The sequence below is a fragment of the Schistocerca americana genome, chromosome X, assembly GCF_021461395.2.
Source record: "Schistocerca americana isolate TAMUIC-IGC-003095 chromosome X, iqSchAmer2.1, whole genome shotgun sequence".
NCBI lineage: Eukaryota > Metazoa > Arthropoda > Insecta > Orthoptera > Acrididae > Schistocerca > Schistocerca americana.
This window is the reverse complement of record NC_060130.1, coordinates 945,772,760-945,916,938: the sequence shown is the minus strand read 5'-3', so window position 1 is coordinate 945,916,938 and position 144,179 is coordinate 945,772,760. Positions and strand designations below refer to the sequence as shown.

Genomic DNA, 144,179 nt, shown 5'->3' with positions numbered 1-144,179 from the left:
ACCTCAGAATGATATAGCACTTAGTAGGATCCAGTAAGTTCTCCATCATCAAGTAATGTGGAAGATAATACTGATATGAACAGAATTAAAATGGAGATCAACATTAATGGAATTTTTAGTCCAGATATATATTCTGCCCAGCTCAAGAGAATCTGGACTCAGCTGAATGATTTAGTACCTGGTCATACTGGTGACACTTGCATAATTACTAAATCAGTCACAGAGAAACTCTCTCCTGATGTCAAACCAGCTGGACAAATATTATGATACTGACTTTTATAGAAACACTCAGTAATCTAAAGAGCGAGCTGTAAAAGGAAAATCACGTTTTGTGTGTGAAGGTAACAACTGAAATTAGTAATGGATATTCCAGGCTAAAACGGCGACTTAACCGTGAGAATCCATACTTCAACTGAAATTTACTCTTGAGTTTGGACATGAAACAGAACATTAGAAACCAGCTTGCTTAATGCCGAGCACATGTAGATGAGCACGTCAACTGAAGACATTGGACATGAACACTGCTATCCACGATAAACCGAAAAATGGTAGCTCTCTTTGTAATTCCAGTTTCTCACTAATGGCAACTTTGTCAGGATGTGAGCATATCAACGGCGGTAAGGGCCAAAAACATGGCTGCCTTTAGTAGTAGTAACACGTGCGGTGTTCACGCCAGAAAAATCGTTTTCAGAGATGATTCGTACAAAGTTGAGAATGATGTAACTAACTAAGAATCAGAAAAAGATCGTGAATATATTACAAAATCCAAATCAATTTCTAAACTTATTGCTAATCAGACAAATGTGAAAAATTATCTAAGCAACTAAAGAAGGTTAAGTTGTGCTTCTTAAAAAAGTTTCCATGAATTTAGTGACATAGGGATAACAGAAATGGCTAGAGCCACCTTATCAATGTTTATGTTTTGCATCACACCAGTTCCCAGAACTCCTGAAGATAGCTTTTAACGGTAGATATTGTATCATGTACACAGTGCCTTTGACTGTTCAGAGATGTCACTAAATCCACCCAAAGATGTAAACAACCATGAATGAGCAGCGCCTATTAGACGGAGTGGGTCCTACAGCCAATCAGTTCCAATCATTCTACGAGGAAGGAAGTACACAGCTCGTGTTGTCTGTAGTTCAACCATGCCTACACGGTCAATACCGCGGCTCAATCGCGACTGCATTGTTACTTTGTGCCAGGAAGGGCTCTCAACAAGGGAAGTGTCCAGCCGTCTCAGTGTGAACCAAAGCGATGTTGTTTGGACATGGAGGAAATACAGAGAAACAGGAACTGTCGATGACGTGCCTCGCTCAGGCTGCCCAGGTGCTACTACTGCAGTGGATGCCCGCTACCTACGGACTATGGCTCGGAGGAACACTGACAGCAACGCCATCATGATGTTGTCATTACGACTATGGTTACGAAAGTTAAAAAGTCGGTCAAGAAGGCTACGAGAGTATTCTTACTAGAAAGAGCAGATAAGCAGTTGTTAGCATCCCACTTAGTAAATGAATCGACTTCACTTACTTCCGGTACGATGGACGTGGAAGAATTATGGGCAAATTTTAAACACATTGTAAATCACGCATTGGACAAGTATGTGCCGAAAAAGTGGGTAACGGACGGAAAAGACCCACCGTGGTTTAACAGCACAATTCGGAAAATGCTCAGGAAGCAAAGGCAGTTGCACTCGCGGTACAAGAAAGATAGGGAGAATGAGGACAGGAAAAGGCTAGTAGAGATTCGTGCTTCTGTAAAAAGAGCGATGAGCGAAGCATTCAACCATTACCACCGTCATACCTTAGCAAAAGATCTTGCTGAAAACCCAAGGAAATTCTGGTCTTACGTAAAATCAGTAAGCGGGTCGAAGGCTTCCATCCAGTCACTCACTGATCAGTCTGGCCTGGCAACGGAAGGCGGCAAGAAGAAAGCTGAAATTTTAAATTTAGCATTTGAGAAATCTTTCACGCAGGAGGATCGTACAAACATACCGTCGTTTGAGTCTCGTGCAGATTCCCGTATAGAGGATATAGTGATAGACATCCCTGGGGTTGTGAAGCAGCTCAATGGTTTGAAAATAAATAAATCGCCGGGTCCTGATGGGATTCCAATTCGATTTTACTCTACTGCATTGGTTCCTTACTTAGCTTGCATTTATCGCGAATCTCTTTCCCAACGTAAAGTCCCGAGCGACTGGAAAAAAGCGCAGGTGACGCCTGTACACAGAATGGCAGCTAACTCTAAATATAGATAAATGTAAATTAATGCAGATGAATAGGAAAAAGAATCCCGTAATGTTTGAATACTCCATTAGTAGTGTAGCGCTTGACACAGTCACGGAATGGAGGATTAAATATTTGGGCGTAACATTGCAGAGCGATATGAAGTGGGACAAGCATGTAATGGCAGTTGTGGGGAAGGCGGATAGTCGTCTTTGGTTCATTGGTAGAATTTTGGGAAGATGTGGTTCGTCTGTAAAGGAGACCGCTTATAAAACACTAATACGACCTATTCCTGAGTACTGCTCGAGCGTTTGGGATCCCTATCAGGTCGGATTGAGGGAGGACATAGAAGCAAATTCAGAGGTGGGCTGCTAGATTTGTTACTGGTACGTTTGATCATCACGCGAGTGTTACGGAAATGCTTCAGGAACTCGGGTGGGAGTCTCTAGAGGAAAGGAGGCGTTCTTTTCGTGAATCGCTACTGAGGAAATTTAGAGAACCAGCATTTGAGGCTGACTGCAGTACAATTTTACTGCCGCCACCTTACATTTCGCGGAAAGACCACATAGATAAGACAAGAGAGATTAGGGCTCGTACAGAGGCATATAGGCAGTCATTTTTCCCTCGTTCTATTTGGGAGTGGAATAGGGAGAGAAGATGCTAGTTGTGGTACGAGGTACCCTCCGCCACGCACCGTATGGTGGATTGCGGAGTATGTATGTAGATGTAGAATAATTCTTTTCGTGCAGCCACAGGACGTCGCATTATGACTGTGCGCAATAGGACGCATGATGCGCAACTTCTCTCCCGACGCCCATCTTGGGATCCATCTTTGCAACCACGACACCATGCAGTGCGCTATAGATGGGCCCAGCAACATCCCGAATGGACCGCTCAGGATTGGCATCACGTTCTCTTCACCGAAGAGTGTCGCATATGCGTTCAACCAGACAATCGTTGGAGACATGTTTGGGGTCAATCTGATCAGGCTGAACGCCTTAGACACACTGCCCAGCGAGTGCAGCAAGGTGGAGGTTCCTTGCTGTTTTGGGGTGGCATTATGTGAGGCCGACATACACTACTGGTGGTCATGGAAGGCGCCGTAATGGCTGTATGATATGTGAATGCCATCCTCCGACCGATAGTGCAACCGTATCGGCAGCATACTGGCGAGGCATTCGCCTTCATGGACGACAATTCGTGCCCCCATCATGCACATCTGGTGAATGACTTCCTTCATGATAACGACATCGCTCAGCTAGAGTGGCCCTCACGTTCTCCAGACATGAACCCTATCGAACATGCCTGGGATTGATTGAAAAGGGCAGTTTATGGACCATGTGACGCACCAACCACTCTGAGGGATCTACGCCGATTCGCCGTTGAGGAGTGGGACAATCTGGACCAACAACGCCTTGATAAACTTGTGGATAGTATGCCACGACGAATACAGGCATGCATCAATGCAAGAGAGCTTGCTACTGGGTATTAGAGGTACCGGTGTGTACAACAGTCTGGACTACCACCTCTGAAGGTCTCGCTGTATGGTGGTACAACATGCAACATGTGGTTTTCATGAGCACTAAAAGGCGTGGAAATGATGTTTATGTTGATCTCTGTTCCAGTTTTCTGTACAGGTTCCGGAACTCTCAGAACCGAGGTGATGCAAAACTTTTTTTGATGTGTGTAGAAACTGCTATAGGTGAGTACATCAAACTTTTGTTATCAGATCTGAAAAAGAAGGGCAGTGCACAGCGGCGCTAGATATTAGAAAGCTGAATGAGATTGTGGAGAGAGAAAGTGACCACCCAGTCTTGATTGACAAATTTCTGCAAAGGTTCCAAAGAGTGAAATTCCTGTCATCACAGAACATTACTTGTGATTACTGGAACGAGCCACGAAAGTATATAGCATTCTTACATAGCGGATTGTGCTACTAGTGCTGTGTAGCACCCTTTGGTTTAAACATACCTGTTTGTGCATCTTGAGGTTAACGCATTAGGTGCTAGACCCAGAACTCATGGACCAATTTACTGTATATGTTGATGTCCTACTGTTAACTGTACCTACTTGGGTAGTCCACTGCAACGTATTGGAGCAAGTACTAGCAGCCATGCAGGAACGTTGAAAGAGGAAACTAAAGTTCAATAAGACTGAATTGGTCAGGAGTCAAACTAAATTCTTGGGATATGTCGTTAGTGCAGAAGACATAGCTCCTGATGAAAGTAAATAAAGGGCTGTGGAGGGTTCCCTACACCTAAGAATAGAAAGCAGTTACCACCCATTTTTGGGCTGTTTTGTTTCTATAGGCGCTTTGTGTCATAACAAGAATTAAATAATCCATACGTGAACTAAATGCTCAAGAAGAATGCCATATGGCATGGACAGAAGAATGCAAACAGCATTCCAGAAACTCAAGTCTGAATTCGTGCATAGTATGTTTTCTACTGTCTCAATTTTTCTGAATCATGTTTTGTGTCCTCAGATGCTTGTTTTAACAGTATAAGAGTTGAGATCTTGCAATTGGGAAGTCAGGGTGGAGAGGATCAACATAGCACCATCTAATTTGCAAGTCAAACTTTAATGACACCGAAGAGAAACTATTGTAAGTGAGAACAGGCATTAGCCATCATGTATGGTTTCCAAAAATTAGAAGATTATTTGTTAGGATATCATATAATGGTATTTCTGACCACAAATCACTTAGTTTCCTCAACAGGTCGCGATTATAACATCCTAGGTTGACCAGTTGGGCGATGTATCTACAACAGTTTGATATGGAGATACAGTATATGAAAGGAGGGTATAATATTGTGATGGATGGTCTCTCCAGACTGTCTGTTGGGGGACAGCCTGAAGATTTCGAGCCAAATTTGACAGGTCACAAAGTGTTTTTCATGAAAGGGACCATGAACGAAGCCATTAAATGGCGATAGTCAACTGAGCAGTTGACTATCGTCATTCAACAGTTCCTGCTCCACGCACAGCTGTTGTTCATCAAAAGGGACCATGAACAAAGCCACTGAATGGCGATAGTCAACTGAGCAGTTGACTATCGTCATTCAACAGTTCCTGCTCCACGTACAGCTGTTGTTCATCAAAATGGCTGTAGACCTGAAGATGATCATGTTATGATCGAAACCAGTCACCTTATAATAAACGTACCTTGCAATCTACACTGTTATAATTAATTTCAAAGATTATATTCTGAATGCTGATATCTCTAATAATGTTTCAAAAAATAATTAAAATCAGTGGACTGAGTAGCCATAAGCGCCAGTCAAAAGTAGAAAATTGTGGTATAACTATAACTGAGGAGCAAAGTAAGGAAAAAGTAAGAACCCAAAAGGTATGACACACATTCAGCCAAAATAATAAATACAAATTTTGAAGCCCCCAGGTATTACATCTATCACCATTATTAACAACTCATAAAAAGGATGGAAAGGCTTTGACGACAAAGGACAGAATCAGAAAACTGATCTCATTTAAGACAGTCAAGAGAAAGTATAATGGTTATAGGACACATCGAAATATTGACATGTAAATAGATAAGTGATGGCATTAGACTTGCATGGCCAAGTTCTGAAGTTTGTGAAGATAGCACACAGCTGGGTAAGAGAGAAGGTAGGTGTGGAGTTGCATGCAGAGTCTGGAACGAAGATGAAGACGGTGTTGACAACAGATGCCTCTCTGTTGGCAGATCTTACCACTGAGGAAGAAACACACCTGGAGTGCCGGTAGCTCCTCCCCCTTCCCATGCTTCCCCAAAATGTCTCTAATGCACATATCTCTGCAACAGATGACATAACAAGTTTTGTAAATGTAATGCAAATGTGAGAGGTTTACAGTGAGTTTCCCAGGTTTATAAGGTAAAATAAATATCCATTATTTTATTCGTTTTTGTTAGTACTTACTTCATTTTATTTATATGTAATAGTTGTAACAATAGGATAAGTGTGAGTTGGTAAGCTCAAAATGATCTGTGATAATTGAAAAGTGAATTATAATGCCATATGTAAAATCATTAGAGACTGTAGTAATTGCTTTACGTGTAAGGTTTTACGTGATATTTCCTTAAAAATGATGATTCGTGGTCATCAGAAAAACTTTCAGTTAAATATGAAGTTGGTATTCGTGTATTGATTTTCAAAACTCGTGTAGTTTTAAAACCAATGTAGGTAGAGTGAGGTGCTGCAAAGACATATCTCTCTGACCATGTTCCTTCCTGAAAGAAAACGTTATGTAACTTAGTAAGTGTAAGAAAGGAATAATAGACATTAGAACATATTCCAAATACATGTTTTGTGTATTCTGCAATTCATTGGAAAAGACAGCATCCAAATATGATGCTTACACTGCTAGTTAATGGAGTTCAGTTTAGCAGCACATCAGAAGCCGCAGAAATGTGAGGGAGCTGCATTCGCTCATTTTATGCTGATGGGTGTGGTGCAATTCGTCCATATGGGCTGTAACAGTGGCCTGTGGAGGGCAAAGCCGAGGCATATTGGGGTTTCTGGAAGCTTGGCGCAATAATATTTCCATCCAAATTAAAATCTGCAATGCAGTTTCAGCGGAAATACATTTCTTAGCAACAGCTGGATGGACTCGCCTCACAGCCCTTGAGAGTGGGGGAGAGAAAGTAAAATTGCTTTTTTAATGGAGAGAGAGATCTAAAAATAATTACAAGAAGGTATCCTAGCGTGCTCAAGAGTGAGGTACAAATGTGGAGCATCAAAGGAACAAATCGGAACAGCATGCCCTCGTTCTCGGCTGGGAGTAGTGGCGAACTCCTGTAATCGAAGCTTCCGGGAGGCCGTTGTTGTGGGAGAGACCTGCAAACAACAACAGATTCGGCCGTTTCATCAGCTCAGGAACGGCCACGATACCCTCATCTAGCTCTGCAGATTGACAGATTGCAGTGCGGAATTTTCGGCTCGTGGTGGCTCGGGGTTAAGAGAAGTCGAGAGGAGTGAGCGAAACTACATCGGGAAACCGAAACAGACGACTTATAACGAAAAATTATGTGTGTTTGGAAAAGTGGGGCGTCTGACACCACCCTTGACCAAAAATTTACAAATTGGAGCAGCATGCCCTCGTTCTCGGCAGACCACGTCGGTTTTTGGCTGAGGACAGGCGTGTAATTGATGGTAGCTCAATCTCAGTGATGCAGTTAGGTTTTGTTGGTTTCCTCTGATGGGTGTAAAATATAAACATGAACAGTCCCATAGGAAGAGATTTTAATTGTTTCTTAAAAGTTATACATTTATATTTGACCATGACTACAGATTTAGACATGGTTCAATCAGAGGAACAACGCTACCTCATACTATTACGTCGTTTCTCACACTGTTACTCGTAAGTAGGTCGACACTTATTATTTTACTGTGTGCAGTCAGTAATGTAGTAAATAATCACAGATGGTCTTCTGGTTGCGACTGCGAATGACATTGTCATAGGAATGGAGAATTCTGGATGTTTCCAGTGCTAAGCAGTATCAGAAACATTCTAGCGTTTCAGTTATAAAGTCCAGCACGGCCGCAGCATACTTTATTTTATATCCCACTGGTCTTGCTAGTTTGTTAATGTTATGTTGTGACGAAGATTACTTGGAATTAGTGGCTTCAATGAAGGCTAAGTGAATTCCGGTGTATTGCATATTGATCTTTGACTTGCAAATTGTTGCTAATGTATCCCAAGTTAATTGGAGGACACTTGACCTCTACAATAATTTTTTTTTCACTAGACGTGTTTGGTAATTATTTTTGATGGCCAAACAACATTTTTCCCCAGACCTCTTTTGCGAGTCGAAAATTGTATATGTACTACCAGATGGAGTGCATAAACACACCAGGCAGTCCAGAGTACCAGATGGAGTGCATAAACACACCAGGCAGTCAAGAGTACTCAACAGATTGCAGTGGCGTTGATCAGCAAGCGCTGAGTGTGCAAATACAGGACATAGGTTTCTGGTATGACTCGATTATGCATACCTTTTATTCTGCCAGTCACTACTGTAGCCGATTTCTTCTAGTAGGACATTGTATGTTTTTGTCCTTGATACCTCTCTGTTAAAAATAGATGCACACATATTAACAAATGATGAAAATCAAACTTATTAGCAGCTCTGGGATCATGGGATAGGGGACCCATTTAAACATCACAATGGGTAGCTCTGCTGCCAGACCACAGACGGTACCCCCAGGAACAGCCCGCAATTGTTTGAACAAATAATAAAATTCTTCCTATACTACAACATACACCGCAAATGTTTAGATAAAAATGGCCCCCAGATGGGTTAGCTCACAATTTTAACTGGGCTATTTCTAATTTCCCACCACTTTAAATTGAGGACAACTAAACCTGGGGAAAATAAGTGGAGTTTTTGAATTTTCATCAATTTTATACTTAGCACAAGTGGCCTGGAACCGCCATCGAACTTTTTTTTAATTTCTCGCCATTTTTAAATTTAGGACAACCTGGATTTGGGGAAATCTGTGAGCTTTCTGAATTTCTCATCATTATTTACTTAGGACAACTACATTAATTCATTCATCTTGGATTTTTTAAATTTTCCACCGTTTTGTACTTGTGAGAACTGGTCTAGATCTGCTGTATTGATTCTAAACTTAGTACAAGTGACCTACTACCACCATCTTGGATTGTGCTATCAGAAGAATCGGAGAGAAAAGGGGAGTGAAATCTGTCAATGCTGCATGATGTCACCATAGAAAATAAATCATCATAAATCTGAAAACAATGCAGACTGTACCAGTATCCCAAATTCTCCACTACTATTGTGTATGGCTCTGAGCACTATGGGACTTAACTTCTCAGGTCATCAGTCCCCTAGAACTTAGAACTACATCAACCAAACTAACCTAAGGACATTACACACATCCATGCTCAAGGCAGGATTCGAACCTGCGACCGCAGCGGTCGCGCGGTTCCAGACTGTAGCGCCTAGAACCGCTCGGCCACCCCAGCTGGCCACTACTATTCATCCAGTTGGAGATAAGTGACACATCTACACTGCCTGAAATGAAAAAGTAAAACACCTTGGAAACATGGTTGGATGACAATGTAACTTCATACATCTACAAGCCATAGTATTTAAATGATTACAGTTCCATCTCTCTGGGAGAAGTGGAATGGCCCCAGAGTGCCTTAGTGTTATTCATGTTTAGTGGTGTTATCATGCCTGGTAGGGTATATGAGCGGTGTGAACTGCATCAAATGTTGAGTGGTCACCATCAAGGAGAAGTAGATGATGTGTTCTCACATGAGACAATGTTATCAGCACCTGACAAAGTTCGAAAAGTACCTAGTTTTGGTTCTCCAATTGGCTGGCTGGTCGAATTGTGCAACATACAATTTGTGGAACATTCAGTGACCCAATGTTGAACTGCACAAGAACGTGGAATCAGGCATATTCGTCGTTAAGGTTACAGTCTACCATGTCTGACCATGTCTGACCACCACAATGAGGATCACCATTTGTGCACCAAGCACTTTGTAAGCCCTTCAATCTGCCCTGCACCGTTGTTTGGTGACTAGTAGCAGCCAGACTAGGGAATTACTGTCCCATGAGTAGGCTGCCATCAACACTGCCAACACAAACAGCTGTGTTTGGAGTGGTTCCATGACAGGGAATAATGCACTGCTGATGAATGGAATTGCACTGTGTCCAGCAATGAAATTGAATTCTGCACTATCCTGGATGACCCTCAACAGCGATTGGGGGAAAATCTGATTCTTCCAGTGTTTTGGAAAGGCACAGCGGTGTTACTTCTGGCAGAATGGTGTGGGGAGCCATTAGGTATGCCTTCATGTCACTGCTGGTAGTTATTGAGGGAACTCTGATGGCACAACACTATGTTATGGACAGCCCACACTGATAAGTGGGCTCATACTGACGAGTTCTTTGTAGATTTGACTCGATTTTGTAATCACTGAAATAACATCACAGTCTTTTTGTTGAGTGATTAGTAGTTATTTCCATATCAGTTTAGAGTTGAAGATCAGTATGAGGTATTTTAGTTGGTTAGCTAATTGCATAGGATGGTCATAAATGGTGAGGTGGAAATCACTGGGATGGAAGTTGTGGATGATTCATCTTATAACTATTGCCTACATCTTGGAAGTGTTGATTTTGTGAAGCCACTGATTGCATCAAAAGGTAAACTGGAAGAGCTAGAGTTGAAGGGATTGTTTGGATTCCTGGAGAGTGGGGTGTAGGGCTAAGGAAATGATGTCATCAGTGTACTGGATGAGGAGATTTAGAGATATCAGGAGTTTAGAGGATGTACAACAGTGGAGAAAGGACAGAGCCCTGAGGCAAACCTGCACTGAGACGGAAAATGCGGAAGTCATGTTGTTTATGGCTGCACAGGATGGATAGGTGGACAGACTGGATGCAATAACAAGCACAGAAGTCTTTGGAAGCGCGAACATTTGGAGTTTGAAGAGGTGATTAGTATGCTATATGCAGTAATGTGACTTCTCAAGGTCGCAGGACACAAAGTTGACACAAAGTTAGTGAGTTGGTGGGACAGGAGGTGGGTAAGATACAGGAGCTGTTCGTCAGAGGAAAATTTAAGACAGAAACCAGACTTGTACACAGGTAACGGTAGACACTGGTTAAGGTGCTTATGTATGCGTTTGGAGGGGATGGATCTGAAGACATTGCTGAACACTGAGTCACGACTAATGGGTTGTTAGGAGGATGTGCCACTGCCAGGTTTGCTGTGTTTCAGTATAAGTAGGAACAGGAAGTTTCATTGTATCAGGGTAGTAGACTGTGATGAATATCACATTGTAGAGTTTGGCAATGATTTCTGGGGAATTCTCCCAGGAGATGAGAGGTAATTCATCCATGCCCAGTTGCAGTGTTTCGTTTCTCGTGTAGTATTTGGATGATGGTATCCTATGCTGCAGTTGGGGTATTAACGTTTGTTTGTGGCATGTGGACTAGGTATTGGGAAATAGGAACACGAGGTGGCCCAGAGGCATCCATTCATTCATGGACTATGGGGAATGAGGAGTGATAAAACTGAGGGGGTCACCATCAGAGATTGTAAAAATATTTTGTAAGTAGGATGAAAAATGATTATCAGATAGACTGTCATGAATTGGGCCACTATTATTCAGTACTGGGTAGCAGGGAGTGGTTTTGTTACCAGTGAGGCGATGGAAAGCTTTTAAGTATGTCAATGAGTTTTTGAGTAGTAAAGTTCAGGCTGGTATATGTTTGGCGCCAGTCGAAAACTTACCCATGACTGCTCTCACACTAACTGGAATGCCTGCTAGGAATGTACTGAAATCAAATTCAGAAACCATCCCTCAATCTTTGAACACCAAAATGACATGCTTCTTTTTCCTTGCAGCAGACCATGTCATATGCAACATCTCCCCATATCCCAGCCAGACCAACGATCCTAATCACACCACACTCTCAACGAGTTCTAAACCATTATCTGTGAGTTTTGTCAATCGTACTATGACAGTAAATACAAAGACACATAAGAAATTTACTGAACACAAAGAAGCACATAGGCTAGCTAACTTGTGCTATGTGTTAAACTTAGACATTTGCCTCTTGTGTGTTACTGAGATTTTTCCTCTTGCAGTCATTTCCAAGCTTCACAACTTTTGTGCTCTGTCTACATGCTCTTGTTTATCCATCGTCCATGTTTGTCGTTGATGGGATCACAGTTCACTGAAGACTACTTGCCTTCTGTGGACTGTCTAAGCTGCAATATTTAGGATTTCTGGTGAGACCATTTCTTGCAAGTATTGCATTGGTGTACTTCTGTATAACATGATTTTTCAGCTTAGCAGATATTTTCTCATTGTATGCAAGATTATATCTCTTTGAGGCTTTGTCCAATATACAAGGATCAGTATTGGTCTTTCATTAAATCTTCCATGTGTTTCACATTACTTCCCTACTCCTTTTACACAAATTTGAGAATATGTGGAGGTTCTTTTCTGTTTTTGAGAATATGTTATATTCTATTTCCACACAACCCTTTGAAGGACATATATATCTATTACCTGTGAACTCTCATGGTATTTAGTCTCCAGCTTATCGTTTATTATTTTTGCTTCTTTAATCATTTCTAAACTTTACTACTTTTGTGCTCCATCTACATCCAAATGTTTACCCATTGTCAACATTTGTTGTTGACGTGACCATAACTCACTGAAAACTTCTTGCCTTCCTTGGAATCAATAGCATGCTAATCTGCTTTCGGCAGACAGAGTATTTTTCACACAATTTAAGGCGGGTTTGAGCTGCAGAGAACTATCAGACATCTGCATCTACACCTATACCATTGCGAACCAATGTGAAGTGCATGGTAGAGGGTATGCCCAAGTTTTTCCTATTCCATTTGCATATGGAGTGCAGGAAGAATACCTCCATGGGCTTCCTAATTAATCTAATCTTGTCTGGCCTTTCATGGGAGAGTTTATGTCTATCTTCAAGAGCATGCCATTTCAGTTTCTTAAGCAGCTCTGTAACACTTTACCACAGATCAGACAAACCTGTGACCATTCATGCTGCCCTTTTCTATATACATAACATATCCCCTGTTAGTCGTATTTGATATGGGTCCTAGACATTTGAACAACATGAGTGGTTTGTACGCAATCTCCTTTGTAGACTGAGTGCATTTCCCTAGTATTCTACCAATAAACTGTAGTATCCCACCCGCTTTACCAGTGACTAAGCATATTTGATTGTTTCAGTTCATATCCCATCCATCCTCAATAGCTGAGTGGTCAGCGCAGCAGAACGTGAATTCTAAGGGCCCAGGTTCGATTCTCGGCTGGGTCGGAGATTTTCTCCACTCAGGGACTGGGTGTTGTGTTGTCCTAATCATCATCATTTCATCCCCATCGACGCGCAAGTAGCCGAAGTGGCATCCAATCGACAGACTTGCACCAGGCGAATGGTCTACCTGATGGGAGGCTCTAGTCACAAGACAGTTATTTAATTCATATCCCTAAAAAGTGTTATACCCAGGTATTAGTATGAGTTGAATGATTCCAGTTGTGACACAGTGATATTATAATCACAGGACACTACATTTTTTTCGTTTCGTGGGGCACACAGTTCTACATGTCTGAACTTTTAGAACAACTTCCCAGTCTTTGCACAACTTTGAAAAGATCTGACTGAATATTTTACATCTTCTTTCAGAGAGTACTTCACTATAGATAGCTGCATCATCTTCGAAAAGTCTGAGGTTACTATTAATATTGACTGTGAGGTAATTAATATACAACATGAACAGCAAGGGTCCAAGTAAACTTCCCTGGGGCACCCACAAAGGTACTTCTGCATCTGTTAATGACTCTCCGTCCAAGATAACTTGCTGCATCATTCTTACCAAAAAAATCCTCAACCCAATCACAAATTTCGCTTGATATCCCATATGAACACACTTTTGATGATAAGTGTGGATATTGAATGGAGTCAAACGCTTATTGGAAATCGAGAAATAGCCTGCGGCATCCGCCTGACTGTCTCGATCCATGGCCCTTACTACGTCATGTGAGAAAAGTGCGACTTGGGTTTCATATGATCAGTGTTTCTGGAATCCATGCTTGTTGACATTGAGGAGGTAATTCTGTTCCAGAGACAATTTAGTGTAAATGTAATGAGGTATTGGTAAGAGTCCATCTTCACAACATTGTCACTTCTCATGACTTCAGCTTAGTGAACATGGGGAAAATACGTTGACTTCCAATGTTAACAAACGATGACTATCTCTCCCCATCAATTTCGCAGCCAACATCAAAACTTTCTTCCCAAGAAACCTGATCTCCAAGTCCCATTCGGCGAATATCGCAATTTGAAGTGCATTGTGGCACAGCCTGTTTTTACACTTGCTGGAGTTATGAAAATTGGCAATGATGTGAAGACAGTCTACTCCTGTCATATGGCAGGAGTTAAAGGTAATACAAATTGCAAACATTTTGACTTAGATTGTTGTGAGGTGCACAGTGACTGAAAAAATTGTTCCATTAGACGTCCAAACATCGCTAATCTGTCTGTGAAAGCAGCTTTCCATGCCTACTTGCCGTTACAAAAACAATATTTAAATGTAGTGTGAGAATGTAAAGCCATATAATGTACTGCATAGATGTACCTGTAGATGGACACATAACATGTTAGTAAAAAGTGGTGTGTCGTTTATTGTAAATGTTCATCATTATTAAGTAAATAACATTTTTCAGATGCTAGAAAAATATCATGGTGCAGGATGTGCAATTAGTTATCGTTACAGTGGTGGTAAGACCTACAACATGGTAGTTCGGTTCCCAACAGATATAGACATGCACAGGGCAATTCCATGCAAAGGCTGGATAATTTTCAAGAGATCCCACATCTATGCGACGAATTTTGAAGGAGATGATATAACAACAATTAAACTTTAAACTATGTACAAGGCAAAGAGCAGAAGTATACACGAACTCGACCGAAATTACTTGAAAGGGCGATTCAAAGAATTATTCCGAATCTGCCACATTGTTTAAGTAAATCGACTAAATGCGAGTCCCGAAAAGATCCAAATTAAAGAAGACTGAAGCAAGAAAAAGACCTGTGTAATAGACACAATAAGTAGTTGCAGATGATGCTGTTCAAAGCTTAGCAGGAGTTTGTGGAAACGTAGGCAGGATCATAGGAAGTGACAAGTGGTACCATACTGTTATAAACGATTCATTATGTTTCTATGGGTTGTCAGTGAAAGGATTTCAAAAAAGTTCAAACTAGTGTAAAGTCTAACAGTTATAAACCCTTACACATTTCAGCTGAAAATAAGACAAACAAACCTATACACAAGAAATTTCATAATATGTTCTTATATATGCGGTTCTAGTTATCACCAATTGGTTTTGCTGATTAAGAAACTATGATAACAAAAAGCAATTTCCAACGACATTACGCAAAACCTTGCCCTGTTACAATAATGTTTAAACAATTACTTAAGGAAACGTTGTGTTCAGATTAAGCATTTTTCCTGCCTTCCCTTTAACCAGGTGTACATTGCTCATCGAACCAGATATCTTATTACAGTATGTTGATAGTGATGAAATAATAATAATAATAATAATAATAATAGTAACAAAATTAGATCCCCAATCCAACATCCTGATGAATATCAGATCGATCACATTGCTATCTCCTACACCCACTACAGAATCATCTCCGACATTCAGGTCTGAAGAGGTGCAAACATCGGCTCAGACCACTACCTTACCCGAGTTAAAGTAAAATTCTCTCTGAAGAGAGTACAACATAAATAACTGCATATCCAAAAGTTCGACACATTTAGAAATCAGGAAAACTAGATCCCAGCAGACTGGCAAAAAAAAAAAAAAAAAAAAAAAAAAAAAAAACCGACAAACAACTGGACTGACTTCTGTAGGAAAATAATCAGAAAAGTCAAAGTATTAATCCCACTTAAGAAAAAGGCAAAACATCCACGGTGGATTCCAACTGTGGCCAAGCCACCATCAGTCGCCGAATCGCCTTTCAAAAATACAACAGCAACAAATCGCTGGAAACCCAACAGAACTTCCTTGATATTTGCAAAGAGACAACCTGAACCACTAGGAAAAACTATACACAACTACCTCACTCAACAGCTCAAATCAGTTGAGCACATCAGAAATTACAACAACAGAAATTTCTATAGAGCTTTCGCCAGTAGGATTAAAGGTTACTCGTCACAAAACTTGACCTTCAAGAAAAAAGATGGGAAACTCGCACTCACCAATCAAGAAAACAGGAAAGATATGGCACACTACTTTTCCAACCTTCTTAATTGCCCTGAACCCTCCGAATGATTCCCACACACATCCCCAAGTCACATGAAACTTGACGCCGATCCTCCGACACAAGAAGAAATATGACACCACATCACAAAACTAAAGAACGGAAATACATCAGGAGAAGATGGAATCACTGCAGAATTACTGAAAAATGTCGGAACATGATCATTACAGGAAACCGCACAGATTATTCAGGACATATGGCGAAGCGAAAAACTCCCAGACGCCTAGAAATGCGCACTCATCCACTTACTTCACAAAAAAGGAGACAAACCTGATGTGAATACAGAGGAATCTCCTTCCTTTCCGTTCCTTACAAAGTCCTCTCCGCTTACCTCTTACAATGTGCACCAGAGCAACTTGAGCCCCTAACAAGTGACTATTATGCAGGGTTCAGACCACGCAGATCATGCACCCAACAAAATTTTCGACCTAAAGTCTACACTGAAAATACGAGCTACAAAACATATCCCAACCATCTTTACGTTTGTCGACTTCAAGAAAGCTTACGACTTCATCGACTGACAATACCTGTTTAATATACTAAAAGAAAACAATCTCGATCCAAAAACGCAACGAATCATCCAACAAACCCTACCAGGCACAACTTTCAAAGTCAAATTCAATGGAGAAATCTCACAAACTTTTCCATCAAGACTGGCGTCCAGCAGGGCGGTGGACTCTCCCCACTACTTTTCAACATCGTTTTAGACAATGTCATCAAAGAATGCGAATAAGAACTGAAAAATCGAAACACCTGGAGACCCATCAGGCGTGGAAAAGAAAAGGATAACTTCGAGTAAGCCTTCGCTGGTGACCTCGAGATCCTTTCTGCTGATGAACAAACAACTATCCATCAGATTGAAGTCCTCAAAGAATGTGCTGAGAGAGTAGGACTGCAAATTTCTTTTTCTAAAACCGAATGCATGGCTACAAAAACACATCAAAACACAAAATTTAATCACAAAATATGGCACAGTAAACAAGGTTAACCACTTCGAGTACTCAGGAGAAGTTATTGAGCCTACATGTACAGAAAGATTGGCACAAAAAACACAGGAACTCAAAAAGTGGAAAACATATGGGCAAGTTGCGAACATCTACAATAAAAAAATGTATAAACATCAACACAAAAGTTCAACATTACACGACTGTTATCAAACCTGAAACACACTACGCCAGCGAGACTCTAAAACTTACTTACTAAGGAGATCTCGAAAATATAAAAAAGACTGAAAGAAACATCATCCGAAAAATCCTTGGCTCAAAACTCACAGACGAAGGATACTGTCTACAATCACACACAGACACAGATAAATATTTACACATCGAAACCGATTTCCGCAAACGACGACTGAAATTCTACAGACACATCATGAAACTAGCTGACAGCCGACTAACAAAGAAAATTTTGACTTACTTATAGAAAATGAAAAGGACAACAGTCTGGATAAACAGGACCAAATTGATCTAAAAAATTCCAAAATCTTCCCGCAGATATCGAAGATCGAAACGTCTTCAGACATAAGGTCTACAACTGGGAAATTTCATCAGAATACAAACCCAAGGTACCTAACAGAAAGTGGTCAGATGAACGTCGAGCTAAGCATAGCGAGATGATGAAACAATTCTGGAAGAAGAATATAAAAAACAGCCAATATAAATAAATAAATAATAAAATTTGTATGACTTAAGCGACTGTATAACAACATTCCAAACCGCTTGGTGCATGTTACAGTTAATACATAATAGCTAATTTCCATCTTCTACATTTTTTCTGGGAGGAAAAATTGTTTTTAATGTGCTGCAATTACGTACATGCTACCCTATACTTGACAGTTGTACAACATTTTATTTTTGTATACGGTAATTATCGTCATTTGTTAAAATTCCATATTCGGTTATTTAAATGGAAAAATTATTACAGGTTCTTTCGGTGTCAAGCCTAGCATTGTGCTCATCTCTGTGCATATGACATGTCCTGCCATATACTTGACTTCTGCACGCGTACCTTTTTCGTGTTAAGTAACCTTCAACTCTTGTTACAATTCCATTTGATACTACGTAAATGGGAAGATATCAGTGAATCGTTCTCATGCGTATTTGTTACACGTGTAAATGCATATGTTAGAGAATAAAACTGCTTTGTTTTTAAAGTGCAACGAAACGTTTATTCTGGAAGTCCGGCCGTCTATTTGACAGCTGTGCGTCGGTTGTCATGCTGATTGTTCCGGCTTGTGCAAAATTGGCTATGAGTGTGGAATGTTATGATGTACCGTTCCGTCAACTAGGAATCGTTCACATGTAGTACGTCAAGCCAGCGTATATCGAAGATATCTGTCGATATCAACAAGAACAGTACGTTTTTTGTTGTTAAATTCTTTGGGCAGTGGAGCTAATGAAGTTTGTAACCTGGTAATGTGGTAGTTTTTGTTGTGAAATGGTAGGGGTGTGTTTACGGTTTGCCAGAGGTTGGAAGTGACGTTTGAGTATGTCGCATGATGAAAATGTTTCAGCATCTGTTGTCGAGAGGTCTGTTAGTAATTTGAAGGCTTACTGGGTTTCTGAAGAGTATGGGTAATAATGAATTGTACTTTCAGCAGGAACTTTGTAGATGATGATGGAATTAACAAGCTAACAGTGGGACTGTTGTCTTTGTATGAATTGGATCTTGTGAAAGCGAAAGGGCAACTTGATGAGTTGACGTGAGTTTCATTTATAGAATAATTAGTTCAGTTGTGTGTATATGTAATAGAATGAAGTTATTAGTTATTTAAATACAGTATAATCCACTTATTTGTATAACAGTTAACTTGTTATAAGCACCATTGTTTCATACCTGCTAGGCGGCAGACAAGTCTTGTAGGATCTTCACTGCGAACTATTCATTTATCTTCTTATTTTGTAATTCATCGTTTTACAAATTTCTCATTATTTCAGAAAAAAGCAGATGTCCGTTATCACTCAACTGCAGGACGAAAATGAAAAGCTAAATAAAATGCAGTGCACGAACGATCTGCAAGAAATGGTAATAATAATAAATGTGCTAATGTATTTTTAACTTGCGACGCATGACTCCTCAGTTCATTAGTTTGATAACATAGATTGCAATCCACTGTTACAAAGAAAATGGTAACCGCTAAGACTTTCCCCATTCCATAACATTAATAAGAGACGGTAATGTTTTCCATCTTGAAAGACCTGTCAATCATTGTGCTACTAGTTGTTAGAAACTGAACTGTTAACAACCTGTGAATAAGGCATTAGACCTACCTATTTTGTCTTTGACTAGTTTTTTTTTTAATTTTTGTATGTGTGATGCTAAATGAATTGAGCTGTTACATGTAGACGTTTTCCCAATCTTATTATTGTAACGTTTGTAATTTCTTTCAATTAACAGTGCACCATGGTGAAACAGTATCACACAAAGCTTACTACGATTAAAAAGGATATGTCGCAATTACATGAAAGGAGCTTGAAACTTAAAGTGAGTATAAACTTCAGTTTACCTGTTTAGTTATTTCATACTACCATTATTTTACTGTTCACACTTTGGACCGTATTCTGTGGTGTAATTTGTGTGTTCAGAAGTTTCATGTCTGAAAAAATTGAATGGGACACACATACATCAAGATTGTGTAAGAATGTCTGAGCTAAAGTGGCATTGTTCATTGGGCTGAGTTAGATGCTTTACTGAACACTGTGACAACATGTAACAGGGTGTTTGTAGTTAAATGTTGTAATAGAATGTTACTGTCCAGATCCTAGTTCTCCATAAATAGCAACTTTTAAGTCAGAAGGTAATCTTCAGTGTACTTTACTGAACTGGGAGGAGGCACTGAACTGTCTTAACTGATAAATCGTAACTGTGCGAATGCCTGTGGTACGTTGTTGTTTTTGTGCCTGTTGGCAGAATTTCCATGTCTGCCAGTACATGGCGGAAGGAATGTAGTCCACAGTTAACAGCTGGCAGCTGTAGACACTCGGAGGATGAGTATGATACACAAGTAGAAGTGCCGCTGAAGCAGAAAATGGTCTCAGTTTGTGAGCGACATCTGGAGGCTGCTGCTAGGAACTGAGAGGTGTCGGGTGAGCAGTAATGCCTACGTGGCAGCAGCCTCTCACGGTATCTTTTGCTGTTAAGTGGAGTACATACCAGTGTTAAATACAGCACAGTGTTGCAGAGGCACCAGTCATAATTTTGTTTAAGCAACCATGTGTTAGTGGTGCTATTTAAGTACAGTCACTGCTAAGATTTGAAGCCAGATTACAATCATAGAACTATGGATTTTAACTCATGAATGTTAAAGGGTCCACTAACCTTCAAAGTACAGATATAAGAACTTGTGAAACCACTAATTCCTTGTACTGCAGTAACTCTAACTCAGTTTGAGAAGAGCAGGGTTGAAATCCCATTTACAGCCATCCAAAATTAAATTTATCATAGGTTCCCTTAATAGATCAAGATAAATGCCAGGATGGCCTCTTCGAGGAGGACATAGGCAATTACCTTTCACACCCTTATCCTTTCTGAGCAGGTGCTCTGTCACCATTGAACTTTTCATTGATTACAAATGCAGGGATGGTTCCATTGAAGGGGTATGGCCTCTCTCTCTCTCTCTCTCTCTCTCTCTCTCTCTCCCTCTCTCCCTCCCTCCCTCCCATCCTTCCCCAATCCAGAGATATGGTCCAACTCTTAACGACCTCATTGTCAGCAAAACATTACTCCGCTCTTCCTTTAACTGTGCGTGTGTTTCTGGGTTGGCATTATCACTGTGACACTCATTAGACTGTTTTATAATAAAAAGGAACTATAAAGTTCTTGCTCAGTACCTGTTCTCGAATTTAAGGAACAACTGGATAATAGTGTCTGTCACCTATGCTGCTCCACAGAATACTGGGATTGAGAATTTGTTACCAGGTAGCCAGTCGCACTCATTTTTGCCAGTGAACAGTTAAATATGTAAGTTACATAATTTTGGGTGTCAGTGGCCTTGTTCTTTCATTATGCAGGCAAGTTTTTTTTTTTTCTGAATTTGGTTTTGTGTTCATGTGAAATTTTTCCTTATTATCGTTGAGAATTATTAATGCTATTCATCCCATATTGTGAGTTGTTTAAGAATGAAAGGGAATTTCATGAAATGATATCAACCTGAAATAGCAGGACAGACAGTGCTAATGGAGGCAGCACGTGGCTTGGTTGGTGCTCTTTACCTTCCTAAAAAGTTACATTGTTGGGTATTCCTAAAAAGTATTGAGTTGCAGTCAAGTGAAGTGAGATGACAAAGTTCACGTCCTGTCCCCTTAGCATTGCCCGCCTCACCCTTGGGACTCACAATTCGAGAAGTATGCGTATGGGCAACAAGGGACACTGAGCCATTGCAGTATTTCTTCTCTTCTTGTCTCATAATTTTATTCGATATGTTTTCACTTCAATAGATGCTGTATTTGATGTTGAATTGACCATACCTCTGGGGTCTGCATTGGGTTACTCACTTGTACCTATTTTTATTAAAACCTACATCCTTTCAGTTTATTTACAAAAGATCCCCATTACACAGTTTGACCTCCACTTTATTTTAAAACTTTTTCACCAGTATGGGCTGTGCAAAAAGTCACACAATACCTAGTATGGTTGCCAGTCTATGCAGAGGGTTATTACATATCTGTACGGTGGTAGCCCATTGACTACACAGAGAATGCACTGTTGGTGTGTGCATTCTTTTTGCCCCATAAAGGCTGAGGAGTAGTTGAATCATGCTTGTGGCTGTATGGCTCCAGTAGTCTCATCAGAGTGATTGACTCACTTTTAATGTGGTAGGATACAACTCTAATATGTTTCCTTTGTTAAGTACAAATTGAGATGAAAACAAACCTGTCAGACAAGCAGACACACATGTACCTCACTTACAGGCTGTACCAGGAATAATGGTGAATCATTCTTAAATATCAAACAATTATGTTCTGCAGAGGAAATTGGAGACAAGTACGGCGAAGTTGCCTTGATTTTAAAAATGCAGTACAGCATCCCTGTCTAAATTATCTCTCACAGGAACTGAATATGGTCAGGGGTATAAACTTCCACAGAGACCTTATACTGCAAACCAATGAGGAATTACATACTAATTTGGAACCATAAGAGCCTGAAGAAAATGAAGTAGACACTGGAGCATTTATTTTGGGTTTTGAGTGGGTTATTACAGGATAATATTATGGTTTAGTGGTGCGATGTAAAACCTTGTGTGTCACCACTCGTCAGATACTTCAGCTATATGAAATTTGGATCGTTATCTAGGGTTAAAAATAAACCCATCTGTGGTGATTGCAGACAGACTACACGTAGGTATGTTCCCTGTGTACAACCACTGTGCTACACTGATTGCAGGGAGGGTCTCACCGCGAATCACCAATCTGTCACATACCAAGAAGCCAGCAACAATTATAATCACATTTTCCTTGTCCAAATGACAGCAAGCTGCTCCTGAAAAGTAATTCGTCGAGTTTTTGCTGGGGCCCTGAACACCGATGAATGACCATTGCATTCAGCCCTGGTCAATGGTCTTCACTCACTCCGCAACGACCCCCTCATTGTGGTTCTGCCAGCTGACACGGGCAATGCATCCGTCATTCTGAATAAAGCTGATGATGACACCAAAATTCAGTTGATTCTTGAAGAGGATACATACCGGAAATTGCCATGGGACCCGACATCAAGAATTATGAGGGAGACATCAGAGTTTCTAGAAAAGTCAACACTGGAAGAGGGCGTTATTAAGAATCCCCTCCCTGAGGCGCGAAGACCACCTACACTTTGTGGACTACCAAAAGTCCACAAGCCGGACTCTCCTCTTCATCCCATTGTGAACACCATTGGGTCACCCGCTTACAGATTGGCAAAACACCTGGCCAGCCTCCTTGCACCTCATTTGGGTCGTTGCGTGCATCATATCAAGAACACCAACGACTTTAATTCTGTTGATAAACAACTGTGTCTTAGTCTAGGAGAAACAATAGTTATAAGAACGTAGGCTTCCGCAGGCGGTGTCATAGTGATTAAAATTCTTCTGGGTATTATGCTGTGTCATTGCTAAAAACTAACAACAATAATAAACTAAAACCGATGTTTCAGCCTAATTGCAATGGCCTTCCTCAGGGCATGACTGGTTTTACAGGGGGATAGGTGCTTCTATTTATTGCATACTATCGATGTCTGACGTCACTGTTGTAAAACTTTTAATTGGCCCTCTAATATGATTGGCTAGTCATGACGTAAGGGAAGATGGAAAGAAAGAGGCTATTCGTGGATGTCCATGTCGTCAACGATTGGTAGCTGTCCGCCAATCAGCGTTTGGCTTCTGATCGGCAATTTTTCCTCCTGGTGTGTGCAGAAGTGGACAGACAGTTGCTCTACAGCTGTTTGTGCGGATACATCCATCAGACATTATGGTCAGTTTTGACATCAAGTCTCTCTTCACTAACATTCCTATTGAGGAGACTATGTGCATTCTACAGGAGCGGATCCCACTAGATATCTGTGATCCGGTGCGCTTATGCCTGCCATCTACATACTTCACCTGGTGTCGACGCAATTGCAGGTCCTGTAAAGTCTTGTTCCTGATTACAAAATGGCACCTTGTTGTTAGAAACAGTCAGTGTCCTCCAGACACAAAAATTGCTGCGAACTCCACTGCTAAAAACACACCTTACCTGTCCGGGTGGAAGTACACCGCACTTTAAATTCATAACGCGGGGTGGTTTATACATGCTCATTCAACAGATTGTCCAACAAGGAAATTCAAAACTACCAGTCTGATCAGGGCGTAACAGCTGTACATCGAGCCATGAAAAGGGTTGACAAGGACTTGGTACCAACCCGTACTCTCTTATGGACGTTTGAGAGAGTTCAGCTTCCATCAAACATTAAAGCAGGATATGAGATAATTTCATTTCTCCCTTACATCCCAAACCCTATGCATTGCTATCGGTGGCAGCAGTTTAATCATATCAGCCAGTCGTGTTCCAATCCGGCCAAATGCATTACATGTGGCAGGGATGCCCATGATGATGATTGTCCACCTCCATCCCCTCGTTGCATTAAATGTATGGGCGACCACGCTGCTTCCTCTAGAGATTGCCCTATTTTCAAAGATGAATGAATTATTCAGGAAATCCGAGTGAAGGAAAAGGTGTCTATGTTTGCTACTCTTAAGTTATTCGCCAGTCGAAAGCCCACTGTGCCCCCAGCAGGTAAATATAGCACTGTCCTTGCATCTCCTCGGCCTACTAAGGAGGCAGCCACGCAGAGATCTCACCTTTAGTGCTACGGTCGTCGCCCATTTAACCTCCCCACTATCACCTGCTCGCACTACGGTTCACCGTTTTTCGGCTCCTGCTAAATCACGAGCCCCAAAATTGGACACCCAGACTTCCAAAAAAAGAGCCTACACCCAAAGATTTTTTATGTACCCCAACTTCACAAACATAGATTCCTCCCTCATCTCAACACCCTCTTTCCAAGAAGGCTCTTAAGAAACAAAGTTCCTATCCTTCTCAGCCATGGCTGTCTCATTTATAGTGCCACCCGGCAGTAACCGCCCTCGGCCGTCTTCTGTGTCGCCGAGCCGCACCTATGGTGGCCAATCAACCGGCCGGTTGGGGGGGGGGGGGGGGGGGGAGGGGGAGCTGCCCCCAAACCAAACAACGTATGGATCAGGATCTCCTGCCTTTGGCCTAATGCCGTTCCACACTGTCGTCCAGCGGCTGTCAGTGGTTGTTGAGTTGACAGCAACTGTGGTAAGATTCTTCCCTTTTCTGTCCATCCTACGGCAATTAGCAATTGGAATATCTGCGGCATTCGAGCCAATCGGGATGAACTGTCGATCCTCTTACGATCCTACTCCCCGGTCATCTTCTGTCTTCAGGAAACAAGCTGCATCCCCACAGTCGCTTGTTTTCCCTCATTTCCAGTCAGTCTGGTTTGATCTCCCTTCTGTTGATGGCTCTCCAGCACACAGGGGACAGTTCATTCACTTTCTGGATACACCTTCTCTCTTTGTACCATATAAATTCCATCATCCACAGTGATGGCAAGAGTTGATATCTTTCATCTCCTTGGTCAGCTCCCGTCCCCCTATTTGCTGACTGGGGACTTCAATGCCCACCAGGATCTCCGCATCCCTGTCCGCGAGGCTCTCTATTGATTGACCTCTTCCACCAAGCAGATATTATTTGCCTCAACACTGGGGAACCTACATTTTTGTCTGCCTCTACAACAAATTTCTCTCATTTGGACCTTTCGGTTGGTACTGTTCAGCTAGCTCTGCGCTTTGAATGGTTTGCTCTTGCTGATACACACTCGAGTGACCATTTTCCATGTGACCTTCGATTACAGCTACAACTGCCATGTATGCACCCAAGCTGATTGGACACTTTTCTCCTCTCTAGCAACATTTGATGACTGTCACTTTCCTAGCATGTTACAGAAGTTATTCTTACAGCCGTGGAATGTTCAGTACCTCGCACCTCCGACTTGCCCCGGCGCCCCCCAGTTGCTTGGTGGAATGCGGCGTATCGTGCCGCAATATGCAAGCGGAGATGTGCTCTTTGCGTTCTCCGTCACCATCCTACGTTGGCCAACTGTATCTGCTATAAGCAGTTATGTGCGCGATGCCATCGCATCAAACGCGATAGCAAGAAGGCAATCTGGGACTTCTTTACCAGCTCCTTTAACACCTTCATCCCCTCCTCAGTAGTTTGGAGTCGAATTCGACAGTTATCTGGCATGTCTAGTTTCTCCCCGATCTCTGTGTTCACTGTCGCACATGATACCTTAGTGGACCCAGTCACAATTTCTAACTCATTGGGTCAACACTTTGCTGAGATTTTGAGCTCTTCAAATTACCCGCCAGCCTTTCTCCCCAAGAAATGAGCAGCGGAAGTGCAACCTCTTGCTTTCTCCTCTCAAAATAGCGAAAGCTATAATACTGTTTTCTCTATGTGGGCACTCCAACACGCACTCTCTTCTTCTTGCTCTTCCACCCCAGGGCCGGATGGTGTCCATGTCCGATTGTTGCTGCATTTATCATACCTTAGTCTGCGTTACCTCCTTCATCTTTATAATTGAATTTGACCCTTTCCCAGAAGATGTCGGGAAGTTATCGTCATTCCTGTTCCGAATCCTGGGAAGGACGAACATATCTCTAGCTATCGCTCCATATCAATCACGAATAGTGTATGTCAGGTTTTGGAACGTATGGCGAATTGCTGTTTAGCCTGGTGGCTGGAGTCCCGAAACATTTTAACACCTGCCCAATGTGGTTTCTGAAAGCATTGTTCTGCAGTTGACCATATTGTTGCTCTCTCCACTTATATCATGAACAATATTCTTAGGGAATTTCCAAACGGTACCAATATTTTTCGATCTGGAGAGAGCATACGATACCTGTTGGAGGACAGGCATCCTCCGCACACTGTCCTCTTGGGGCTTTTGAGGTCGGCTTCTCCTTTTTATTCGTGAATTTATGACAGAACGCACATTTAAGGTGCAGGTGAACACTACTCTCTTCCGTACTTCCTTCCAAGACAACGGGGTGCTCCAAGGCTCCGTGCTAAGTGTTGTACTGTTTGCCATCACCATAAATCCAGTTATGGATTGTCTCCTTCCCAGTGTCTCGGGCTCCCTGTTTGTCAATGATTTTGCGATCTCAACAGACCAGCCTTCTTGAATGATGTCTTCAAGGATGTCTCGATTGCCTCCACTCATGGAGCATCGAAACTGGCTTTCACGTCTCTCCCAGTAAGATTGTGTGTGTAAATTTGTGATGTACGGAGTTTCCTCTGCCTTGCCTACATATATGCCCTGTTGACATTCTGTTCGTGGACGTTGCTAAATTCATGGGACTTATGTTTGACAGAAAACTTTGCTGGTGTTTCATATTTTTCGGCTCACTGTCTCTAGCTGTCCCCAGATGGAGGGAACCTCTGACATCCTAACTCAGTGTTAGTATACGATGAGTCTTAATTTCTTCTTAAAAATGTTTGTGTTTCTTTTATTAGGTAGTCGATATGTTGCCTCCACTGACTTAGTACAATGGCTGGGCGGTGATGCAGTGTGCCTTCCGCCATATGACACGACACAGTGGGCCTTAAATCACTCCCTGCTGCTGTCAACCCTACCCTATTATCTTTCATCCGCCTGACACTCTTAATAATTTATTCATAACACTTCTTATGGCTGGCCTGTGCCAATTTCTTTTTTACACCCATTTGTTTGTGATTTAAAATTTAATGGCTTTCTCCCATTCTTTGACATGTCCATTGTGGAGAGACCTATGACCAGTGTAGTTTTGTCCCCTAAAACCTCTAAACCCATCACACTTTCATCAGAAATTGTCATGCCTTAAAAGGCTCCTTGACTTCGTAAGTGGCTTAAGCTTTTGCTAACCCATCACTATGAACAAATGTAAAGTTGCTGATGCCTGTACCTGATCTGCACTTTCCAGTTAAGGCTCATTGCTGTTCACTGACAGAGATGACATGATGGGTAACACACTGGATTCAGGGGGAGTGGGTTTTAAATCCCCACCTTGCGATTCCAATGTTGGCATTGTTGATTTCTGTAAATTGATGGCTCCATTGAAAAAGGCATGTCTTATTTCCTGCCCCCACCCTCCTCCCCCATTTGAGATTGTGCTCAATACTGTGGATAGGATATTACACCCTAATCATCTTTCCTTTCTTTATTGCTACAGTATATGTGATTGTCATGAAATATCCATTACAGACACCATACAGATTATGAACTGTATACATACCAGTGATGTGTGTAATCCAGACATCTCTTGTAGCATTGTGTGACAAAAAGAAAATGTAGAACCATTCATTTGTATCAGTGAGTTAGCAATTGTATATTTTTATGAACTTGCTCACTTACATCAGAACACTGTTGTCAAGTCTTGTTACTTATTATTGACTACTTTCAAATGTTTGTGGTTATTTTATTTAAAACTGTAATTGTTCCAGAAAAGAGCCATGAAGCTTCAGCAGATAAAACAGAAGGAAGCCTTGCAACGCCAGCATCAGCGAGAACTACAAATACAGCGAGAACAAGAGTTAATTGCAAAGCCACTTGCTGCACAGAAAAAGAATTGACATTTGCCAGACATTGTAGAAACTATTCCAGTGTGCTGAGAGAAATCTTACGAATGAGAAAGCAAGATTTTAAAAATGCAGAGTTGCTGGATGGTCTGGAAGTTATAAACAAGATGTGGTGAAATAATTTTCTACCTGCAATAGGCCATAGCTACTAAACTTTGGACATAAAAACTGGCTTTTTTATGCTGTGATGTCATGAAACCAATTCGTATAACTGCCAAGACCAACAGCAATGGTTGATAAGGTATTTCTTGGCTCTTTAGCAAAGGGAAACAGCACAACTGAAATGACCTGTATGAACATAAAGGATTAATTGGAACTCTCAACATTTACTCAGGTGTAGGTGGTAGGGTTTTCACAGTTCCAGCTCCTTGAAGTTGTTAAGGGGAAGATAAAGAATAGTGCTGGTACACTAGATTAATTTTTGGTGTTACAGAAAGTACTTGAATCCTTCACTGGTGGAACACTGATTTCCAACATAGATTATTTATGGATCTCTTATTTAAATCACCAATAAAATTAAGATATTGTTGTCTTGATGACTGTTTTTCAGAGTATATTTTATGCATCTATTTAATATGTCAAATTAAACCCAGCTACCTGTAATTATTAGTGCCTCATCTGATATTTCACAGAATTGCTCAGTAACACTTCACTGGGTGGAGTGTTAGAAATTGTTGCTTATGCTACAAAATAAACTGTTACTGTGAAAGAGAAATGTCACATTTTCTTGAACCCTTCTCTGCATTTGTAACTGGAACTTTTTTATATGGTATTTGCAGAATTTTCTACAAGCAATTAACTGTTTGCTATGCCATTTTAAAGATCTGATGAAAAAAATCTAAGACATTTGTGCTGCCTTCCTGTTAGAACTTGTTGGATTCATATGATGAATTGGACTCAACACTGTCTGGATTAAATCCCAAAGTATATTGCCCATTTTTCATATTCAGGGCGTGAATCTACTTCCAACATTGGACAGTTCTCGAAGTTATCAGCTTTTCGTTATGTTGGAAATGAAGGAAGATTGGGGCATACAGTGCTTCGGCATTTCAGTAATTCTGTGGACATACGGCAATAAATAGTGCTCTTGGTTGGAAACATTTTGCTCAAGAATTTGGGAATGCAGCAATGTATACATGTATGAATTCCAGTAATGAAGATAACACTGTAAGCTATTAGAGGAAACAATAATGAGTCGTGTCAGTTGACGTACAGATTTGCTCACATTTCAACAGCAAAATTTAGTGTGTGTGTGTGTGTGTGTGTGTGTGTGGTGGGGGAGGGGTTTCAATGCACTTACCTTGAAGTATACAGTGGTGAATAATCATGAAAATTATGATTCTGAATTGGCAGACATTGGCATAAATGTAACAGAAAGGGTAACTATTAGCTACTAGCAAACAGTGTAAGTACATTATATCATATATCAAAAAAATGCATTTGTTTGGTAAATAGACATAACAGTGATGCCACAACAATTTTATTAATCTGTATTTTCTGCTGAATTACACCTGCTCACCGTCAACAAGAAAATTTACCCATATTGCCCCCTTTCAGTACCCAATAAGAGAGATAAAAAAAGTGATAGAACACATGCTGTCACAAACTGCAGTTTTCCCTCTTAACATCTTGTCATAGGTGGAAAATTTTTTGCGATTTTTTTTATATTTGATGTTGTTACTATTTGATGATGGTGGTATGCAGTTGCAAATTCTGACGTTTTGAGAGCATGAATTAATTCTTACTGTTTATGGGCAGTAGTTGTACTAGTGCTGCATAACAGAGAGCAACACGAGACCTATTTAATAGTAAACATCAGGCTTTCAGAGCAGAGTGAAAGATACATACCTATGTTAGTGCCTTGAACATGTTTGGTTTTGTACCTACAAAACATTTGCAGGAAGTCACCATTTGTTAGTGGAAGTGTCCGGAGAGCATTGTCTGTTGGGGAAACCATGAGTAGAGGTTGCTTTTGATGCTTCAAAGCCAATGATTTTGGGGTGAGTGGCACTGTATCGTGGTGTGTGATGTACCATGAGCTGCTGCAACCTTGTCAAAAGGTACACAGTTGCTCACTTTGGATCACACACTTAAAGATAAACACTTGCAATATGCTTAATGACAGTGCCGAACTGCACATTGCAAACTGACTGAACAAAACTTTGAAGGGACTTCTTACCCCACCTGCCCTATTCAACAGATACAACTGCTTTCAGTACAGTTTTTTTCAGTCCACGCAGCCGAGCCTTTCTCAACAGTACTTCACATCTTTTAAGAATCTCAAAAACTGTACCCACAAGAGGATCACCTCAAAATAACCTGAATTTTTCTTATGAAATACATTTTTTACCTGGAAAGTTGGAGAAGATTGTTCCTCTTGCCATATGAGGGTACATCTAGCATCGTCGAACATGATTGTTTTGGTTGTCCAGGCGTTATGCTGTGGGTAGGCATAGACTATACACTCGGCTCACTCACTGATCAACAATGCACTCCTTCCCACGTGCATCTTTTCAGGGGTGCATTTGGTACTGACTTCATTTTTATGGATGACAGTGTGTGATTGCATTGAGGAGCTGTGGGAATGAGGATATTCAGGGAATGGACTGACCTGCCTGATCCCGCAACTTGGATCCCATCAAGCATGTGTGGGATGCTTTGGGAGAGGTGTAATGCAGGACGTATACATGCACCAACAACCATCCAGCAGTTGTTGATCACACTGATGGAGGGACGGAACACGCTACCACAAGAACTCTTTGCCAATATTGTGGCCAGCATGGGAGCACCCACCTTATTAAGAACCATGTCCCACCATTTGTAACGTCCAGGGATCATCTCATGAATCATGGTGACTTAAGTGTAATTACTGTCTTTAATAGAAGTGCCATTTCTGTTTGTCTCATTGCACTATTTATTTCATTTACCTTATGTACTATATTGTAGAAGTTCTCTCAATGTATGGTCCAAGTTATAGATAAATTATCTGGTGCAACTGGATCCTAAGGATAATGCAGAGCTGTTATGTTTCAGTCTTCAGTTTCCAAGCAGCTCTAATTTTTTCCCTGTTTAGTCTTTTTTTAGTCTACTTTGTCCCCAGTCTGGTGGCAACTTCATTCTCCAGCATTACTTACCATTTATTAATTTTTGTCTGTATAAGCTTCTGTTGAAAATGTGTGATGGACTTATATGAACCTGTCTAAATCTCTCTTGACCTGCTAGATCCAGGTTATGGTTTTGAGTTGCTCTAGGTATGTTGCAATTTTGTGAGTAAGTCTTGTTGTTTGGAGTCTTTAGACATGGCCATAAAATTTCAGTCATCATTTTCGTATGTCTGGCGTGAGATTCAATAGTCTTTCAGGATTTTAGTCTGTATGCACCTCCTGTTGTTTTCGGGGCGAGTATTTTTCTCAGAATTTTGTGTTCTTTTAGAATACCCTTTAGATCACGTACTCTGAGAAGTGTAAGCATCTTGCTAATGTACATGACTTCCAGCTTGATAACTGTGTTTCACTGCCTGATTTTTGTGTGTATGAGTGTACTTTTTTGCATCTGAATTTTCCTTGATAATTCCTCTTCCACTGTAGTTTCAGGAATTTTGCCTAATTACTTAAAGTATGGAACACTCCATTTTTCCATATTAGCTTTTGAATAGGGCATTTTGAGCAGGCGTACTTTTGTGTTTTGCTGGGATATCTGGAGGCCAACTCTTTCAGTGCATTCCTTGAGAGTTTCTATCTGCTTAATTGCTGTCATCATCTGCTAGTACTGCCACATCATCTGTGAAAGCTAGGCAAGAAATTTGAATGATATCACTTTTATGTCTTCACAAAGTCATATGTTTTTCCAATAAGAAGTCAGGAGGGAGAGAGACTGTTGCCCTGCAAAAAAGGTTCCTACACCTCATCCATGAACTATACTTTGGAGGTTGTGTTGGTGACTTTCTTTGATAATATTTAGATTCCTACTCATTGTAAAGATGACATATTCAGTTGCAGACAGGTACAATGAAAAGACTGTTGCACATTCAGCTATTGGACAAAACCTCCTTCAGAAAAAAAAAAAACCACACGCGCGTGCACACGTCACACACATGACCGCTCTTGATAAAGGGGCGTGCGCCTGCTTGCATTTATGTTTCATTTCTGAAAGGCTTGGGCCACAAGCTCACCAATATGAAACAGTCTTTTCATTGTGCCTGTCTGTAACTCAATGTGTCATCTTTATGGTGAGTAGGAACCTATCCTTTTCATAATAATGTTGTTATTCCAACCTGTACTTCCTATTGTTTGACGATATTTAGTGTTTTCAAGTAGAGGCCTTGTTCTTCGAGGATAACAAAAGTGAATGCCGATTGACTGAATCATACGCCTTCTGGAAATCCACCAAGGACTGTCAGATCAAGCTGTTCCTGAGCACTTCGTATTTTAATTCAAATGTTTGGTCTATAGGTACCAGTGAGTAAGCCAGATGGATATTTGCCAATTTTGTTATCTAAATGCTCCTAAACTCTTTGGAGCATGCTGACAGGATTTTGTACGTAACTTGCAGAAGGGAGATTCAATAGTTATTGTTTTGTTACTTTTTTGAATAGTCAGTGAATTCAAGCACATTTCCAAACTGCAGGAGATATTCTTATTGCCTGAATGACATCTCAACTATGGCAGCATGATTGCAGAACAATCGCTAGAAGTAGTCGCATCTATAAAATATCTAGAAGTATGCATAGAGAGCGATTTAAATTCGACGACCATATAAAACTAATAGCACAAAAGGCAGAGGCCTCCCAGATTCATTGGAAGAATCATCAGGTAGTGTAGTCCATCCACAAAGGAAGTACCGTATTTACTCGAATCTAAGCCGCACTTTTTTTCCGCTTTTTGTAATCCAAAAAACCGCCTGCGGCTTAGAATCGAGTGCAAAGTAAACAGAAGTTCTGAAAAATGTTGGTAGGTGCCACCACAACTGACTTCTGCCGTCAAATATATGTAGCTCTACACAAAAAAAAAAGAAAGAAAGAAAGGTGTAAGACGAGCTTTTTTCTCTGCCCCGAGTTTCCGTATTGTTCATCTTCGAATGTAGCAGCATTTCAATGTACTACGAAAATCAGACTGGCAAGACTTGGGATGTTGTCAATATTGCCAACTATACGCTCTGAATTTTTTCCTACCTGTGAGAAGAGATGGTTGCTAATAGAAACTTTTATGAATTGTGAATCACATGCAGTATTCACTTCACCATAAGAATAATATGAATATAAACATTTTGCCATGTATTCTTTCATGTTTGCTGCTATCTCATTTAAATCCCGTCTGCCTAATAAATTACGAAACTAGAGTGAGACAGCAGCAAACGCGGAAGAATATACATATCATGTCATGTTTCTATTCGTATTATTCTTATGCCTAATAGTGATAGTCAGAAATGAAACACGGCAATTGTCTAGATTTTTAAATCTAACATGACTCTAATTTCTGTGCAGAATGTAATGTAGTAAAGAGGTGTCTGCAAAGATTTTCAAACGGAGAAAAATTTTCACTACGCTCTCGTTCAGAACAGCTATCATATGCAGTCTATTATTTGGTTCTTCTTGATCATTATCAAAGAAAGCACCAGTGTAAGTAACAACAAATAACAGTCTCTTGCCATTGTTTCGCTGAGATGATTCCTCTCTCTTTTTTAAAATTGTAAGCGGCGGTAGCGCGCACAAAAGCAAGCCATGCCGCGAGCGCCGTCAGGCCGTAAACACTCATGATCAGAATGCAACAAACAATGCATGACACAGTACAGTAATGCATTTTCAGCTAAGAGTGACGTAAACACCGATAACAAAGAGAACAGTACATATCAGATCAAAGAAAAATAAGCAATCAATTCAAACCAGACGAGGCACGTGAAAAAGGAAGGGTACCCGTATAAATACGGACGGAGCTCCTGACGCATAGCAATGGCTACCTGGTAAAGCTTACGACTCGAACCAAACTACTGTAGCTGTTTCGTCATTCATTCAACCTAAATTGTGTCTCACATTACAATGGACCAACTTTGTTTCGATTTGGAGGTGCGGCCTAAAACTTTTCTCTCCCCTTGAATTTCGAGTCTCAAATTTCAGGTGCGGCTTAGATTCGAGAAATTTTTTTTCCTTGATTTCCAGTCTCATTTTTCAGGGGCGGCTTAGATTCGAGTAAATACAGTAGTTTACAATGTCTGACCATTACTCGAATACTGTTGATTGGCCTGGGATTTGTACCCATTAGGATTGGTAGCGAAATAGAGAAGATACAAAGAACAATAGCGCATTTTGGTCCAGGTTCACATACCAAGCATCACATAGATGCTAAGCAACTCTAGTGGTAGATGCTGAATGAGAGGCATTCTGCGTAGCTGTGCGCTTCGGTGTTAAAAGTTTCAGGAGACTGTATTGTTTCACGAAACTGATCAAATACTTCTATTCAGTCACTCATCAACCAGTTTGATCTTGCAACAGAAGACAGCAAAAGGAAAGCTGAAGTTTTAAATTTATCTTTTAAAAAATATTCACACAAGAGAATCGTAAAGACATATTATTGTTTGTCTGTTGCAGAGACTCCTGTATGACGTATATAAAAATAGGCATCCCTGACATTGAAGGCAACTGAAAGAGTTGAAAGCAAATAAGTTGCCAGATACAGACTGAATCCCAATTCAGTTTTGCAGAGAATACACTTCAGCATTGGCCCCTTACTTAGGTTGCATTCATCACCAATCACTCGGCTGTGCCAAGTCCCAGAAAAATGCACAGGTGCCTCTCATATATAAGACGTGTAAAAGAATGGACCTGCAGAATTACAGACCAGTATTCTTAATGTCTGCCTGCTGCACAATTCTTGAGACTATTCTAAGTTCTGATATAATAGATTTGCCCACAACAGAACTATCCACAAATCAGAATGGACACAGAAGGCATTGCTTGTGTGGAACTCAGCCTGCCCTTTTCTTGCAGGATATCCTGTGAATCACTGATGAGGTTCAACAAGCAGATTCCATATTTCTTGCTTTCCAGAAAACGTTTCACACAGTGCTCCACCGCAGACTGTTAACTAAGGTCGAAGCACACAGAATAGGTTCTGAAGTATGTGAGGGGCTTGAAGACGTTAAAGAACCTAGTACAGTGTCCTGGATGGCAACTGTTCATCGGAGGCATGGCTATCATAACAAATGCCCAGGGAAATGTAATAGGACCGCTTGTTCTCTATATGCATATCTGATCTGATGAATAGGGTAAGCAGCAATCCACAACTGTTTGCTGATGTGCTGATGACACTGTAGTGTATGGGGAAGTGTTGCTGTTGAGTGACTGTGGGAGGCTACAATATGAATTTTTATTTGGTGTGAGTAATGGCAGCTTGCTCTAAATTTAGAAAAAATGTACGCTAATTCAGGTGAGCTGGAAAAACAATTCTGTAATATTCAAGTAGAGTATTTGTAGGGCCAAATTGGTAACTTCAATTTATTGGGAGAATTCTCGGAAAATGTTGCTCACTTAAAAACGAACGAGAGAGAGAGAGAGAGAGAGAGTGTATAGAACACTTACGTGAACAGTAATTTAGTACTGTTCGAGTGTTCAGTATCCCCACCAGGTTGGTTTAGAGGAATGCATTGAAGTACTTCAGAGACATGCTGCTAGGTTTGTTACCAGTTGGTTTGATCAACAGAAAAGAATTACAAAAATGCTCCATGAGCTCTAATGGGGATCCCTTGAGGGAAGGTGACATTCTTTTCACAAAACGCTATTGAGGAACCAGCAATTGCGACGAAGTGCCACCAGCTTACACCTGGCAAAGACAAGGTAAGATAAATTAGAGCTCCTATGAAGGCCTTTCCCTAACTTGATCTGTGCGTAGAATAGGAAAGGGAATGACTAGCAATAGTAATAAGGTGCCATCCACCATGAACATTGGCAGCAGAAGTGAGCAACCAGCTGACATACAGTCTTGCATCCAGGCCATAGTGTATGTGATAATACTGCAGTTGCTGAATGCATACTGGCAGGGGTAGCCAAGCAGTCCATAAACATGTGGAACAAGTGCTGTAGGGCTGGTGGCTTTTATGTAGATGTAGAACAGTACATACTTTTACATATCAGCATCATGATAGACATTCCAGTTACACAAATTAAAAAAGCTGAAAGGCAAACAGGGATGAAAACCAGTATCTTCAGTAAAAAACTGCGATGTTTGGTTGGCTTCACATACATACAAGAAACACAAACTCTGTACAATGTAATGTGGAAATTTACTGCAGAAACAGATTAACAGCATCATGTACAACTATTTGAAATGTATTAAATTATTGGTCATCTTACATTCCACAGAAGAAACTTATCACTGGTCATTTATCTCAACCAGGATTGTTTTGTGCAAACTGAATTAATAACAGCATGTTTATTTATTAAAATACCACTCTCCACTGAGCAGGCTTTGAGCAGTTCCTCACTCCATCTCCACACAATCTATTGTATGTTGCTTCAGTAGGAAACCCCATTATTTCACGCTCTTCCTGGATACGAAATGAAAATGTTGACTCATATGATCCAATAAAGTACCTGCAATTACAGAGAAAGGTATTTTGACTTTATATATGCAAGGAAGAAAAATAAACATTTTTACATTTATTTTTGATACACAGCAACCATAAGAATTTTAACATTTTGGAGACGAGTGACATAGCTCCAATTAGACAAGCAACGTAAGACCTATGTCGGCTCTTTCTCAGCTTTGTCTGTATAAAGGTACTCTATGATACTTATATTAAAAAAAATTAACTTTCATTTCATAGGCAATACAATTTGCTGTTTGCAAAATGGAAATTAACTAGGAATGTACTTCTTTTGATAACAAAACACAAAATGACTGCATCCAACGTCGATGTCAGAACAAACTTGGGAATGATAGAAAAGATGAAACTTGCATGTATTTTGGATTATAACGCAAACAACACTGGTGTGGATTACAACTAGCTAATGAGCTACCACCATTTTGGGAGGAAGCAAGTAAAGTGGCATAAGAAAGTTTTTTTTCCTCAGTTTCAAGAAAAAAATTGTATGTTTTACGTAAAAAGTCGAGGCCCACTATCACGCATCTCATTGAATTGGCAGTGGCTGTTATACACGAAGGAGGCCTTGTTACATCAACTTCCACTCAAGACAGTTCACCTGTAAACAGACTCGGTGGTAGACATTTTCTTAAATTTATTCTGACTACAGGAAGGTCAAAATGGCCTTTCAGGAGAGGCAAGATTTGTGCAGAACGAACCAAGGTAAGCTCTGGGAAAGTGGCAAGAAAATATATGGGTATTATTGTGAAGAATGTGAAACAGGAATTTTGTTTTCCCAAAAACCTTCAAAAATTTTCAAACTAAGGCATTTGTAACTAAGTAATTATCAATAGAAAGAACTACTTTTTCAAACAGTTTTATTTTTAGTATCAACATCTGGCCTATTTAGGAAATGACACAAAAAAAAATTGTTGCTGTGAAAACAAATTTTGATCAATACAGAAAAAAATGGTCACTGTTGTAAGTCTATGTTTCTTTGTCGTATTCCATAGAAAAAGACCCCTCTTTCAAATGGTAGGTGCAGTAGAATGTAGCACATAAAGTTCAGAATAAATGTGAAAACACACAGTATCAGCCAGTTGAACTGAGTCCTTTGCCCAGTCTTCAAGGTATTAAAGGAAAGATAACAATTTACAGTGAGTTGGAAAAATTGAACTTAAGTGAAAAGCAACAATGAATGCAAAAGAACTAGAGTAATTACACATAAGGAAAAATGGCAGATTTTATACAGAAGTAACCAGCATGGAAGAAAATAGTATAGAAGCAACAAAATATAAACAGAGTGAAGAAACAATGATAGGAATACAATATGAGCAATCATAGTGAGCCATTTTATTACAATCAACTACCTAGTAATGTTGAGGATCCATGACAGTTTAAACACCATCTAAAACTCACTGTCATTGTTCAGAATTGTGTTAAGGTGCTCATCTTGCTCAATGGTAAACAGTACATCAGGAGTCCTCATGATATTGATTATTTGCAGGGAGCTCCAAATGAACACTGCATTCAGATGACATGCCTACAAGCCCCAGTATATTTTGCTGGTTAAGGAAAATGGGTGGCATGTATCAAGTGTCCAATTTTATCTCATGTTAACACCTACCACACAAGAATACCTTCCACCACCTAGTTAAACAATGCTGTACTGGCAAGCAGGTGTTATACTTCATTTGTTTTCTGATGTTCTTATACCCTGCCACTCGCATATACCAATGTATTCGGCAGCTTATCAGTCCACGTGACCTTTTTAATATACTTCAAGCCTTCAACAGCAGTTTTCTTTTGACCATATTTATCTCTGTGTCTTGCAACATGCGGTGAACACTGGTGGAGGGATTGCTTCTGCAATCCATAGCAAGGTGGTGTTTCTGCATGTTATGACTCTTCTCTCAGCAGTTAATTATGACTCTTCTCTCAGCAGTTAACTACTGGACAACTACTGAAGATTTTGCCCAAATCAAAGTACTCACAGTACACCCTGACATGGTGGCATGTGAAAAGCCAGTGTCTTCACATCAGTAATATGTCTGAAAGTGTGGTCCTGCACAAATGTGCTGATATTTCTCATTGTACACTTGACTGTCATATTGATGAGTAGCACAAGGTACTAACTCTCTCTCTCTCATATATATTCCACCCCTCCCCACATCCTCCCTCCCTTTCTTCCAATGCAACAGCTACCTCCAATTCAACTGCGAATTACTGTGTTTGTAGCCATATGCTGTAATTTTAAAAAGAGGATATCACATGTCATCTGTTCCTGTAAGCCAATACATGGGGCATGAGAACATCACTGGAGGCCATACTATTTAGCAAAACTTATAGCACTCTCATTGTTGTACAAATGAAACATCCAAGCACCATATTTTACTGAGGTAACATTGCAGTGCTGACAAGACATGAAGTATGGGTTGGGTATCCCCACCTCACAAAATAGTTTAGTAACTGAGTATAACCAAGAAACACAAATAATGTTCAGCAAATTCATAAGATATTCTTTACAATGAAACCGGTTGTAAGAATAGAACAAAACATATGTTGTAAAGTTTGAGAGTTTTAGATGTATAATGAAGTCAGTGAATAAAGTTGCTCTTGCAGTTCTTTGCTGATAATTGCTCTTCTGTTCTTCTGCTTCCCTCAAATCTATCTCCACGTATCTGAAGTATGCAGCACCTTCTTGGTCCTGTAACTTCCAGTGCTACTGGTATCTAAAGTTTCCTGGCCATAGCTTTCCAGCTAATTTCCCCACAGATTGTGTTTATGTATACTGTCATTACATAATCAATCGTGACAACTGACTTTCACACTGATTTTGATACTTTCATTCATTTTGAGTATTATATCAAATTGCACACCATACACTAGACAGCATATGATTACCTCAGTCTGGATTCAAATTTTGACTAGTTTTCCATGTGACACAATGTCTATGGAAAAGCCTGAATGCTGTCACTTCTTTCTGAACAGTGAACTACTGTATTTCTGTGATTGATTGTAGAGAATGTGTTATTCTTAGCTTGTGATTATTTGCAGCTTCAAAGAAAATGAAACATTTTAACATAAATTTTCTCTCTTTGAGAGCAAATTTACATCTGTTAAAAGTGGTAATGACACTATTTTGCCAGTCACTTTTTGAGTTGGAGCAGTAAACATTTTATACTGAATGACTGTGGATGTGTTCATTGCAGAAACTGTAAAACTAAATACTTTACTTTGTTCAGAGTAGCTCCTCTCTGGATTCAAAAGTATGCTTGTCCTCAAAATAGAGCTGGTTTGAACATCAAAGTAATTTGTAGACGTGGTCGTAATGGTGGTGGCATGTCCTTGCTTTCTCTAAACTTGGAGATGACTTACATAGCTAGTTTTGTTTCACCAAAACAAAACACTGTCAGATATGACTCCCAGGAAAAAATCTTTGGGACAACTGGGTATCAAATGTCAAGCATTTTTAGTATAACACTTACTTACAGAGCCACCAGTCTGCATTATGAACTCATAAACAGTTGGAGTTATGTAAGAAAATTGAAGAAAAAAATCAGAGAAAGCAGACAGAGATTTGAAACAGTCTCAAACATTCTGCATGATTTACCTGACATTTGTTACAATAACAGAAATATTTACAGTAAGGACATTGTTTCTTTTTCTCACACACGTAACAAACAAAAGCAAACACATATAGCAGTAGCAAATACATAGATGATTACATAAAACTTATGCTGAAAGATGACTGCCTCTCATATGCTGCCACCAAAAATGATTTGTTTTGTTTTGCAGCATATGTGCTCAAAAGGGAATATAAATTCTGTGCAAGGAAACTACAGTTGTAATTCTATACTACCTTGCATGTGAGCAAATTATTTGCTCTATAATTGCAACACCTCCATCTTTGTACTTCTCTTTCACTTTAGCTGGGGCTTTGTATCTTAACACATTGTATCCCCTCAGAAATGATTTCAGTTCTTTAAACTCTGCAAAAGAAACAAAAACATTTGAATACTAAAAGATTTGTGTAAAATGCAATAAAACTAACATTGTAACTGCAATAGAAAATTGCAAAGAGCATTTAATAATCCCTCAAAGGTACCAGATTTTGTTCTGATGTGTTTACAACCTATTTAACCCTCTTCATCTTTATAACATAGTAGGGTGCATGGTGTCCATTTAAAAGCAAGGATATAAATAGTGAAAATAATTTTTACTTAATAATGACAATATGTTAGTCTCAGATAGAACCAAGTAGCTAAACAAAATTATCTATGGCACAGGAGTTGTAAAGGAGAAATATTTCTGAGCCTGCTTGTTTCTCTTGAAAATCAATACAAAGTATCTATAGTATGATTATACGGCAATACTATTCTTATTGCTTACTTTCAAAAAGAACGTTTTCATTCTTTTCAAGAGTTCTTTGCTAAGAATACTGTAACAAAAAGTGCTGATGCTAGCAAGTTAAGAACTCCAGAATAAGCTTTTTCTCCCTTCAAAATAAAATTCCTATATTTATGAAAATCCAAAAGTTTTAATATCTGTTCACATATTACATTAATAACTGGTTTACCCCTTTACTGTGCATACATACATTCTTTAAAGATTAAGGGATGAACTACAATTATCATAAAAATATTTTATCATCTATGCTGTTGCTATATGTGTACATCATTTGGGACTGACTATAATACTGCCATTCGCAAACATGACTTGCCTGACTTTTACATTTGATGAAAGGTCTTTCACAAGGAACAGACATGAAACCATGGTAAATAAATTCATTCTCTTGTCTGCATTATTGGAACTGTGCCAGAAATTTCAGTAGCATTTTGGGTAACATTTTAAGGCCAGCCCCCTAGTAAAAATACAGGTGCAACTGGCTTGCCTCAATGTCCACCACCTGTAATTTTAAAGGTGTGCTTCCTTAACATTTCTCTGCAGTGCTGTGAAGTTTTTTTAATGCTTCCCACATAATTGGGTTTTCAGTAGCGACTCTAGTTACAGCATTGGTCACTAGATGGTGTGGGCATGCTGGGAAAGTACTTCTTTTTTTTTGTGGGTCTTCACCATGGCATGTTTCAGTGCTTATGCACTTCGTTGCGTCAACATGGCCAGACTATTTTACTGATGACAAAACAGCTCACAAGTCACTTCCTGAGTTTGAAGATAGTTAGACTGAATTTTCAGATCATGTTGCATACAAAATATGGATTATGTTTAAGAAGAAATTTCTGACATCGCAGAAAAGAATGTTTATAATGAAATTCTCAGTACTTTTTTTTCATATTTTCATTGGAAGTGCTTTCAGTACAAAATTAGTAGTTTTATTTTCATATGTGACTTTCTGTGGTAAATAAGAAGAAGAGAGATGTCATCAAACACCTTCAGGTACAAGCAATGGCATTATTCCCCTAGATATCATGCATGAAGAACATGGATGACTTCAACAGAAGAGCAAGAATTTAGTGCCATGTTCTCTGTGAGAAAACTGGACAACCACTGACTGTGTGCCAAACACTGCGGTATTTGAGAGACAATCATGTTTCAAGAAATCAAAGAGAAAATCCTCAAAATCATGAGATATTATTTTTGTCTTATCTTCATCAGTCAAACTCTTGTAGACTATTAACTTGAAATCATTTCCTTGTAATAACTTAGACTGAAGTAGGGGAAAAACAAAAATAATGAACAGAGTGCTCTAAGAGTCACAGGAAGCTCACTGAAAAAGTGTAGAACTAAGATGCAAGCTAACAGCGTAATGAGTCTGTGCACATGACTATGCTTCAAAATATATAATACAGAGCTGATAATTGTATCATAAGGTATCACCAAATATGATAACAGTACTTTGGTTATGTTATCATTTCATCTTCTAACAATAAGTTGCACTATCAGTTGATAATATGTAATTCATTATATTAAGTATTTTTGTATAATGTAATTATACTGGTTTCTGAAAAATTTTTTCATGTACCCTTGACCAATTTTTTTCAGTTTTCAAAAATGGCGATATAAAAAAAGTCACCTTGTGAAGTCATATGTCAATTCAAGATCAATCTAATACACACTAATTTATATTACAAAATCTATATTTTTCATTAATGTCACGGTTACTACTACACTAAAAACTTTCTAACAGTAACAACTGCTTCAAATACGGAAAAACTATCAACTTTCTCTATGCAGATCGCATAAAGTAGCTCAGGACTGTAAGTACTAAATATGATTTAAACCAGCCACTGTTACATTCTTAACTTCAGTTTCTACAGCAACATATCTGAATTTACACTTAAATGCTTTGAACAGACAACAAAACAACCAAATAGTGTTACTTTGTGATTAAACGATTCAGGAACTGTGGTAATGGTTTTGAAGAAAATGTCCACACCAGTTACACTTTTCTGTCTATTTAACACCACAACAGGTCAAAAGCAGTGGTGGTTTTGAATAAACAGAACAGTGCAAATGGTGCAGACATTATCTTCATAAATAATTGTAACCGGTCATGAATTGGTTTTCTCAATTGAGTAACCTATGTTAAATTCAAAATGATTTATTAAGTTTATTACTGTTATTTGTATTTTTATTGATGCTTTTAATGATTTGTTGCAAAAGATGTACAATATTAAACTGGACGTGTTGAAATGCATTATTATGTACACTATGCCACAACAAATAAAATATAGGGCATTAAGAGCAGATGCACCTGCAGTGGAAATTCGGAAAAAAGTTAGTAATACATTTGAGAAACATTTGAAGCCTGCTTTCATATAAAAAATAATTGTTTAATAACGAATAGTGTACTGTTGTAGTGTGATAACACTGAGCCACTCACAGCAACTGTCGACATAAAAATTAGGGATGCTACTTATACGTATCTTATTCTGTATATTCACTTGAGGCAGTATCAAGTGACAACCATTGTCTGGGGCCTTAAAGGAGGGAGCATGAGTCAAGAAATTTCAGAGGGGTAATGAAGAGTATTACCATGTTTTCGATCCTATTGCACACACTAAAAAATTGTGGCTCTGTCTAATATAAATCACATGTCTCACTGCTAGCATTGTTCACAATGAAATACTACTTAAAAACTGTGTGACTTCTTCAGCAATCTGACTACATGATATACAACGTGCATCTGAGTTTGGTCTCAGAAAAGACAGGAAACAAGAGTCACCAACAAAATACCTTTACTGTCATTCAAAGTACTCACCATTAGCTACATCACACTTCTGACGCCAGTTGTAAAGCTGTTGGAAACTGTCAACAAACACTTTTTGTGGAACTGTTCCAAGTACCATGGTCATGTTGTTGGGTATCCACATCATTACAGGAGATGAGACATGATGCTACCAAAACAATCCAGAGAACAAGCGACAGACAATAGAATGGTTTTCTTCATTTTCCCTGCCTCCCAAAAAAAGCTGGCTGACAAAATGAAACATTAAAATGATATTGATCACCTTTTTCAACAGCAGCGGCTAGATCCTTCATGAATTTCCATCCGAGGGAAACGCGGAAGATGATGAGCTAATTGTGATTGCTTTGAGGGCCTTTATTTTTTGAGACCATTCACCAAACTTTTCAGATGCATCTTGTATATTTCTAAGGACAGGAAATGATAAGTTTTATTTCATGACAAAATTTTGTCATTGTTTTACAATTTCTGGGTTATCATTTGCTAATTTGGGTGTTATTTTCTACCAATTTTGGTGTTACTTTCTGCAAATTTTTGGCATTTTCTGCCAATTTTGACCTTATTGTTTGCTAATTTTGTTATTAGTTACTGAGAGCTTATTTTTAAAGTACCATAAGTTCCTTATTTTTGTCTTATTTCATTGTTTCTTCGGTGTTATGATAAAAATGATGATACGTCCATTAATTACAATAAACTTATCGACATCACAGATCACATTTGTTAACATTATTGGAAACAGAAATCACCCATGTCCAACATATTACACCTATTTCATTAAAGAAAAAATAACTTCGCAACCATGCACTGTTAAAAGTTTTTCATAAAAAGCGTCATTTCTTCAAAGTACTCTCCTGAGACATTATGCTGCTGATCCGTCAACACTTCTCAGGCGCCTAGAGTCTAAATTTGAATAAGGAAGACAAACAGGCTTTAGCATAACACCCGAAATTTGGCAATATCCACATATGCTCCTGGCACGGAAAGTTGCTTTTCCACTAAATTATGAAGAGAATATCTTAGACAGCTTACACTAGCAGTTCTAGGTACATATAACAAACTCTTTTCCATGTCAGCATTAATAGTGTTCACTATCATTCCATGGTTGAAACAAGAACATAGGCTGGTTATAACACGCCCAGTTGGTGTTTCATGATTGATGCTGCTTCCTTCCTTATTACTCCAAAGATCTAATTATATAATTTCTTATTTTTAGGAAGCAGACAATGGAAGGTTCAAATATAGTAAGGAAAGTAAAAAATTATTTGCAATGGAGGGTTGAGTTGATAACATTTACTAGCATATCACTGACTATATGATTTATTACTCAAGTTATCATTCATTTAAAACCTGCTTAACTTCACTCAGTTTTAGCAATGTCCCATATGCCACAATACACTGTTAATAACTTCACATTGAAACTTTAAGACAAAAAGAATGCAGTTTGCATAATCAGTCTATAACCAGTCTGAAAGCAATTGCGAGCATGGTCAACCTGTGTTGACTGGATACTGCAACTGCTCACTCGCCACTGTCATGCTTAATAATGTGAGAACATAGCACAAATAATTAGCCTGAATACATAATTCAAAACCACACCACTAAATTGAGCACATTTAGTGAAGGCGGCCAACCAATGCCTCCCCCAACTGTCCACATGCTACTGCAGTGCTACACCTAGCGCATGCCACAGAGCAACAATCACACTTTCAGAGAGCATTATCACTGGGTAAAGATTACTCTAACATGCTGGACACGGCCAAATCAACGATAGCTGCTGTAATATAACACACATTCTGCAGTAATGCAGATCAATAAAGTTACAAAAAATGTGACAAAATATAAAAAATATTCCAGGGTGGGAGGATATTGGACCCTAACACTGTGAACACAGATTACACAGATCCATGGTCAAAAGATTTATTAGCCTAGTCAAAGTGCAACCCAGTGTGTTTGATTGTTTCCTTCACCTTGTCCGAGTATTCATCCATTAATATTTTTCAAAATCTTTCTGATTTCATCATCAAAATTCAATTTTCCACAACAATGAAGCAATACGCACTTTTAACTTTGAATGCAGCTAAATCCAGTAACATAGGATTTTTCAATTTTCTGTACAACAAATCATACCAAACAGAAAGTGTTTTGTGGAGTTCTTTAATGTGGTGCATCAGTTAAACTGTATTTTTTTGTAGTCCCCAATTATAAATACAAAAATCATCAAAAAGGGCACTATATCTTCAAAAACACATGAATCAATATGACATCTGCTCAATCAACCAATCAGAGCATGGGACACATGATGTCATGCAAACATGTGTCAGGTGGTAAAACTTGAGTGCTGACAATATACAATATTTATTCAATATTACTTTTACGGTTTTGTGAATGAATGAAGTCTGTGGTGACAGCGTGATCTGTTGTGCAGACTTGGGTCTAAGTTCTGTTGATACATGATTCAGATGACACATTGATTTACGTGTTTGCACAGCTAAAGTGCTGTACTTGGCACTATTCAGATTCATATTTGCATAAATGAAAATATACGGTTTAATTGCCGCACCAAATTACAGCTCTCTCAGAAATGAGTCTTTTTTTGTTTTTGGTACAATAACTCATGATAGACAAAGCAAGGAGGAAATAAAAAGCAGACTAGCACTGGCAAAAAGGACATTACTGGACACGAGAAGTCTACTAGTATCAAACACAGATCTTAATTTGAGGAAGAAAGTTCTGAGAATGTTATGTCTGAGCACAGCACTGTATGGCAGAGAGACGTGAATTGTGGGAAAATCAGAACAGCAGAGAAGGGAAGCATTTGAGATGTGGTGCTACAGAAGAATGTTCAAAATTAGGTGGACTGATAAGGTAAGTAATGAGGAGTTCTCTGCAGAATCAGTGAGGAAAGAAGTATACAGGCAACACTGACAAGAAGAAGGTACAGGATGACAGGTCATCTGTTAAGGCATCAAGTAATAAGTTCCATGGTACCAGAGAGAGCTGCACAGGATAAGTTGGGCTACTCTGAATTGATAAGGTTGGCACAGGAGAGGAATTAGTGGCGGGCCACATCAAACCAGTCAAAACACTGATGGGAGGTACTTTTGTTTAGCGTTACATCTAGAGTCACAGTTCTTTAAGAGGGACATCAAGTGTCATTTTATGATAAGAACAATTCTGAGTGCAGAGCAAAAAGTTCAAAATCCAATTACAGCATTCAGCAACTATCACTTAGTAATATCAGTTTCTGTTGCCCTCAAATTTATGATATTTTTACACTGGAATAAGGAAAAATACCAAATTTTCTGATATTTCATAAACATCACTGACTTTGCATTATGTTGCTAAAAACTGCAGATTTTTTCTTTGTTTTGTGTTCAATATTTTCCTGTCCCTACATATTACTAATGAAACAGGTGCTTTATATAAGTTAACCATTCATAGAGAAAGTAACAGTAACAATACGGGTAAAAGCTAATCTAGTTCTCTGTTTACCTGATACAAGAATGTCTACATAGCCTGATGTAACAGACATAGAGCTATTAAAGGTAGAACACTGCAGAATCAAATATTCCACTATTTGCACAGATATACCTTCTTTTGGAGCATCTGTTGCGATAAATACTGTGTCCAACTCCAAATTCTTTAACAACTCGGAGATCTGTTGGGCTGCTCCCTTGATGCTGGGTACATCTTTTGCCCTTGCCCAGACAAAATCTTTTCTCCTCAGATGTACACACAGGTATGGTCCACCATGTGCTTCAGAAAATCCCTGTGTGAAGTATGTACAAAGTAACACATGTAAATCTGCTTCTTGTATTTCAGTTAATCTTTATTAATATAAAATCTTTCATGATTGCCTTCTTATTCAAAAAGAGTGTTGTCCAGAGAAATTATGCACTATGTGCACTGGTGAAAAACACTGTCATCATCCTCTTTTGATATCACAAGCCATGACACTGTTTTTCAAATACACTACTGGCCATTAAAATTGCTACACCACGAAGATGATGTGCTACAGACACGAAATTTAACCGCCAGGAACAAGATGTTGTGATATGCAAATGATTAGCTTTTCAGAGCATTCACAAAGGGTTGGCGCCGGTGGTGACACCTACAACATGCTGACATGAGAAAAGTTTTCAACCGATGTCTCATACACAAACAGCAGTTGGCCGGCGTTTCCTCGTTAAACGTTGTTGTGATGCCGCATGTAAGGAGGAGAAATGCATACCATCACGTTTCTGATTTTGATAAAGGTCGGATTGTAGCCTATTGCGATTGCGGTTTATCGTATCGCGACATTGCTGCTCGCGTTGGTCGAGATCCAATGACTGTTAGCAGAATATGGAATCGGTGGGTTCAGGAGGGTAATACGGAATGCCCTGCTGGATACCAACGGCCTTGTATCACTAGCAGTCGAGATGACAGGCATCTTATCCACATGGCTGTAACGGATCGTGCAGCTATGTCTCGATCCCTGAGTCAACAGTTGGGGACATTTGCAAGACAACAACCACCTGCACGAACAGTTCGACAGTGAAACTTCCTGGCAGAGTAAAACTGTGTGCCCGACCGAGACTCGAACTCGGGACCTTTGCCTTTCGCGGACAAGTGCTCTACCATCTGAGCTACCAAAGCACGACTCATTCTGGAGTTCGACAATGTTTGCAGCAGCGTGGACTATCAGCTCGGAGACCGTGGCTGCGGTTACCCTTGACGCTGCATCACGGACAGGAGCGCCTGTGATGGTGTACTGAACGACGAACCTGGGTGCACAAATGGCAAAACGTCATTTTTTCGGATGAATCTAGGTACTGTTTACAGCATCATGATGGTCGCATCCGTGTTTGGCGACATAGCGGTGAACGCACATTGGAAGCATGTAGTAGTCATCGCCATACTGGCATATCACCTGGTGTGATGGTATGGGTTGCCATTTGTTACAGGTCTCGGTCACCTCTTGTTCGCATTGACAGCACTTCGAACAGTGGACGTTACATTTTAGATGTGTTACGACCCGTGGCTCTATCCTTCATTTGATCCCTGTGAAACCCTACATTTCAACAGGATAATGCACGACCGCATGTTGCAGGTCCTGTACCGGCCTTTCTGGATACAGAAAATGTTCGACTGCTGCCCTGGCCAGCACATTCTCCAGATCTCTCACCAATTGAAAATGTATGGTCAATGGTGGCCGAGCAACTGGCTCGTCACAATACGCCAGTCACTAATCTTGATGAACTGTGGTATAGTGTTGAAGCTGCATGGGCAGCTGTACCTGTACACGACACTCAAGCTCTATTCGACCCAATGCCCAGGCGTATCAAGGCCGTTATTACAGCCAGAGGTGGTTGTTCTGGGTACTGATTTCTCAGGATCTATGCACCCAAATTGCGTGAAAATGTAATCACATGTCAGATCTAGTATAATATATTTGTCCAATGAATACCCGTTTATCATCTGCATTTCCAACAACTCAAAGAACTCTTTCCTGATAGACTTAAAAGTGACAAAAATTGTGAATTTTTTCATACTTTGCCATCATAGGTTTCAACAGTCAAGTTGGTGTCTCCAGAACAAAACTTTTCAGATATATTAAACCTGTCTGCGGGAAAGGGAACTCAAATCCAGACTTTTGCTTAACATAAGCAAAATATTACCAACTAAGTGTTACAATCTCAAGTTGTGACTTATAGCTTCAGTATGCCAGTTTACAAATGTAGGTGAAAGTGTGTGTTTGTTGATTTAGAATACTCAACAGTGGGTTTATTAGCACCCTTGCTAGAATAGTCTGAGATGAATGTGGTTGAAAGAGGTAAAACTAAAAATGCACACATTATAAATGATTTAAAATTACAATCACTCTCTCCCATTTTCGCTCACATTCACCAACTCAATCATGCAGAATGTAAAATTGTCAACTTTGTCAATGTTCAAATGTGCTATTAAAATCCTAGCTAAATGACAGACTGAAGGCAAAATAAATAACTCTGGAAAGTATAGCTGACTGACCACTTACAAAAACACACCAGAAGTAGCCAGCTATATAGGGAGAGAGGTAACATCAGAATGAACCTTTGATATTTTCATCCAATAGCAATTTCCAGATAGCAGTGAAATTTCATTTATTCACCTTGTTACAGACACTTTTCAATTCATCTGATTTGACATATGGGAGACATGTCAAGATTTACAATAAGAAATATTTTTAAAAGAAATACTAAAGTTTGTATTATTTTATATACATTTCTGAGATACTGCTACAAAAATACATTCTATAGCTTCCAGTATACAAAACATAAAATGTGTTAGTTCCTTCTTCAAACTGTGAAACTGTTCTCAATGAATTCCTGAACAGTATAACAACACTTTTCCAGAGTAAAGTACACTCTTTTTCAGTGAAACCATATCCATGTTAAATATATTACTGCCTTTTATTTTACTGTAAATTTTTAACCTCATATACTCTGGCATGAAAGCATAGGGTTTTAAGTGGTGAGTCAAGAGTTTAAAATTCTGTCTGTGGCACATTCTGTCTGTGGCACATTCTGTCTGTGGCACATTCTGTCTGTGGCACATTCTATAGTTGTGGTCAAAATGGAAAGTGTCAAGTGTATGCTGATTTTTACATAAGAATATCACCACTTTATATATTTAAAGAGAGGGAACAGATAGTATTCTTAAATTTTTAATAGTGGTCAACATGATACACGTTTTTCGGAAACACACTCGTTCTTAATTATTTTATTTTTTAATACTAGGAAGCTCACGACATTTGCTGAATTTTCCCAGATTATCCCGTAATGAACAACTGACTCAAAATAGCGATAGACTATCTTTCTGGTGTCTACGTTTGTGGCACCTGACAAAATACACATTGGAAATCCTAAGTTGTTAAGTTTACTTGCTAAGTATTCAATTTGTACCTTCCAAGTAGGTTAATATCTCTTGCACCACAGTAGTATTTTCAAACTTTACACAATAGGATACAATTTGTAATTTAACTTTTTAGGCCAGACGACACAAAGTAATTTAATTTGTGTTATTTTTATTCCTACCACTTGTCAAATGGTTGTAATTAGGTTTTTAAATGGTCTTACTGGCACAACTTTTGCTTTAGTAAACACCACTAGACTAGCAACTCGACTACTGTCACAAATTTTTATTAAATTTCAAAGTCACACTAGCCAATACATCATTAGCTACATCATAAATGAATAGAAAATGTAATAACCCTTGAACATGCGTAATGTTGCAGTTCAGTTTGGGGGTTGGTAAAGGTCTTTTCACATCTGTCTACCTTGAGTGTTTGTTTTGTTGTAGCTCTAAGCTGATTATATTTGAATGCTGATCAAGTGTAAAAAAACATGTACATCACACAGAATTATTTTTTGCACCAGACAGAAGAATGCCAAAGAAGGTGGAGTGACAGATAAGAACAAATATTGAAGCAAATATATTTTCTTTTCATTTTCATACAATATACCCTTAGAAAATAAAGCTGGTGACGCATTCTAATGGGATTTGGAAAAACTATCCCATCTATAGTGACACAAGATGACAGGATATGTAACAAGACAGGCAACAGCTGCAGAATATAAAAATAACACACAAAACGGAAAGAAAAGACTACTAATATTGTAAGTCATTGTACTTGTTTGGCAAACATGCTGAACAAGTTCTGTAGAAAGGATGGTTTAAGAGGTGGCATTCTGTAAGCCGTTGTTGTTCTTTCGAGAGCCATATTAGAAAAGCTTGTGTCAAGCAAGGGCATAATTTGTACATTCTTGCTTGTTTCCCTTACAGTTCATCAACAAATGGAATAGTCTATTATTTTGCATTTGGTGAGAGAATTACTTACGAACATGTTCAGAAAATGAAGCCGATATAAGTAATGTAAAATCTAGAGATATTATGCAATTTTTTTAATGAGTGTTCTTTAAGCTCATACTACCTGAATGTTGCATTTGGAACTCAATTCGTTAGTTTGGAGTCATATTTTCTGTTTGAAATAATACAATTTTTATTACTTCTTAACTGCTGTAAGAAATTATTTAGATAGTTTGGTCAACTTATTTACTTTTTTAACTCAATTGATTTCTAGTTTTATGGTGACAAAGTGAAAATGAAGCTTAATCATCGAAAAAATCTAGAAAACTGCTAATTTTTCATTATTGCTAGATGTGCTATGAAAAGCCACTTCTCCAATTAACTGCATTTTTTGGGTGTGATCTAAGAAAGATTATAGCAAAGGTACATTCCATTCCATTCTCAAATGATGAAACATTCATTCAATGCAGGGACAGGCTAATGTTTCGACCTCGGCTACAACAAAATTATCATTGGGTTTTCATCTTCTCACTTAAAATACTTTCAATTCAGGGAGAGCAGAAATTGTTTTGGGATTAGCAAATATATTTCCAGTCAGTTACGATTTATTTATTTACTCATTCAGTATTTACAAAGGCACTCCTCATATTAAATGCTTAGCGCAAATTATTAACTATAATATTCTTTACAGGTGCTCTTGTAATTCTATACTATATTACAAATATTCTTTAGTTATCCCACGACTGAGTCAGAGTGGTGTATGTCCGTTACTTCACCCTCATTGTCATGTACTTTACACACACTTATCTGACTAATAAACAGACCCAAAACTCAGTCATTAATGTTTCCTGCAAAAGCCTTAGCCCTGTAGAAGTATCAGTCCTTTCCAAAGGCCTCACCTTTTTCCCCACTCCAAACTTCAATAATGTAGGACTTATTTAAGACCACCTCTCCTCCTGCCGGTCCCTACAGTGGAAAAACTTTTTCACCACCACGCCTACTGATCACACTCAACCAAAGACCGGTGTTGAACCTGACTCAGTTTGCTCCTTATCCAACCACGATCCACTCCCACTGCCCCTAAACTACCCCCTATTAACTTTCCAAAATTTCTTAACCTTGAACCCTGACTCACCATCAGTCCCCAAATTCCTCAACATGCGAACTAACCTTACATCTGCAGAAAGAACCACAATCCACCACCTAAAAACTGATCCTGACCTTATAATCCTATCTGCTGACAGAGGCTTCACCACTGATATTTTTAACCAGAAGGATTACCTGGCAGAAGGACTCAGCCAGCTGTCAGATCCACCCACCTACAAACTGTCAAACAGTGATTCCATTCCAGATATCCAGCAGTATCTTCAGTCTCTCCTCAATTCCCTAGGCCCATCCCAGAACCTCTCCCTGGAATCCGTCTCTCTCCTCACCCCTACCGCTCCCCACACTCCTATCTTCTACATGCTTCCCAAAGTCCATAAACCCAACTTCCCAGGATGCCCCAGTGTGGTGGGTTACAGTGCTCCCACAGAGAGAATCTCTGCTCTCATAGACCAACACCTTCAGCCTATTACCAGCAATCTACCCTCCTATACAAAACAAAGCAACCATTTCCTCTGACTCTCCACAGTTCCTGTTCCTTTACCACGTGGTATCCTTCTCGTCACTATTGATGCAACCTCCTATAACACTATCACCCCTAATGTCCATGGCCTTACTGCTACTGAACACTATCTTTCCCAAGGTCAATGGATTCCAGACCAACAACCTCCTTCTAGTCACCATGACCAACTATATCCTCACATCCACAATTACTTCTCCTTTGAAGGCATTGCACTTTGTATTCAGGCCACAAGTGGCCCATCAGGACCATTCGACCGCCGTGTCATCCTCAGATGAGGACGCGGATAGGAGGGGCATGTAGTCAGCACACCGCTCTCCTAGTTGTTATGATGGTTTTCTTTGACTGAAGCCACTACTATTCGGTTGAGTAGCTCCTCAATTGGCATCACGAGGCTGAGTGCACCCCGAAAAATGGCGACAGTGCATGGCAGCCTGGATGGTCACCCATCCAAATGCTGGCCACGGCCGAGAGCACTTAGCTTCGGTGATCTGACGGGAACTAGTGTATCCACTGCGGCAAGGCTGTTGCCCTTTGAAGGCATTACCTACAAACAAAACTGGGGTATGGCTATGGGCACCCACATGGCACCATCCTATGCCAACCTATTCATGGGCCATCTAAAGGATTCCTTCTTAAACATCTGAAATTCCAAACCCTCAGCTGGTTCTGATTCGCTGATGACATATTCCTGGCGTGGGTTGAGGCGCAGGACACCCTATCCACATTCATCCAGAACCTCGACACCTTCTCCTCCATTTACTTCACGTGGTCCTACTCAACCCAAAAAGCCACCTTCCTTGATGTTAACCTCCACCTCAAAGATGGTTACATCAGCAACTCGGTCCATATCAAACCTACCAACAACCAGCTATATCCCCACTTCAACAGCTGCCACCCAATTTATACGAAGAAGTCCTTTCCATACAGCCCTGCTAGCAATGGCCGTCACATATGTAGTGACGAGCAGTCCATCTCGAAATATACCGAGGATCTCACTGAGACCTCCATAAACTGTAATTACCCTCCCAATATTGTACAAAAACAGATCTCCTGTGCCTTATCTTTCCAGTCACCCACCGCCTCCATAAGTCTCATTGCCCCAGCCACAGAGGAGCATTCCCCTCGTGGCTAAACACCACCCAGGACTGTAGGAACTGAATTAAATTGTCCACCATGGTTCTGACTACCTCTCATTGTGCCCTGAAATGAGATATGCCCTACCCACTATCCTCCCCACCCCACCCACAGCGTTATTCCGCCGCCCACTGAACCTACACAATATGCTCATCCATCTCTACACAACCCCTCCTCCCAACCCCGTGCCTCATGGCTCATATCCCTGTAATAGACCTAGATGCAAGACCTATCCCGTACATCCTCCCACCACTAACTACTCCAGTCCAGCCACAAGAATCACCCATCCCAGCAAAGCCAGGGCTACCTGTGAAACCAGTCATGTGATCTATCGGCTACGCTGCAACTGCTGTGCTGGGTGTGACAATCAACAAGCTGTCTGTCCACATGAATGGACACTAACAAACTGTGGCCAAGAAACGGCTGGACCACTCCGTTGCTGAGTGCACTGTCCAACATGATGTTCTGCATTTCAATGACTGCTTCACAACCTGTGCTATCTGGACCCTTCTCACCAACACCAGCTTGCCTCAACTGCTCAGGTGGGAACTCTCTGTGCAATATATCTGACATTCTCGTAACCCTCCTGGTCTCAACTTTAATTAGTCATTGTCCTTATACATCTAGCCCCTTACCTGTTCCCATTCCAGCACTACACAGCCCTCTATTCCACCAATGCACCCTCAAGTCTTTTTACTTATCTTCTTTTCCCCTACCTGACCCCACCCACCCCCTCCCTCCGTCTAACCTCTTGACTACACTTAGCTGCCCTACCCACTCTCCACCTCATCCCTGTATGCTCCCACAAGCAGCACATTAATGTCCCCCTACCCACCCCAGTCTCCTTCTTACCCCCAACACTTGGCTGCCTCTCCCATCATGCACTGCTGGTTGAAGTCTGGCTTCAGCAGCCAGAGACTGTGGTCATATATATGTGTGTGTGTGTGCGCGCGCGCGCGCATGTTTCTATGTTGTCTATTTTCAATACTTGCTGTCCGATAGCTGACTTTCTGACAGTCTTTTTGTTGTGCCTATCTGCGACTCAGCATCTCCGGTATATGGTGAGTAGCAACTATCCGTTTTATAATATTGAGACGATTACAAATTTTTTTAAAGACATAAGGAACAGTGTATAAATTAATGTGACAATTACAGATAGCACTGCAGCTGCTTCTTAGACCTTCTTGGTTAGAAATACATTTTAATTTACAAACTACTTCATCTGCTTAGAACTGCTGCAAATCTGATAAAGACTTTGTTCTAATCTTGATGATGATGGCTCAACATCAAGGCCATCAGCACCCATAAAATTTCCCCATATGTCCAGTTCCAATCTCGCACTCCCGAATGATGATGAGGACAATACAAATACCCAGTTCCCTTGTGGGGAAAACCCCTGACCAAGCTGGGAATCGAACCTGGGACCCTGTGATGTTCTAATCTTGGCCTTATACTCTTCTGGCCATGAGCTGTGAGACTTTTTTTACTGAAGTGCACAAAAAATTTACTACGACAATATCTCTGCTGTGCTAAAGAGTTTCAAGCTTTGTTCCAGTGCTACTTAAAGCAATTCTTAAAGGGTTTCTTCATCAAGTGGAATACAGTGCTCACTATATTCACAATCACAATTGGTAAATAACTTCATCCGAGTATGTGAGCACAGCATTGTCTTTAAAAAGGTGAAAGACCATATGAAGTTCCACACAACTATTCTCTGCACTTGTGGGGTACAAAAAAGAATTTATTGCACGAGTCCACTACAAATACACTATTGACAATAACTAAATAAATGGAGTTAAAAAAAGATTTCTTGTTAAGACTATGGAGTTAAAAGCATTTGAAGTCTATTATATATGATTAATTATTATATCACCTTTTCCATCTGCCAGTCCCTTGGCCTTACTGTACCATCAGTGTCATCATCAGAGTCAAGAAAATCTTTCCTGAATTCTGTTGCTATCTCAACAAGTGGCAATGCAAATCTCATACTCCTCCTCACTTCCCAGTATACTTTATCACCAAATGCATCATGCAGAGCAATTTCTGCATGATCAATCATGACTGCTCTGGAACAAAAATTTTCCTGTGAATTGCATTTTTAAGGCATGTAAAACACACATAATATGAATTCTAACCACAGTCATCTTCACAGTGTTAGTGTCATAGATGCTCCGAAGCACAGTAGTGGATGACACAGGAATGACAATGAACTTCACATTGTAACAGAAATTATGGCAACGCCATTAGTTTTATTGTAATCCAGGAGCACTCACTGGTAGTTTTGATATGACTAGCAACATCATATAGCATCTGTGGCAATGTATAATATCCATAAAATATAAAGTTCAAGAAACACATCCAGCTGCACCCAAAAAGTTATCAGTTATTGCCTGTGGTTTCTTTGTGACAATATCCTAATTTACTTTGTTGCCCCATGCATTTACATCAAATATGTTGTTTTTGTGAATGTGGTACACTGTACTAACACTGCATCACAAACAGAATGGAATGCTACTGCAGTTATGCACGTATGAAAGCCATGAACTATAGGAGTCACATACTGAACAGATGCTTTTGCCGGTGGGCCCATTTCAGTGAAATCCTTCTGGGTGTGTGTGACCATATCATATCTGATAAAACTACTAACATTTTGGCTGCACCCTTCATCAAGCTGACTACTTGTGACTATGATTTGCTGCTTCATATTTATTATTTGCAAATGGCTGATTGTAATGGCAATGCTATTTTTTGGTGGCTGAAGGGTTAATGGGGGAAGGATATCAAATACTATTCCTGGGACTGTTGATTTTAATTGATTGTCATCTGTGAATCCAGTGATGGTTGCCTTTGTTACATGCTGTTGCTTACATAGTGACCTGTCAGTGATTCACGTTGCCTGCAGTACAGTATTTACATCACATGGTGTGATAACTCATCTATAACATTTGGCCCACCGGCCTGCAATTAATGGGAACCAAGACAGTGATAGTTTCTAGCCCTCCTCACTGCCACTCAGATATTTCAACAACCTGCTTGATTTTTCCATTAGTGATAACTGGCTACCTGGCTGAAATATGTATAGACATTGCACAGACCCACCACACTTGTCTGCATTTTATGCCACTGTCTATTTAGTATGGTGACCACACCATGGGTATCGCTCATGTGCCCCAATATGAGTGTTGATAGGGCACTCCATCTCCCCAATATGGACCAGTTCACAATTACGTCTGAGCTGGTATACGAACTTTGCCTACAGTCTTTAGTGGAACCATGAGTGTTTCTTGTTTTGTTGTTGATGTATTAAATTGGCTTCATCCTCCTCCCCTATGTAGAAATTTTCCCACTCTATTAATAACACCTTTTATATACAGTAGATGGGCAATTTGTTATGGTGGTTCTGTCTTACTAATATCAGTTTTGTCCCTTGTTGCCATAGATTTCTTTTTGGTATCCTCACTATTGCCATTTGCACTGCAAATGTTTCATAACTTGTGAAGTTCCCTCCAGGATTTTGGTATCACTGATTCCATGTGCTCTCACTGTCAATGCATAAATCACCAAGTTCTTTTATTTTGAGTGGTCATGAGACATGGCATTCAGATATTTGGCTTCCTAAACACACTATGTCAGGGTTTCCCGTCATGCTTCCAATAGACCTCAACATCATGACATGGTCGCACGCTGTCTCCATTTCCATCATCATGAAATGTATTTTGTCATATTGTTGGTTTGGATGTTGATGAAAACAGTGAAGTTCATTTCCTCTGTGTGCCCAAATGAAAAGTGTGTCATCCACACAGCAGAATCAACATTTAGGATGCATGGGAGTGGAGAGCAGTGCCATCTTTGCGAGAGCTTCCATGAATTGGGCAGCCGCTATTGGTGAAAGAGGGGAGCCTAGTGTCACACTGTTTATAAAACTTCCCTTATCACTTGAAATAAGTGTGTCAGGCAATGCTGCACAAGGTCATTTATACAGGGTGGTCCATTGACAGTGACTGGGCCAAATAGCTCACGAAATAACCATCAAACGAAAAAACTACAAAGAACAAAACTCGTCTAGCTTGAAGGGGGAAACCAGATGGTGCTACGGTTGGGCCACTAGATGGTGCTGCCATAGGTCAAACAGATATCAACTGCGTTTTTTAAAACAGGAACCCCCATTTTTAATTACATATTCGTGTAGTATGTAAAGAAATATGAATGTTTTAGTTCGACCACTTTTTTCGCTTTGTGATAGATGGCGCTGTAATAGTCACAAATGTATAAGTACGTCGTATCACGTATCATTTCGCCAGTGTGGACAGTATTAGCTTCATGATACATTACCCGTGTTAAAATGGACCGTCTACCAATTGTGGAAAAGGTCAATATCATGTTGATGTGTGGCTATTGTGATCAAAATGCCCAATGGGCGTGTGCTATGTATGCTGCTCGGTATCCTGGACGACATCATCGAAGTGTCCGGACCGTTCGCCGGATAGTTACGTTATTTAAGGAAACAGGAAGCGTTCAGCCACATGTGAAACGTCAACCATGACCTGCAACAAATGATGATGCCCAAGTAGGTGTTTTAGCTGCTGTCGCGACTAATCTGCACATCAGTAGCAGAAAAATTGCGCGAGAATCGGGAATCTCAAAAACGTCGGTGTTGAGAATGCTACATCAACATCGATTGCACAGCTTGAGGCTGTTGCCAATGGGCACCACTGTGGGGAGCCGGACTTGGGTATCACGGGGATGTCAACCTCGTCCCGTCTCTCCCCAGATCGGTCTGCCGCTGTGGTTGCCCCAGTTGCTGCCCGCAGTGGGGCTGAGCCCTCGCCTGTGGTTGATTGGGAGGTCGTTCCAAGGCATGGCAGGCAGCGAAAGACGTCCCCGGAGGCTGATCAGAAAGCCTCCCCGGTGCGTCTGACAAACAGGTTTCAGGTACTGTCTCTGGCTGAGCCAGATGCAGCTGCCTGCACTGTTACAGAGGATGATTCTCAGCCTTCAAGGTCCGGGCAATCGCAGAGGGTGGGCTTATTGGTAGTTGGAAGCTCCAATGTTAGGCGCGTAATGGGGCCCCTTAGGGATATGGTGGCTAAGGAGGGGAAGAAATCCAGTCTGCACTCCGTGTGCATTCCGGGTGGAGTCATTCCTGATGTGGAAAGGGTCCTTCCGGATGCCATGAAGAGCACAGGGTGCAGCCAGCTGCAGGTGGTGGCACATGTCGGCACTAATGACATGTGTTGCTTTGGATCTGAGGAAATTCTCTCTGGATTCCAGCGGCTATCTGATTTGGTGAAGGCTGCCAGCCTTGCTTACGAGATGAAGGCAGAGCTCACCATCTGCAGCATCGTTGACAGAACTGACAGCGGACCTTTGGTGCAGAGCCGGGTGGAGGGTCTGAATCAGAGGCTCAGACGGTTTTGCGACCGTGTTGGCTGCAGATTCCTTGACTTGCGCCATAGGGTGGTGGCGTTTCGGGTTCCGCTGAATAGGTCAGGAGTTCACTACACTCAGCTGGCGACTACACGGTTAGCAGAGGCTGTGTGGCGTGGACTGGGTGGTTTTTTAGGTTAGAAGGCCTCGGGGAAAGTATGGGGTGGGCTGCAATCTCAACGGGTGCATGGCAAATACAGGACGTGCTTGGATCAAGGAACAGTCGGAATTGTAGTTGTAAATTGTTGTAGTTATGCTGGGAAAGTTCCTGAGCTTAAAGCGCTAATAGAAAGCACAGAAGCTGAAATCGTTATAGGTACAGAAAGCTGCCTAAAGTCTGAAATAAGTTCTGCAGAAATTTTTATGAAGTCTCAGACGGTGTTCAGGAAAGATAGATTAGGCAGAATTGGTGGTGGAGTGTTTGTGTCTGTCAGTAGTGGTTTATCTTGTAGTGAAGTCGATGCAGATACTCCGTGCGAATTGGTATGGGTGGAGGTTATACTTAACAGCCGAACTAAGTTAATAATTGGCTCCTTCTACCGACCCCCAGATTCCGATGATATAGTTGCTGAACAGTTCAGAGAAAATTTGAGTCTCGTAACAAATAAATACCCCACTCATACGGTTATAGTTGGTGGGGACTTCAACCTTCCCTCGATATGTTGGCAAAAATATTTGTTCAAAACCGGTGGTAGGCAGAAAACATCTTCCGAGATTGTCCTAAATGCTTTCTCCGAAAATTATTTTGAACAGTTAGTCCACGAACCCATGCGAATTGTAAATGGTTGCGAAAACACACTTGACCTCTTACCCACAAACAATCCAGAGCTAATAGAGAGCACCATGACTGATACAGGGATTAGTGATCACAAGGTCGTAGTAGCTAGGCTCACTACCGTTTCTTCCAAATTCACCAGAAACAAACGCAAAATAATTTTATTTAAAAAAGCGGATAAAGTGTCACTAGAAGCCTTCCTAAGAGACAATCTCCATTCCTTCCGAACTGACTATGCAACTGTATGCGAGATGTGGCTCAAATTCAAAGATATAATAGCAACAGCAATTGAGTGATTTATACCTCATAAATTGGTAAGAGATGGAACTGATCCCCCATGGTACACAAGACAGGTCTGAACGCTGTTGCAGAGGCAATGGAAAAAGCATGCGAAGTTCAGAAGAACGCGAAATCCTGAAGACTGGCTAAAATTTACAGATGCGCGAAATTTGGCACGGACTTCAATGCGAGATGCCTTTAATAGGTTTCACAACGAAACATTGTCTCGAAATTTGGTAGAATATCCGAAGAAATTCTGGTCATATGTAAAGTACACAAGCGGCAAGACGCAGTCAATACCTTCGCTGCGCAGTGCCGATGGTACTGTTATCGACGACTGTGCCGCTAAAGCGGAGTTATTGAACGCAGTTTTCCGAAATTCCTTCACCAGGGAAGGTGAATGGAATATTCCAGAATTTGAAACACGAACAGCTGCTCGCATGAGTTTCTTAGAAGTAGATACCTTAGGGGTTGCGAAGCAACTCAAATCACTTGATACGGGCAAGTCTTCAGGTCCAGATTGTATACCGATTAGGTTCCTTTCAGATTACGCTGATACAATAGCTCCCTACTTAGCAATCATATACAACTGCTCGCTCACCGATAGATCTGTACCTGCAGATTGGAAAATTGCGCAGGTCACACCAGTGTTTAAGAAGGGTAGTAGGAGTAATCCAACGAACTACAGATCTTTATCATTGACGTCGGTTTGCAGTAGGGTTTTGGAGCATATACTGTATTCCAACATTATGAATCACCTCGAAGGGAACGATCTACTGATACGTAATCAGCATGGTTTCAGAAAACATCGTTCTTGTGCAACGCAGCTAGCTCTTTATTCGCACGAAGTATTGGCCGCTATCGACAGGGGATACCAAGTTGATTCCGTATTTCTAGATTTCTGGAAAGCTTTTGACACCGATCCTCACAAGCGACTTCTAATCAAGCTGTGGGCCTATGGGGTATCATCTCAGTTGTGCGACTGGATTCGTGATTTCCTGTCAGGAAGGTCGCAGTTCGTAGTAATAGACGGCAAATCATCAAGTAAAACTGAAGTGATATCAGGTGTTCCCCAGGGAAGTGTCCTGGGACCTCCGCTGTTCCTGATCTATATAAATGACCTGGGTGACAATCTGAGCAGTTCTCTTAGGTTGTTCGCAGATGATGCTGTAATTTACCGTCTAGTAAGGTCATCCGAAGACCAGTATCAGTTGCAAAGCGATTTAGAAAAGATTGCTGTATGGTGTGGCAGGTGGCAGTTGACGCTAAATAACGAGAAGTGTGCGGTGATCCACAGGAGTTCCAAAAGAAATCTGTTGGAATTCGATTACTTGATAAATAGTACAAATCTCAAGGCTATCAATTCAACTAAGTACCTGGGTGTTAAAATTACGAACAACTTCAGTTGGAAAGACCACACAGATAATATTGTGGGGAAGGCGAGCCAAAGGTTGCGTTTCATTGGCAGGACACTTAGAAGATGCAACAAGTCCACTAAAGAGACAGCTTACACTACACTCGTTTGTCCTCTGTTAGAATATTGCTGCACAATGTGGGATCCTTACGAGGTGGGACTGATGGAGGACATCGAAAGGGTGCAAAAAAAGGGCAGCTCGTTTTGTATTATCACGTAATAGGGGAGAGAGTGTGGCAGATATGATATGCGAGTTGGGATGGAAGTCATTAAAGCAAAGACGTTTTTCGGCACGGCAAGATCTATTTACGAAATTTCAGTCACCAACTTTCTCTTCCGAATGCAAAAATATTTTGTTGAGCCCGAACTACATAGGTAGGAATGATCATCAAAATAAAATAAGAGAAATCAGAGCTCGAACAGAAAGGTTTAGGTGTTCGTTTTTCACGCGCGCTGTTCAGGAGTGGAATGGTAGGGAGATAGTATGATTGTGGTTCGATGAACCCTCTGCCAAGCACTTAAATGTGAATTGCAGAGTAATCATGTAGATGTAGACCATATTTCTATGCACCAGGAATTGCATGGCAATGACTTTGAACGTCGTGTACAGTTCTGCCACTGGGCACAAGAGAAATTACGGGACGATGACAGATTTTTTGCACGCATTCTATTTAGCGACGAAGCGTCATTCACCAACAGCGGTAACGTAAACCGGCATAATATGTACTATTGGGCAATGGAAAATCCACGATGGCTGCGATAAGTGGAACATTAGTGACCTTGGCGGGTTAATGTATGGTGTGACATTATGGGAGGAAGCATAATTGGCCCCCATTTTATCGATGGCAATCTAAATGGTGCAATGTATGCTGATTTCCTACGTGATGTTCTAACGAAGTTACTACAAGCTGTTTCACTGCACGACAGAACGGCGATGTACTTCCAACATGATGGATGTCTGGCTCATAGCTCACGTGCGGTTGAAGCGGTATTGAATAGCATATTTCATGACAGGTGGATTGGTCGTCGAAGCACCATACCACGGCCCGCACGTTCACCGGATCTGACGTCCCCGGATTTCTTTCTGTGGGGAAAGTTAAAGGATATTTGCTATAGTGATCCACCAATAACACCTGACAACATGCGTCAGTGCACTGTCAATGCATGTGCAAACATTACGGAACGCGAACTACTCGTTGTTGAGAGGAATATCGTTACACATATTGTCAAATGCATTGAGATTCACGGACATCATTTTGAGCATTTATTGCACTAATGTGGTATTTACAGGTAATCACACTGTAAAAGCATGTGTTCTCAGAAATGATAAGTTCACAAAGGTTCATGTATCACGGGGCGTGAGTCGTGCTTCGGTAGCTCAGTTGGTAGAGCACTTGCCTCCGAAAAGCAAAGGTCCCGAGTTCGAGTCTCGGTCGGGCACACAGTTTTAATCTGCCAGGAAGTTTCATATCAGCACACACTCCGCTGCAGAGTGAAAATCTCATTCTGTGTACATGTATAACATTGGAACAACCGAAATAAAATGTTCAAACGTACCTACGTTCTGTATTTTAATTTAAAAAACCTACCCGTTACCAACTGTTCATCTAAAATTGTGAGCCATACGTTTGTGACTATTTCAGCGCCATCTATCACAAAGCGAAAAAAGTGGTCCAACTAAAACATTCATATTTCTTTACGTACTACACGAATATGTAACAAAAAGTGAGGGTTCCTATTTAAAAAAACGCACTTGATATCCGTTTGACCTATGGCAGCGCTATCTAGCAGGCCAACCATAGCGACATCTGGTTTCCCCCTTCAAGCTAGACAAGTTTTGTTCTTTGTAGTTTTTTCGTTTGACGCTTATTTCGTGAGATATTTGGCCCGGTCATGATCAATGGACTACTCTGTATACGATTCAGCACACTGAAGTAGAATATTCAGTATGTCCCGTAGTGGATACTGATGAACAAGAATTTGGCATCAAAGTTCACCATTAATTCTGTGGATGAGATGGATAGGACCTTTAAGCACTCAATGAAATGTAGAGTGTCCTGAACATACAACTCTGTATGATCCATCATGCCTCAGCCTGTTCATTAAGCATTTCGCCAGATGGTATGTACGCAAATTAATACAATTAGCTATGGGAATTAATGGATATTCTTCTGTGTGTACCTTAGATAGTCCATAAATCCTTGGTGCTATTGAAACTTCAGGTATGACCTTTTTTGTTGTGTCACTCTGTAATCTTGACTCCTTAATTAGAGTGTTCGTCTGTATCTTGGCACTAGCGTCACTCTTAAGTTCTATTTATATGGGCTCTTTGATGAGGTATCTCATCCTGGAACTGTAGTCCATAGAGTCCACAATGATGGACACGTCGTCACTGTCAACTTGTAGGACTAAAATATCAGGATTATTCCTCAGTTCTAACATGGCATGTTGTTTTTCCTTTCAGATATTAACTTGCAGCAGCTTTGCACGTAGCAAGGTCTTGACTGTCTCTTGTCTAATCTTCTCTGCTTCTACTCAGAGCAGGGCACAGAGTAAAACTTGCACTGATTCTTATTTCTTCTGTGGAGACCCACTGCAGAGAGCCAATGCTAAGTTGTGGCCTTTGATAGTGTGGTGTCACCGCCAGACACCACACTTGCTAGGTGGTAGCCTTTAAATCGGCCGCGGTCCGGTAGTATACGTCGGACCTGCGTGTTGCCACTGTCAGGGATTGCAGACCGAGCGCCGCCACACGGCAGGTCTAGAGAGACTTCCTAGCACTCGCCCCAGTTGTACAGATGACTTTGCTAGCGATGCTACACTGACAACTACGCTCTCATTTGCCGAGACGATAGTTAGTATAGCCTTCAGCTACGTCATTTGCTACGACCTAGCAAGGCGCCATAGCGTTTGATATTTATCTTGTGAAGCATGTACAGTCAAGAGAGATGTTCACCAATTGTGGATTAAAGTTAAGTATTCTACCAGTTACGTCCGTTTTTCTAAGTCCTCATTTCCTTGTAATGTTCCAGACCTCACGCCAGCCTGCGTGAGCTTAACGCGTGCCTTTCGGCTGAGGGTGTGGTTGGAGTGGTTCACAACTATCTCCAATGTATCCAGCGCAGGCTTTTCACTGGAAGCATGTGGTGATAGTTGGGCAAAATTCTGATTTCGACAGTCAGTTGTGCTTGATCTGATGACTTGTAGCTGGGTGAATCTATCTTCTTCCTAAATGCTTGTTACAAAACATGGATGACATTTGTCATTTAACCACACAGAGGAAATAAACTTTGCCTTTTCCACCAGCATCTTAACAAATAACATGACAGAATACAGTTCACTGTGGAAATGAGAAAGAATAGATCTATAAGAAACATAACAGGAAACTCGGACACACATTATTTAAAACCAACAATCATGAACAGATACTGGATTGTCATGTCTTATCACCACCCAAAACAAAATAATTTTCAAATTCACACACTAAAAACAAGAGCACACTGAATCAGTAACAGCAGCACCCTGGGTGGTGAAATTTGGAGGCAACAAACCACTTTCAGAGCAAGTAGCTTTAGTGAGAGTACCAAATGAGGCCTCAGTGATAGGATGGACAAGATTCTACACAAAGGAGCAGTCAAACCCATCTACAACAGCAACAACAAAGTAAGAGTATTCCTGGATGCCACTAAAGACTACATGGCCAAATTTCACATACTAAGAGTATACAAGCTTAGCTGTGATTATGGACTGGTCTATACTGGTGAGTAGGGGTGCCTCATCAACATGCATATTGCAAAACGCTGTGATTGTGTGTGTGTGTGTGTGTGTGTGTGTGTGTGTGTGTGTGTGTGCTTGTTGACCTGATGGGCTCCCAACAGTGAGGTCATCAGCGCCCTTACACTTATAAAAACAAATGAATGTAGAGATGAACTAAAAGTGTTTTACACACACACACACACACACACACACACACACACACACACACTCGAAATGACCACAGTCACTCTGGATCACATGCATTAAAAAAGCATGGGGAAATGTGACTAGCTGAACACTTACAGAAATCTAGGGTGAGCCAGCCACCCTTTGACACATTAAAAATATCTCCCATAAATCTTGTTAAAAATGTTGAACAATTCACAAAACTTTAAAACCCTAATCACATTCATTTGTTCATTACATAAAATAGACGTCAGATCTGCTGGCAAATCCGCAGCTGTCTGCAGGTGGGCAAATAAAATGCAATCCAATAAAATGTGGTGTACTGAGATCTGCACGTCACAAGTACCACACACTGGAGGGTCCTCTTGCTGGACTAAGAATCCATGTGTCATAGGGCTATGCGAAGACGAGTAAGAAGGACCTCATCCCGCCAATGTAGCTGGAAGGAAGTACCACATGGCCAAGTTGTGGGCTTGATGACATGGACCTCGTTATTGGTCACTGCCAGCCCCTAGTCTTCCCATCGACACGACTTTGTACCTCAACAGTGAGGTGATAGCATGCAGGGGGATAGCACACTGAAATACTGGAGGTTTATGACACGCCTCCTTGGCTGCTCGATCCACCCTTTCATTCAGTGCAGTTCCAATGTACCCAGGTACCCAGCAGAAAGATCCCACCTCAACAGCTGTTGTAGTCGTAGGAGGATATTCTGAATATTCTGGGTTACAGTATCTGATGGGTACAAATGTTGGGGAGAGTAAAGTACGCTCAGAGAATCTGAGCAGACAAAAAATCTAACACTGGGAAAACATCTCATCTGCTCCAGTGCTCACAAGATCGCATATAATTCTGTGTCGAAGATGGTAAATACTGGAGGCAGTCTGACCTTGAGGACACGATCTGGGAAAACGACAGACCAACCAACAGAGTCCCTCTGCTTGGACCCATCCATAAAAACAACTACATGATTATCGTACTCTGATAAAATATCAGAGAATATCACATTAAAAATAGAAGCAGGAGTGCTCTCTCTCCTGTACTGCACGAAATCTAAAATCAAACTGGGCTTCTCCAGTAACCAGGGTGGCAAGTGGTTAAAACCCTGGATTTGGGGTCATACTGGCTCCACACAGAGTGACTCCAGCACAAGCTGCACGAGGATCCCAAATGGCATCGTGGCTCATGGGCGGTTGGAAAAAAGGTGTTCCGGAGGCGGACAAGCAACAGTATGGTGTGCGGTTGAATTTGGAGCTGCAAGGAACTTACACACCTGATGCACCATGAGGAGCTGTCTCTGAATGGTAAGTGGTGGTCCCCCCGCCTCAGCATAGATTCTAGGTATGGGACCAGTTTGATAAGCATCCATGGCCAGCCGAATCCCCTGATGATGGACAGCGTCAATGACACAAGAGTAAGAGGGCCTCACTGACCCATACATCATGCAACCATAGTCCAGCCGCGAACACACAAAAGCCCAATAAAACTGAAGGAGACACGTCCTGTCCACTCCCCAAGACCAGTGGCTAAGCCACTTGATGATGTTCAGTGCCTTCAGGGCTCTGGCTTTCAGATCTCACAGGTGTGGTAACCACGGCAATTGGGAGTCAAAAATGAGGCCCAGAAACCGCACTGTGTATCTAAAATGTAGAATGATGTCCCCCATATTCAAGGCAGGCAAATTACAAAGACGATGTGAACAATTAAAATGAATGCACACACACTTATCTCCAGGAAATTGAAAATCTGTCTTTGCAGCCCACTCCTCTAACCATCGCACTGTAAGTTGCAACTAACAGCTTGCCATTGCAACACTGTAGGAGGAACAGAAAACAGCAAAATCATCCAATCATCCACAAATAAGTGGCACTGTGCAGGACCCCTTACCATAGATGTGACACTCCCTTAAGAACACTATTCTCCTGCTCAAATCGATCGGACAGTGTGTCACCACCTCATGTCCTAAAAAACTGCTGAGACAAGAAAGACCAAAGACCATATGAAGATGGGGAGGTAGTGATGAAAGCCCCATTGATGCAGTTGTGCGAGAATAAAGTGTCTCCGAGTAGTATTGTATGCCTTACTTATATCGAAGAGTGATGCTCACGGAGGAAAGCCTGCTGAATAGCTGCCTCTAGGAGGGTCAGATTGTCGACAGTCAACTGAAATCTTTGGAATCCACACTGAGAGCGGCTAAGGAGTTGTCTGGTCTCTAACAACCAGACCAGATAACAGTTAACCATTCACTCCAGGATCATTCCTACACAGCTTGCTAAGGTGATACTCTGATAACTACTGGGACATGCAGTCCTTTTCTGATCTGAGGAGAGGGATCAGAATTGCCTCCCTCAACGAGTTGGGGAAGTTGCCTATCTGCCATATTATATTAAAACATTCGAGGAGGATTTTCTTTGATGCTGCTGGCAAATGTTGAAGCATGCATTACCACATTTGGTCGTGATCGGGTGCAGTGTCAATAATCTCAGTCAGAGCCGATTCGAGTTCCCACATGAAGAAAGGGGAGTTGTAGGCCTCAGAACTGTTGGACCTGAAGTCCAACTTTTCACTCCCTACAGTTGCACGATAGTGACGAAATGCTGGATCCTGGCCTGCTTGCCAGAAGTTCATGCAGAATGTTCGGTTAGCATCTGAGCAATGTCTGGGTGTTGTTTGGAGGCACCCCTGTTTCAGCAGTGCTTCTATCGGTAAACGGCTGTGTTTACCAGAAATCCTCCGGATGGCTTCCTATACTTTTATAGAAGAAGTGGAACTGTTGATGGAGGCCAGGAATGCTTGCCATGACCTATTCTTACTATCCCTACCAACTTGTCGAGCCTTGGCCCTTGCGACTCGAAAGGCCCTAAGTTAATCTGTTGTCGGTCGGCATTTAAAATGTCGAAGAGCAGCACACCTTTCCCGGATCACGGAATGGCACTCATGTGTCCACCAAAGTACTGGTAGCCTCCTAAGACGACCTGAGGGCTGTGGGATGGAGAAGTCAGTGGCACGTGGATCACTTGCGTGATGTCCACTCATCCTTGACGCTGTCGCAGTGTTCGAACACAGCCAACTGGCTAAAATGTGTTGAGTTAGCCCTGCTGACCATTCATTTTCGGGGTTCGGGGCTTAACTTCAGGTGGTGAGCTACTTAGTACATGAAGGCAGGCAGATTGGGAAGTGGTTACTGGAATGGAGGTCACCAATGACACAGTGAACAGAGTAGGCGAGGGCGGGAGAACAGAAAGAGTGGTCAATGGCCAAGAATGACCCAGTAGCAGTAGAGAAATGTATGTGAGTACCTGTGTTGAGGATGCACAGCTCGTGTGATGTCATGAGGCCCTCCAAAACCCGACCCCGAGGGTAAGAATTGGTCGAGTCCCACAGGACATGATGGGCATTGAAGTCTCCCAGGAGGAGGAATGGTCATGGGAACTGTGCGATAAGATCTGTGAGAGCCCCAGAGTCTAGTGAATCTTGCACAGGTAAATACAGTGAGCAAATAGTAATCCTTCGACACACATTAATTTGAACTGCTACTGCTTGCAGGTCAGTAGGCAAGGAGAGAGCAGAGGAGTGGTGCGCATTAGTGACAGACACTGCGACACTTCCCTTGGCCCTTTCCCCAAATAGGTCATCCTTGTGGTATAGTGTATACCCCTGGAGCACAGGGACATCTGTATCTTTAAAATGCGTTTCTTGTAAACAAAAGCACAAGAGACGTTCATGTGCTAGGAGTTTCAGTTACTCTACATTGGTCCTGAACCCATTCATGTTTCTCTACAGTACGGAACCCATGTCATCAGTGTGGTTTTAATTTACCCCATCTTTGCATTGGGGAGATGAAGCACTCGAAGAGCGAGGGGGAGTGGAGGGGCTGCCTGGATGCAAGGCATCTAACTCTATGATATCCTCCTCATCAGTCAGACGGAAAGAATTATGTCTGATGGTGCTCAGGACACCTTTTGACTCTAATGTCATGAGCCTTTCCCTGCACCCTGTCCCTTCGAGGATGAGGAGGAAAGGGGGCATTGAGAGGCACTCTGCTTTTCTTGTACCTTCTGGATGCTCACTGCGGAACCATTATGGGTCTTTCCTAGTGTAGCTGCCTGGATTGCTTTGTTCTTACTCTTTTTCCTTTGACATCCACACATGGAAGTAAGGTGCTTGTGGTGGATACAGGCACATTAAGCATCATCTGTGCCGAAGCGTCTGCCTTGGGAATAGGTTCCTACATCTACATCTACATTTATACTCCGCAAGCCACCCAACGGTGTGTGGCGGAGGGCACTTTACGTGCCACTGTCATTACCTCCCTTTCCTGTTCCAGTCGCGTATGGTTCGCGGGAAGAACGACTGTCTGAAAGCCTCCGTGTGCACTCTAATCTCTCTAATTTTACATTCGTTATCTCCTCGGGAGGTATAAGTAGGAGGAAGCAATATATTCGATACCTCATCCAGAAACGCACCCTCTCGAAACCTGGACAGCAAGCTACACCGCGATGCAGAGCGCCTCTCTTGCAGAGTCTGCCACTTGAGTTTGTTAAACATCTCCGTAACGCTATCACGGTTACCAAATAACCCTGTGACAAAATGCGTCGCTCTTCTTTGGATCTTCTCTATCTCCTCCGTCAACCCGATCTGGTACGGATCCCACACTGATGAGCAATACTCAAGTATAGGTCGAACGAGTGTTTTGTAAGCCACCTCCTTTGTTGATGGACTACATTTTCTAAGGACTCTCCCAATGAATCTCAACCTGGTAGCCGCCTTACCAACAATTAATTTTATATGATCATTCCACTTCAAATCGTTCTGCACGCGTACTCCCAGATATTTTACAGAAGTAACTGCTACCAGTGTTTGTTCCGCTATCATATAATCATACAATAAAGGATCCTTCTTTCTATGTATTCGCAATACATTACATTTGTTTCTGCACAATGTAAGAATATGAGGTGGCAAAGACAGAGGGTTTCGTCGCCTTAATTTCTTTTTTGCTTCGGCATAGGGGATCCCCTTGGTCACTTTTATCTCCTGTATTTTGCAATCTTCAGCAAAAACAGGGCAGTCTCGGCATTAGACTGGGTGGTTCCCAGAGCAGTTGATGAAGACCGCTGGAGACGAGCAATCAGTCCCAATGTCATGAGTGGCTTTTCCACAGCTCCCACAGATCGCTTCACCTCCACAACTTATAGTTGTATGACCGAAACACTGGCATTTATAGCACCGCATAGGGTTTTGAATGTAAGACCGAACATTAAGTCGAAGGAAGCCCGCCATGAAATGTTCAGGCAGTGTCGGAGAATTGAATGTGACAATGAAAGTGGCAGTCTTTTCAGTTGCTCCATTATTCCTGCGTGTTCGTTGCTCCATATCAACTATTCGCTAGGATGCAGATTCTTGCTTCAGTTCTTCTATGTCAATGTCCATGATATCTCAGCATGTGACAACACCCTTATTGGAGTCTAGAGAGGTGTGCATCTCAACAATGTTATCATAGTCACCCAGTTTCTGCAATTTCTTAAGGTCTACCTGCTTTGACCTGCTAGTTTCGACCAACAATGAGCCATTACACAATCATTTTATAGATTTTATTGTTCCAGCGAGGCCTTCCAAACCCTTATGGATATAAAAGGGGGTCACTTTTTCAAATGTCCCCTCCTTCCTCTATCACCAGAAACACACTGTTATTCACGACTCCATGAGTCCTGTTACTGCAGTCCAAAGTATTCTTATTATCAGGAGGACTAGCCCCTCTCATTCTTTTGGATGAATGAGTGTGAATACTCCCAAGTGGTATACCCTTCCTGCTCGGAGGAGAAGAAGATGATTTCGAGGGTTCCATCTCAGTCACACGATCAGCTAGGGAAGTAAGGGTCCACTCAGACAGAGCCCCGCATGCCTGAGTAAGCCTTACACGACTGAGGTACGGCAGGTTCCGCAGAGGTTGCCCACAAACAAATGTTCCACCTCAACAGCCATGCATTCCATCGGTACGCAGCACACCTTGAGGTTGAGTGTTTTTTTTTTAATAGAGGTTTATACCGTCCTCACGATCCGGGACGTCCAGCCCAGATCCCCATTCCCCGAGACACACAATGTTCCGCTGCCACGCCGTGTGGTGGTTGCTGAAACATGCCCAGAGCTTATGGTGAAAGGTGACTGGTGGTGCTTACTATTCCCCAGCTCAGGAACCCTGGGGTTGCCAAGCCTATACTCTGCTCCCGAAGGGCTGAGCAAAACACAGCTTGGTCACCATACTACATGAGAGGTGACATAATTCACAGACAAGTGTGGCAGATACACACAATTTAAATAAATCCATGTTTTAGTCAGGCAGCCACTTACCACCAACCAAAACAACAGAGAGGTTGTCAAGATAGCAAACTGGTTGTCCATCATGAAGGAAGGCTAAGCCCATTGCTGAAATCTCCCATGTTGAGTTTGATGCAGACAAACTAAAGCCCAGGTAGACATTGAAAAGTAAGTTTATTGAAACAAACATAAAGCTTCAATTATCCTTCTTTGGAGTCAAGTTACACGACACAAGAAATAGTTCACAATTAGGTCTCTATCATTGAAGCATGTGAGACACACAAACCCAGTGGACTGTCAGCCACTGAAAGCGAATCAATTACTAGAGTTGAAGTACAGGTCAAAAGCAACCGACCAACTCTCTAATTACACAAACACTGCATTGAACCAAAATACCAAAGTGCTGGAGGTCCACACTGTAAAGACCAAGTCTCAGCATGGCAACTGCTGGTTGCTCTATGTAGCGTAGAGACGAAGATCCCTGGAAGGTAGACTGGCACCAGACAACAGGCTGTGGGAGAATTCCAGGACAGCTTCTGATTGACAAACAGCGGCAGCAGTCAGCATAAAGCCCAGAGAGCTTGTTCATGGAGAAGTCACTATTGAGCTGCCAGGATTTGCTAAGACCTATTTTCGAGCACATGATTCTGCAAAAGTGAGTAGGTCCACACTGACTGTACCCTTTTGGGAGTGTGCCGATGCCGCTCCCACCTGTAGGTGAATCATATGCTTGGAACTGCAGTGGCGGTGTTCAGCCACTCAAGTGTTGCCATAGGCCGCGCAATGCTGTTATGCTGGTGGGCTATGAACCCCGAAATAGCATCCCCCCCCCCCTCCACCCCGCTTAGAAGACACATGGTAACACCTCAGCACCCCAGAAGATGGTGGTGCTGCCAGGGGGTGAGGGAACTGCTGCTGTTGTCCATGGGAGTTGGTGCCTGGTCTGCCAAAAGGCTGTTGTCCCCGGGTCCTGTGGTCTGCGGGTTCTACAGCTGAGTAAGCCAGCTGTGGCCATCAGTACTTTTGTGTGTCCAGTAGACCAATGCCGGAACAGAAAATTCTGAGAATTCTTCCACCTGGGTAGCCAACACACTGTGACAGTGCACTGGGGTGATATGTGTAGAAGTCTGCAGGTTTATTTGGCTTATTACACTGACACATTAGAAACACACAGTAAAGACAGTAACACATAAGTTTAATGTCATAAATAAAACATAGCCAGCCAATATTTAAGTCCATATGTAGTACAAAAACAAATCAAAAGTTGTCAACAGATGGCGGCAGGTATAGTAAACATTCCCTCAAGATGGTACACAAGAGAATGAGTGTCCTCTGCATGGCAGGCACGTGGTTCTAGCCGATCAGATGTCATGGGGTCTCGCCAAGTGAAGTGACATGAGCTCCAGGGACATCACCTCTTCCCACAGCACTTCTTGCAGAGACTTGCTTGCAGACTGCAGTGCCAAAAGTGGTGAGATCAGAAGGTAGGGATTGATCTCTGACAGCTGTAACAGCTCCACGTCACTGTCCGAGTCTGTTACTACATACTTCAATCAGTCCAATTTCACTTTAATGGCATCTAAAAGGATGTTTGGAATAGGGAGAACCAGCAAGAAATGAGGCACAGACCAAGGTTTCAAATGAACTTTTACAGCTATATCCACAGCCTGTCTAAAACCGGGGGTAAACAGATCCATATATAAGGCAGTTAAACGAAGCAGTGTACATAGCACCGTTCATAAGAGAAGAGGATGTTGCCAGTATCCACCTGAAAAGGGAATTCCCATTTATTCACTCTTAACATGATTACCAGTTTGACAAGTTGACTTGCAGCATGATGTGTCAGTTTCAACAGGGTACACTGCTTCAGTAGGAGAGCTGTGATGAGATCCTGCAAGGAACAAAATGGAAGAACCAGACATTGCAGCATACCCACGGTTCTGGGTGTTGGACTACCAACATACACTAGCAATGTGAACCCTAACGCTACACAAAAAACAAGTAGTGTATCGATGTGAGCTGAGGGAGCGAGGGTTTTGGTGGAAACACAGAGGACAAAAGAAGGTACACGATGCAGATTGGAATTCCATCGATATGGAGAAAACAGAAAAGATTCTGAAATTTGTTATGAGAGGGAGATCATTCAGAGCCACTAGAAGTGTCACCGCCCTGTTCTTGTGCCTCGAGGGCAGTGCACCAGCACAGCATAACACACAGCATGTGTATAATTACTGTGCCTACAGGAAGTGTGGAGCGTTACACAGGTGGCAATAGTGGGCACAGCAGACTGAACCTCCTACTGGCTTTCAGTTTCCTTTGTTAATTAAAAAGCCTGAGAAATTTTAAGGACTTTGTCAGACAATGGATCCACATGCCATAAAGCCTGGGAGCAAACTTACTTGTCAGGCGAATGTTGGAGAAGCAAGTTCAAAATCAAGAAGTTGGCAGACGATCAGGGACATGATTTGTCGGAGCACACAAAAGCACAATGGTGACTAAGACCCTGCAGATCAGTGATCAAGATTTATAGGTTTCTGATGGTTGTTTGTAATGTTGGTAAAATTGATATGTTAGCAAATGCTTTCTATAATGATCTGACAGCAGATTACAAAGTTCAGCAAAAGACAAATTATCAGTATGTTTAGTACGGGACAATTTATAAGGAGCAAATCCAACACTCAATACGAAGACCACGAAAGAAAAACTGACCATCACCAATCTTGTAGGCAGAAAAGTGATAGTGGAGGTGTCGTAAGTACATTTCCTGATCATAAATATCATTCAGAAATGAAAAAAATGGCAGAACTGTTGAAGTTGTCTCATTCCTGACGGACAATGCCATTATGTGTTGCTGTAGTAAGGCCAACTGCTGTTGCTGTTGTTCCAGTAATTGCCAACCAAGAAGTCTCTGTTCCTGCTGTTGTTGGAGCCACTGCGTTATAAATTCTGCATTTGTCCAGTATATTGGTGCATTGAGAGTTCAAAAAGACTCATCGCCACCATAGAAGTCTGCAGTTATGAGCACAATTTATTTGGCTTATTATGACAACACTGTAGAAACGCATAATAAAGAAAATGACATATAAGTTAGATGTCACACAAACAAAAGATAGCCGGCCAATCTTAAAGTCCTTATGTAGACAAATCAAAGTAAAAGTTGTCAACAGATAGTACCCAGTACAGTGAACATTCCCTCAAGCAAATACACAAAATAAAAATAAACTGATCACTCTGTTGAGATCATGATGTCAGTGCAATCTCACCAGTGGAGTTTTAAAAGTGCAGACGAACCTCTCAGTAGTCCATTGGAAGCAACATGGTCTTCTGCACAACACTGGGGGTTGCACCACCACCACCACCACCACCACCACCACCACCACCACCACCACCTCCGCAGGATGCTATGTCAGGGATCACAGTCCTCCAGCACTGTAGAGTGCTGCACCATGGGTGGCATATGTTGTATATCCATATGTGAATGCCTATGCCATATGAACCAGAGCTGTGCCATTCTCCACACAAAAACTATTAAACTCTGTTGAAGTGAACTTTGATTATTTGATAGTGAACTGAATCAGGGTGTGGGGCTGTGTCTTGTGCCTAGGCAAGAACCTGAAGTAGTTCCCTGCCAGTGAAGGGTTCATTATACGATTCAGCTTTATGGGGAGTGAAACATAAGGGAATGAAGGTAGCCGGACAGGGAGAGGACCCCAATGCTATTGCCAAGTGGTTGATATGGTGTTCTGCAAGAACTGGTGAATTGGTAAAAATACCATCCTGTATAACAAGACCCAGAACAGCTGATGAATGTTGGCAGCCCATAAGATCACAGAGCCTAGCCCTCACCTGACATGAAGAGGCATACGACTCCAGAGAGAGACATGGCACTTCCAGCATTCCTTCTTACTGTGTTTGTTTAAACAGTGAGCCTTAGCACAAAGCCGCTTAAAAGTGATAAAGTTGGTCTGCGAAGGAAGTCGTTAGTACTGTTACAGGGATCATTAGCCATTGTGAATTACTATTGCAATGTCTTTGGTCTACCATCATGGCTCTGGCCAATGGAGGAGGGGGGGGGGGGGGAGGACCTGTAGAAAGAGGAATAGTAGAGTTTCAGCAGAATAAATGATCATAACAGCAGAGACATACAAATGCCAGCTCACTCTATGAAGCATCGAACGTGGCAGTTGGTCTGTCTGACAGTGGCAAGCAAATGACAAGATCATCGCAAAGCTGTCACTGACACAAAGGTCATCATACAGTGACCAATTTAGCGAAGTTACAAGATTATGGGAAGAGGCTCAAACGGTGCCAGGGGAAGCACTAAAGTGAGTAAGAGAACCATCACTGAGGCGTCTGCTGTGCAGCAGCACAACATATGCCAAGGTATGCGAGAAGCTGGTCAATTAGAAGACCCCTACCAGACGAAATGGTACTCCACCACAGGGGATGGTGTGTGTTGAAGTTGGGAAAGATTCCTGGCAGGAAAGAAAGAGGGGGGGCGGGGTTGTTGGATTAATGTGGTCACTTAAAAATAAGTAAGTGTTCTGCCTGGAGGTAGGTAAATGTTGAAAATGGTAATTGCTGAGGTCGTTTGCACCTGCACTGCTATTGCCCCCAACGAGGTACGAAGGGGAATCCATTCACTAATGGCAGCTGTAGAAACCTCTTGGGGACCAGTGTGGTTCCAACACAATGGACGATAACAATGGAGCATTTGAGAATGATCACCAGTGAAGTGAGTTTCTTGGAGGGCATTGCAAACAGCAGATGAGGACATACAGTGTTGTAGTTCCAGTAGGTGATAGTAATAACAGTTACAATTCCAGTGAATGATCACGTGACTGATGGCCAGGTTAGGAGCGAATGGGCCAGGAGGATTGGTCACACCACAGGATCACTGCCTGTCACCAGTGTCGATGGACCAATCTCCACAAACACTGGCTCAAAATCCGACTGCGTGGGGGGACCTGGTGTCTTCAGGGGCACCAGCGGAGCCTTGTCCCGATTCTTATGTCACAATTTTTATTCTTCTTCTTCTTTTCCTTCATAACCTTTGGTGGGAAAGATTCACTCAAGTGGTAATAGATCTGATTTGGGAAAGATTGAGGAGGAGGGGGTGGGGAGAAGGTGTGTGGGAAGGGGGAAGTGGTTTTCATCTTAGAGAGTAATTGATCATAATATCCACAGGATGTAGGCATTTATATTTCTTCTGTGCCTCAGTAGGCGACAGACAGTTAATAGATTTGTCTTCCTGGCTCTTCTTTTCTTGCTTTAAAAATGTGCAAACTGCCAACTGTGGAGGCTGGTGTTCCGTGCAGTTGGCACACCAAGGTCGACATTCACAAGGACTACCTTTGTGGAGTGATCATCCACAGTTGCTGCATTTTGGATTCGCCATACAGTGGGATGACATATGGCCAAAGCATACGCGTCTGAAGCACATCAGTGGTGGGACATATGGTTTCACATCACACCTGTTCATCATGACCTTAAGGGGAGAATGAAAGCAAACGGGATCAAAAACCAATTTTTAGATTTTTGTATATTTGAAATGCCCACTACTTCTTGCATTAAACAATTTTTACTTCATATAAATATGGTAATTTTTTCATGAGTTATGACAGTTTTCCTGATACCCTGTGTGATCTGGCATTTAAAAGTTACACCTTCTTTTTGGCACCATGCGGAGATAATGCACAGGTTTCTTTTATTCCTTGTGCATTATTTCCTGCTTTTATTGTTTTACCATGTCAAGGCTCCCTACCCTGTATCTACTAGCGATACTCATCGCTCTCATCATGTTTGTTATTGTTTTTGAGCACTATTGGTTGTACTTATGAAGTTTGTTGTGAGTGGAGTGGGTGCTGATTTCTATTTTCTCTGGTTTCACATATTTTCATAAAAAATGCTGCAAATAAATAAATTCTCGCCTAAATTAAAATTCAGAGGAAATATACATAAAGGTAAATGATGTTAGCGGGTCAAAGGAAGCAAGAATGTTAAATGCACAGATAATCAGCACCTCAAGAAAGAAACTGCAGTGTCTTCAAGGAGTTTCCTCCCAGTTAGCTTGTGGAGACGAACATTCGTTTGGAAATATTGCGGTGAACCTTAGCATACCCAGTGATTTCATTTCCAAAAATACTGTGTGCAGAATGTGTGGGGGTGACGTATCGTTGGGAGAGAATCGGTGTTTTTGCAAAGGGATTGTGTCAAAACAGCTGTTAATTGTACAGAACGTGTGCAGTTGCTACAGCAATGACACATCAGAAATAGCAAATAATAATTTGTATGATAATACCATCAGGCTAGTTTATGGTCTCAGATCTATTGGTAAACGGATGGAGGCAGGAAAACTCTTATTTGCATCACTTGACATTCCAAATCTACCTCCAAAATTTATGACTTACAATAAAATTATTGGAACTGCTGTTGCTGAAATTTGTAACATCTCATGAAGGAAGCAGCTGAAGAAGCACTCAAGGAAAGTGACGACAGTGAAAAAGGTGATATTCACGCTTGTTTTGAATGCAGCTGGCAGAAATGTGGCCACGCTTTGCTAAATGGTGTCATGACAGCTACATCATTTGATACAGGCAAAGTAATTGATGTAGACATTCTAAGCAAATGCTGTAAAACTTGTGGCAGTGAAACTGAGAAAGAGTATGAATTATACTGGTCCAAGTGGTGGGATGGAAGTAGAAAGAGTTCTCATGACTTTTTATCGTTCAGTGGCAAACAGAGATTCAGATACACACAGTATTTGGGGGACGGCGACAGCAAGGCTTATGACTGGATATGTGTAGAACAACCTTATGGTCCTAATGTCACACTTCCTAAATTACAATGCATTGGGCTTGCTCAGAAAAGAATGGGGTCCAGGTTGAGAAGATTATTCAGGCTGTATACTTGGACAAGGAAGAAAAATTCCTGGATTTTTCTCGGATTTCCCAATTAAAAATACACTTTCTTCCAGGTGAAAACACGCTTTTTCCATGTTAAATGACAGTATATTTTCCCGGCACTTTAGAAAATGAAACTCAACGCAAAATACACGTTTTGGAAATATCTTTATGTGCAGCAACATGTACGCTGCATATTTTTGTATTACGAAAGTATACATTGGAATTCCACCAAACACCGCATGTTACTTTCCGAATCATTGAAATCGATATTGCGATATGTTTCTGTAGGCCAGTCATAGCTCTGGTCATGTGATCTCAGCAGCCGATGACAGCGGATATTCAGAGCATAGGACACGTGATGTAGTCAGCCAACAGCAACATCACTGTTGACAGGGAAAGTTAATAGTTTAAATTAATATATATAGCGTTGCTACAAGAAAAGCAAAGCTTTCACATATAATATTGGTCTCTAAGGTTAATAAGCTGCAAGAGAAGCTATGATTTCAAATTTTTTTCGCGTGTTACACTTTAAGAATCACACAAATGTGCCAGTAAAATTTTTAATAATGACAAAAGTCTGATCTTCGGGGTTTGAAATTCTTCTAAATGGCTAGTCATCAAAGAGATGATTTTTAAATGACAGTCAAATGCTCTGTGATTTAAGAAATTTGTGGTACATTCTCGAACATAGTTCAACTTATGTAAAAGGATATTTACTTTGAAAGTAACACTTTTCAAACCAACAATCGCAATGTTTTTCCCGCGACCTGTTAGAAATAGGTTCGTTTCAGCAGTTGCCAGAGAGCGCAGATAACAGGCGTCACCGCGCTTACGCAGCTACTATGATGCAGGAAGACCGTATGTACGTACGTGTAAAACAGTGAAAGATCATACATTATGTCATAAAAGAAACAAGACATCAGAGGATACTCCAAGAGCATCAGAATTTCGTGAACCATAACTAAAATGTGCACATTTAAAGTGCATACTTAAAGTGCACATTCATATGTTCAGATTCCCAATCAAGTAGACCTCGACCTGATATTAAGCTTTTCAGTGTGGTGGTTGGGATGTAAATTTTCTTGGAGCACCAGTACTGTATTATATCATGTTTGGTTCTTTATTATGGCATAATGCCATACGTGCTAGAAGATGAAAACATGCACTTGAAATGCAGTGAACAGTTGAAACTAGCCAGTACTGTGGAAGTTAACATTTCATTTCAAATACATTTCATCTCAAATACATTTCATCTCAAATACATTTCATCTCAAATACATTTCATCTCAAATACATTGGTTGCCTCTGCGGAAAAGGTTAATAAAAGTCAATTTCTTTAGCAAACAGACAAAAATAACTTCATTGTTCTGCAAGGCAATTAATGCTTGACAGTCAGAAAGGTGGAAATAAAATAAAATCTGAAACTAATGAACACTATCCACTATAACTCAGACTGCTATGCACATCAGCCTAGGATCTACGGTATCTGTGAACCGGGTCAATACTTAAAAAAAAATTCAAAACTATGTTCATCTTGTAACGCACATCTTTCTGAAAAGTCTGAAACATAAAACGTGTGTTTGAGGAAATGTAAGACATGTTATTTGGTCTTAAGTGTGCCAAAGTGCAGTGCCACGCCTCTTCATAAGGCTTTCATCTATCGCACGTCACTGTATTTCGTACTGTGGAATTGAAATGTGTATATATTGTACTGGATGCCATCAAACTATATTCAGGATAGTTGGAAGTTGAAATGTCCTGTGGTGCCTATCCTGCTCCCAGTCGGCCGGTTTGACAGCCTGCAATTAATAGCGGATGGGATTATTTGTAATCGAGAGAACAAGAACTCTTCAGAAAATTTGCACTATTTATTGCCTATTAGCTAATAACTTACTGTTTTGTGTGTCATAAAATTAAATCTAGGATACATAAAACCAATAAAGGAAAGAGACAAGCAACAAAGTACACATTTCTTCAATACTTAGCTCCTAGCATTTTTTCCTCTCTAATCTTGCTACAGCTTTACATGACATGCTTTCCTTTCTGTGAAAGAATCTATTACCTCATCAAAGCTCGTCAAACGATTCACTACATGAAAAATTGAAATGTCATTATCTAATACTGAAAAAGCTGTTAACACAAATAATACCCAAGACTGATGTGGTTTCTTGATCTGATTGGAACAAAGGTAGAGTGCAAAGAAAGGAGGCACAAGAAGTGGAATTAATGCTGCACTGGGCTACCTTTTCTGGATGATCTGCACTTCTGCATGATTTGGAAGATGAGGAGCAAATCAAACCCAATAAGGGGACCATATAGTTAAGAATGAACAGTTGTAGAATGCCAGAAAGGAAGAAAACAAGTGTCCAAATTCACAAACACAGACAAACCAGATCCAAGCACAATTGATATCAAGAAGGTCATTAAATGGAAAGCTAGAGAGCAAAAAAGAATAGTAAAAGGACAGACTTGCAGCATGTGAAAGGAGCTTGGGCCCTGAGGTGGCTAAGAACATATTCACAAAAGAGATGTGAGCCGCCTAGGGGACCTGGTTCTGGTATACAGCCTGTGTCTGTGAAATAGTGCACCACTGAAATTAATAAGAGAGTATATAGCCCTTACCTTGTCAGCAATGTCTCATGTGCTGACTGTAAGAAACTTGGGTGAGGTTTGGAATTTAAAACATTACCAAAGAGCACAATGATCAGAAATTGCATTACATCACTTCTTCTCTCTATGTTTCTTTTCTTGCTTTTCTTACTATAATATTCAGAATACTTATATTCAGATTGTGCCTGACACTGCTAGTGTACATTACCCAAGCAATTCGTAGCTGCTTTCACTGAACACGCTACAAATCTCTCTCCACTGACCCCAAGCATAAATCTCTGACCAAAAAGAAGCTTACAAGTTGTAATGGGTAAATGGTAGGCAGTATAACCAAGAGATCCTCACAAACAAGTTAAAAACACTGTCACAGGTCTGAAGCCGTGATTGTGTTTAACTAAAAACTCACTAAAATAATGTCAAAGTTTAAAATATTTTAAAACACAATATTTTCAGTACACCCCCCAAACAGTACAGCACTTTTTCCATGTATAAAGTGGAAATTATTTGCACAGCACAATTATCTTCAATGGTGGAGAACATAATTTGTTGTTAAAAATATGAAATTCAGTACAACCAACCAAATGAATGTTTGTGGCTGAAGGGCTAACTGAAATGCTAGACAGGAAAAAATGTTTGTAAAAGAAAACTTACCTCTTATGTATGTTTTTCAGAATGTCTTCCAGAAGCGAGACATGTCCATGAAAAGAAATGCATTTCAAATCTGTAGCTGTGAGGTTAGAATAGCCCCAGAATTTTCCTCTCCATATCCCATCTTTTGTTACTTTCCTAAAAGAACAGCAATGGTTGATAAAATTACTATATTATGTTTGTGTGATTAAGAGAAATTAGAATTTTTCCTGCATAGCTGTCAGCATCAATTTATTATAAACATACTCAAATTATGAAACTATGATACTCTGTGAAACAACGCAATTGGTCACCACTTAACAATGAATGAAACAGCAATTAATTCATTGAAATCTAAGTACACAGAAATCATAACAGATATATTAATCAGTATTCCTTCACTTACACTGCTGATATTTAACTGTTCTTAGCATTTACAGTATGTATTCCAATCTCCAGATGTCACTATTCCTGAAGTGGAGAACTGGCATCATGAACTGTACTATTCAAAAAACAACCTTCTCAATCTGCATTTAACAAACATTTAAGTTTTGATAACTTCTTATATACAGATAATTCAATTTAAAAACCAAATAAGAAGACTGGGAACACACACACACACACACACACACACACACACACACAGTTTTACAAGTGGTTACAGAATAAATAATATTTTATAGTGCAAGGGTATAAACAACTCCAAGGAATTCCTGTGCATAATAAAATCACTGTGCCACTAAGAAGTCTTTCAAATTGGATTTGAAAATATGGGGTGTATAGCTCTTTTTTTTAATTATGTTAGAAGCCTAGAGAAAAACGAAACTAGTTAAATAGTGCACAGGGACTGTAATCCAAGTGCAAATCGTTTTTTCTATATCTTTTTTTAGTCAGGTTATACATCACCTTTCTCTTCTTGATCTCATTCAGTACATTTGTTAATTATCTCATTTTCCCATCTTCTTCTTGTCTGAATTGATCACTATTCAAATTTCAATTTCATATGAAGCTAACCCCCGCCCCTCCAAAACTTACATTCAATGTTAAAATATATCGCTTTCTCAGTATAGCCTTGCAGTTTTAAGTTCTATATCCACTTTATCTCAAGCACTGTGTATTATTTTGCTCCCGAAATTGCAAAACTCTTCTACTACTTTCAGCAGCCCATTTCTAATCTTACTTCCTTAGCATCAGATAAGTTAAATCAATTATATTCCATAATCCTCATTTTACTTTTGTTGACGTTCATTTTAAAAACACTTTTCAAGATACTATTCATTCCATTCAACTGTTACTCCACATCCTTTACCACCTGATGGAACTCCAATGTCATTGGCAAACATCAAAGTTTTAATTTCTGCTCCTTGAACTTTACCTCCTGTTCCTGATTTCTCATTGGTTTCCTTTACTACCTGTTCAGTGTACAGATCAAATAACACCGGGGATAGGTTACAACCTTGTGTCACTCCCTTTCCAATTACTGCCTCTCTTTCATGTCCTTCAACCCAAAAAACTGAAGCTGAAGTCTGGTTTCTGTATAAGTTTTAATAGTGCCCTCTGCTGCCTCTGTCTTATCCTTAATACCTTCAGAATTTCAAGAGAGAGAGAGAGAGAGAGAGAGAGAGAGAGAGAGAGAGAGAGAGAGAGAGAGAGAGAGAGAGTGCAATCAAAATTGTCAAAAGTTTTCTGTAGGTCTACAAATGCTGTTAATGCACATTTGCCTATTTTCAATCTGTCTTCGAAGTCGTAAGATTGGTACTGCCTTGCATGTTCCAAAGTTTCTCCGAAACCCAAGCTGATCTTCCCTGAGATCAGGTTCAGACAATCTTTCTGTTATTCTGTAAATAATTTGTGTTAGTATTTTGTATTCATGACTTATTAAACTGACAGTTAGTTAACATTCACACCTTTCTGCAGCTCCATTCATTGGAATTTGGATTAGTACATTCTTCTGGAATGTTTGAAGGTATGTACCTCGCATACAAAGTGGAATAATTTTGTCGTTTCTCCCAGACATCTTAATAATTCTTAAGAAATGTTGTCTATTCCAAGTGCCTTGTTTCAAATTCTTCCTCCTCCTCCTCTTTTTCCATATTGTCCTTAAGTTTCTTTCCTATATGTAGACGTTATGTGGATCCTTCCCTCTGCAGTCTTGTACACTTCCACAACTGCACACTTCTCCTCCAGCCATTCTTGCATCACCATTTCACACTTTCTGTCAATTGTGTGCTTTTTATTCTATAATCCCTTTTGCATGTTTTATCTGCTGCATTTTGTATTTTCTCCTTTCAATATTTCGTGCATTACCCAAGGATTTCTACAGGGCTTTGTCTTTTTGCCTAGATATAACTCTGATGTAATCATTTCATCTCTCACATTTATGTTCTATTGCATTTCTTTCCCCATTTCAATCAATTGTTGCCTTATGCTTCCTATATCATTCCCAACAACTACTGGTTCTTTAAATTTATCCAGGTCTCATCTCCTTCATTTCCAACCTTTCTCTACTTTCTTCACTTCTAATTTGCAGTTAATAAACAAACATATTATTATGGTCACAGTCCACATCTGCTCCTAGAAATGTTTTGCAGTTTAAAATCTGGTTTTGAAACCCATCTTACCTATCAAAAACTTTCCAATGTTTCCAGGTCTCTTCCATGTATGCAACCTTATTTCATGATTTCTAAACCAAGAGTTCACAGTTATTAAACTAGGTTTGGTGTAAAAATCTACCACGTGGCTTCCCTTTTCATTCCTTTCCCATAGCCCACAATTTGCTACTACTTTTCATTCTCGTGCTTTTCTACTGTCAAATGTCCCCCCCCCCCCTCCCCCTCTCCTCAAAAATAAAAAATTAATAAATAAAATAAAATGAAATATCATCTCCCTTATTTTATCTCATCACAATTATATCTCTAATTCTCTTTATCTTTTGCAGAGCTAGTAGGCATAGATACTTGTACTACTGTGGTGGGTCTTGTCTTTGTGCCTATCTTGGCTACAACAACACATTCACTGTGCTATTCATCGTAGTTCACCCACAATCATATTTTCTTGTTCATTATCAGACTGACTTCTGCCTTACTACTATTTGATTTTTTGTTGGTAACACTGTACTCATTTGAACAGAAATCCTGTTCTTGCTAGCACCGAATTTCATTAACACCCAGTACATTAAACTTCAAACTAATCATCTTCCTTTTCAAATCCTCTAATCTAACTACCTAATTAAAGGACCTAACATTCCACACTCTGACCCATAAAATACCATGTTTGTTTTTTCTGATGATGACATCCTCCTGAGTAGTACATGCCTGTTGATCCAAATGAGGGAATATTTTAATTCCGTAATATTTTATCCAAGAGGATGCCATCATCGTTAAAACATGCACCCAAATTGTAAATCTTCAAGAAGTATAATGGCTGTAGTTTCCCCTCGCCTTCAACAGCACCATAGTACAAACAAAAACGGCTACGTTGGATAATGTCACAAGGCCAGATTGGTCAATCATTAAAACTGTTGCCTTGCAACCACAAAAAAAAGCTCTTGCCCCTTTTCAAGAACCATATGTTAATCTGGCCTCTCCACATATACACCTCTGACATGGTTCAATCTATGATACAGCTAGTTGTCTTTATTGTTGAGGCCCACAATCCACTCCACTGTGTCTAAGTATATGGTATATCTGATTAGTAATATTATGTATAGAGACTGCAGAGTAAGAACTCTTAACACAATTGAACAACTGCCTGCGTAGTCTGTGAATTGACGTAGCATATCATTTTCATTATCCAGTTCTTATCTCAGAACATTCTTTGGGACTGCATAAAACTCCTCCAAAATTTTATACCATAGGATGTAATAGATTGAAACTATGCAAAAGATTATTCTTATGGTAACGACAGAAAAGTGTGCCATTTGAGACAGTCTTTGGATGCCTGCATTGCAAATGGACTAATATCTCTAAATCTTTTGTTTACTATCTCAGGACATGACTTGGCACTATTTTCTTACAGTTTTGATGTTTATGCATCATGATCTGAAGGGTCATAACCAATTTTTCTCACACTGTGTGCCTCTGCTACAGAACAATCTATTAAGATATTATCTATATGCATCTGTCCACATACTCTAGTTTGAAAAAACACTGTATACATCAGATTGTACAACTCAAGCTGATCCAATAAACCTTCCTTTCTGTGGAGAACCTGTGAAACGGTTAATATTGAGATCCCAACACAAAATTAACATTATGTCTTTTTTAAGAATGAGTTTAGCATACTGTCAAGTCTGGAGAGGAAAATACTCTGAACTGGGTGATATGTACAACTAAAACAAAAAATTTTTTATTTCAAAATACAAACACTCAAACATAACTTTCAAATATTTGTCTGTAGGATATTTTGCTATGTAAATTATTCCGAACGAAACATCACGTTTTGCATAAATGGTCAATTCTGCCATATGCAATAGTTCCTCACACAGAAATACTGTAAGGTACCCCTCTAAAGGAAGTCTTAGTATTTATTCTCTATGTACATGATAGTCTGATGCAAAAACAAATTCCACAGCTGAGATCATTATCAGTTTCTCTATTTTACCTCTAATTCACAACCTATTTTGATGAAACAATCTCACTGTGAGCCCTCTAACCTGCATTCCCTATTCATTGGACTAATATTCACTATTACAGAAACCATCTTGAAAGAGTGATACCCCTTCACAGGCTTCATTAAAAAAGTTGCACTCTTCTACAAGCTACACAGGAATTTGGACTAGAGAGAGCAATAACATCCATGCTATACTATCACTTATAAGCAAAACTAGCAACCCCTTCCCAGGCCATTTCTAATGTAATCTGACTTACTGGCACCAACAAAATGTGTGCCTTTTCAGCAGTCATCAGTGCTCTCTAAGATCCCATATTAACTCACTTTATATCTCTATCGAAATGGGGCTGATGATGATGCTGTTATAGCTGTACAAAGTGAATATTAGTGCTGCAATTCTGAGCAGCGACCGTCTCAAAGTCACTGCCTATATACAGTAACAAGGTCAGTCCTTACCAAGACTTCTTGCAGACCCCTTTTCCCTACTCCCTATCAATATGTGATCTTCTTTAGTCAAGTCCTTACACAATGTCCTTATAAGTCATCAGTCTCTTTACTAAGCCTTGAACTTGTGTTGAAAATAATGGCGACTAAAGTTTTCATTAGCTGTGTGCATTTACCTCACCTATGGCTGCTACTTGGCAGCAGCATCATCATCCTCTCCTTAATGTTTATATTTCACTTAGGCTTCTTTAAAATGCTGGAAGTCTGCTGCATCTTCCCCGATTCTACAACTACCAGAGGCTCCTGTCAACTGTACTCTGACAGCAGACTAACCTTATTGTCAACATTTAACATAACACTAACTGGATCTTGTCCTCCTCCTAATAATCTTTTTGTCAACTGCCAGCTCCCACTTCTAACCTCTCTCCCTCTGTCATCTGTCCAGTTCCCATCTAGCTTTCTCTAAGCAGAAGCAACCTACGACACAAAAGGTTGAGCACCCAATTAGTAACAACACATTTATTCAACCATTATCATTTACTTTCAGTACTTGGCTACACCTTCTAGACGTTACACATGTACAAATGTCTCATATCTGCATAGCCCACATTTCTCCCCACTCACTTAGAGCTTCAACTACTTTTAACTGTGTACATTTCTTGCTAAATGAACATTATGCTACTTAATTGATATTTTCCCCTGCTTTGTCTCTTTATGAGACAGTTGAAACTTGTTTGGTTTGGTACAAATCTCCACAAAACTATCTTAATGACACTTAATTCTAAGTTCACACCTGTAAGGAATGCTCTGAGGGCACTCATCAATACTATATCTTTCTTCAAAATTTTCATCTTTCCACAGGTCCTTTGGGTGTTGTAGATAGAAAACATGGTCAATTATGGTTGTGTTTACTTCTGAAAGATCAAAATGAACAGAATTAAACAACAGCAAAATTTTTGAGGTTTATTACTGTTAGTAGATAATACACACTACAGCAATGAACACTCTCCTCAGAATTTTGAAACACTGTCATACACTGTCCAGTCACGTTAATGTGACCACTGTCTGTGTTTGACATCAATATGCAATAACCATTCGTAGGCAGCAGCACTAGCAGTGGAGGATATAAAAAGCTTGTCAGAGGGATGCAGAAAACAGTGCAGTTGTCGTAGTAATGTGGAATCAGAGCGATTTATCTGACATCTAAAAGTGCATGATCACTGACTTTTGGGGCACTGATGGAAGCATTTCCAAAGTACCTAAGTTTGTAAACTGTTCGCAGCAGCCATGGTTAAAGTACACTGTGCATGCCAAAATGGCACTATCCAAAACCAATGCCAAGCAAACTGTGGTGTACCATGGCCCATAGATGACAGGGTGAATGATGGCTACAGGGATGCGTACAGTCAAACAGAGGTGCAACTGCTGAGCAATTGCCTGCCCAGTTGAACCAAGAGGCTACCAACAGTGTCTCCCCAATGACTGTTCAGCAAATATTGCTGCATTTGGTCTCCACAGAAGGTGCCTGGTTCATGCACCCATGCTGAGTGCTGTCCATCAGTGACAAAGACTGGAATTTGCATACCAATACTGCTGCTAGATGTCCACAGAGTGTTAACAGGTGGCGTTTTCAGATGAATCACATTTTATGCTCCATCTCACAGACAGCCGTTGGTTGTCAGAAGAGTCCAGGCCAGAGGAAGGAGCGTTATGGCCTGGGGAATGTTTTCGTGGCATTCCCTGGGTAATCTCATCTACATTTAGGGACAATGTCCACCTCTACATGCAGCTTGTTCTTTTTTTTTCCTTGGCATGATGGCACCTACCAGCAGAACAATGCAATGTGTCACAAAGTTCACAGTGTATACGAGTGGCTTGAAGAGCACCTGGATGTGTTTACCATACTCCCCTGGCCACCAAACTTCCCGGACTGAAGTCCAATTGGGAATATGTGAGAACACCTCAAAAATGGCTCTAAGCACTATGTGACTCAACATCTGAGGTCATCAGTCCCCTAAAACTTAGAACTACTTAAACCTAACTAACCTAAGGACATCGCACACATCCACACCTGAGGCAGGATTTGAACCTGCGACCGTAGCAGCCGCGTGGTTCCGGACTGAAGCGTCTAGAATCGAGGGACCACCTCAACTGGGCTGTTTGCGCCATGGCTCCTCAAGCGAGAAGTCTAGCGAGGCTGGCTACAGCATTTGGAGCCGGAAACGCTCCATATTGTTGTTGGTACCTATCAGAACCTCACTGACTATCTTCCAGCATGTCCACACTGCAAAATGTGTTTATTCACGCTTTTGACAAGTGGTCACATTAATATGACTGGACAGTGTATTAGTCACTGCCTAATATAAGTAGAAAGTCACACTGGTGAAAGCATGAGAATGCATATTAAACACATACATATCATGTGTCATGTTACTTCACAATACCTATTAGGCTCCCCTGTCAATACACACATACCATGTCTACATAAAAAACAGGTCAGCAATGAAAATATCTAAAATCAGCAATTATTCACAAAACAATGATGCATCAATTTGACCAAACAAAATTTTGGCGCTGCTCTGATGCACACATGCATAGGTACAGAGCCCTCTTGTAGATAGAATTATTGGGGCAGGCTATGAAATATAAAAGCTGTCCAAGCAGAAAACTGTATACATCATGACAAAAATGGAGTCTGTAGCAAGCAGAACTACATAGAGTATTAGCACACACATTGATTTCAAAAAGACAGTCATTATTTGGATGAGAATTATCCACAGAAATTGCCAGATGTAGATGATGTCTTTCAGCTCCTAACCCTACATTTTTGCGATCAATGAAAGATTTTAGTTTGTATACAATAATACATGCTCTGCTAAATGAACATGCATTCTTATGCAGGACCAAGTATGAAATGCACATGATGTTGAGAACTTCCACTTTCAGTCACCTGTAGTCTCGAAAACCATTACATAGCTTCATTCGTACAAACCAGATGCAGGGTGGAAACCAAACTCAAGACTAAAATTACTATCTTACTGACCATTTTGATTACGAAAACTGACTTTACTGCTTTGTGCATTAAAAAAAAGACAACCAGACTTAATACTGATTCAAATTTCTCATTAGGAAAGAAGGATCAAAACCCTTTTTAAAAAAATCATTACCTTTCCTTATAATACTGACATGCTCCTATTCAACACAAATATACCTAAAGCTAGAAACAGCTTTAAAGTGCAGCTGTACAGTACCATTCTCAGAGTAACACAAACAAAATGGTTACATTCTGGAAAATGGTTACAACTTTTAAATGTAATGTTTTAGTTCCTCTACAAAATTAGGTCATTAGGACTCAATTTGTTTTTGCTTCTTTGAAAAAATGTTATAGCACTCCTTTTTCACTTATGAACTGTTTTCTGTACCCTTTCCAAGTCTTTAACTTCCTTCACTTCTTGTGCCCTAACTTTTGTAGCTCTCCCCAAACTTTGTTTGAGACACACTTGCTTCCCCCCCCCCCCCCCCCCCCCAAAAAAAAAAAACCTCCTTATTAATTAATTCTTTCAAGCACTTGTTTGCACCACCCAGTAATCTGTCTACAGTTCATCTTTTCTCCTTCTCTTATTCTTTCATTTTCTTCAGTATCTGTTTACTGTGTTCAATATTTACTCTTTCTTTTTCAAACTTACTCTTCATACATACTTGCAACAATTATTGTTTTCCTGTTTCTTCAGTTTTTCCCCAGCCCCTTCACAGTACTGCTTGTATCCGATATGAGTTGTCTGTGCTAACTGAAAATGTTCTTGAGTGGTAATTATAAAGTAACCACCACAGCATCTCTTACAGTCAAATGGGCATCCAATGTTCTTTCACATGTATTTGTAGTGTCTTCATTCGAGATGTTCCTCAACAATGAGAATCCACTTTCTACATCCGTATTGCCATGTGAAATGCAAGGGCAGCCTCCACAACAAAAATGGTAGGGTACTTCTTTTCTCTAGAGGTATATGTCTTCTCAAAAAACCTACTCCAGTAACCATTCTACTGGGTTCTTGTCACTGCCCAATTCTTCTTCTTCTACTGTCAGTAGTTGCCATTCAGTGTACGCAATAGGAAGAACTGCACCCAATTTTACTACATTTTTGTATGACTCTTCTTTCTTCCTCTTTGCAGGATGCACACATACAAGATACCACAACCAAGGTTTGTCCAAAGAATACTTTTACAAAACATGCACATAAGAAGAGGAAGAGAGCTCTATTGAGGATAGACTTATTGGGGCTGGCTATGAAATATAGCTAATGCATGCTGTTGTCCATTCCACTGATCCATGATTATTGAAACAGCACATTGTTTACTCGCTAACTGTCACGAACCTGCAGTGCTACCACCTGCCCATGGCTGCCACTACTCATTTCACACATTTCTGTTATTCTGTGTCATCCTGTATCACTAGCAGTGGGTTTACGGATGAAGAAAGTCTGCAGATGTCGTATCATAATCATTTGTTTGGAATCAGACCAGTGTTTAACTACAGTTTGAAAATCTTTCTCTGGAGGTAAAACAAAGAGAGAAATATGCTACTCCAACATCTCCACCAATTGCTCTTTAAAATATGGAGCTAACACATCACATAATAAATATCTGGCCTCTGTCTATGAAAGGGTGAACTCAAAAGGAACACTTCCTTCCAGGAAACATTGCCTCAAAGGTTTCTTTGATATCTTCACAAGTTGACTCAACAGCAAAGTTCCCTCCAATCATTTGCAACCACCACTTTAATTCTGCTTTTAAAACAGTTTTCCTAGCAGAATAAAGCTGAATTGATGGTGTATCTCCAGGAGATTACATTACAATAACACTGCTACATCCACAACAGGCAGAAGGCAAATATAGTTGTGAAGCACTCAGTTTCACTTTACATTGTTCTCTGTGCTTTCAAGTTGCAAGCATGCTCCTGTATAGTACTAAAGCCCCAAGAATCTGAAAATTTCGGGCTAGTCTTGAGCTCTGTCAAATACCTTCAAGTTCTCAATAATTTCACATCTCTTATGTAACATTCCCAATATAGAAATCAAGAATCACATACTGGTGAACAAGGTTGTTAACAAAGGTTTAACTCAGAGCTTTCTCAACAGCATTTTCTAATTTTTCAATCCACCTACCACACAAAACATTACTTTGCTGGCAACAAACCTTTCTCCATATCATGTAAATCTTTTTTAAAAAGCCATGGTATAACACTGACTTTACAGACCAAAACTGAAAAATGTAGACTAAAACTGAAAAATACGAAAAATACTGACTTTTACTAACCATTTTCCATCCAGCAGATGGGATCAAACCTTCACTGGCTTGATGCCACAACATATCAGGATATAGGATAATATGTATGATGACCACATGTTACCAACACAGTATGAATGTGAGTTTGGACACTCCCAAGGTTAAAATTAATTGATTCTATCTGCAACAATTTTATTTGTGCTATTTTCACTTATTTCATCCCACTAGTAGTTGCCTGCAGCTGCTCATAAACTGCTGAAGCAATGTTTTGTGCCATCTGCATAATTGTGAATGTGTTTTGGTTTAGACTCTAGAGTTGTAATGAAAGAAAGAAAGCAAAACAAAAATAGCTTTAATGAGAAATTAAAAAAAAAAAAAAAAAAAAAAAAAAAATATATATATATATATATATATATATATATATAACCAACACAAAGCCAGTCTGTTGGAAAGCACTCATCAGCAAAAGCAAAATATGTTTCTGCATAAATTCAATGTTGCATTGCTCCATATCAAGCATTGAAACATACTTTGATCCCCACACTATTCACAAGGTGATTATGACATTGATGCTCACATTTGTCTCACTCTTTGATGGTTATCCCCCAGAGTTATATTGAGCACAAGGAGGGTTGCTGCAAGTTTCAACTGATCCCCAGCATGCTCAATAGGATTTGTGTCAAAATATACCGTAAGCAATTTCATATGTTTGATTCCTGCCTTCTGGACATGGATGCTTTGTGTTTATGCATTATTCTCTTGAAAGACTAAACCATCACCGAAAATGTTGATGATAAGAGTTGGACAGTAGATCAGGGGATACCATCTTGATACCGCACTGTCCTCTGTAATGTTGAGAGGCATCCAATGTCTGTATCTGATACCGAAAAAACATGACGACTCACCCAGCTGAAACCCTGGGATAGCATGTCCGACATGTGAACTGACATCTGGCTGCCTCCATACTTTTCTATGGCGATTATCAGACATCGGAAAAATATTGCACTTATTGCTGAAGACAACATAACAACGGTGATCCACGTTTCATTCCACATGTTCCCTTGCCCATTATCTTTGGGCACCTCTGTGCTGCATAGTTTGTACTGTTGTCAATATTGGATATTTTGAAGCCAAATTGATTATGTGGAGATGGTTGAATACTTTCTGGGGCAGCACGGTCTTAGCTGTCTCCAAAAAGGCAGTGTGCAGTTCTGTTATGGTCTCCTTAGGGTACTTAAGAGCTATTACATGTAGGTAGTTGTCATCAGCTGGTGGTGTTGATGATGGACAACCACTATGAGGCAGATTCTAATGTTTTGTGCTTCATAACAGTGGGTGAATGTTTGAATAAAATAGCCAAGATGAATGCTACGGCAAACTCTAATACAGAGAGCAACTTTCCATGTTGACAACTCTTCTTCTCATACAGTAACAATGTGCATACAATCAAATCTTGAACTGAGCCTTAGAGGCATGCAGACATACAGAACAGTGTACACAAACAAAAGTGTCCTGTTCAAAGGACAAAGTTGTCTAATAGTAGACACAAAGTGTTATCAAGCTTCAGTGTTCAGCACAAACCAGATACACTGGTACAATTAAAACAAGATGTGACCCACTGACACAGGAATGTCAAAACAACAATGAGATAGACCCTCTCACTGGAGAAAGTGACTGTGAGTCAGCCAGGTACTTCTGATATATAGTCGGCAAAAGATAGTGGATTTCATTTACAAAGGGTGAAAGGAAAATCGCCAAGCAGTCGTGGACCCTTTTATGGTAACCAGATCATGCAATACTAGTTGGAGGCAACTTTAGCCTGTCGAGTACAGACTGGGTTGTCAATGGATACATTGTGGGAGGGGGTACAGACAGACAGTCATGCGAAATACATTTGAACAGGTTTTCTGAAAAATTGTCTTGAGCAGCTAGCTCTGCAGCCCACACACAATGGAAATATCTTAAATGTTATAACTACAAATAGGCTGGACCTTATCGACAAGGTCAGTATAGAAATGGGGATTCGCAATCATGGTGTCATTATAGCAACAATGATTATGAAAGTTAATAAATCAGTCAAGAAGGCTAGGGGGGGTGTTTCTGCTAGATAGCACAGATAAGCAGTTATTAATATCTCACTTAGACAGTGAATTAGCATCACTTAGTTCCAGTAAGATTGCTGTAGAGGAATTATGCGTAAAGTTTAAGCGGATTGTAATTCGTGGTCTGGAGAGTTACATGCCTAGTAAGTAGACAAAGGATGGAAAAGACCCCCATGGTTTAAAACTAAATTCGGCAGATGCTGAAGAAGCAGAGGCTATTGCACTCCCGGTTCAAAAGGGAACACATACACGATGACAAGCAAAGGTTAGTAGAGATTCATGCATCTGTGAAAAGATCTATGCACGAAGCATAGAATTACCACCACTGTCGCACCTCAGCAAAAGATCTGGCAGAGAACCCGAGAAAATTTTGGTCCTATGTAAAATCGATAAGTGGGTCTAAGGCTTCCATTCATACCCTTGTTGACCAGTCTGGCTTGACAGTTGAAGATAGCAAAATGAAAGCCGAAGTTTTAAATCTCATATTCAAGAAATTGTTCACACAGGAGAACTGTACAAACATCCTGTCATTTGACCATTGAACAGACTCCCGTATGGACAACATAGAAATAAGTATACCTGGCATAGAGAAACAACTGAAAGATTTGAAGGCAAATAAATCATGAAGTCCAGATGGAAACTCAGTTTGATTTTACGAAGAGTACTCTACAGCATTGGTCCCTTACCTAGCTTGCAGTTATCGTGAATCTCTCACCCAGCACCATGTCCCAAGTGACCGGAAAAAAGCACAGGTGACTTCAGTATATAAGAAACGTAAAAGAACACACTCGCAAAATTACAGACCAATATCCCTAAACTTCTGTCTGCTGCAGAATCCTTGAACATATTCTCAGTTCAAATATAATAAACTTTCTTGAAACTGAGAAGCTTATGTCCACAAATCAACATCATTTTATAAAGCATCGCTCGTGCGAAACTCAGCTTGCCCTTTTCTTACATGGTATACTGAGAACTATGGATAAAGGGCAACAGGCAGATTCCATATTTCTAGATTTCCGGAAAGCATTTGACACAGTGCCCCAATCCAGGCTGTCAACAAAAGTACAAGCATATGGAATAAGTTCACTGATATACGAGTGGCTCAAAGACTTATTACATAATAGAACCCAGTACGTTGTCCCCGACAGCGAGTGTTCATCAGAAGCAAGGGTATCATCAGGAACACACCAGGGAAGAGTGATAGGACTGCAGTTGTTCTCTATATAGTAAATGATTTGGCAGACAGGGTGGGCAGCAATCTGCGGTTGTTTGCTGATGATGCCATGGTATATGGTAAGGTGTCGAAGTTGAGTGAATGTAGGAAGATACAACATGACTTCAGTTGGTGTGATGAATGGCAGCTAGCCCTAAATCCAGAAAAATGTAAGTTAATGCAGATGTGTAGGAAGATCAAACCTGTCATCTTAGGTTACAGTATTACTAGTGTCCTGCATGACACAGTCAATTCGTTTAAATATCTGCGTGTAACATTGCAGAGCAATCTCAGGTGGAACGAGAATGTGAAAAACTGTGGTAGGAAAGGCAGATGGTCGACCTCTGTTTATTGGAAGAATTTTAGGAAAGAGCGGTTCACCTGTGATGGTGCGACCTATTTTTGAGGACTACTCAAGTGTTCGGGATCTGCACTAGGTCGGATTGAAGGAAGACGTCAAAGTAATTCAGAAGCAGGCTGCTAGATTTGTTATCGGTTGGTTCCAACAACATGTAAGTGCTACGGAGATGCTTCGGGAACTACAATGGGAATCCCTAAAAGGAAGGCAATGTTCTTTTCGAGAAACACTATTAACAAAATTTACACAACCAGCATCTGAAGCTGACTGCAGAACTATTCTACTGCAGCCAACATACATTGCGTGTAAGGACCGCAAAGATAAGATACGAGAAATCAGGGTTCATACAGAGGCATAAAGACAGTCGTTTTTCCCTTGTTCTATTTGCGAGTGGAACAGGAGGGGAAATGACAAGTAGTGGTACAGGGTACCCTCCGTCATCCACCGTACAGTGGCTTGTGGAGTATCTATGTAGATGCAGATGTAGATGTTCACAGTGGCAACAGTGAACCATTCAAAATGCTGAAGACTTAGTGTTGACCACAAGTCAGATCCCACTACCCCCTTCACCATGGCTTTCATCTTGGTAGTTTCTTTTCCTAAGCAGTATGCAAAATCGTTTGAATCCTTACAGCAGTTAGGGTCCAGAGGAATACAACTGAGCTCCCAGTATCATGGAGGCAAGAAAGATGGTCAAAACCAACAGGTTCCAAAGATAGCACTGGTTTATGGCTTGCAGGCTGCTTAGAGTGTCATTACATGTTAGAAGATTTTCGTGAGTGTAGATATAATGGAGGGGCTTGGATAATGGCCACTAATACTACTGTACAAACATTACATCTCTATGATACTGAGTGTTGTTCATGGCCCCATAATGTATGGTGGTGTAGCCAATGTGACTGTCAACCTATAAGATATCCTTGCTGAAAAAGAAAATTTGTTAAGAACTGTAACAAATGTCAAACTACAGAAGGGTCTATCATTTCCTTTGGTCCAACAGAAAGGTCCAGCTGAATCTTTGGATGAGGTATGCAACATGTTCGGGCAGGGTCAACGAGATAACCTGATGAGGGTTCAATGGCAGTAAGCCAAGGTTAGAATGAAGAGACTCCAGATGAACTACCTCTAGAACACCATGCCTGGGTCACTCTTGTGGGAGGCAAGTCATCCCAACAGGATAAGGTTATTTGGGTGTTCGGGTAGTGCGGACACTTATTGCAAGATTTAGTAGTAATTGGTGATGTTTGGATCCCACAGTGGTGAACCAGGTTCAGCAGCCGTAGCATCAAAGGGCTGCTGATCAATAGGCCAAACACCCATAACTCTGTAGGGATAGGAGTAGTGCTTTGTCCAGATGCAAGAGGGTGAAGCAGTCTGCAACCCAGGAAGTGTGACTGAGGCAGCAATATGTAGAATTTTAAAGGGAACTTCTTATTAAGCTGGCGAATATGTGGAAGCCACATCCTCAGAGCATCAAATAAAAGTAAAAAGAAAATAGAAAGAATGAAGGTAAGATTACCACACTGAGCAGTTCATTATTCTACTATTCTATTATTCTAATATTATTATTAGTAATAATATTATTATTAGTAATAATAATAATAATAATAATAATAATAATAATAATAATAATACATTTTGGGACTGGAAAAAATCTTAAGAAATATTCTAGGACCACAACTTGAAGACGAATAATACCAACTCAGAAGCTACCAGGAAATCAGACAATACACAAATACTTTATTGACATTAGAAAGTGCAGGTAAAGAGTCTACAGACATATTAAAAGGATGAACACAGACAGACTTCACAAAATAAACAGTCACATTCTTTCATAGCCACAATGGACATGATGAAACAGATTTTCAGTATCAAAACTGATCTGAAACTGGCAGGAATTACACCAGAAGATATCCAAAACTGCAAATCTTCAGATCCAAAATTCACAAATGCCATGTTGACAATAAGAAAAACCATAGAAGAAGACTGGAACAACACAGTCTGAAGAGAGAAAGGAAGAGCACAGGAAGGGAACGAAAGAAATATAGGCACAAAGGAAGGAAAAAGACCCACCTCTATGTACTTTGCAGTCGTAATAAGCTTATTCACAAATAATAATAATAATAATAATAATAATAATATGGAACTGACTTGACAGATTTAACTCAGTGAGAGAACTTGCACTTTCAGAAATGGTGTACCTGGAAGTACATAACCAGTTTGTTGTTTTTGTGGTCTTCAGTCCTGAGACTGGTTTGATGCAGCTCTCCATGCTACGCTATCATGTGCAAGTTTCTTCATCTCCCAGTACTACTGCAACCTACAGCCTTCTGAATCTGCTTAGTGTATTCATCTCTGGGTCTCCCTCTACTATTTTTACCCTCCACGCTGCCCTCCAATGATAAATTTGTGATCCCTTGATGCCTCAGAACATGTCCTACCAACCAGTCCCCCCTCCTTGTCAAGTTATGCCACAAACTCCTCTTCTCCCAGTTAGCAAAATTAATATACCAGCAAGTGGGTTCTGGGCACAGGTTGTTGGGAAGAACACACCAACATCCCGGTGACGCTCAAGGGCTGAGGGTAACACTGCGGCCAGTTGGTACTATTGGGAATTCAAGGCCTGTTAGGACAGTGGTTTCTTTTTTAATTATTGTCTTTGACTTCAGGAATAACAACAATGTTCAACAATGAATTTTTCCTTACAAATAATGGCTTTCCCACACTTTGGTCACGGTTTGTGCCACCAACATATAAGGAAGAAGATCTGTTACAGACATAAAATGTCCTGCTTGACTGAGTCAAGTAGTAGCCTGAGTAGAAGCTTTATTTAATGAAATAACCTAATCTTGTGTGATCTTCAGCTATGGAGTGACAATGTAGTGTCAGATAATAGTGTGTTTTCTTAAGCACGATGTTTTAGGAAGAGATACGTCCCGCAACTGTGTAAACAATAAAAACAGTTTTTGTTGCACTTGTGACAAATTCACCTTAAACCCACAGAGGCAAAACATTACTCATTGAATTAAAAAGGCTTACAAGTGTTATTTTGGCAATAAAATGGGCTAGAATAAGTTTTGAGCTCCAGAAACCTTTTGTGCTAAATGCGTAACATTAACTGGCTGGTTAAAAGGGTCTTGTCATATGTCTTTTGCAGTTCCTGTGATAAGGCGGAAATGAAAGGATCATGTAAGAGACTGGTATTTCTGTTTGACAAATATATTTGAAATAGTTCAAATTCCAAACATACTGTTAAACGTCCATCTTTAGGATCAGCAAGTCAATCAGTGCCTCATGGAACAGGCCTTCACATACATACTCTTATCAGACAACAAATGATTTTGAATGTGTTGATGATGTTAGTGAATAATAACAGAGTGATCCACATTTTGTGGAAGAAATTACTACAAATGAACTGCACTTTCTAACACAGGAGGATCTAAATGACTGTTTGTGCTCTCAGGTGATCTAAAAGTATAGAAGAGTTACTTGCTTTAGGATTGAAAGGCTGGCACCTCCTGCAAGATGGCATAAAAATAAGGTATTTCCATTGACACCAAAAAGAATTTGAGCATTTATTTTCTAAATATTTTCTATAAAAAAGTTGATTGTTTGATGGAGTCAATAGCTATTGAACATAAACCTGAAGATCAGCATTTGTTTACTGACTCCTTGAAAACCAGTTAGAAAGAAGTCTTTCTACATAACAGAAATAAGTTTCCATCCATTCTTATAGCTCACGTAGTTGGCATGAAGGAAAGTAACATAAACATGCATCTCTTGCTATTCAGTATCCAATATGATGACTATTTGTGGTTCAGATATAAGCAGACTTGAAACTGATACCTGTTCTGCTTGGATTACAACTTGGCTATACAAAATTTTGCTGTTTCTTGGGTCTGTAGCATAGCAGAGACCAAAGCAATCATCACATTACGAAAAGCTGGTCAAAGAGAAAGCCATTCAATCCAAAATATGCAAATTCTGTTCATCAACCACTTGTATGTGCTGACAAAACCTTATGCATCCATTACATGTAAAAATAGGTTTGATTGAGAATTTTGTGAAATCAATGGATTATGATAGGAGGTTGGCCATCAAATTCAAGAATTTATGAAGCATTCACAGTTTGAAAGCTTGTTAAATACACAAGAATCAGCAGCATGGTTCTCTTTCAAAAACATTGTCAAACTTTCCAGGAAACAAAGTCTGAACATTACAGAGAATGTCATTGAAAATATACATGTTGGACTCGCATCTTGAGTTCTTCCCTGGGACATTCAACACTATCAGCAACCAATGAACACAGTGACTATTTCCACCAAGACATCGCTGAAATGGAAAAAATTTTATCAAGGAAAATGGACACCAAATATGTTGGCAGACTACTACTGGACACACTGCACAGCTGTTCCTCAAGTATAGTCAAAAACCTACTTCAAATACATGTTAGGTAGGTAAAATTATTACATTTACTCAACTATTTAATTACCAGAAATGTTATTAATAAGATTACTCACAAACTGTGGGTAATGGAAAAGATTTGAAATCGGCACAAAAACACAGTAAGAATCATCCAATATACTTCTTTTAACATTAAAAAACTCAAATTTTATTGACAAGCATTTTCAGCATCAAAATCAATGAGAGCAACAAAATTACTGCATTAAGTGAAGCTTATGATACTCCTTTGTCAAATGCATATTAAAAAAATAAAAAAATAATAGACACAAAAAATAAAAAAGGTACTGTCAAGTGTTTTGTGCTCTTTCTGTTGACACGTGTGTGACACCACACGCCACTACATCATTAGTCAGCATCCATTATTCAGTAGGTTTAGTTGACCCAAGTTATTGATTTCAGAGTTCCTCTATGAGGAACCAAAAAACTGGCAAAGTATGAGGAACTGGAAATTCAAATGAAATACATCTGCCATCCACAGGATGTTGAAATCTGTGTTATGTGATTTCTGAAAAAAAAAAAAAAAAAAAAAAAAAAAAAAAAAAAAAAAAAAAAAAAAAAAAAAAAAAAAAAAAAACCAACTAGTTTTAGGGGGGGGGGGGGGGGGGGGAAAGAAATTTGAAGACAGAGAGATGTTTCCTAGGTTCCTTTACCACGGCACTGAGGCCACTTTGCAATAGACACACAATATTATTAGAAATTTCTGGAGAAAGAAGCCTATGCAAGAAGATGAATGTCTGAAAGACATGCACTTACGAACTTTGGTAACAGCTTTGGACCTTAAAAGTTCTCATTTGCAATAAATGCAAATATAGATGCCAATTCCAGCTCAAGATGAAAATCTGTGAAATTACCTAATAAATACTATTTTGTAACAAATTGTATCCCGATGAACTATTTTTTCTACGATAGTTTCAAATTTTCTGAACATAAATATCTACAAAGTAGTCAATTTTTGGTTACTAGTATTACACAATAGCTGGTGAAACACAATGTGGAAGGAGAATGTAAGAATGCATCCGCAAAAATACAGACAAATAAAAAGTGCACCTATGCACAAATGAAATAGGGTACCATTGCACTTGTAACATATTGCGGTGCTACATCAACTGTCAGGCAGGTGAATGGCCTCCACCAGATGCATGTCACATATGGCTACGTAGGAGTCAGTCGTCAGATGTGGCCAGTGGATCTAACACCTAGCAAAAACAAGAGCTCTCGCTAAGTAGCTGATGGGGTTGCTGGATCGATAGAAAGCAAAATACGTTGACCAGTAGAACTACCAATTTCCAGTTGCTATAATTTTTAGCTAGCAGACAAAACAGTGTTTAATGTATTTAAAATGTCAACAAATGAGATGATACAATCTCAATCAGACTCAACATTTCAGCTATTGGTAATTTACATTCTCATTTCTAGTTTTGCCCTAAATGTACTATCTGCAAGCTAGCAGTGGCAACAATCAAAAAGCAATCAGTACGGGCTAATGTCATTTGTCTTCTATCAATTCAGCTACTCTGATTAGCTGCCACGCTGAAAGTCTTTCTGGAATGCATGCATGTAGTTCATTTCAGTTCTATTTATACCACCTCGTCAGTTCTATCTGTAGTATTGTCAAGTATGGCTATGAATGCACATGAAAGGCTTAGCAATATGCTAGTAAGGACTGATGTGCTGTTGTGCAGATTCTGCAATTGTTGAATTGGGTGGAAAAAGAATGACAATGTTGAGAAATGCTTCAAATCGGAGAAGCAGTTCTGTTCACTCGCTAGAAAATGCTGCTACTTCTACACAATCAATCATCAATTGGGGAAAGCTTAAATTGTGCTAAAATAAGAAAACATGGTAAAGGCCATTTTGTGAATAGAAATGTTGATGTTTTTGTGAAAAAAAAAATCCACTAAAAAAGCTGGAAAAAAGTGCCATCTGGTCAGGGACTGTTCAATCCTTGAATGAAGATCTATCGTGTGTGAGCACTTTGCATGGAAAATATTCCTCAGGTAAGTTATTTGCTTTTGAGCTTTGAGATTATCATGTAAATCAGAAATAACAGCAAAGCAGATCTCAGGTCTGGTTTACTAACTCATGTGTGCAGAACACATCATTTTTGTGCACTACAATAGCATCAAATTATTTTGATTCTTTTAGCAGGGAATGGAAATGCAGAGTCAAGACTGCTGTCTACTGTTAGTAGTCATTCTTAAATTTTGCAATCGGAATTATCAAAGTGACAGATATACATCTGGAACACACAATTTTAGTGCATAATAGTATCACTTTCTTTAAAACACATATTACATCATGGTAACTGGTTTACTATGCCTTTGGTTTTTAAATAAGCTGCCACAAAAATGAGAAAGTCAGAAACCAGCTGAATACTTCTGTAGTGTACTACATGAACAGTCAGTGATCCTACACAATTTCACACATTTTTTATCCAATACTTGTCACAGGCTGCAGAGCAATCCTTCATACAAGAGCTATGTACTGAAATGATCATACAGCATTAATGGCCAAGAAGTAGTGCAAGTTGCTGCATTGCAGTTGTGACTTTACTGTAATGTAAAATATGCAAAAACTGTGATGTACATTTCATACTACCAAATACATCCTCTTACTCAGAAACTCATATGCTACTCATCACTTACAGTTTTTAGTAACCCCACCAGGTGTGCAGATGGCTGATACATACATGTTAATAGGTATACCATTGCTTATGTTTGCTGAGAGCACTTGCAGCACACATTAGCTTCTGTAGTGGTTCAAATATAAAGCCGCCCAGTGCTACAAGTGGATTCGGTGGCACCAACTGTTTACTGTGTGTTTAATGCTACAGACAATAGCTTGTGGACTCCATCATTTCTTGCCTATATGGGACTCTGATCACAAAACACATGTTATCCAGCAAAACCATGCTAGGGCTTCATTCTACTGCTCTAGAACAATAGCATAGTAGTTTCTATTTATGGTTTAGATTAATATTTCACCACAAACTATTGCTGGTTGGTTCACGAACTAGCTGACAATTTATGTTATTGGTACTGAATTTATTCATGTCCAGTACATGTTGTGGCTAGAAATGAAAGTTACAACATTGGCAATGAGGGGGTCGCAGTTTGCTTCACCAAATTTCTCAAGCTGTGGCAGTAACAGCTAAACCAACAGTATGGCTTGATCAAACACTTAACTCATTCACAGAAACAACAATGGTAGCAGCTAAAACTGCAACAGGAGCAGCAGTAGCACCAGCATCATCATCATCATCATGAATGTCTGAAATATGTCACTAATTCAACACAGTTTCAGTCACAGGTGTTGCTATTCATTCCACCAATCCAGTCATTTAATGAGGCCCAAGAAGACTGGGAAGCATATAAAAAATGCCTTGCATTGTATTTCCCAGCAAGTGAGATTAAATGTCCAGGATGCGAATAGGTCTTTATGCTATATATGAATCCTCAGTTATATTATTTGGTTCACAGGTGTTACTGTTGGCTGATATACTGTATATAATCTTTATTGTCTGAGTATTTTTCCAACAAAACGAATGCAGTAGCAAGGCTAGAATTCTTACATCAATGTAAGTTATATGCTTTAAGTTATGCAGCTTGGACTGCAGAATTCAGGGAGGAAACTGAAAATGTAAATCCACATGTGAGTGTGGTAATCCATATCTGAAAGTTTAATTTGTGATGTAGTGATCCATGTATCCCTGGATAAGGAGCTCTGAACACAAGCTTTAAGACAATCTGAACCATCCCTGGCTGAAGTGCTGTGCATTTGAAATTACATGCAACAGTGGAAAAAATTCAAGGGACTTTTCTCTTTGATATTGTTGTGTCACTCTCAGTGATCAACCAGTTGATGTACTTTAGAGTAGATGCTCCTTCACTCAGTGCAGTGGAATCAAAGTTGTTCACATACGGCCACTGTGAGGTGCTACTTTTTGCTCATCAGCAATGTCACTTATAATCGGGTGCCTCAAATACTGTAATTTTTTGTTGTGGAATATATTTGTCCTCGATATATATTCAGCTTCTGGATTTTCTTTACATTGGAAGTAGATCCCATCAGCTAGATAGTACATTGTGTTGCCACTTTATGCTTTATACATAATTTGCACAATTGTTTGAACCTGGTTTGGTGACAGCACTTTACTTTATGGCTCTGTCTTTTAAGACTGCAGCAAGTACGAAATTTTGTAAGGATCGCCCGATTCTGTTGACCATTAAGGATGAGGCTACGATTGATCTGGATAGACTGTCCCCGACTTCTTACAGTCAGTGAGTGGGCTTTGGGATCAGTGGTGGTCAAGTAAACTGGGGGCTCTATTTGATTGTGTGGTCAATTTAGGCAAACAATTCTGCCTCAGGCAGACACTGATTCTTATCCCTTTGCCTTTGAATTCTTTTCTAAGCCTTCAGGAAGTAAACTACGCTCTAAAATCAATCTAACAGAGGCAGTTTCTCGGTTGCTTCTTGATGAAGTCTCATGGAAGATATTAGTCTTAAACACTTTGTCTATACAGTAGAGTCCCATTAATCTGAACTAATTGGGACCAGACTTTGTTTGGATTACCGATTTGTTCGGATTACCAATTTGTTCGGATTAGCCGGAGAATAAAGTATACCAAGCTGATAAGTAGGTACACCATGGTAACAAGTGTGGGAACAATGGTTCACTCTCACTCCCTGCACTTGTTGTTGTGCATTGTTGAGACCTTCGCAGTGTCTGAGGTCAGTGCACTGCCAGCTGGCTTGCAAAGCACTTGGTTATCGCTGGTTCGCATAACAGTTGTATTGTATTCATTCAGGTGTAATGGTGTACATATTTTCGTCATGAGTAAACAGAAACATACAACGTTAACTCTCAAAGAAAAACTGAATGCTTTGAAGCAGATAAACAATGGTGAGAATGTATCTAAACTTGCAGCAGAACTGGGTATTGGTAAAGCAACCATTTGCGATTGGAGGAAGAACCGAGTGAAGCTCGAACAGTTCTGTGTAACACCTTCAGGAAAAACACTCGAAATTCAACAGACTCTGAAACAGTCCCAGTATTATATAGTGGATGAAGCTCTTTTCCTCTGCTTTATGCAGGAAAGAGAAAGGGGAACTCCTTTGAGTGGAGCACTGGTTCAGGAGAAGGCTGTTTACCTGAACAAGTTAATGAACGGTGATGATCCTTTTAGTGCGAGTATGGGTTGGTTGGACAGATTCAAAACAGTCATGGAATCCGTCAGCTAACAATTACTGGAGAGAAGCTCTGTCCTTACTGTGATGCAGCAAAGGAATACTTGTGTGAGTTTGCAAAAATGATAAGAGGGAAAGTATTCTCCCCAACAAATTTATAACGCTGACGAGACTGGCCTTACTTTTAGGGCATTGTCAACAAAAAGCCTGGCATCAAAAGCAGAAGACCATGCTCCTGGCTTTAAAATGTGCAAAGATCGAGTGACTTTATTAGTATGCAGCAATGCTGCTGGTAATCACAAGCTGCCTTTAATGCTGATCGGCAAATCTGCTATGTCCAGAGCTTTTAAAAACTGCAACATGAAGTCCCTGCCCATATATTATCGCAACCAGAAAAAAAGCATGGATGGATGGTAATCTGTTCAAAGAATGATTTCACGGCCAGTTTGTTCCCTCTGCTCGAGGGTTTTCTAATGAAAATCATTTGTCTCCCCATGCAATCCTTCTAATTGGTAATGCACCATTCCACCCCAACACTGAGGAATTATGTGATGGAGAAATTGTGGTGAAGTTTTTGCCGCTGAATGTTACACCACTTCTATAGACAATGGATCAGGGCATACTGCAAATATTAAAACTGATTTACAGGAAACAATTTTTAAGAATGCATTCCTTTAGTGGACAAAATAAAAAAGACCAATGTGAAGGATATTGTTTATCGGGCCACTGAGACATGGCAGAATATTTCACAAAATACTCAGTGAAAATCGTGGAGAAAACTGTGGACATCTCTTGAATTTCAGGAGAACCTAGTTGAAAATGAAGAGGAAAATCTACTACAAATGATACAGGCAGTACCTGGATGTGAAGAAGCTAGTGAAGGAGACATAGATGAGTGGATGGCAGTAGATGGGGAATGTGTGGAGAACCTTACTGACTCTGATTTAGTTGCTGCTGTGACTCAACACCAGGAAGAAGTGGACTGCTGTGACAGAAGTGACAATGAGCCTGAATGCGACACAGGAGAGCTGGTGCCACACAGTGACGCAGCAGAAGCCCTTGACCTTGTGCTACATTATTTGGAGCAACATCCCACTGCTGATATGATATTTATGAGACGATGGCGCAACTATGTGCCATATAACAGTCTGTCTTCATTACACCAAAAAACAATGACTGAGTTTTTGTCATCTAAAAAGTAGGGATAAAATGTCCACTGTATTTTAGTAAGTTTGACAGCTTTTCTTTCATTGTTATGCATTGTTTAAACCTAATGTTTTCTTGCCAATTTTTCTATTACATGTTTCCTGTACTGTGCAAATTAAAATAGTGTGTATGTAAAGCAGTTTACTGCACAGTTTTCCATACTTGTTCATGTTCAGATTAACCTAACATTCGGACAAAGTTGCCTTTGGCACAGCTAATCCTCCCACCACATTCTAGAGCTTTCTTAAACAGATTATTACCAGCATTTTGTACTGTGTGAATTATCTTGATGATGTTCTGGCTACTGCTTGTACAACAGATGAACATTTGCACAGTCTCTGCCTGACTTTTGTGGCCCTTGGTCAGATAGGACTTGAGTGTAACTTTTCCAAATGTGCCTTCTCTCAGCCATCAATCACTTATTTAGATTATATCAGTGCATGATTTGTAAGAAAAAAAAAAAAACTATGCCCTTCCAGGGGGAGTTTTTATTCCAAATTGAGATAACTGATGAGTGTCTTCAGCAAACCACGAAATACATAAGAGACTATTCAGAATGTGCCTGTGACTAAATAAGTTACATGCCTTCAGGTATTTCTTGGAGAAGTTAATTACTATGCACAATTTATTCCCCAGGCAGCCTCCGTAGCCTGTCCAGTAGATTGTCTCCATAAAAAAGAGAGAACCTTTCCAACATATGAAGAGTGCAATCGGGCTTTTCAGGGGTCAAAATTGGCTCTCCAATCAGCATCCTGCCATGCGACTTACCTGCCCCACTTGGTCACAAATGCATCCCTAAGTGGCATCGGGGCAGTTCTCTCTCGTAAGTTAAAGATGGAAGTTTTAACACCAATAGGAAAAAAGAGTTAGAAGCAAGTATGCATTACGCTCAATCGATGGAAGGAAAGAGAGCTAAGAACAAGGTCTTCCTCTTGGAGGAAGGTTCACAAAATATGCCATAAAGACAATGGAGGTCCCGAACAAGAAATTAAATGTCCGTTGCCACATTACTATGACAGGTAAAAAGTAAAACACAGTTGACAGCCTGCACGGCATTTGCTAAAACAGCCAATAACTCAGACGGCAAACATACATCAGAATGGAAGTGGTTAAAAAAAAGGGGGAGGGGGTGTTTGGTCAGGAAATGGCAAACTGTGAAAGGTTGACGACAACCAGCACAAAGTGTTGGGGGTCACCACTTAACAAATGGCCACAGCTAAAATGACAGTGTCCAATACACAACCTAGCTAAAATGATCTCCTTGCAACAAGAGGACCGAGAGGAGACTGCCCAAGTCGTTGGGAGAGATTTAATTCCCCGAGTTTGTTCCCACAAAAGGAAGACCCGTGGTGATGCCAAAGTGACACCAACTGCTGACAGATGGCAACACGGAGGTCATCAGAAGGAATGGAAGAACTAGCAGGCCGAGGTAGGATGACAGCAGACATGGCAGTAGAGTCGGCAGCCTTGTTTCCCATTGGATCAACATGACCAGTGACCCATATAAACATTACAGTGGCTCCCTCAAAAGTGAGCAAGTGGAAGCTTTCTTGGACCCATTTCACAAAGGGATGGACTGTGTACAGCACACAGAGGCTCTAAAGGGCACAGAGAGAATTGGAGCAAATGACACAATTGAAAAGCCAAGCCTGGAAGCCAAATACCAAATATGATCGGTGCCAATAACAAAGGCACACCAAACACCATGGTCAGTCCAAGAGGTATCAGTGTACACAAAGGTACTAAGTTCTGTGTGAATGTCGAGAAACTTACAGCGATAGATAGAATATGGAGTAGTGTCCTTAGGAAACAAAAGATGTCAAAGGTGAACATGGGCCGCCACACAAAGCCAAGGGGGTGCAGGTTTCACACCCATCGGGAGAGCGGCAGGTATCATGAAGTTAAGCTGCCAAAACAATAGCCAAAAGCGAACTCCAGGAAGCAATAGAAAAGAAGGACATGCCCCATACTGGTGGTCAAAGGAGTCATCGAAGCAGGAAGCACAGGATGTGGCCAGACGTGGCAGACAAACAGCATGCGTATCTGTTGAGGAGAACATCTCTCTCTACCAGGCTACAGTAAAAGGCACCAGGGGCCACACGGATTCCATAATGGTGGATTGTTTTTAAGACAGCGTAAGATGGACAGACATGCAGGTGCATAAACAAAACACCCATAGTCTAGTTTCGAACAAACAAGGGATCGATACAAACAGAGGAGGACGGTCCAGTCTGCTACCAAGGAAGTACTGCTGAGAACACACAGGACACTGAGGGACAAGGTACAGCACGCAGACAGGTAAGACACTCGGGAGGACCAAGAAAGTTTCCTTTCAGTGAACAGAAGAGCAAGAGGCCCAAGGTTTACAGACAGTGGATGAAACCCACTGCACCATCAGAAATTCATACAAACAGTTTTGTCCACGGAAAATCAAAAGCCACTGTTGATGTTCCATGAGTAAAGACAATCGAGATGTTGCTGATGACGCCGCTCGTGGAGACAAATCTGTGGAGAACTGCAATGGATTGTAGATTGTATTTTATTGGTCCTGTTGTCTACATAGCACCTTATGCATAAGATATTGGACAAGTCAAGTTATAAATATACAGGCTGAAAGTAATTTCAAGGCATACATATTTAAGCTTACAATAATGCACTTTACGCGTAAGTATTTATATAACACATTTCATAAATTTAAATATTCTTCAATGGAGTAAAAGCAGTGATACTGTAAATATGTCTTTAGAGATTTTCCAAATGTATTGACCTCAGTGATAGCTTTTATGTTTTCAGGAAGTTTGTTATAAAGCTTAACTCCCATGTGAAAAGTACCTTTTTGGCACAGTGCTGTGCTGATTTGAGTCATATGTAAGTTTCTGTTTTGTCTGGTAAAGTGCTCATGTATATCACAGTTTTTTTGTAGTCTCCGGTCCTTGCCTATTACATTGAATTTAAAGAACAAAAGGGTTTCCATAATGTACACACACGGTAATGGGGGAATACCAGATTTCTTAAACAGGGGTTTACAAGAGTCTCTAGACTTGCACCCAAACAAGATTCTAATGGCCCTTTTTTGTAGTTTAAAAGTGCTATTAGCTGTTTTAGAGTTTCCACAGAAGGTGACCCCATACCTAAGACGAGAATGAAAGTACGCATGATGTGCATTCAATACTGTTTTCTCACCACTGCATGATTTTAATGAACAAAGAAGATAACATGTTTTGCTCAGTTCTGCATTGAGACATTCAATATGCTTATTCCATCTAATGTTACTCTGCAGCCAAAGTCTTAAGAATTTGGTTTCAGTACTGTTACCATCTGGTTCGTCATTGATAGAGACTGATGGGATAAACATGTCCTTGTTAGGAACATTGTGGAATCTTAGAGCAACGGTTTTCTTACTGTTTATTACAAGCTGATTACTCTGTGCCCAACTGCTAAGTTGTTTCGTGACTGTGTTTACTGTCTGCTGTAACTGTTCATTGTCGTCTCCTTTTAGTAGAATCATGGTGTCATCTGCAAATACGATTGTTTTGTGTGCATTAATATTTAAGCTTAGATCATTTATGTACAGAAGAAACAGAAGGGGTCCCAATACGGATCCTTGGGGTACACCACATTTTATTTGTTTATAGTCAGATAAGTGACTGGATACAGTTTTTAGTTCAATATTTGTGTGCTTGACGCACAGTGCCTGCATACGATTTGTCAGGAAGGAACTGATCCACTTGTTGGACAGACCTCGAATACCATATCTTTCTAGCTTTGACAGCAGAATTTTATGGTCCACCGTGTCAAAAGCTTTTGACAAGTCAATAAAGACTCCTATTGTTTCCTGTTTTTTGTCCATCAGGTTTAGGATGGAATTGATGCACTCATAGACAGCACTTGTCGTTGACCTCTTATTTCTGAATCCATGTTGTTCATTACATAGGATAGTGTTTTTATTTATAAATTTCATAAGTTTCTCATACATAACTTTTTCCAGTACTTTAGAGATGCAGAAGGAAATTGTGATGGGTCTGTAGTTATTTACATTGTCTTTATCCCCTTTTTTATATACAGGAATAACTTTTGTTTTTTTCAACACATCAGGGAAAGTGCCTGCCTGAAGTGAGCAGTCGCATAAATGTGTGAGTACTTCAATTAGGTTTGATGCGCTCTTCTTTAACATTGTTGCAGGTATACCATCAATACCTGCCGATTTGGAATTTTGTAGTCCTTTTATTGCTTTAGCTACTTCATCTTGTGAAACAGAACTGATGTACATTGATCCTCTACATGCACTTATTTTATATTCATTTGCCTGGGTGCTCTTAAAGTTTGATTGTAACATATTTTCAGCAACACCTGTGAAAAAGTTGTTAAATGTGTTGGCTACTTCTGAGGGGTTTGTTACTTTTTTATTTTTATGTGATAGTGTTATATTTTTCCAAGGTTGTATGTATTCTCCACATTCTTTTTTTATAACACTCCACATAGCCTTTGATTTATTAGCTTAATTATAAATGATTTCATCATTATGCATTATTTTTGCTGCTTTTATTACTTTTCTTAATATTTTGGAGTATTTTTTATAGTATGCGCGTACTACAGGTGAGGAATTTTTTGAGTTACATATTCCATGAATTAGTCTTTTCTTCTGGCATGAAACCCTTATTCCCTTTGTGATCCAGCTGTTTGTTCTAGAGTTTCCCCGTATGGATAATGTTTTCAGTGGGAAAGCAAGTTCAAAGAAATGGGTTAATGTATCAATGAAAGTGTTGAATTTTTCATTTATATCGTTCATTTTGTACACTCCTAGCCATTTTTCTTTCTATAATAAGCTGCTGAAATAGTTCACATTATGCTGGCTATAACTTCGATATGCTGTTCTGAAAGACATGTTGTTAATAATACTGCCTTGTACTTTTATGCTTAATATTTGAGCAAGATGATCACTAAAACCTGCATTGAAAATTTTTAGTGAGGTGTTGTGTAAACTCTTCTTGACTAGAAACTGATAAAGAGCTGTTTGGCAAGTTCCTGATACTCGGGTAGCTGCTTTTACTTCAGCCTTTAAATTGTAGGACGTTGCAAGGTTCAAAATGGTCTCCCTATTTCCACTATTCGTGAGGAAGTCAATATTGAAGTCACCACAGATTATCAATTCACAATCCATTTTATTTACTTTATTTAGCAATGACTCCATTTTGTTTAAAAAAAGTTCAAAATTCCCAGACGGTGATCAGTAAACTGTAGAAATAACCAGGTTGAACTGAGTAATTTTTATAGCTGCAATTTCGTAATCCTTTTCGACATTTGCCCTAGTTAAGTCAGGTAGTGTAATAAAATCTACATTATCCTTTGTGCAAATTGCTACCCCACCCTGCTTGCTGTTTTTCCTGCAGTAGTAAGCAGCCAAGACAAATTTGTTTATTTTCGTATTCTGGATTAATTCTGGGTTAAGCCAGTGCTCAGAAATGCATAGCACTGAGATATCATTAAGTTCATGTGTTAATAGAACGTTAATTTCATCTATCTTATTACGCTGGGATTGCACATTATGGTGATAAATTTTTAGTTCGGGCGTATTCACGATTTGGTAATTGGGAATCATATTTACAGCATCACATACCTCTAGTTTAAATTAGGAACGTCAGCAGTGTTGTATTTTCGTTCTTCTTTCTTGTTTATTTTGTTTTCCTCGCTGTTGGAAGGATGTTCAGGAAGCTGATAAATTGTTCTATCCCTTACAAGTCTTTCTTTAATGATTTCACTAACACGATCACGAACAAATCTTTTCCCTTCATAGTTCAAATGCATTCCATGCTTCGTGTGCAGATTTCGATGCAGCTTGCTTATATCAAGTACATCGCACTTAGTGTATTGAGAACACAGTTTCCTTATTTTAATGTTTGTTTTCCGAATTTCTTTGTTTACACACGAACTATAAATCAGATCATGCCTATGAGGAAGTGTGGCAACTGTGTTTCTGCATTTATTAGCTTGTAAAAAATTCTGTAGCATTTTCCCGCAAACATCTGCTTCATTTTTTGCCACATCGTTTGAACCCATTATACAGACGATACAGTCATTTTCTTGCATTAATTTCGTCTGAGAGTTAATGTCCACAACATTTTTACATCCCGCTCCCGGTTTCACTACACTAGTCACTGCTATGTCGCGATTTTTCTCACGGAGCATGCTGGGTAGATTCCTGCCATAACTGTCTGTTAGTAATAGTACATTACTCTTTTTCCCTGATGATCTATGTTTGTTGTTGACATTATTTGAAAAAACGCTATTCATTTCAGTTCACTGACTTTTTCAAATTCACGATCATTTGGAGAGTCGTTATCACAGTCACTTGTTTGCAAAACATGGTATTTGTTTTTTTCCAAAAATGTGACAGTTTTAGCAGACTTTGTTGTTCTTTTTGTAGTTGGAACACTATTTTTGTACGGCACTTTTACCCACTCGGACGATATATTACTTTTGTCTTGCATCACTTCATTTAGTGTTGGCTTCGATCGCAGATCCCGATTTTCTTTCTTGAGTGAGTCAATATCGCTTCTTAAGGAACTGACTATGATTTGTAAGCTAGCAATTCGTTCTTTTAGTGTTGTTATTTCAGCGTTACAATTCTTACAAACTCCCTTTTTAACAGCATAACTATAACTATTTCTCAAGTTATTTTCACACACTTCTACACTCGCGGAACCCAGATGGAGACCTGAGGCACACAGTTTTCCTGAATAAAGGTGTTGACAAGGCAGAACACGCATGTATCTTGAAAAATCTGTCTTTTTGAAAGTCCTGAAGGTAAACGGGGCAGGCGGGCTCTGAAACCCCACGTGTAGAGTGTATGGAGGATACCAGTCCTCCAGCAGGTGTCGTAGGCTTTCTCCAAATCAACAAACATGGCAACAGTCTGGTATTTCAAAAGAAAACTGTTCATGGCATGGGTTGACAAAGTGACAAGATTGTGACGAAGCAAGCTGGGATAATTTTAATTACCCTCCTGTTTTGCCATCTGCCTCCTTAAATTCATTTTTTCATGTTTATCTAGTTACCATTAACATACGTGAATAAAATCCACATTTTCATAAAAGAGAAAGACTGGCCCTTAATTTTAAAGAATATAACACCAGATCTAATTCTGTGCCTAGTTTTATGTATGTAATTGATTTTCTAATTTATTTTGACCATTCCTAGTTAGTATCTTTCATTATAGGAAGAAATCAGTAATTGTTTCGTAACTTAAATTCTATTGTTGGCATATAAACAAATATAAATTCTCCACTAATTATAAACGTTTGGAAGGCAAAATGTTATTAATCTTAAGGTATCTATTTGGCTCTATTCAAAAACATGTTAGCAAAACCAGCCCTTCATTAATTCGAAAGTAATTAACAGTTTTGTCAAAAGTATTGTTTACATAACTACATTTGTTAATTTAATGATTTAAACAAATAATTCAGCTTAACTCTTGTAGTAGAAGAAACTGTTAAAAAGATGCTATTTTTCGATGTATTCAGTTAATTTAATGAGTTAAGTTTTAATTGTAATTGTAATTTCTGTAAATTTAACTTCGAACAATGTGAAGTTTCAGTACCTATTATTGTGAGGATATATAAGGACCCGGTTTTTGGTCACAAGACAGTCAGTCCATGGCCATGTTTCAGATGAGTAACCTGTGCTGGTTAGAACAACAACAACGCTTGAATTTAACAGTGTAATAAGTGTTAAACAATTAGGCCATCTGTAAAAACAATGACAGTGTCTGCTCCATACGTATCTGATTATTCTTCAAGAACTGTGAACTTTGTGGTTAGTTTTTTACTGCTCATAGATGTTCAACAAGAAACTATAGTAGTAGTAATCTTCGTTGATCCAGTATGGATCGTGGGACGACGGCTGGCATGAACTTCTTGATGCAATAATTTACCACTTGAGTCTGTGTCGCTTGGCCACCAAGAGCTGTTGCAGGATGATTGATTAACAGATCCAGTTATATGGCACCTTCCGTGTATAGCGATTTTACGACTATGACGAGTGGAGCCTGAAGATGGCATCAATGTAATGCCGAAACTGGTAGCACATAGAAGTTCATAAAATAAAATAAACTTCTAAAAATCATACGGCTGTTGGTAAATTATTGCATCAAGACAATAGTAGTATGTGGAGGTTCGCCTGCTAACTATTAATGAGGCTTATCAAAAGTTTAAACAATATTGTACTGGCCGCATAACTGTGTATTATTAGGGGGTTGTGAAAAGTGAAATTAAAGTACTGTGAAATGCAACTGTGCATCAGTCGGCTACATTATTTACAGTAGTCAGTGTCTGAATCCACAACCCATTTTTCAGCCAGTGTAGCAATGAAATACATCAACACTGAGGACAACAAACAAAGAAATAAAAGCAGGTGGAACCACTACAAGTGTGGTAGGGATGCTCATGAATGTGACTGCCCTCCTCCTCCTCCCCGATGTATCAATTGCAACTGTGACAATGCAGCCTCTGCTCGAGAATGTCCTGTATATCCCAACGAGTGGGCTGTCCAGGAAATCCAGGTGAAGGAAAAAGTGTCTTACCTGTTGCCCACAAGTTGTTGGCTAGTTGAAAGCCCCGCATTTTACCATCTGGCACTTACAGTACCGTTCTTGCTACACCTGTCTCCATGAAGGGCCACGGCCAAACAGACTTGCAACCTCAAATTCAGCACCACGGTTGTAAAATACCCATTGTCACGGTAGCATTCCTATCTCCTCCGACTCCAGCTGTGCAACAAGACCCAAATTGTCGCCTCTGGTGGTGAAATCAACTGCTACACAATAGAAGGAATATGCCCACAAAGACTTTTTACATCTCTCCAGCCAACAAACATCTGAGTCTTCAGCTGCCAACTGCAAAGGCTACAAGAAATCAAACAAAGGCAGATGGTCTTCTTCTTCGCTGACTCAGAGATCCTCTTCAGTGGTTTTGCAGCGTGATATCCTCACATGGCTGACATCCGTTTTGTCAGTGCACACCACCAACCATTTTTCTACCCTGGAATCCACAGTCCATCCCAGTGAGAATGCCAACGCCTCCATAGCTCTCATGGAGCAGAATCTTTCAACCTGTGTGCCCTGTAGCAGTGAGTCTTTGAAGGCTGGCACTCAGCAACCACTTGGGTGATACACTTCTCCTCTCATCTGGTAAATGTAAACAGAATGAGGCTAAAGATACCAAGACTCTCCCAGCTGCACCTCAGCTTCTCGTGGTATCACTTACTGAAGGAGGTCAGTCCTTTGTTATGGTTAATCCATTTTTTATTCAGAAACTTGTTGATGCAATTGCTGGCTCTGTCAAATCCTGCTCTTGTTTACGCCATGGCACTTTGCTTTTGGAAACTAGTAGTGATCTCAAGCACAACTGCTTGCAGTTTCACTTCTCCACAGCTAACCTGTTCATGTCGGGCACCATCTTCATGTGGTGGTATTTACATTAGGCTGTTTGACGGTCTGACTGAGGGAGAAATCCAAACTTACCTCTCTGATCAGGGCGTCCTGCAGCCAATCGGGTGATAATATAGACTGATGCATCCATAGTGCCTACACATACTCTATTTCTCACGTTTCATAGATCAAAGATCAAAGTGGGCTATGAAGTCATCACAGTCTGACAATACATTACAGACTCAGAGTGCTGCTTCCAGAGTCAACATTATAATCGCACTCGTGTGTCACGTCAAAACCCAGCCTTCAGGAGCACACAGGGAGGAAGGAGAAACAAAGTGAAACCTCTAATGCCGAAGCAGAAGAAGGGTATGAGAACGAGAATGAAGAAAGAAAGAAAGAAAAAAAGAAAGAAAGAAAGAAGAGAAAGAAAGAAAAAGTGGAGGGAGTGTTCTGATGTCAGGCTACTGAAAATTCAGAACACATTCCCAAAAATATCTGACACATGGTCCCCAAGGGAGGCGAAGAAGAGTAGCAGGAGGACAGGCATTCAGCACAGAAAAGGGAAAAGGTGCTGCAAAGGCTGGGGCCCCATGGTATCCAAGCACAAACTCACCGAAGATTGGTGAGCCTGCTGGGGGAAGAGGATGGAATGGAGAGACCAATCACATTTATGTCAAAGACACTCCAGCTCATGAGAGTTACTCTCAGATCAAAAACGAACCAGCAGTCACCATTTTTGTGTCCATAAATTTTGCATATTTATGAATGGTTGTAAATTTCTTCTTACCACCAACCACAAACCGTTCTGTCACTTTTTCAGGCTGGCTACTCAATCCTGGAAAAAAAGAATTCCCTGATAATTACAGATGTGAGAAGGATGATGGTGACAAGAAGTTCCTGATTAGTTACTAGTGAGCAGGGGGAGGGGGGATGGGTGCTGCCACAATAATGACTTTTCTTTCCTCTCAGCTGAGCTATATACCAGGCATAATAAGTAGTTTTTAAACTCTACAACTTACATGGAATAATAGTCACATAATTAACAAACTTTGAGACATTAATTATTTTAAAATTTGTGATTTATAAATCTCAATAACATTCATTTTCAGTGCTAGGTTAAAAATGCATAATTTCCTGAGATTTTAATTCATAAGACTCCCTGAGATTTCCCAGATTTTTACAGGTAAAATATAATTCCCTGAGGATTCCAGTTTTTCCAGAAGAGCTGACATCCTGCTTTTTGTACCCAGGGCTAAATTACCAGAGTGTATGTGGCATTGCCTTTGTAAGGGGCTCTCTATCTGGCGATTTTCCAATATCCTATTCATTATCACACTTCACTCAGAATTATAACACAGACGTATTGTTTTGCCTTCCAGCAGGTGCAGATTCTGAATTTGACTACCAGAAAACAGATTTTTTTCAGTTAGACAACCAACCAGATCAACTTCTGAACAAGTTCTCTATAATTTCTCAGAACATTAGTTGTCTTGATATGACCTGCTTCTTCAATGAGTGCTGTAAAATGTCCAGTTGGGTTTGTCTCCCAAGTGCTCTGGTGCAGATACACCTGGTCTTTGCCTCCTCCCCATTCTTCCCCTCTTCATCAGCAGCACTAACTTCCAGTTTGGCAAGGTGTGGTGTTCCTTACAGAAGATGACGAATGGAGCCAGAAGGTAGTACCATTTCCTTTGCAATGACCCTGTGTTTCAGCTTATGCATAAGCCCACAGGCAAACTTCTAGACTGCATCAACTAATACGCCACTATGTGTACTGGCCCTGTGTAGCCCCAATGATTTGCATGGGTGGTGCAACAGTTTGCCATTCACCAAGCACACCAATCAGCCCCCAGCCCCACACCAGTTGCTTCAGCCATGACCAGTACTGACACAGCTGTGGGATGGAGGTCACATCCAATTTGAAGGCTCTTTCCTGGGGTCTGCACATCATGGGCTCCTTCTCCCACAATCTGTACTTTGTCCACCTGCAGCTGACAACAATGGCAGCCTCAATGGGAGCTTTGACTGGATCATCACAACAGAAGGTGCATCCACAAGATAGTGACCGACGGCAGCCCCAATTCACAAAAATCAATTACAAAAGGTTTTGCACCCACAATGATATTAAACATATTATCACAGCTCCTTTTGCATTGAGCATTAAATAGGCTGGCCGAATGATCTGTTCACACCTTTAATGCGCAAATGCTGAAAGCTTCAAGATCTGCTTCATTGGCTCCACCACTAAACACCTCCCTAGCATCTTAAAGGTCCACAACCATCAATGGTCGAAGCCCACCACAGCACCTCTATGAGTATCTTCACAGGATGCTTCTGGATCTCCTCTGTTAACCCCAAGAACACTAAGCAGACAGACACAGACACACAGTTCTGTATGGATGTCTTGATGCGGACATGCACATTTGGGCAGGGTCCAAGGTGTATCTGGGGGTCCATTGTCATTACTAGAAGTCTCCAGATCCAACTCCATCACAATGGTTGACCGGGACATCTCCCCAGAACCTTTAGCAATGACATCAACCAGCTCTCTGCCACATCTACTGTGTCGTCTACCCCCATAATGGCCAGGCAGGTACCAGCTTTATGTGTCAGTTCATGGGAGGAGGTATTTACCAACCACATTACACATGCAGACTGACGATACATACATATCGATACATGTAAAATTTCACACGTCTGGCAAGAGTGCCTGTGGAGGGAACAAGGAAGATATTGCAAGCCAGTCATGTAGTTCCATAGTGAGCCAATTGTAAGGCTGCCCAATGGTGGTTTCAGCCCTAGTTACTGCTGCCCAACTCACTTCTACAAGTGGACTCTTCACTGATGACTGTTTCTTATTTGTTTAGTGCAACAGACCAATAACTTGTGGATTCCACAACTTCCTGCCTATGTGGGATTTTGATAATGAAGTACACGTTTTTCAACTAAGTCGAGCTTGGACTTTATTCTATTACTCTGGAATGATCTCATAATAGTTCCTCTTTGTGGCTTAGATAACTACTCCATCAATAACTATTACTGTTTAGTTCATGGATTAACCGACAGTTTACAGTGTTGTTGCAGAAGTTATTTGTGTTCAGTAAACATTGTGGCCAGCAGTCTGGGTTACACCACAGTTCACTTCAAACTTTCATAATTACAGTTACTTTCACATTTGGTATGAGTTGTAAGATGAGATACATCAGTCATGGAGAAATTTTTGTGTCCTTGCATGACAGTATAGTCAACACAATTATGTAGCAGGTCACACACAGCAAGCATTACACTTAAGATACCACGGCACAGTAAGAAAACTGGCTCGATGATGGACATTATTTGCCATAACGTGTCTTGCACAAAATAAATAAAAATCTTGACCGTTAGCTATAATGAAACCATTTCTTTTTATCATTGTAAGCTAATTTAATAATGCCTGAAACAATATCATAAAAATCAGTTTGAAACCAACTTTGCTGCCAGAATAGCTTCCAGGTGAATTGAAACTTTGATGACTGTTTTGTGACTGTTGTATGGAAGGAAAACAAACATCCCATGTGATGAAACCATAGAATGGAAAGCTGCATTTTTGATGTCCTGTTTCAAGTATCCGATCCAGCAGAACAAGTTATTACTTAGTGCTGTGAAATTTCAACAACCAGTAAATGCAAAAAACTGTTCTTGTATAATATGAGATACACTACATGAGCACAACATGCCATATGACATTGTTAGTGGCAGTGCCTCTAACTTCAAAGGCCACTATTGGCAGTTAGATAATCCCAGTGCAGTGTTGGACACATCAGCGCATTTTAGCTAGTAAATGTTGGGCAACAGCTATATCCAATTTAAATGAAATGTAAATACAACTACAGTCAATTTCTCAAGTTGAAGAATGGAAATTTAAAGGAATCTAAACCCCATATATTACCTGTAGTTCGTAGGTGCAACAGCTGGTTTGAAGCAGTATTCTATTTGGTAAGTAACTTCTATCACACTGTAGGTTTCTTTAAATTGCCAGAAATGAGAGAGACAAGCAAATGTGGTGTAAATTTTACACAAAATCTCAAGGCCAGACATGAATAGGATTTACTCCCATATGGTTTTTATCAAATGTCAGGCAGCTTGTGGAACATGTAACTATACTTGAGGACTCAAAGTATCCAGCATCACCTGTACTTTACCTAAAACTGTATACTTAATCTCAAATTAAATTTTGGAATAATATGTGAAGAACAGCACTTAGAAGATACATAACAAGCACTGTGTGCTCTAATGACATCAGAACAAGCTGCATGCAAAGATGTCTTTGGCAAGCCAGCTAATTCTGGAAAAAAAAAGAGAAATTGAGTCACTCCATGTCAAATCAACATAACTGCCAACACAACCAGCTCTGATTTTAATCAAATTTGGTGCGGTCATTGCACAAAAGGAGAGACTGAAAGATGTCACCATTTCAAAATTGTAGCATGAGCATGATGAAAGTAATGGCCACGCAAAGTTCTAAAAATCTGCAGACAATTCAATAAATGCTGCTGACAAAAATGGTTGGTTCATCTGGGGAGGGGACCAAACAGCGAGGTCATCGGTCCCATCGGATTAAGGAAGGATGGGGGAGGAAGTCAGCCATGCCCTTTCAAATGAACCACCCCGGCATCTGCCTGAAGCGATTTAGGGAAATCACAGAAAACCTAAATCAGGATGGCCAGATGCGGATATGAACCGTCGTCCTCCCAAATGCTAGTCCACTGTGCTAACCACTGTGCCACCTTGCTTGGTGATGAAAATGGTTGTAACTTCTGTTCTAACAGAGACAGAACTGTGACTCAGGTAGTTTTGAAAAGAACTATGAACAAATGTTCAAATGATATCCAACATGGCCATATTCAAACTGTTCATAATTAAGGTAAGTGACTCTGACCTTTGATCTTGAATATCTCAAAACATATCAGCTTCAAAATTTCTGAAAAAAATATATTTGCTTCTTCAAGTAACACTACAGAACACAGTAAAAAAGTGTAGTTGGAATGACATTTGGATTCAGAGGTATAAATCATATCTACAGCTGTGTTTTCCAAAAATCAATACACTTTGAATGCAAACTGCAGAAAAATGAAAAAATACTGAAAAATATGTTAACCGTTAGAAACATGGTGTAATAGTAACACACAGTACGATAGCAATATGAACAGGTCAATAGCAAGTATCTGTAAGACGCGAGGTAACGAACTATGACCTCTGACCTTCAATGATGCAAAACATGATATAACCATCACAGACAGACATAGGAGGAATGAATGGCAAAAAGGTTCATATTAACACATTCATATTTACACAAATAAATGCAAAGACAAATGTATCATCAGAACACATCATACCTCATTACTGGGTAGCAAGATACAACACTGTGCATTGTTTGGTGAAAGGACACACTTCCAGCTTGTTGCTGTTCTTACAGCAACCTTTGTAGGAAAACATTTCTTATCCACAGTAAAGATGTCAGTTTTCTTGGGATTTATTAATAAAGGTGAAGGACCATGTGCCTGTAGGAAGCTAACTGTAACCCCACTAGTAACTTTCTTAACATTCGAAACACATCCAAGCCAGCAGCAACCTTCATACAAAAAAAAACAACAGTGATGTCACCAAGGCATGAGCCTTGTTTCATCACTGTTAGATATTCATTTCTGAAGTTTTGTGAATTGGAGAAAACCTTTGTTTGGATTTTCTTGTGGCTGGTGGAAATAACACAGTGTAACTTGCATCTGCAAATGTGCAAATCTCAGCTAGCCGCTCTTGAAGGATAGATGCTTCTTCACCATACTACTAGTTTTATAATGTATGTGATACACTTTAATGTTACAGGACTGCATGTCATCATCTGAGAGCTGTATATGCACTGCAGACTGGCTTTGGGAGCAAGTCTCTTGTTGATACCAGTGACATCATCAAATGGTCCTTTGGCATATGATGTGGCAAAGAAATGCCACTCTACACAGACACTGGAATCACACTCATGAAAAGATATGTTTTCAAAATACTTTTGGTATCTGTAGTGGGCTGCAGCACCATCTGAGAAATGCACTTGGGTGTCTATGACAATGGGACATCGTGAAGTTAACGAAATTATGGAGGAAAAGATGAAACCAAATAGTATCATGTGTAAGGCATTCTGATATGATGATAAATGAAATTTGAGCAACTGTAAGTGTTTCTGGATGTCTATAATAAATAACAAATGGATCAATGGTGGCCCGTGCATTGTTCCAGTGAAACCCCTGGACCTCATCCTGTAGACAAATGCAAAATTCTCTGCAACATCATATATAATGAAGTATTCACTGTCACAAAGTTTATCTTCAGATGTTGCAGAAATTCAAACTGTTAGGTGGCTACAGAGGAGTGCAGAAGGAGCTTTTCTTAATTTTTCGATGAGGTTTTCCTAGAAGCTTTCCATAGAAGTCAGACATATCTGGAGAGTTATTTTATCTGTAGAGGTCAACAGTTTGTACATTATTTCATCAGTTCAATTTTTGTCAAGCAATTCTCCTTGTATGTCATTAAAGAATATGAACTTGGGTAGTTCTCTATATGTTGACATATAACACTTTGGCTCCATGGGATTACAAATGCGTTTGTACATGTTGACAATCGGCAAAATGTGTCAACTCTTTCAGTCTCAAACCTTTCAACATGACACCTCCAAATTTTCGTGAATACTGCATTTTTGTAAATACTGCAAACACACATACTGTGGTTACTGGGTCATAACTGGAAAAATTTGGATAAAGCTACTTTTATCTTTGAATGCTTGACACAGCTCATGCATGTTTCCCAACGGCAGCTTTTTTTTGTTTATGAACCTTGGAACCATTTTCCTTGACAGAAACAAAATCCTTCTCCCTAGGTAAACAGTGGCTTATATCCTCTCAGTTGTAGAATTCTATGGCATGTTTCACATGTTCACTTAGGACACGTCTAGCTCTTCGATTAAGAGTTACTAAGATACCAAATTCTTTGAATAATTGTTTTGTTTTTCTCACTAAATAGCTTGAGGCTCCTAACTCATTTTCAATCCTCCAAAAGCTCCTAATCTTTGCAAGAAATGTTAATATCTGCATCTTCTTCCTATTTGTGGTGCTAGTACCGAATTTCTCTTTAAACTACATTATAGTTTCAGATTCCACATTTTTTTCACCCTCTACATTTTCTCGTATTAACTTTGGAATACCTCGACATTTTCTGAAACTTTTTCTGTGCATATGTTTTCTCTCTCTCTCTGTCTTCTTTTTCACTGGTGACTCACCAAGGGATACAGACTGTCATTTAATGCAACTAAATCAATATCTGTGGCTAAAGATGTGTCTGACTCATCTGAGGATATATGCAGGTTTGTGATACTTATCAGTTTCAATGTAGTTGGTTCAGCCACAGGCCCTTTCTTCTGTGTCGATTTTTGCTAGACCTATCACATATTTAGTCGTCTGTCATTATGTCACTGATCTTATCAACCATCCACATTTGCACTTTGCCTATTACAAATGCTTGCTATTGGCCTGTTCATACTGCTCCCTTACTGTGCATTGCTATCACACCACCATTTCAACAGTTAACATGTTTCTCAGTACTTGATGTCATTTTGTTGCATTTGGAGACAATGTGTATTGCTTTACTGTATCACACAGATGTAGATATTAATTCATATCTTCTAATCTAAATGTCATCCCAACTTGATCTTTTACTGTGCTGTGCAGCATCATAAAGAAGCAAATATATTTTTTCAGAAATTTTCAAGGAGACACATTTTGAGATATTGAAGGTCAAAGATCAAGGCCCTTATCCACATTGTTTGAATGTGGTCATGTTGGATATAAAGCTTGTTCTTGGCCCTTTCCAAAATTACCTCATTCACGGGTCTGTCTCTACTAGAACAGCAGTTACGTTTTTGTCAGCGGTGTTTGTTGAATTTTCTGAGCATTTTTAAAAGTAACTATTTTTGTCGTGATCATGCTACAATTCTGAAATTCGGTGCACTTTTTGTTCTCAGCATTTGCAATGAACAAATCAAATGTGGTAAAAATCAGAGTTGGTTGGGTTCAAAATTGCACTTTTCTGTGTTTATTTGACATGGAATGACCAAATCTAGCTATATCGGAAAGCAAGGATCCCAATCATAAGAGGTTTGAGTCTTAGCTCTGACATTTTCTCCCAGGAATGTCATGTTAAATAATAGTGAAAAGAAGATCAAATTGAGACAGTTTTATGTTTTTAAGGTGTGACATGACATGCAGTGTATAGTGGGTTTGGTCATTTTAAGTAACTTGTTGAAAAGCAGTTAAACGAAAATGGCAAATTTGATTTAATGGATGTTTTACATGCCACTCAGACTGAGCATAAACATAACAATATTTGCTAAACATTGTTTAGATTTACTGTGGATACCAACAATGTTGCTCACTACAACAGTGTTGTTACAGACAGCAGATGTAATATTAAAAAATGTAATACTGAGATATATACACTACTTTCTTTTGACAAATAAAAATATATAATCTAAGAATCAGCCATAAAATACCAGCTTTCTTTCTTTCCTCAAAGAGATTAATGACACAGTAGTAGTTAATGAAGCTGTTGCCAACAACAAGATATAACATATACTAGTAACAGGGAGTAACCAGCTTCATTCAAATCTGCACATCTAATCATTTCCAAATAATTGGTGCTAATTTTGCTAACATAAATTCTAATTTCACCAAAAATAGATGTTACATATTTAGATCTATAGTAATGGCTTACTAATGCCTAATGACAGTTATCATTTCTTCAATCAGTGAGTGCTGAAATCATCACATGTAATAACTGCATACGTGCATAATGATACACAAGCAAAATAAATCATTTTGGTGACTACAAATTAGTTCACAGAATCAGAAATCAAGAATAACGAGTGACATCTAATGGATAAGTTGTGAAGAGGCCACCCAACATGCTTCAAAGGACAAGACAAATAACTGCTTCAGAATATTCTTGGGGTGAAAACTTGAGAAGTAATTCTGCTCACACAGAATAAAAACTAAACAGTTACAGAAAATTATGCCTACTGTTAATGACTCTATTGTACTCAACACAGGTAATATGACAACTGAAAATGAGGAGAAATATGCCAAGGAAACATGAGAAATAGCTGAAGTGATAGTTGGAGCTTGACAAAATGGCAAAAAACAATTAGAAAGAAATAACAGAAAGAATAGCACACCTGGTGCAGCACAAGACAACATGTCAGGGACAAGCGACAGATCAGCTGAATGATGGACTACCAGCCAAGTAAGTACATTACATAGCAATAACGAAATCATCAAGATCTTTAAGGTCTGAGAAAGAAAAACTGGTCAGTTTTATATTTTCATCCAACAATACATGAATTCATGCCAGCTTAACTTCCGCCTTGACAGTGGTATATACACAACAAAAGGCTACTCTTAAAATTTATTTTAAAGACTTTTTTCATAAATCAGCATGCAATGTCATAAAAACACTTTTAATCAGTGTGATATTTCATTCAGAGGTTCACACACATACACAAAGGAAGAAAAAACAATTAAGAAATTACATAATGCATACCGGAAAAAAAATCTGTCATTTCCACAACTGGGGTAAATTTTTTGAGGCTCTCTATGTCAAAAAATAAGCTCCAAGGCAGCATGTCCTGTCTTCCAACATCTGTTGATTGCCAGTGATAAAGCTTTGGCCATGGAGGTAACACCTTCCAGGATAGGAATGACAACATATTAACAAAATGTGTGTAGTAAAAAAACAGGTACATGAAATACATACCATATACACATATTTCACACACAGGAAAAATGCTGAAACAACCAGAAAAATTGTCCAAAAAGACATGTCATTTTCCTTGAGAATGTTGCGAATCACAGAAAAGATCTAAAGAGATATGTTGATACCAAGCATAACACATTATAGTTGTTAAGAGTTTTGTTGTACAGTCAGGTCCACATCCTGACGCAAGAAATTGTAAGAAGGGTTTGGATTGCTGATTCAGTCAGGAAGAGAGAAAATAAGTTACTAATTATTTAAGACATAAGACAGGACAAACAGTGATCTAACAATAGATAACGAAAAGTGTAGATATCTCAGGTCTCTACATCAGTTATTACTATCTCTACAGCAGTTAACAACAGACAAAGCCAAGTCATTTCCACAGGTTTTGTGGCCGTATCACTTAAGTATAAATTGTTTAGACACAAATAAGTATAGAAAGCATGTGGAACCAAAGTTGCTGTGGTTTAGGAAGAAAGGAAGATGAAGGTTTAACATCCTGTGAATGATGAGATCATTAGAGACGTAAGTCATGTTTTGGACTGAAAAGGATTATGTCAGAAAGCATAGTGACTAATGAGGATTAAAGATGACATGAAACAGACAGTCATTATTATGGTAAGTGTGAATGTACAAAGATGTATGGATTCTACAGATCCCAGCATGCAAACGATGTGATACCATTCGTCAGCTCTGACTTGTGATGTAACTATGTTGCGTTATGTGATTTTATGGTTGCATGGAATATTTAAAGAGGGCCTTTTGCAGTGTGTAGTAATGCTCTCTAGTGTTGAACATTAATGTTCTGAAGTTGTGTTTATCTAAAGAAAGTGTTTTGTAGTATGTGGTGGCAATGTCTAGTGTTGAATGTCGACATTACAAAATTTCTTTTGTTTCAAGAGGGCATTTTGTAGTATGTGGTGGTGCTTTCTAGTATTGAATGTTGTTATTACCAAGTTGCTATTCAATGTTGTTAATGAGTGATTGGACTAGTGTAGTGTTGTTTGTCGGCCACTGTATATTACTCGTTTGCTTTGTATTGCAACTGCATGTTCGGAGCTTTGTCGGTATTGTAGAGTTTCTTCTATTTTGGTCAAGGAAAGTTTTTCATTACAGTTAAATCAGAGAGTTTTGGTTTTATGGTGTTGTGCACTCTGTTATAGCTAAATATGAAGTTTTCAATACATGTTTCTGGAATGATCTGTGTGTTCCACTATGAATGTTCACCCTTCAATAGAGTGTGCGATTGTCTGTACTTCCTGGCAGATTAAAACTGTGCTGGACCACGAGTCGAACCTGGGACCTTTGCCTTTTGTGGGTAAGTGCACTACCAACTAAGCTATCCATGCTTGAATATCTCAGTTGGTACAGCACTTGCCCGTGAACGGTAAGGGTCCTATGTCTGAGTCCTGGTCTGACACACAGTGTTAACCTGCCAGGGAGTTTATAGTTGGATTTTCTTGGTATCATGAACTTTGTTCTAGATATATAAATCAAGTGCAGTTATCTATACCAGTTTTTGGAGCAAGCTGTGGTTTTGGGGAATCTTGTATTTCGTTTGAGCTATACAGGTCAAATTAAAATTCCAATACCAGTTTGTTACAGATTTATTTGCATGTCGGTATCATTGAATTCAGTTTATATATTCAGGTCCACTGAAGTTGGCAGTACTAATTTAGTGGATTTATTTCATGTAATGTAAGCTTTCTAAATTTTTGTGTAAGTTTCAGTTTTGGTATGTATTTCACATGAGGAATGTCATCTATCTTGTTGGTCCTCCCCCAAAACTCCCTAACTGCTAAGGTTGCCTTGTTAATTTCTTCTTCGTCTTTTAATTATTTTGGTTACATTTCATATAACGAGATCATTTTCATCTGTTCAAGTCTTGACTGTGACATCGTGGTCATCATATAGCATATGGGTGAAACTGTCGTGTCCATCACCTTGATGACACAACGGGTCAAAGCCGATGGCTGGTATCTGTATTGGTATTTCCAATGAGTGGTCGCAAATGTAAACACTAGACTCTTGCTAATCTGGCCCTCAGAAATCCGGCATATATCCAAAAACATGTGCACACTGAATTATTGTGTGCAACAATGCTTACTTAAACAACGCTTTGTATACTGTATTTGAAATTGTAGCTTTCTTTACAGTTCAGAATCATGTCCTCTAAAAGGAAACACATTATGCTAGATCTCAAGCAGAAACTCAAAATTTTATATAAGTTAAACCAAGGCTCTTCGCAGAAAGCCATTGTTGCCGAGTTCACTGTTGGACGAGTAACTATTTATGACATCAAAAAGAAAGAAGATGTTATTCAACAGTACTCAACACTAATGGATAGTGAGTTGGGAAAATGGAAGGTTATGCGAAAGAGTGATAATGAAGAACTGGACGTAGCTGTTTATAGATGGTTCATACAACAACGCAGTAAAGGAATTCATCAGTGGCCCAATTATAAAAGAAAAAGCAGCTGCATTTAACAAACAACTTGGTGGTAGTAACTTGTTTGCAGCAAGTGAAGGTTATCAATCAAACTGAAAAAAATGACATGGCATTCGGCAGCTGACAGTCACCAGGGACAGTTGCTCAGCTAATGATAAGGATGCTGATGAGTTTGTACGCAAGATAAGGAAGATAATAGAGGAAGAAGATTTAACTGCTGATGGATTGTATAATGCTGATGAAATAAGGACTCTTTTACACGATGCTTCCTTCAAAAACTTTAGCTGCCAAGAACGAGAAGGAAACAGTGCATAACATTAATGGCATGTTACAATGCAAATGGAAGTCATAAACAACCGCTTATGGTGATTGGAAAATCCCAACATCCACGTTGTTTTCAACACACTGACATAAATATTCTACCAGTGCAGTATTGCCCGTTGAAGAAAGCGTGGATGGACAAATATTCTGTCGGTGGTTCCATGAAATGTATGTACCAGCAGTGAGAAAAGAGCTAAAGAAGAAAAAGCCTCACTGAAAGCTATCCTTACAATTGACAATGCTCCCAGTCATCCTTCAGATGTTTCTCTAAAATCCGGTGGTATACATGTACAAGCACTCTTTCTCGCACCCAATGTGACAGCCCTAATCCCGCCCGTAGACCAGGGAAGTTTGGAATCAGTTAAATGTAATTATCGACATTCACTTCTCATCTCCTTGCTGAACGAAAGTGAAAATGATTCTATCAAGACTATGCTGAAGGCATGGAAAGCAATTAACATATGTGGTGATGTTTTCCAAGCAGCCAAAGCATGGGATAAAGTCGAGAGCGCTACCATAATAAAGAGTTGGAGAAAATTGTGGCCACCAATTGTTGCCGAGTTGAATCCAGTAGTGAGTGACAGCGATGGGCCAGTCAATTCAGAATTATCAATTTCTTTGTACACTGACATGTTCCACAACCTTCCAGGAGGAGGAGAAATTTATGATGAAGATGTTCTTAAGTGGCTGAATGAGGAAAACTGTGACATGTATCAAACTTTAACAGATGAAGAAATAATCAAAAGTGTGCACGAAAGTAATGATGAAACTGATGAAGAAGAAGACATAGGAGGAGAGAACATGAAGATTTATCACACTGCTGGTGCTGAAGCTGTCGAGGTCTTCCTGGAGTACATTATGCAACAACAAGAGACATGCAGTACCGATGTAATGCTTGTAAAGCAGTAGCGTTATAAAGCATGCCACTGTTGCATATCAACATTGTGACAGTTAAAAATTAGGGACATATTTCATAGTGAGTGATACGACTGTATACTTATGTGCAGTATACACTCAAGGACTAAGTTTTCTTTGAAAATTAATGTACACACATCAAAAAAAAAGTTTTGCATTATCCTGGTTCCCAGAACTCCTGAAGATAGATGTTGACTATGGATACTGTATCACAGACACAGTCCCTTTGACTGTTCAGAGATGTCACTAAACCAGCCCAAAGATGTAAACAACCATGCATGAGCAGCAGCTATTAGACGGAGTGGGTCCAACAGCCGATCAGTTCCAGTGATTCCATCAGGAAGGAGCTACATGGCTCGTGTTGTCTGTAGTTCAACCATGCCTAGATGGTCAATACCATGGTTCAATCAGGTCCGCATTGTTACTTTGTGTCAGGAAGGGCTTTCAACAAGGGGAGTGTCCAGGCGTCTGGGAGTGAACCAAAGCGATGTTGTTCGGACTTGGAGGAGATACAGAGATACTAAAACTGTCGATGACATGCCTCGTTCAGGCCGCCCAAGGGCTACTGCTGCAGTGCATGACTGCTACCTACGGATTGTGGCTTGGAAGAACCCTGACAGCAACACCACCATATTGAATAATGGTTTTTGTGCAGCCACAGGACGTCATGTTATGACTCAAACTAGGTGCAATAGGATGCATGATGCGCACCTTCATTCCCGACGTCCATGGTGAGGTCCATCTTTGCAACGACGACACCATGCAGCGAGGTACAGATGGGCACAACAACATGCTGAATTGACCGTTCAGGATTGGCATCATGTTCTTTTCACCAAAGAGTGTCGCATATGCCTTCAACTAGACAATCAATGGAGACATGTTTGGAGGCAACCAGGTCAGACACACAATCCAGCGAGTGCAGCAAGGTGGAGATTCCCTGCTGTTTTGGGGTGACATTATGTGGGGCCAATGTACGCCGCTGATGATCATGGAAGGTGCCGTAATGTCTGTATGATACGTGAATACCATCTTCTGACCGATAGTGCAACCATATCGACTGCATATTGGCGAGACATTCGTCTTCATGGACGACAATTCACGCCCCAATCGTGCACATCTTGTGAATGACTTCCTTCAGGATGACAACATTGTTTGCTAGAGTGGCCAGCATGTTCTCCAAACACGAACCCTATCGAACATGCCTGGGATAGATTGAAAAGGGCTGTTTATGGACGACGTGACCCACCAACCACTCTGAGGGCCTATGCCGAATCACCATTGAGGAGTGGGACAATCTGGACCAACAGTGCCTTGATGAACTTGTGGATAGTATGCCATGACAAATAAAGGCCTGCATCAATGCAAGTGGATGTGCCACTGGGTATAAGAGGTAAGGTGTGTACAGCAATCTGGACCACCACCTCTGAAGGTCTCGCTGTATGGTGGTACAACATCTAATGTGTGGTTTTCATGAGCAATAAAAAGGGTGCAAATGATGTTTACATTGATCTCCACCAATTTTCTGTACAGGTTCCAGAACTCTCAGAAACTTTTTTTGATGTGTGTGATTTTGGATTTAATAAAATATATCCTCTGTTTTAAAATTGTATCCTTCGGTTTATAAAGTACAGTATACTATATCCCCTATGTTTCCAAAATAAATGAATAAATTTCAGACACCCAATAGTCTGGCACTACTACTAATCCGGCAGCCATGTGTGGCAGGAATGGCCGGATTAGTGAGAGTCTAGTGTATCTGCATGTAACACTTTCTCAAGATTTAAACTTATTGGGCAACAAAAGTTAGTTTTGGCCATGAATGTGACAAGTCATATGGCAGCAAATGCCAAGTTAACTTAACAGCCTACAACAATAAATGACTATCATATGTGGCACTGCAAGACACTAGTGCAGAACTTGATCTAAGTGTAGCAAACAGAAAAAACAAATCTAGTACTTTCATAATGCAAGCTGGAGCAGAAACTAATACAAGTTTTATGCCCACTTAGTGAGAAGCCAATGATAAAGTTAATTAATGACAGTGTTTCCCAATTAACTTAATGTTATAACTGTTTAATCTTTCATTCTAATCTAGAACTATGTGAGCACTGTCTTATCAGGTTTCCAAAATATATGATGCAAACATTCTAGTAAAAAAACTACGGTCCATGCTGAGACACATGAGGGGTCAATAGTTTAATCATCTAAGCACAAGGATCAGATGCTCGAGAGTGCTGAACCCTCCCTAATTCACAATGATGCACACAAAACTATGAAGGGAAACTGAGAAGTTTGTCAGGGTACAGGACACTTTTGTAATTCAAGAACATTACAAAATTCCAATCAACTTTCATCTTACAACTTCTTCTAAGGAAATCTCTTTTGCATGCAAAAATTTGAGAATCTTTAAATCAAAACAATAAACTCTTGTTATTATGCGGACACTACATCGTGGCAGTTTTAGATGGGAAGTGTTCTATGGCTGCATAAGATACAGATAGACGATGGGCCTGAACTACCACTGCCAACCGCAGCAAATAGTTGTGCTGTAGCCATTACAACATGCATTGTGTTATGGATTGCTTGTTTTCTTTTTCTTATTTTGAAATACATGAATAGACTAACGCTGGTACGAATGCAACTCTCGTCACAACAAAGGGAATCCACAATCTCTGTGACTGGGGAAGCACACAACGCAGATAGAAGCAGTGCTTTATTCCTCTGCACTGCTCCTCTCCCCTGAGACAGTCCAAGTTCTCATTTGTTTACAGCAACGGTCAACTGCCACGATATACTGTCTGCGTAATATCTTAATACAGATACTGTACTCCTACGTATGATAAAACAAGTTGTCTTATTTTTCAGACCGACTGTAGTATGCACTTTATTATTGGACAGCCTCTCATTGTGAAGCTTTTATTTTTAACTGTACCATTTAAGCTGGTATAATTTCAGTCTCACTGCTGGATCCTCATTTAGACAATGTCCTGTTCACAGTTATATTCACATATTGTGTGTTTCTGTTACATTACATTACTACTTGCTCCATATATCATGGACACGACATTTCGTAATGATGCGGGGCGTGTCAGTTTATTATAAGTTTTCTTTACACATTTTAACCCTGGATAGCTGATGCTAGTAAAACCAAAATTACTAATGTTCTGTAGATTGACAACGCACCATTTTTAAACTACGGAAACTTGGAGCCAAGTGCTCCGAATGGCTATGAGATTGCCATTCATCAGTTGACAGGCAGCGCTATGGTTGTCGGTTCACACATACAAATGTCCCTCACCCAACACTGCCCAAATGTAATACACACACGTGAAATAGATCTTGCTGTTTGTACTGCGGCCAATCAGAGAGCATGGCGGCAAGTTTCTGTAGATTAAAAATGGTGGGTTGTTGATCTACACAACATTAGTAATTTTGGTTCCTATTGGCATCAGCTATCCAGGGTTAAAATTTTGTGACACAATTTTTCTCCACCCTGTGTGTGTGATCCTAGATTTCTGTGGCAGCTTAATTCACCTCTTTCTTTGCCAAGGTCAGATTTAACCCAGAATAGTGAAGATCATCGTTTCTTCTAGTGCTGTTGCTATGCACTTCGCTATTATTTTTGAATTGGGATGGGTTATTAATAACGAATTTCATAAGCGAAAATACGTATTGTGATGGTACTGTGAATATCCCGAGTTCCTTAAATAAATGTCTGCAAGGTGATCTTGGGTGGGCTCCAACTATTATTCTGATTACAAGCTTTTGTGCAATGAATATTTTTTTCTCTTAATGATGAATTACCCCAAAACATGATGTCATATGAAAGCAGTGAATGAAAATAGGCATAATAGGCTAATTTACTAGTATGTTTATCATCAAAATTTGCAATACCCCTCATAGCATAAGTAGCTGAACCTAACCGCTTCAGTAGATCATCGATGTGTTTCTTCCAATACAATTTCTCATCAATGCACGCATCCAGAAATTTTGAATAGCCTGCCTTCGCAACAAACTTCTGTTCAAATCAATGGTATTATGCCATTTACTGTACAGAATTGTACATAGTGTGTTTTCTCAAAACTTAGTGAGAGTCCATTTGCAGAGAACCACTTAATAATTTTCTGGAAGATATTACTTACAATTTCCTCAGCTGATTCTTGTTTGTTGGGTGTGACTACTATGCTTATATCATCAGCAAAAAGAACTAGCTCTGCACCTTATGAATACAGAGTGGCAAGACATTAATATATATTAAGAACAATAAGGGACCCAAGATTGAACCCTGTGGGACACCATTCTTGATACCTCCCCAGTTACAGAACTCTGCTTGCTTTTGCAGACTACCTGTACTGTTAATTTCAACCTTCTGCATTCTTCCAGTTAAATATGAATTAAAACATTTGCGCATTGTCCCACTCATACCACAACACTTAAGCTTGTTGTTGTGGTCTTCAGTCCTGAGACTGGTTTGATGCAGCTCTCCATGCTACTACTTAAGCTTATCTAGAAGAATTTCACAATTCAAACAGTAAAACGCCTTTGAGAAATGACAAAAAATCCCAATGGGTGACGTGTACCACAATTTAGTTTAAGCTCTCACACACACACACACACGTGCTTTTATATGTTGCTCTACACAAAATTTTGTTTAGTTTGTAAATTTTTCACATTATGACAGATTTTAACATATATGGCAACTCCTCCACTCTCCATAGTATCTCTACTTACATGTACTGAAAGCTTATATCCACCTAAATTTACCTTTTCCATATCTGAGACTATATGATGTTCAGACAGGCATAGTACATCTATTCCAACCTCAGTTTCTAAATCTTCTAAATAAACTTTATTTTTTAGTCCACTGATATCCTGATGCAATGTACTGACATTATTTTTCACTGGGCTTTCATGAGAATCTTGTGACATACTAACATTATCTTTCACTGTTCTTTTATGAGAACCTTGTGACGTTTTAAAATCTCTAGTACCTACCTGTCTGAGATCCTCATTAAGCTTAATTTCATTCAATGTTAAATCACTGTACACTGATCTTAGCCCAAAAAAGAGGTACTCCCATGAGTGTCAGTGCAGCCCCCCCCCCCCTCCCTCTTTCAAAATTTTGCTATCATCCCAGCCAATCTACCCTTCTCTTTCCTATTGAGATGCAGGCCCTGTCTTGCGAAGTCCCACCTACCCACACCATCAACAGGAACCAAACCCATGCCTGACAAAGTAGCCACTTGAAGCAGCTGATCTAGCTACATACTGACCCTCCTGGCAGTTGTTCAATTGGGGCCGATCCTACTGCTTGAAAGGAGAAACCAAGGCAACATTTGTATGGTTTGTTGCAGATGCTACTTTTACCAGAACACTCCCAATGTTGTAGCCCTAATCCCTATCAATACTGTTTACCACTCCACCCACCACAACATGATCCTACATTGTAAAACCTTTGCACAATGATCCTTTATCCTCTATCACTTGGCTAAGACATGCACTGGGCTTGAAAAACCTTGTGATCTGATTTCTGTCACCAAATTTTTTCTAAAAGATCTGGCACACATTTCTTCCATGCTAATAACAAAACTTTCCTCCGACTACTTTTTTTGAGACAGTTGGTTTTCTGGTCAAAGTCTGCTGAGTGCTGACTACATTTGCATCTAACTGAGCCTCTTCCTTAGTTAACTGAGGTAGAAAGGCAAATCTATTGTTTGTGCCAATGACAAAAACTGTCAGATTTTTTGTTTGTTTAGTTTGGTAACACCTGAAAATTCTTTAAATGTCATATTTGTCTCATATAGGAAGTTACAGTAGAGCAGTAGTTAGAAAGTTCTGTTCTTTGCTGGTAAGGTTGGCTGGCTCTCAGGACCAAGTTTACCTTGCTTCTCCACTGTAATACAAAACATTCTGCTGCAGGGAACATCTCATTGTAACATCAAATGTGTAGCCTAGAACCACACTGCAGAGAATTTGAAGACACTTTTGAAGATTATAAGTATGAAATCTTGATTATATCATTCTCTCTATAGGTCCAGCACTGTCCATAATAGTATACAGCAATTATAAATTCAATATTTCAATAATATTAACGAAATTTATACCAGTGTTTGCATGAGTATTGGGGTATCCAGACCCCATCACGTTGGTTATGAACACAATAATTCGTTATGTAATTTGAACAACCAATAATTTTTCTTGATTATCAGTTCCTCTCTTTCTTGAATGCAATTACAACTACGGCCACCAACAAATCGTACTGTTCCTTATTAACACGTCAATCAAATACTAGGAGCAGGCTGACAAGTATAAGACAAAACAGTTGCACGTTGGTAAATAATGAGCAATCTTTCATGACATCTGATATTAATTGCTGTGGATTATTCATGCAACATGAAAAGGAAAATAAAACTATATTTCTGGGTGAAAATAATCATGTAACTATATAAATTGCAACAGAGTACAGTACGGTACACAATACGTAAAAAATAATGTACACGCAAATGCTACGTGCTGTAAAAAAAAAATAAAAAAGTTCTTACCAGTTTCCAGTTCCCATGAGACTGCAACGTCTTCATAAGAACTGCCATTCGCATGTAAACATCTCGGCGCAAATTGAATCCTTCCGGTGGATTCACGTCATACAAAATGTACCTAAAAACACGATACGCGATAGATTTTTTTTTTAAATATCGCAGATACAGTTTCATAGCACTTAACACAAAAATTTTTACCCTACCTGTCAGTGTTCCAAAGGTTCCTTGGGTGACAGGAATTACTACCATCCTCCTCCGAAACACAGAACTGTGGCGTTTCGCTCAAGACACTAAATGATGTCGTAACAATTAAAACTTCGAAATAAATCGTTAACAATACTCGTCCACGTATTGAAATTTCCATTGCCGACAGACAAGCTAATGACGCTCCATTGTTTGACACTTCCTACAGCGTTCCATACACCGCGACACCGTCAGAATAAACACAAACACAAGACATACCGGTGGAATCTGGGCAAGCATGTCGACTATCGCTCTCATAATCGATTGTACTACAGTATCCTTGGAGATTCGATCTGGCTGTTGATTCAATGCAAACAAATTACAGTTGCTGTTCCAGTGAACAGACCGTCAGTTTGTGAATTGTTATTGCAACTAAGGTGAGCTGTTCAGAATAAATCTTTAACTAAACCACTTGCTAGAGAGCAATACTTGTATCTTGTTCATATGTTGAAAGTTCGCCAGATTCAGTGGTAGTGTTGTTGTGTTGCTCATCTGGCTCCTTATTTCATCTCTGTCATTGATGTCCATGAGATACGGACCATCTTTGTGTAGTAGTTCCTTTTTGGGTGTGTACCACGTAACACGTTTTATGTGAATACAAGTATTATAAAAAACGTAAAAGTTATTTATCTTTAGCATAACAAACCTCGCTTTGCTAATATTCGAATCCAGTCAGGTAAATAATTGGTATCCCTAAAGTGTTGTAATAAAGGCTTAGCCACGATATTTTGTTTAAATCTTTTTGCATTTGACTTGTATGTGTGTTTACAGTAAAAGTTCCAAGTTAGGACACAAAACTGATTCAAAGTAATTGATAAGTTATGCTTACATTGTTTTGTTTTCAGGTTTTAGTGAGGGAAAGCATTGTTTAACGAGACATGGCTTCAAAAGCCTAAGATACTTTTAGTGACAGTCCCACACAGAAGGCAGCTGGAATTGTAAAATACAGAATGTGGAGAACAGTTTGGAGTTCCAGAGTCTTTGATTCAGAGGAGGGTAAAAAATATACAGCAGAATTCTTATTGTTGGCCCACTGTTTTCAGTCTGAATGAAGAAAAAGTTATTTTTGATATCAGCTTTAACAGCAGAGTGAAGACGTCCACTAACAATCTTTGATGTTAAATGAGTTGTACAGGGGCTCCTTGATGTAAAGGGAGTGGTAGAATCTTGATTCAAAAACAATTTTCTCGGAACAAAAGGGGCAAAGAGATATTTATCGAGTTACAGAACATGCCACAGCAGCAGTTACACCACAGACAATAGATCGATATTTTTGTGAACTGGCTAGTTCCATAAGAGAGTGACAGCCAGGAAACTGTCAGTTTCGACCAGACTAGTATGCCGAGATAAGCTAGGGAAAAGGAAAGTGACTGTGAAGTGGAACTTCAAGCACCCAGAAAGGATAATAGATATTTCAAAGACAAACTTTTCTGTTATGTTTTCAGGCACAAATAGTGGGGTTTCACTCCCAACATAAGTGATTCACAAGTCAGATAATCTGTATAATACATTGATAGAAGATGAACCTAAAGGTGATTTTTTTTTTTTTTTTTTTTTTTTTTTTACAACAGGCGCAAGTCTGTCCGGTTTGAGGGAAATGTTTGTGAAGATTGGTTTGAGACTGTTGTTCTACCCTATTTTAAAAGCCTAGGAGACATTCCTAAAGCCATTATAGGTGACAGTCTAGCTAGTTATATTTTGGCTGGCTTTTTCAAGCAGGGCACTGTGAATGATATACGTTTCATCACTCTTTGCAACATTCAGGGTTCAGACATGACTGATGTATGGTGAAAGTAAATGAGATGTGTTTTTCTTGCTAACTTTGTTAATTCTGTATGGATAAATAAATGACAAATGGCGAAGCTAAAAACTGTTGTTTTCACCAAATAATGACTAGTGAGCCACACATGCGTTAGTAAGAAAAAATAATTGAAATACAGGAAAAAACACTGTTTATAGGGCCTCCTTAACAAAGTTGGATTTCTAAAATGTTGGCTGTGTTGCTGTGTTTTCATCCAAGGACCAACCACTGTTAATATATGCAGGCAGGAAATTTGTGGTGAAATAATGTTCACTTCTCACAGCGTTTTAATTAGTAACAAAATGAGTTTACTGCGAAAAACAAGGTGTCACTTCTCACTATTCACAATCGTTTATTATTGAAATAATATCTGTCTGTGTGAGTGTTTAAATAAGTTGACCAGCTTAACACTTTCGCACAAATTTCCGGAAATCCACGGATGTGGGAGTGAGCGACCCAGTGTGTCCAGTGAGAGAGACGACCGACGTCTGCTCGACAACATATGCACCAATCCGTTCCTCAGTTGCCGTCACCTAGGAGAGATTTCTGAGTGTCCTGGCAGAACAAGAACCACGAGCAGGAGCTTGAAAGATAATGAACTTTAGTGCCAAAGAGCTGCTTTAAAGCAACACTTGACTATGTATCAGAAGATCGAGCGCATGGCTTTTGCGAGAGAATACATTGCCTTTGAATGGAGCAGAGTCAAATTTTCTGACGTGAAAATCTTTTCTTCAGTGAGTAATGTCCCAGTTCAAGTGTGATATCAGTAAACTGACTGTGTGTACTGTCATATATGCAAGCGTTTTATGTAAAACTGGCCTTGCGTAATTGCAGTGCAGAACACCATTCATAAAATCGGTTTGCCTTCTATTATAGTTACACTTTTATGACGTTGCACTTGTTCAATAAATGTTTTCGTTGAATTTGTGAGCGGTTTTATTAACATCAAACGGTTTTGATATTACTAGGTGTACCGTCCGCGAGGAGAGCGGTTCAGTCCGACGTTTCTTGTTGAAGCCCGTTTTACATAAGCGACTTTCTGATCAAAATCGACCACTTGAAGTTTGTGCGCCATTCGTGCCCTCATGTGAATCAGCAACTTTCCACGATGCGAGTGTGTCTATGATGTCAACGATCTGTAGAGTGTGTTAACTGTGGATTTCTAACTTTCCGGGTATGCTGCATGCTGTGCATAGCATAGACAGGGGACTATGGCAGCATCTGCTAACATCGGAAGTTATAATCTATTCTGGTCTAGCTAACTCCTATTGTAGAAATGTATTTTGTGTTTTCGTGTCTTCTTAATGTTTCTTATGTTGTTTGTTTTGTTAGTGAACTATTACACAAGGACCTTGTATTTTTTCCTACCTGCTAGTGTTCTCCCACAAAAAGAGACGAAATATGTGAAAGCATAAAGCATTTACGTTTTACCAGTGGCGGCTGCTGTGTAAGAGCACAACAGCGTGTGGGCACCCTAAGTTTCGACACTTTGCGGATTTTTGGTTATTTTTGTTTGAATGCTGTTAAACGTAACATAGATGTTGCAATCTGAAATATAGGGCACTTAAATCTAACGAGCTACTTCTCCTATAGACTCCATCAGGGTCGCTAGCACACCTCCAGTTGTTCACGTTTTAAGGAGCTTTTACGCATGCGCAACTTGCATGACATAATTCTCTTATGGGCCAAATACATACTCATCTGATAAACAACGTGCATGCTTCACAATGTGTTCAGCTAGCTAACTAGCCTTACCATTCAACTAGAAGTTTACATCAGTGCCAGCAGGTGGTAGCACAATGTAGCAGAATTTTATCCCTGATCGCTTGGTATAAATCCTGCTAGATATAGCCACTCCTTAGGTATGCTAATTCACGAACTATATACTGCAATAGAATTAGATCGGACGTTAGTATATGTTAAATTTGTACTGACAATGAACCTGTTTTGTGGGTTTCTAGATGAGTTATATACTATGCAATCAAAAGTATTGCCGGGCCGTGTGACTGTGCGGTTCTAGACGCTTCCGTCCAGAACCGCGCTGCTGCTACGGTCGCAGGTTCGAATCCAGCCACGGGTATGGATGTGTGTGATGTCCTTAGGTTAGTTAGATTTAACTAGTTCTAAGTCTAGTGGACTGATGACCTCAGATGTTAAGCCCCATAGTGCTTAGAGCCATTTGAACCATTTTGTTCAAAAGTATCTGGATACCCCTAAAAACATACGTTTTTCGTATTAGGTGAATTGTGCAGCCACCTACTGCCAGGTATTCCGTATCATCGACCTCAGTAGTCATTAGACATCGTTAGAGAGCAGGATGGGGCGCTTTGCAGAACTCACGGACTTCGAACGTGGTCAGGTGATTGGGTATCACTTGTGTAATACGTCTGTACGCGAGACTTCCACACGCATAAACATCCCTAGGTCCACTGTTTATGATGTTATAGTGAAGTGGAAACGTGAAGGGACACGTACAGCACAAAAGCGTACAGGCCGACCTCGTCTGTTGACTGACAGAGACCTCCGACAGTTGAAGAGGATCGTAATGTGTAAGACCTTCACACAGTAATTCCAAACTGCATCAGGATCCACTGCAAATACTATGACAGTTAGGCAGGAGGTGAAAAACTTGGATTCCATGGTCGAGCGGCTGCTTATAAGCCACACACCACGGTGGTAAATGCCAAACGACGTCTCGGTTGGTGTAAGGACGGTAAACATTGGACGATTGAACAGTGGAAAAACCTTGTGTGGAGTGACGAATCACGGTACACAATGTGACGATCCGATGGCAGGGGGTGGGTATGGCGAATGCTTATGAACGTCATCTGCCAGCGTGTGTAGTGCCAACAGTAAAATTCGGAGGCGGTGGTGTTATGGTGTGGTCGTGTTTTACATTTAGGGGGCTTGCACCCCTTGTTGTTCTGTGTGGCACTATCACAGCACACGCCTGCCCTGATGTTTTAAGCACTTTCTTGCTTTCCACTGTTGAAGAGCAATTGGGGGATGGTGGCTGCATCTGTCAACACGATCGAACACCTGTTCATAATGCAACGCCTGTGGCGGAAAGACTTCCACGCGGCGAACGGTCTACCCAACAGGAGGCCCTAGTCACACAACATTTATTTACCTGATTGAATGCATGCCTGCAGGAGTGGAAGCCGTCATCAAGGCTAAGGGTGGGCAAACATAATATTGAATTCAGCATTACCGATGGAGGGCACCACGAACTTGTAAGTCATTTTCATACAGGTGTCCAGATACTTTTGATCACATAGTGTAGTATATCAAGGTGCGAATTTTGTCACACAGTAATCTATTTGAGGCCCTGAAAGTCATAAAGGCGTAAAGCACATCACCATCGATTGTGACATTGTAGCATTTATTCATGCTTCTGAAATCTGTTGATATTATTGTGAATCAGGTTTATCTGTGCTTTAGGCAACATTATATTTAAGAAAATTCGCTACAAGCTGTACCACTGGTTTCTCTGATATTCACTTAAATGTGGGATTGACAGCAGTATGCTTTAGGGGCTTTAGGCGCCTCATTCCTATTCTAGTCAAGTGACCATGTTGGTAGACATTACTACTTGAGTTTAATCATTTTCACAAACGGCGTTTGTGTTTTGAGTTGTTTGCTTACTGTGCAGGAATCAGCTTTTGTATCCAGTGTAAACATAAGCTATGTGGAATCTATTTTAAATGGTAACAGGAAAGTTATGCTGTGAGGACAGGTAATGGATGAGTTGAATTTAGGTGATTCAGTTGGTAGAGCCTAGAAAAGGCAAAGGTCCTGAGCTTGAGTCTTGGCTCATCACACAACTTCAGTGTGCCAGGAAATTTCACATCGGCACACAAAGCAAAAATCTCATTCTGGGAACAGAAAAGTAAATTACCAGAAAAAATTAGCGGCAAAGGAGCTAGGGCCTCTGAGAACAGATAATTTGATTGAAGAGTGTTGTGTGCGTACTGTAAGACCATCGGTACTCACACCATCAGATTATTTGGCCTGTCGCTCTAATGAAGTAGGCGAGGTCAGCAATATGTCTTTTGTGGCGGCGTTCGTAGCATCAAACAATTCGCTGTAGAAACGGCTTACGAAGTCAACGCCACACTTTTAATAGCGGGCCAACCGGTCCGCTGGAACAGTGAACAGAAAGATGAAAACCCAAACACTCTGATTAAATAAAAGTCAGTACTTATCTTTATTAACGAAGATACAGAAACACAGTAGTGAACTCCGTGTCTACAGAAATCTGTCTAGTTCGAGTCGGAGCGGCTAGGTCAACGTCGGCTGACGACAAACAACAACTCTGCTGTGATGAACACACAACTGACTAGCAAGTACACAATTCGGTGGCGAGTATACAACTGAGCGGCGAATACAGAACTGTCCTAGCGCTCGCGACTCCAGCGCTTAAGAAACCAGAAGCCAGCGGTGGCGCGCGCAGACTTGCGGCGATTTCCTGTCTCGCTGGCGCTGCTTATGCGGACGGCGTCCGGACTTTGATGCTGCCAACCTTTCGGCAGCGGGCTCGGGTGGCATTACTGGCTAGGATATAACACTCCTCCCCCCCAAATCGCCACACCGTCGTTGAATAATGACGTGGCGAGCGCCGACGGCGGGGGACGGGTCTGGCCGCAGGCGTAGCGGACGAGACGGGGGCGGAGACTGTTGTCGGTGGCAGTCCCCGGTCCGCACCCCAGCATTGGCTGCGCGGGGCCTCGGGAAACACCGACTGAAAACCGAGGTCAGGGTGCACGCCTGTGACCACAGGCGCAGCTTCTGGTACTGGACGCGACGGGGCGTCGGGACCCACGAAGAGAGGCAGCGTCTCCTGACGCTGCGTCGACGGCTGCTGAGTGGGCGCCGGACAAGGCGCTGCGGTG

At 40.1% G+C, this 144,179-nt stretch overlaps 2 protein-coding genes and 1 non-coding gene across 5 annotated transcripts; 2 read left to right on the top strand and 1 right to left on the bottom strand.

The window, feature by feature from the left end:
• The first annotated feature begins 18,435 nt into the window (after positions 1 to 18,435).
• On the top strand, positions 18,436 to 28,944 carry LOC124555362 (biogenesis of lysosome-related organelles complex 1 subunit 6-like). 2 transcript variants are annotated; one of them, XM_047129250.1, is made up of 5 exons: positions 18,436 to 18,605; positions 18,674 to 18,778; positions 19,014 to 19,101; positions 19,474 to 19,560; positions 28,095 to 28,944. In XM_047129250.1, exons 1-5 carry the CDS (start codon positions 18,565 to 18,567, stop codon positions 28,221 to 28,223), a joined length of 450 nt encoding a protein of 149 aa, XP_046985206.1. In that variant the 5' UTR covers positions 18,436 to 18,564; the 3' UTR covers positions 28,224 to 28,944. The 2 variants fall into 2 exon arrangements, with proteins under 2 accessions (XP_046985206.1, XP_046985207.1); XM_047129251.1 differs by having other exon boundaries at positions 18,437 to 18,605; positions 18,677 to 18,778.
• Positions 28,945 to 36,484: 7,540 nt separating this feature from the next.
• Positions 36,485 to 137,732, bottom strand: LOC124556552 (GDP-fucose protein O-fucosyltransferase 2). 2 transcript variants are annotated; one of them, XM_047130511.1, is made up of 10 exons: positions 137,447 to 137,732; positions 137,250 to 137,361; positions 126,811 to 126,952; positions 117,980 to 118,027; positions 88,744 to 88,864; positions 82,920 to 83,054; positions 56,475 to 56,667; positions 47,602 to 47,779; positions 40,666 to 40,795; positions 36,485 to 36,813 (listed from the first exon to the last, which is right to left on the bottom strand). In XM_047130511.1, the coding sequence occupies exons 1-10, from the start codon at positions 137,605 to 137,607 to the stop codon at positions 36,660 to 36,662; spliced, it is 1,374 nt and encodes a 457-aa protein (XP_046986467.1). In that variant the 5' UTR covers positions 137,608 to 137,732; the 3' UTR covers positions 36,485 to 36,659. The 2 variants fall into 2 exon arrangements, with proteins under 2 accessions (XP_046986467.1, XP_046986468.1); XM_047130512.1 differs by lacking the exon at positions 117,980 to 118,027 and having other exon boundaries at positions 137,447 to 137,731.
• Trnar-ccg lies at positions 63,863 to 63,937 on the top strand. Its single transcript has one exon. It is a non-coding gene; the product is annotated as a tRNA-Arg (tRNA).
• Positions 137,733 to 144,179: the final 6,447 nt, after the last annotated feature.

Coding starts and splice junctions, on each gene's coding strand:
- LOC124555362 (XM_047129250.1), top strand. CDS start 18,565: ATGTCGCATGATGAAAATGTTTCAGCATCTGTTGTCGAGAG. Junction 18,779..19,013: donor GGGCAACTTGATGAGTTGAC/GTGAGTTTCATT, acceptor TCATTATTTCAG/AAAAAAGCAGATGTCCGTTA. Junction 19,561..28,094: donor AAAGGAGCTTGAAACTTAAA/GTGAGTATAAAC, acceptor TAATTGTTCCAG/AAAAGAGCCATGAAGCTTCA.
- LOC124556552 (XM_047130511.1), bottom strand. CDS start 137,607: ATGGAAATTTCAATACGTGGACGAGTATTGTTAACGATTTATTTCGAA. Junction 137,362..137,446: donor AACCTTTGGAACACTGACAG/GTAGGGTAAAAA, acceptor TCGTGTTTTTAG/GTACATTTTGTATGACGTGA. Junction 36,814..40,665: donor ATAATTTGCTCACATGCAAG/GTAGTATAGAAT, acceptor CTGTAATTGCAG/GTACTTTATTGGATCATATG.